Source organism: Peromyscus eremicus, chromosome 1 (genome assembly GCF_949786415.1).
Source record: "Peromyscus eremicus chromosome 1, PerEre_H2_v1, whole genome shotgun sequence".
Classification (NCBI taxonomy): domain Eukaryota; kingdom Metazoa; phylum Chordata; class Mammalia; order Rodentia; family Cricetidae; genus Peromyscus; species Peromyscus eremicus.
Genome location: NC_081416.1, coordinates 147,581,212 through 147,718,468, shown reverse-complemented (window position 1 = coordinate 147,718,468; position 137,257 = coordinate 147,581,212). Strand labels below are relative to the sequence as shown.

The following is a 137,257-nucleotide window of genomic DNA, read 5'->3' as shown; positions in this document are numbered from 1 at the left end:
AGTGTGTGTGTATACATACAGGTATATATGTATGTAAATATACATGTATAAATATTCATGTATTGTGTATAGTTTCATATATACTATACAATATATACATATATATATAATTTCATATATACACTTTTTATATATGTACATATAAATTCATGTATTATGTATAATTTTAAGGAAATATAAAAAATAATGTCATTCCTTAAGGCCTTAAAAAGCAATCTTCCTATTTTTAGTTCCATGTCCCTCTTCTTCCTTCTGTATTGACCTTCCTCCCTCTAACCCTGTCAGACCCCCTATGCATTATTCCAATTCCCACTTCATATCATCTCTATCCTGCTATTCCCTCCCAAGCCCCCCCCCAACATATGGCCTCTTTATACTTTTCTGGTTTGTGGTTATTCCATGTTGTATATGCACATCTGAGAATTTGGAGCTAGGAACTACTGATAAGAAAGTCTGTGTCGTATTTGTCTTTATGGACAGGACTCTATTTGCTAGGGATTTGAGATAAACAACGGATAAGTAAATTCATAAAACTAAAAACTTCTGCACAGCTAAAGAAGTAATCAACCAGGAAACAAAAAAAACCTTATAGAATGGGAGATAATCTTTGCCAGTTTCACACCAGATAGAGGGTTTATATGCAGAATATATAAAGATTTCAAAAATAAAGATTCCAAATACCAAATTACCATTTGAAAAGTGGGAATGGGACCTAAACAGAGAATTCTAAAGAGAATAAGTGAAAATTGTTAATAAAATCTTGAAAAGTCCTTATCATCCTAAGCAATGAGAAGAATGAAAACTAAAACAACTTGACATTTCATGGCACCCCAAACAGAACACATAAAATGAACAACAAAAAAACTGACAACAAATGCTGTCCAGGTTGTGGAGAAAGTAGACCTCTTCCTCATTCATTCTTGTAGGACTGTGAACTGCTGTAGCCACTCTGGAAAACAGGATGGAGAATCTTCAAAGACTAAAAATGTATCGACCATATGACCAGCTATACTACCCATTGGCATATGACCAAAGAACTGAACATCCTAGTCCACAGATACTTGTTCACCAGTGTTCACTGACACCTTCTTCACAGAAGCCAGGAAAAGGAAACAACACAAATGACTTCAACCAGATGAATGGATAATGAAAATGTGGTACTTGTACATGATGGAATACTATTCAGCTCTAAACAAAAAAGAAATCATGAAATTCATAGATAAAAGACTGAACCTAGAAAATATTATCTTGAGTGAGGTAACATTTTCTGTAAAATAATATTTCATTCTTAAATGCTGCTGCATTTGATAATTTAAAGTATAATTAAGAAAAAGTATTATGAACAGATTAAAGAAATGTGTAGTTCAATAAATTTGCTTGGATAAATATAATGACTTGACTCAAAATCAAATCAAGACACAAAATACTTCCTTGCCTCTGTGAGTTCCCTCTCTTCCTCCAGTCATAACTCTGCCTTGGAGGTCAGTACTGTCCATATTTGTAATTTAATGTAAAATTGAGAGTACAAGCTAAGAGTTTGTCATCATGTTGTGTGATATGTGACAAAATGGTTGTTAAAATTATATACACTAACATATAGGTGTATTTACACACACATACATATAGATGAATAGATATATAGATATATGAAGTAAATTTTCTTTCTCTCCATATAGTAAAAGCTGTTTTAGAAGAAAGTTCTGAATGTAATACATTATTACTACATAGAGATCTTGTGTTGTAAATTATTTTATTTCATCTTATACATTTGTTTCCTCATATTTTTACACGTTTTCCCATTTTCTATTACTACAAAGGTTTAGTAACCACCATCATATTATGTAGTCTGTCTGTATGTATTGACATTTTAAAATACATTTTATATGTAAATGAGGTTAGAATAGTTTTCTCCTTATGTTGATCTTACTTCCACTTGAGTTAAATGATAATTCCATTTCAATTAAAACTCCATTAATATGTGTATCTATTTTAGGAAGTAGTAGGTTTCCATATAGCTTTTCATAAAAAAAAAATAGTGTTATACTTAACCTTCCCCAAATGCTATCCTATATCCTGCCGTCCTATTGAACTTGAGCTTTGAAATAGTGTTGGAAATGTGAGTATTTTGTGAGTCTTGAAGATGGACTATCTGAGTTTTACATTATGAAATGTGCATGACACTTTGGGATAGAGTGCAGAATGTCAAAAATCTTCATAGGCTTCTGCTTTAAATGTTTGTTATTATTATCCAGCTAGTGGTTGATTATACAAACTTTAGTGCATAACTGTTGGGCAGAACTCCACCCATATTTTATCCAAGGAAAATAACTCTGCACTTTTGACAGTTGAGGAATAATGTGCTGTGTATCTGTCTCAATTTCACAATCCATTTATCTGTTATATCATGGCTATATCTGCCATGTACTTAATCCCATAACTAATGTCCCAACAAACATACAATACTTTCTTTTACTAGTGGTAGACAAGCCTTTGTCAATTATTTTATTTTAATCTCATATGTCTTTATTTCATAGTGGGACTGGTAACAATTATGAATTTAAGGTGTTTTTGTTTTCTTTCTACTGAAATTCAATTCTCCAAGTCGCTCTGTTTCGATTATCATGTGATATGAAGAAAGGATAGATTATTGTGTCTTATGGTTTGAGTGTTTGATAAATGGCTTAATGGCTTTACATGTCTATATAAAATATAATGGAGGTGAGGATGTATGGAAGAGGGGGAAATCTCACATGAAGGAAGAAAGAAAACACAATGTGACAGGAAAAGACCAGAAATTTGTATTGAAGGACACTTTTTTAGAGTCTATCACTGAGAAAATTCATGGCAGGAACTAAAATACTATGGGATGGACACTGCTTGCTGGCTTCCTCACTTGGCATCTCTGAGGCAATTGTTTAGATAACTTTCTTATAGAGCTCCAGACCACTAGCCGAGGGAATGGCAAAGCCAAAAGTAGGCTGAGTCACCCTACATCAATTAACAACTAAGATAATCCCTCAGAGGTAATTTCATAAGATAAACTAGTGAAGATATTCAATTGGGACTTCTTAGCGGATCTTATTTTGTGTCAATATGCCAGTTTGATAACTAGGACATTGCATTTGTAAACTTACAACCCAAACGCTTCACTTAAAGCCAAAATTTTCATATTTCTTGTCTCTGAGCTCTCATTTTAACATCATCACATAAAATACAATCAAAATTTCAAAGTCCCATACTCTTGAAGTTTTTAAGCAATTAAAAATTCAAAGACTCTTTACAAATCAAAAGTCCCTTAACTTGAAGCTCTTGCAAAATAAAGAACAAACCATATATATCTTACTCCAAAATGAAAAAAGAATACAAAATAAATGAAAAATCTAGCAGTGTAAATGCAAATAATGTAGCTCCATTGTAGATGTAACCAACTGTCTTATTAATTAACAAACACAGAGCCGATTCAGAGAAGAAAGCCAAGAGGTCAGAGCTAAGAGCCTTACCCTTCCTACTTCAGCGATCCTCTTTAGCCAAGAGAGCTCTCTGAAAGGGGCGTACTTCCTGCGTGTATGTCTCTATATAGTCTTTCAGTTCTGCCTTCTTATTGGTTGTAAAACCAACCACATGACTGCCTCAACACTGTCTGTTGTACAGCCCTCCAGGTATTCTATGGTATTGAGATTAAAGGCGTGTGACTCCAGTGCTGGCTGTATCCTTGACTACACAGAGGTCTACCTAGCTCTGCCTGCCAAGTGCTGGGATTAAAGGTGTGTACCACCACAACCAGCTTTTGCTGTGGCTCTAATAGCTCTGACCCCAGGGCATCTTTATTTATTAACACACAATTAAAATCACATTTCAGTACAAATAAAATACCACCATACCACCATATTTCCCCTTTTCTATTTTAATAAAAAGAAAAAAGGAAAAAGGTTATAACTAACATAAGAAAAACTACATACAAAAGTACAATAACTATATACAATATATACAAGTAATAAACACCTAAACAATGTCTAGTCCATTTGTATTTGACAAATTCAGAGAAAATAATTCCATTATCTATCCTATTTTGGTAAGTCCAAAATGTACCTAATTCACTTTCTATATCCTAACTAGTCTTCAACTATAACTAACTAAACTTCAACTATAACTAACTAATCTTCAACTATAATTAACTAATCTTCAGCTCCCTCAGAGACCCAAGAAGGAAATAATATTACCTAACAAAAATAAAACAGGAAGTGCATGCAAGCAACTTCCAAAAAATTGTGAGTTGACAGAAACAGCCAGCTCCCTGGACAGTCACCTGAGGTTTCCCTGCAGTGGTGGGGCATCATCTTCAGCCTATAGGCTTAGCATATCTGACAGAATCATTTGTGAAGTAGGATGTACACAAGGTCAACAGTTCAACTTCACATTAGGTGAGAGCATTCCATGTACCAGAAACACCTGAATTCCACTAGTGTCATGTCATGATTCAGGATTTTAAGTTCTGGAAATTGTTCATGGTTTTTTAATTCAGCTGTCCATTCTTCTTGGCTGTGTATATATGGCTTCATCTCAGCATCCCATTCTTTTCCACATCCCACTATCAAATGCCAGTCTACTATTGAGAGGCGTGAACTTAGTTACTCTTCAAGAATAACTGTTTCAGCTGCTGTTCCATTGCACATCAGAAGCCATCGGCCCACTGCCTGTTCAGCTGCCTTCGAAGAAAAGGGCACTGTACCTTTTCTGAATTGCAAAGGCCACATCCAGGATGGTGCCATATTGTCCTGGCCTCAGAAGATGCCTTTTGATAAAGCCATAACCACACTTGTTTTGGCAGGAATCAGTAGTCCTTTGTTTCATGTCCTGTCTGTCCATTTTGTCAGCAGTTGATTTGAGGATACTTTGTTGTCCAGTGGCTAACTTTTGCCAAAATGAAAGTTAACTCCATATGCAGTTTCTTCAATGCCCATATTTCCTCTGAAGTAGATTGGTACTGCCAGGAGCCGACATGTCTCAAAAAAGAAAAATTCTCTAAGTTATTAAAACGTTTTAAATGCCATATTCTGTAGATCTCTGAAGGGTTTGAAGATGACCTGTCTAAAATATATCTGCTCAATTTTTAAAACATATCTAATATGACTACAAGTTCTATTGTAATTTCTAACTACTAACTTCCATTTCTTTATATCCTAATAGTTGGTAATAATAACATTCAAGGATCAGAAAATTGCATTGTTAAATGAATGGTATAAGTACAATTAGAAATATACATATATCATTTTCTAACACTCTCAATCTGAATATATATAATTTGTATACAATATAAAACAATCCAATCCAATGTAAAGTATTTAAAACTAGTAATTGTCTTTTTCTTCTTTTCTTTTCTTTTCTTTCTTTCTCTATTTTTTTAAACAAGAACCTTAAATCTAATCTCCTTTGCTTAGCCTTTTTCCTAACCCTTGACAACAACTTGTAACCAACCCCCCTAAACAGTGAAAATTATCCCAGACACAAAACCCATTAAAAAGACCAAAAAACCACCTGCCTCACACCACCTCTTTGGGAATGTGGGCATCGTATTCTTAAAATTGCTTCCTGCTGGGTATGGGCGAAGTTATCTTTATCCTGAAAGAAAAATTTTAGGTTAATTGTCAAATTCTAGGAAAGGTAACTATATCCTTCATTATCCACTCTGTGTATAATGCCAAAGTTCAGGGTTTATCTCAAGTCCATATTCAAGTAGTCTTTGAGACTGGATCATCTCAGCTAGCCCTCTCAAAATTGCTCTGAGCACTTTGTAGTTCAAAGCTGATCTATAGATGATGTTTGTCAGCTTAGTGATATTTGTCAGCTTAGTGGAATTGTTGTTGTTGTGGGGCCCCATCTTCTTCCTGGAGACTTCAGTTGATGTTAGGCCTGGCCGCGAATTCCTGCAGAAAACTGATAAGAGACTCGAACACAAAGACATATATATGCAGCTAATTGAAGTCTTTTTCTTTCTAGAATTAGTTAGTACTCTATATGACCATTCATATCTTAACAAAGTTTAAAATGTATACATATCTATCTATCTATATATATTAATCTTGTAAATTTTGATATAAAATTCATACTTTAAGAAAAGTTTAAAGAATCAGAATAGAATCAGAGTTGAGATTAGTAATAGAATTAATTAATTAATTAATAATTAATTAATTTGGTTATTTTCCTGTCCCATAGCAGAAGATGGCTCTTTTCTTCTGGCATGATACAGGGAGTTTGCATTTTCCTTTTAACAACATGCTTGAGTTTAAAGAAGGAGAGAGCCATTCTCCAACTCCAAAGTCAGCTTTAAATTTTAATTGTACTGGGACTATTAGAAGCCCAATAGTGTTAAATCTTTAGAGAAGAGCAGAAACAAACATTTAGGAAGACATAAAATTTTTTACATAATACATACCCATACGCCATTTCACTCTGTTTCCTGGGATAGATGATTTGTCCCTTTTCTTCAGTTGTCTCATTTGTCCAGTGTTCTTCAGATTCCTTAACCTTCATTCTCCTAAAAGACAAAAACAAAAACCTTTCCCCAAGACTAATTTTGGGGATGTTCCTTTTTGGCAAGTTATTATCTGATTAAATGAAAAGACATGTGTTACTGGTATAAGTTAGTTTAAATTGGATGTTCATGCTGGTTGATGAGCTATCACCTCCTCTAATTAAGAGGTTTCTCTTGTTCAAATCGAACCTTTATCAATTTTGATGGTACGCACAGCTTATCTTCTCCTGTAGAAACAAAAGCAAAACCTTGTCCCCAATGTAACACATACCCTGGTTTCCATTCTGAGGTCAGTACATCCTTAAAGTATAGAAGCTGGTTTAATTCTGTAGTTTTTTCTGTTGTCCAATATCTCTCTGCAGCTGTTGTTCCTTTCTCATTGGCATTAAGAAAATTCAAAGTTAATAGAACATTATGCAGTCTATTTCTGGGTTTTTTGTTACCCGTTTCTGTTTATTTAGCATATCCTTTAGAGTTCTGTTTGATCTTTCTATAACTGCTTGACCTGTAGGATTATGTGGAATGCTTGTAATATGCTTTATATTGTAATAAGCAAAAAAATGTTTCATTTAACAGAGACATAAGATGGAGCATTGCCAGTTTTAATTTGTGCAGGTATACCCATGATGGCCATAACTTCTAGTAAATGAGTGATCACAGAATCAGCTTTATCAGAACTCAAAGCAGTTGCCCATTGAAATCCTGAATAAGTATCAATGGTATGGTGTACATATTTCAATTTTCAAAATTCTGCAAAGTGAAACACATCCATCTGCCAGATTTCATCCCTTTGAGTACCCTTTGGGTTACAATCTGCTGGTAATGGTGTTTGAGTGTAGAAGGAACAAGTAGGACATTTCTTTACTATTTCTTTGGCTTGTTGCCAGGTTATAGGAAAATTCTTATTTAAACCTTTACTATTGACATGATGTTTTTTTATGAAATTCTGAGGCCTCCAGCACATTTCCTATCAATAATTTATCAATTTCATCATTGCCTTGTGCTAGAGGGCCTGGAAGACCAGTATGGGATCGAATGTGAGTTATATATAAAGGATGACTCCTTTTCCTGATTGTATCTTGTAATTGAATAAATAGTGAAGTTAATTCTGAAGTATCAGGGATAAATTCTGCAGTCTCAATATTTAATACTACTCTTTCAGCATACTGAGAGTCAGTTACTATGTTGAGAGGTTCTGAAAAATCCATTAATACCAACAGAATAACATACAATTCTGATTTTTGAACTGAATTTTAAGGACTTTGAAACATTTTACTTAAATTTTCTGATTTGTAACCTGCCTTTCCTTGTTTGTTGGCATCTGTATAAAATGTACGAACTCCAGATATGGGTTTTTCCCGTACAATTTGAGGCAAGATCCAGTCAGCTCTCTTTATAAGATCAATTCTATCACTTTTGGGATATTTGCTGTTAATTTCTCCCAAATAGTTATTGCAAGCTCTTTGCCAAGGTTCACTTTCTGTCCATAATTTTTCAATGTCCTCCTTAGTTAAAGGTATGACAATTTCTGCTGTGTCTATTCCTGCTAATTGACGAAGTCTCAATTTTCCTTTCCAAATCAAGTCAGAGATTTTTTCCACATAAGTTTTTAATTTTTTATTTGGTTTATTTGGTAAAAATATCCATTCCAATATAATATATTCCCTCTGCATTAATATTCCTGTAGGAGAATGCCTAGAAGGTAAAATAACCAAAATGCAATCCAGCTTTGGATCAATACAATTCACTTGCCCTTCACGTACTTTCTTTTCTACCAAGGCCAGTTCTTTCTCAGCTTCAGGTGATAATTCTCTTGGACTATTTAAGTCCTTGTCACCTTCTAAGGTTTTGAACATATTATGCAGTTCATCATTTTTTACCCCAACAATAGTTCGTAGATGAGAAACATCTCCAATTAATCTTTGAAAGTCAATAAGTGTCTGTAGTCTATCTCTCCTAATTTGCACCTTTGGGGGTCTAATTTTTTGTAGCTCTATTTTATATCCTAATAGAGTCTCCTCTTTGTATCTGTTCAGGAGCAATTTGTAATCCCCAGCAAGGCAAAATTTTCTTTACCTCTTCAAACATTCTTTCTAAAGTATCTGCATTTGAATCAGCTAGTAAAATATCATCCATATAATGATAAATTATAGATCGAGGAAATTTTTTATGTATCACTTCCAATGGCTGTTTTACAAAATATTCACACAGAGTTGGGCTATTCAACATTTCCTGTGGGAGGACCCTCCATTGAAATCTTTTAACTGGTTGAGAATTATTATAAGTAGGCACTATGAAAGCAAATCTTTCTCTGTCTTTTTCTTGTAAGGGTATTGAAAAGAAACAGTCTTTTAAATCAATAACTATGAGAGGCCATCCTTTTGGTAACAGAGTAGGCAAAGGAATTCCAGATTGTAGAGAGCCCATTGGCTGAATTACTTTGTTAATTGCTCTAAGGTCTGTTACCATTCTCCATTTACCAGATTTCTTTTTAATAACAAATACAGGAGAATTCCAAGGGCTGGTTGATTCTTCAATATGCTGAGAATCTAACTGTTCTTCTACCAACTCTTCTAAAGCCTGGAGTTTCTCTGTTGCTAAAGGCCATTGCTGGACCCATACAGGCTTGTCTCTTAACCATTTTAAAGGCAGAGCTGTTGGTGTCTTTGGAAGATCATCAGTTGTTGTGCCCTGTTCTTGTATAATATGGATGGCTGGTGACCACTCAGAATAATGCCTTCTAATATTTCTCTCAGAAACATGTGCTAGTTTATGATTTGTTTCTGAGATTGGAGGGATGTTAATCTGAGTATTCCATTGTTGCAACAGGTCTTGACCCCACAGGTTCATAACTATGTTAACCACATATGGTTTTAATTTTCCTCTCTGTCCTTCTGGACCTATACATTCGAGCCATCTTGCACTCTGTTTAACCTGAGATAATGTCCCAATTCTTAACAGTTGAACGTTTACCTCCTGAAGAGGCCAAGTTGGATGCCAAAATTCTGGTGCAATTATGGTAACGTCCACACATGTGTCTACCAGACCAGACAACAAAACATCATTTATTTTTATCAATAATTTTGGTCTTTGTTCATTAACAGAAGTTTGCCAAAAAATTTTCTTTATGTTTTATCCTGAATTTTCTATTTTCTCTGTTTCATCATCCTGACCAGCATGATTTATTCCAATAAGCATTTGGTTATTTAATTGCTCTGAGCAGGGGTTTCCTCTACGACTGCAGGAAAGATTTGAACTGGATTTGCTCTTGGGGCCTGCATGAGGCCCCTCTGGGAGTTTCCCGAAGACTGAGGCAAAGAATTACCCTTTCTGTCCCTTGTTGATCTACATTCGTTGGTCCAATGTTTTCCCTTACCACACCTTCTGCATACTCCAGAAGGAAGGGGCATTCTGTTGCCATTGTTCCTTGAAGAAACATTGTTTCTAGGAATGACCTGTTTACAGTCCCTTTTCAAATGTCCTTGCTTTCCACATCCAAAACATCTAACATTGCTCAAATCTTTTGAAATTGCTTCTCCTACCCACGTATCATCATGGTCATGAGCCTCAACATTAACCGTGTCTCTAATCCAATCTTCCAAAGGTGCAGATCTTGCCTTTAACGGCCTGATTATTCTTTTGCATGCTACATTTGCATTCTCAAAGGCCAAAAATTCAATTATTATCTTACTAGCTTCTGAATCCGGGACCATTCTCTTTACTGCTTAAGCCAGTCTTTGTAAAAAATCTGTGAAAGATTCTTTTGGGCCTTGTATAACCTTTGTAAATGACTCATTTTTTTTCCTGGTTCCTCAACTCTGTCCCATGCATTCAAGGCTGCTGTTTGACACAAAATTAGAGTTTGGACATCATATAAACATTGTGTTTGTGCTGAAGCATATTGACCTTCTCCAATAAGCTGATCCTGGCAGACTTGTATTCCTTTATCCTTCCATTGTTTTTCTATGTTTTTAGCTTCATCCTTGAACCAAGTTAGCCACTGAAGCCTTTGGCTGGGTTCAGGAACAGCTTGTGCCACCTCCCACCAGTCCTGTGGTACAATCCTGTTATATGTTGACCAAGAGTTTAACATTTGCTTTACATATGGGGAATGCATGCCATAAGATACTATTGCCTCCTTAAAGCTTTGTAAATCTAACATTTCAATTAGAGCCAAAATATTTTGTGTAGTCATTTTTTTTTTTTTTGTTTTTCGAGACAGGGTTTCTCTGTGTAGCTTTGTGCCTTTTCCTGGAACTCACTTGGTAGTCCAGGCTGGCCTCGAACTCACAGAGATCCGCTGGCTCTGCCTCCCGAGTGCTGGGATTAAAGGCATGTGCCACCACCGCCCGGCTTGTGTAGTCATTTTATTAGGCAACTGCTGTATGGTTACTGGACAAATTAAGGGTGACTGTGTGAAAACAGGCTTTCTTTCTGTAAACTTATGATCCATTCTTGAAGCAACTTCACTGTTAATTTCTTCTGTCTGAATTTTTACAGGTTTATCAAGTTTTTCTTGCTGTCATCCTGGCACTTAAATTGACTATCTTTTTTAAATAGTAATATGAGGATAAACATAGTAATAAACTGCATAATTCGATCAACATTAATCTTCTCATATAGTTGTTTCATTGTCAGACTGCCCAAAATTGCAAACAAAGCCCAATTTTCTTCCAATGTACACAGAAAACCCATTTTTTTAATGTGGAAAAAAATTCTCTTTTAAGTAGTTTCCTTTAAAATGTCTGATATGTTAATTGACTTACCAAGTCTGCGTAGAACAGTAGAAATCTGAGGTAATTTCAAATTAGTGTCTGAGGTGTGAATCCAGAGAGAGAGTAGCCACAAGTTCTGCCTAAGAGTTGAATCCAGCCACGTGTTTCCGCCTGAGCTGAGTCAAGGCTTGGCTCTGGCTTCCTTAAGCTCCAACCACGTGTGTTGGCTTTACATACAGGGGCCCTGTTAGGCAGGGCAGGCCTGAGTTGTTTGTAGCACCGGCTTTAAGCTAACCACTTGGGACTATGGTCAGTCTGGCCTGAGACCAAGCCAACCTGGGCCCGGGCTAGGGATCTGGCCACCCAGGCAGGAAACCGGACCTGCCACCAAGCCAAGTTAAGCAGTTTTTAATGGATTCTTGTCACGTTGGGCACAAAATGTAGATGTAACCAACTGTCTTATTAATTAAGAAACACAGAGCCGATTCAGAGAAGAAAGCTAAGTGGTCAGAGCTAAGAGCCTTACCCTTCCTGCTTCAGCGATCCTCTTCAGCTAAGATAGCTCTCTAAAAGGGGCGTACTTCCTGCATGTATGTCTTTATATAGTCTTTCTGTTCTGCCTTCTCATTGGTTGTAAAATCAACCACATGACTGCCTCGACATTGTTGTACAGCCTTCCAGGTCTTCTATGGTATTGAGATTAAAGGCATGTGTCTCCAGTGCTGGCTGTATCCTTGACCACACAGAGATCTACCTAGCTCTGCCTGCCAAGTGCTGGGATTAAAGGTGTGTACCACCACAACCGGCTTTTGCTATGGCTCTAATAGCTCTGACCCCCGGGCAACTTCATTTATTAACATACAATTAAAATCACATTTCAGTACAAATAAAATACCACCATACCACCATACTCCATGTTCAACATCTAGGACTCACTCACTGTGTAGTGGTCTAGTTCCAAAATGTTTGTGCAGGTCCATTCTCCAGCTCTGCCATTTACAAGAAACATATTTTGTCTCATATTCTCTACCATTTACAGCAAACACAGTTTGTCACATAGACTCAGACTGTCTGCCCTCCACACCTGCCTTTGTCCTTGAAACCATCTGGTGGCTGGCACTGTTATTTCTAATATGCTAGGGAGCATGATAGAAGAGGAGTGTCCTTGGTAAGGTTTCTATTTGCTGTGAAGAGGTACCATGACTATGGCAACTTTTAGAAAGGAAAACATTTAATTGGAGCTACCCTACAGTTCAGAGGTTTTGTCTATTATCATCTTGTTGGGGAACATGCTGGGAAACATGGTGCTGGAGAAGGAGCTGAGAACTCTACATCTTGACCCACAGGCAACAGAAAGTGAACTATGTGTCCCATATTGAGCATAGCTTGAGCATATAAAATCTCAAAGTCCACCTCCACAGTGACACACTTTCTCTACCAAGGCCATACCTCCTAACACTGCAACTCTCTATAGGCCAAGCATTCAAATATATAAGTCTATGAGGGCCATACCTACTCAAACTACCAAAAGAGGGGTCCAAATGAACCATAATATTAGGAAGTGTGCTGTGAAATTGTCTTTTCAAGAAATGATTACATAAACAATACCAGAACAATGACACTATCAGTGAACATGCTAACACAGAAGGTAGAAATTTCCAAGTTCTAACCCTAGACAAAGAATGATAGACAATTAATAAGTTCTGGCAGGGGGAGAGTTAGTTTCTCACAGGTTTAAGACCAGAGTGGTCAGTCATTATTTTAGTTAGCATTTCTATTGCTCTGAAGAGACAAAATGACCAAAGCAAGTGTTATAAAGGAAATAATTTAATTGCAGATGCCTTATAGTTCAAAGGTATAGTCCATTGTCATCATGGCAGGAAACATGGCAACATGCATGCAGACATGGTGCTGGAGAAGGAGCTGACATTTCTACATCCAGATCAGCTGACAGCAGGAAGAAAGAATAACACTGATCCTGGATTGAGTTTCTGAAACCTCAAATTCTGACCCCAGGAACACACTTCTTCCAACAGGACCACACCTACTCCTGCAAGGCCACACCTCCTAATAGTGCCCTTCCCTATGAGCCTATAGCGACCATTTTAATTCAAACACCACATTATACCTCTTGTATAGACTTGTAGCTATATCAGATAAATTCAGTCCATCTTCAAATATACCCATAGTCTACCAATGTGAACCTTGTTTAAAAGTCCAAAGTTCAGAGTCTCTTCTGAAACTCAATCAATCTCTTAACTATAACCCCTTGCAAAATCAAAATAAAAAAAGCAGGTCATATACTTCCAACATATAATGGCACACAATAAACAATACTTTTCCAAAATGGAGGACAGGGATGATAGTGAAGAAATACTGTACCAAAACAAGACTAAAAACAAGCTGGGTGAACTCCACACTCTGCATCTCAGTGTCTGATGTTAAAGAGCTCCTCAGAACTCAACCTCCTTTCAGCCATTTTGACAGCAATGCACTTCTTTCCCTTTGTTTGGGTCCACTTCCTGTTAGTGGGCAAGCTTGAGAATAGAAAGCTTGTCATCAAAGGGAAGGTCATCAGCATCTACCAGGAGCAAGATCCCACCATCAAGTGGGATGATGCTAGTGCCAAGTTTACTGGTGTTTTCACCAATAGAGAGGCCTGGAGCCACTTGAAAATTGGGGCCCAAAGGGTGATCATCTCTGCTCTTTCTGCTGATTCTCCCATGTTTGTGATGGGTGTGGACCATGAGAAGTATGATGATTCACTCAAAGTTGTCAGCAATGCCTCTTGTACCATCAACTGCTTAGCCCCTCTAGCCAAGGTCATCCATCACAACTTTGGCATTGTGAAAGAACTCATAATGACAGACCATGCAATCACTATCACCCAGAAAACTGTGGATGGCCCTTCTAGAAGATGCGGTGTGATGGCCCAGAACATCATCCCTGTATTCACTGTTGCTGCCAAGGCTGTGGGAAGGTCATCCCAGAGCCCAATCAGAAGCTCTCTGGCATGGCCTTCTGTGTTCCTATCCACACATCTGACATGGATCTGACATGTCACCTGGTGAAGGCTGCCAAGTATGATATGATGACACCAAGAAGAATGTGAAGCAGACATCCTAGGGCCCACTAAATGACATCTCAGGCTACATTAAAAACCAGGTTGTCTCCTGCAGCTTTAAAAGTGATATCTACTCTTCTATCTTTGATGCTGGGGCTGGCAGTGCTGTCAATGCCAATTTTGTAAGGTTTATTTCTTCTTATGATAATGAATACTACAGCTACAGAAGTAGGGCAGTGGATCTCATGGCTTACATGGACTGCAAGAAGTAAGAAGCGTTGGACCACCTACCCCAGAAAGAACACAAGAGCAAGACAGGTTCTGGACTTTAAAGGAGTCCCTGTCCCAATTCAGCCCCCAACACTGAACATCTCCCTCACAGTTTTTGTTCCAGAACCCCAGAAGGAAGGGAAAGGCTCAGGGATCCCTACTCTCTTGAATGTCATTAATAAAGTTCACTATACCCACAAAAATTGTGTTTATTACTATAATGTAAATAGTTATGGAAATTTGAATATGCTTAATTATCCAGAAATAAGGTAATTAATACATAAATTTGAGGATATTCATTCAAAAAAACATATAGAGCAATTAAAACAAAGAACTATACCTATATACCTCATTAGGAATAAAAATATAAATATAGCAATGAGCATGAAAAAGTATTATAGAACAAAAGAGATAATACAATATAAACATGTCACTTCTTTTCAATATTTTTTGTTTGTTTTTGCTTTTTTAATTTTTTTCTATTTTATAATTTAATTTAATTTTACATATCAGCCATGGATTCCCAAGTCCCCCCACACCTTCCTCCCATCCCACCCCCAAATGCCATCTCCTCTAGGTCAAAGACCCCCCTAGGGATTCAGTTCAACCTGGTAGATTCAGTCCAGGCAGGTCTAGTCCCCTCCTCCCAGGCTGAGCAGAGTGTCTCTGCATAAGCCCCAGGTTCCAAACAGCCAGCTCATGTACTAAGGACAGGTCTCCGTCCCACTGCCTGGGTGCCTCCCAAACAGTTCAAGCTGATCAACTGTCTCACTTATACAGTGGGCCTGATCCAGTAGGGGGCTCCTCAGCTATTGGTTCATAGTTCATGTGTTTCAATTCATTTGGCTATTTGTCCCTGTGCTTTATCCAACCTTGGTCTCTACAATTCTCATTCATACAAACCCTCCTCTTTCTCTCCAACTGGACAGTAGGGCTTTCTCTCCACCATTGCCAATAGTCTATTGTGGAGGTATCTTTGTGGATTTCTGGGGACCTCTCTAGCATGCGGTCTTATGGAGATTACTTCCTAAATATAACACCAGTAGCACAGACACTGAGAGAAACAATCAATCAATGGGACCTCTTGAATCTGAGAAGCTTTTGTAGAGCAAAGGATACGGTCAACAAAACAAAGCGACAGCCTACAGATTGAGAAAATATCTTCACCAACCCCACATCTGACAGAGGACTGATTTCCAGAATATATAAAGAACTCGAGAAATTAGACATCAAAATGCCCAACAGTCCAATTAAGAAATGGGCTATAGAACTAAACAGAGAATTCTCAACAGAGGAAGCTCAAATGGCTGAAAGACATTTAAGGAATGGCTCAACATCCCTAATCATCAGAGAAATGCAAACCAAACAACTCTGAGATACCACCTTACGCCTGTCAGAATGGCTAAGATCAAAAACACTGAAGACACCTTATGCTGGAGAGGATGTGGAGCAAGGGGAACTCTCCTCCACTGCTGATGTGAATGCAAGCTTGTACAGCCATTTTGGAAATCTTTTTAATATTTTTTATTTGAAAAAATTTTTAATTCTCTTTCTTTGTTGTATCTTTGTGTGGTTTGGGTATCAAGATAACTGTAGCCTCATAAAAAGAAGTTGGTACTCTTCCTTTTGTTTCTATTGTGTGGAACAATTTGAAAAGTACTGGTATTAACTCTTTTTTGAAAATCTAGTAGAATTCTGCACTGAAACCATCTGATTCTGGCCTTTTTTTATTAGGAGACATTTAATGACTATTTCTATTTCCTTAGGGATTATTGGTCTATTTAAATTGTTTGTCTGGTCTTGATTTAACTTTGGTATGTGATATCTATTCAGAAAATTGTTCATTTCTTTTAGATTACCCACTTTTGTGGAGTACAGGTTTTTTGTGTACGACCTTATGATTCTCTGTATTTCCTCATTGGTTACTGTTATGTCTCCCTTTTCATTTCTGAAAGAGAATTACAGACTAATCCCCCTCATGAATATTGATGCAAAAACACTGAATAAAATATTGACAAACTGAATCCAAGAACACATCAAAAAAATCCACCATTACCAAGTAGGCTTCATCCCAGAGATGCAAAGATGGTTCAACATACAAAAATCTGTCAATGTAATACATCATATAAAAAAACTGAAAGAAAAAGAAACACATGGTCATCTCATTGGATGCTGAAAAGGCCTTTGACAAAATCTAACACTCCTTCATGATAAAGGTTCTAGAGACATCAGGAATACAAGGAACATACCTAAACATAACAAAGACAATTTATAGCAAGCTGACAGCCAACATCAAATTAAATGGAGAGAAACTCAAAGTGAGTCCACTAAAATCAGGAACAAGACAAGGCTGTGTACTATCTCCATATTTATTCAATATAGTACTGGAAGTTCTAGCTAGAGCAATAAGACAACAAAAGGAGATCAAGGGGATATAAATTGGAAAGGAAAAAGTCAAACTTTCCCTATACGCAGATGATATGATAGCATACGTAAGTGACCCCAAAAGTTCTACCAGGGAACTCCTACAACTGATAAATTTCTTCAGTAAGGTGGCAATATACAATATTAACTCAAAAAAGTAAGTAGCCCTCTTATATCAAAATGATAAATGGGCTGAGAAAGAAATCAGAGAAACATCACCCTTTGCAATAGCCACAAATAATATAAAATAGCTTGGGGTAACTCTAACTAAGCAAATGAAAGACCAGTATGATAAGAATTTTAAGTCTCTGAAGAAAGAAATTGAAGAAGATATCAGAAAATGGAAAGATCTCCCATGCTCATGGATAGGTAGAATTAAAATAGTAAATAGGCAATCTTCCCCCAAACAAACTACATATTCAATGTATTCCCCATCAAAATCCCAACACAATTCTTCACAGACTTGGAAAAAATAATACTCAACTTCATATAGAAAAACAAAAAAAACAGCATAGCTAAAAGAATCCTGTACAATAAAGCCACAACTGGAGGCATCACCATCCCTGAACTCAAATTCTACTTTAGAGCTATAGTAATAAAAACAGCTTAGTATTGGCATAAAAACTGACATGTGGACAAATGGAGTCAATTTGAAGATCCTGACATTAATGCACAAACCTATGAACACCTGATTTTTGACAAAGAAATCAAAACTGTACAATGAAAAAAAGAAAACTTTTTCAACAAATGATGCTGGGATGTCAACATGTAGAAAATTGCAAATATATCCACATCTATCACCATGCACAAAACTCAAGTCCAATTGGATCAAAGACCTCAACATAAATTCAGTTACACTTAACTTAATAGAAGAGAAAATAGGAAGTAGTCTTGAATGCATTGGCACAGGAGACCACTTCGTAAATATATTTCAGTAGCACAGACACTGAAAGCAACAATTAATAAATGGGACCTCCTGAAACTGAGAAGCTTCTGTAAGGCAAAGGACATGGGGAATAATACAAAACAACAGCCTACAGAATGTGAAAATAATATTCACCAACTCCACATCTGACAGATGGCTGATCTCCAGAATATATAAAGAATTCAAGAAACTAAACACCAAAGTATCAAACAATCCAATAAATAATGGCTATAGAACTAAACAGAGAATTCTCAACAGAAGAATCTCAAATGGCTGAAAGACATTTAAGGAATTGCTCAACATCCTTAGTCATCAGGGAAATGCAAATCAAAATGAATCTGAGATATAATCTTACACCTATCAGTATGGCTAAGATCAAAATCACAGAAGACAACTTATGTTGGAGAGGATGTACATCAAAGGAAACACTGCTCCATTGTTGGTGGAAGGGCAAACTTGTACAGGCATTTTGGAAACCAGTATGACAGTTTCTCAGAAAATTGGGAATCAATCTACCCCAAGACCCAGTTATACCAATCTTGGACATATACTGAAGGAATGCTCAATCATACCACAAGGACACATGCTCAACTATGTTCATAGCACCATTATTCCTGAAAATGACCCAAACCTGAAAACAACCTATATGGCCCTCAACTGAAGAATAAATAAAGAAAATATGATACATATATACAATGGGGTACTTATTACTCAGCAGTGAAAAAACAATGATATCATGAAATTTTCAGGCAAATGGATGGAACTAGAAAATAAAATCCTGAGTGAGGTAATCCAGAATTAGAAGGACAAATATGGTGTGTACTCACTCATAAGTGAATACTTGATGTAAAGCAAAGGATAACCAGACTACAACCTAGAGCTCCGGAGAAGCCAGCTAACAAGTATGACCCTAATAGGGATGCATGGATCACCCTGAGAAGGGGAACTAGATAAGATCTCCTAGAGTAAACTGGTAATGAGGTAGGGCAATAGAGGTTAGGGAATGGGGGATGAGAACATAATGAAATGGAATGGTTGAGCTAGAACAGAGATAGCGTGGGAGAGCAACAAAAGAGTAACCATGATATAGGGTGGTATCATGAGGATAGGAAGAAACTGGGTGGTAGGGAATTTACCAGGAATCCACAAGAATTACCCCAATTTAAACTACCACCAATAGTGGAGAACTAGCTTACCCCAGTAATCAGATTGGTGAATACCCTAATTGTCATCATAGAGCCTTTCTCCAGTAACTGATGGAAGCAGATGCAGAAATCCAGAACCAAACACCATGCCAAGTTCCAGCAGTCCAGTTGAAGAGACAGAAGAGGAATTTTATGAGCAAGGAGCATCAAGATCATGATGGGGAAACCCACAGAGACAACCAAACCAAACTAGTGGGAACTCATGAGCTTTAGACTGACAGCTGTGGAGCTTCCATGGGTCTGGACTAGGCCCTCTGCATAGGCAAGACATTTGCGTAGCATGATCTGATTAAGGGGCCCCCTGGCTGTAGGATCAGGATTCATCCCTGATGCATGAGCTGGTTTTATGTAGCCCACTACCTATAGTAGGACCCCTTGCACAGCCTTGATGCTGGGGGTTGGTGGGGGGTTGGACCTGACTCTAGTGAGTGCACCGAGCTCTGCTGACTCTCCATGGGAGGCCTTACTTTCTTGTAGGAAAGAGTGGGGGATATGTTGGGGGGGACGCTGAAGGGGCTGAAGGAGAGAATAGAAGGTGATCTGTGGTTGGTATGTAAAATTAATTAAAAAATTCTCAATTAAGGAATACAAATTTTAAACTTAAATATATTTGATCACATTGTTCCCCTTCCCCTAAGTCCTTCCAGATCCTCTTCTGCTCCTATCCACCTTTAAGTTCTTTCTCAAAAAAAAAAAAAAAACAAACTAAAACACAAAACACTCTGAAACCAAGAAAACAGAAGTTTAACTTCAGTGTGGCCATGAAGGGATTTGAGTAGACCAATGATAAATTTATTACCTAGTCATAAAGCCTTAGAGTGCAAGTTCATAATGCTTGATGCTCCTACCTATGATGGGAGTGCATTCAGAGAAAAGCACTTACTTAGAGAAATGATTACAGCTGGAAGTTATCCTGTGTCCTGCCTGGGCCCTGCAGTTGGGATGAATCTATCCTACTCATGTCCAATAGCTACTTGGTCCCAAATAAACACACAGAGGCTTATATTATTTTCAAACTATATGTCCTAATGGCTCAGGCTTCTTGCTGGCTAGCTCTTACATCTTAAATTAACCCATTACTATAAATCTATACTTTACCACATGGCTTGTGGCTTACCTATATTTTATATCTTGCTTCTCCTGGCAGCAGCTTCTCTCCTGACTCTATTTTCATTTTTTGTCTATCCTCAATTTCCTGCCTAGCTATAACCTGATTTGACATAGGCCAAATGACAACAGATCTGATCAGTCAAGACCCCATGGCCCCAAAGACACCATGGCCCAGGTGATCAAACATCCAGAATGGCTTCAAGGCAACTGGCTCAGACAATGCAACCTTACAAACTATTTCTAGTCAGGACTTGACCATAATCGTAATTTTCTCAGGATCCCCATTAGATTGCCAGCAACCTCAACCAGCAGGAAGTTGTGTGAGAAGCTATGCAAAAATTTCCAAAATATTGTTTATAAATGTTTATTTTTATTTAAAGGGGGTTGATTATAAATACAATCTCTTTCTAAAAAAGGGATAATATAGATATGATGTGATAAAAAGGTAGATTATTGAAACTACTTTTAAAAAGCAACAACTTGTTTAAAATGTTTTACATTGCTATAGATTTTAGTTTATTACAAATTTAAAGTTAATTTTGTTATACTGTATATATATATTTCTACTCTTGTTTAAGATATGTTTATGTAACTCATTGAAAATTCTACTTTGTAATTAAGAAATAGAATTATAATTAGTCATCTATGATAATCACACTTATAGTTATGTTAGTTAAGTTTTCTAGGTAGACATAGATATATTTCAATTAGGTAGGTAATCTTCAAACACTTCAAAGACCTACAGAATATGGCATTTAAAATGTTTTAAGATCTTAGACTTTCTGGACAATGAGCCATGACTGCTCCTGGCAGCACTGATTTACTTCAGAGATGAGGATGGGCATCAAGACATGCCATATGGAATTTATCTTCTTCTTGGCAAAAATAGCCAGTTGGGCAAGAAACTGTTCTTGTCTGGACTACTTGACAAAATGTTCTATCAACTGGACATGCAGGAACCATAGGAAGGTGACTACTGAACTTTGCAAGTCAAGATGGTCCTTCAGGTTCCTACTTCACAGAGGAGACTACTAGACATTCTACAGGACACAGAGAGAAGGATTTGAGAGAATCTAGGCCTATAGGCTGAAGATGGATGCCCCAACATTAGTGAGGAACTTTGAGTTACTGTCCAGGTAGCCAGCTGTCTCTGTCATTCTAGATTTTTGGAAGTTGCTTACAATGCTCTTCATGTTTACTTAAGTAATATTATATCCTTCTCAGGTCTTTGATGTAGTAGAAGTCTAGATAGTCACGGTTATAATTTTCCCTGGTTATAATAAAAGATAAATTACATATGAAACTTTAGACTCACAAATATAAGATAAATAGAATATTTTCTTTAATTTTGCCAAAAACAAATAGACTAGATATTGTAACTATAATTCTTGCTTGATAACTGTTTTGTTATATGTAATTTTACTATGTTAAAATTAAAACCTTTCCTTTTGATTGGACAGAAAAGGGGAAGTGCTATGGGATGTTGTTCTGCACGCTGTGAATGTGTTGCTCTGATTGCTTGATAAATAAAATGCTAACTGGACAGTAGCCAGGCAGGAAAAGTAGGCAGGGTAAACAGAAAAGGAGAATTCTGGGAAAAGAATGGGCTGAGTCAGGATTCACCAGAAAGACACAGAGGAAACAAGATGACAAGACAGAACTGAGAAAAGGTACCGAGCCACGTGACTAAACAAAAATAAGTATTATGTGTTAATATAAGTGTAAGGGCTAGTCAGTAACAAGCCTGAGCTAATGGTCATACAATTTCTAAATAATATAAGCCTCTGTGGGTTTATTGAGGTCTCAGGGGCTGTGGATTAGGTGGGACACAGGAAAACTTCCAACTACAGAAGATGACCTCCTTCCATTGCTGAGTAATCATCTCAGATGAATATGCTATTCTCGTGCTATGCATCTAAGTGCTTCCTGAAGCTCAACAAAGCTGTCTTTGGTCTTTATTTGAATGTCCTACCAACAAACATTAATTAATGTTAATTAAGTATACTCAGGGCTGTCCACCAAAGACATTTAGGAATATTGAGAATTTCTCTATCACTTGGTCTGTGCCTGTTCTAATGTCTTCTCTTGCATTTGCATTTTTATATCACTTAAATCATCCAACACTATAAATCTACATATATACATTCATTTCTAAAAAAAAAAGAATTCCAAGGCCTGACACAAACTAAACATAAGGTTGTAGAATTGTTCCTATTTTGAATTTCTGATACTCTATGATATGGTTTTATGTTTTTTTAAAGTACATACTCATTTATATTAAAAAGAGAAACTGAATGATTCCTTTTCTTTCTCTTGATGTTACTTTTACATTTTCAAAAATAATAATGAAGAAAAGAGGAATAAAGGGATGTGTTTGTCTTATTCTTCATGTTAAGAGTTAATGTCATTCAGTAAGCTGCTGGCTGTAATATATCACCTTTACCATCTCAGGGTATTTTGTTCCTATTGCAAATTTCTTCAGAGTTTTCATCCTGAGGAGACACTCAATTTTGCCAATGTCATTTTTTTGCATCTTTTAAAATTATCAAATGGGTTTCTTTCTTCATTTTATTTATATATTATGTTATATTTATTAACATTTTCATGTTGAAGGATCAATGCATTCTTTGAAAAAAATTATTTATTGTGTATACTTTTATCTGTTTTTAAATCCTTATCATAGCTGTTGTTACTTTATTTTCAATTTCATATGTGTAAACAATTCATTGTGAGCACATTCACCCTGTATTACTCTCTCATCCCCCTGCTTCTGCTGATCTCTTTCTTCAACCAGTCTCTTTTCTAATTTGGTGTCTTATTTTTATAATTCATTGATCATACAATCTTTATGTCTTTACATGTTTTCTGTTGATTCTTTTGTTGTTCATTTCTAATTATATTTGATATTATAAGACAGGGAGCATTTCAATTTGTTGGCCTTTATGAAGACTGTTTTATGAGCTAAAATATTTTAGAGGAACTTTTGTGTATTGCTGAGAAGGATATGTGCTCCAGAGTTGTTGGATGGAGTGCTAGGCACTTGTATATTAAGTCTCTTTTAGGTAAAGTGGTTTATCTATGAAGCTTCCTTGTCAATTTATATTATGAATAATTCATTAATAAATGTTGGAATCAGATGTAATAGCCCTTGCCTGTAATCCCAGCAGTCTAGAAGCAAAGACAGGTAGATTTCCATGAGTTCAAGGCCAGCATGGCCTACATAGTGAGTGTCAAGCTATCCAGCTCTACACAGTGATACCTTGTTTCAATAAAACAAAGAAAGAAGCAAAAACAAGTTGTAATTTAAGCCACCATTATGTAGTTGAATTTATTAGCATGTGTATACACACAGACACACATGCACACACACATACACACACAACCATATGCAGATATTACTTCTGAAAGGCCAGACAAATACCATGGCAGGTTTCTAATAACTCAGTTAAGAACTAGGCCTCAGTTCCTCCACTTATGAAGCCTGGGCCAAACCCCTCCTCCCACAGGTAATAACAAAATAAGGATGAAGTCTGGGACTTGTCCGTACTTGATGAAGAATGGAAAAGCTATAGACTTAGCTCACCCTTACTAGCCCTAACCAATTAGAAATGGACTTTTATGATTGTCACTTGCATATGCCAATCCTAAATAGAATGTTCTTACTGCCTTACGAATTCCTTCAGCTTCTCTCAGGGTCACCATTTTTCATTTTTCTAGGCTGTGCAGCCCCAGTATACTGATACCTGTAGATGTAACCAACCTTCTTATTAAATAAGAAACACAGAACCAATGCAAAGAAGAAATCCAAGAGGTCAGAGCTAAGAGCTAAAACCTTACCCCTCCTCCTGCGGTGGTCCTACCTCTCTGAACCAGAGCTACCCCTGTGTTAAAGTCTTTATATGGAGTTCCTGTTCTGCCTTCTCATTGCTTGTAAACCCAACCACATGACTGCCTCGTCATGGCCTGTCTGTATAGGCCTCCAGGTTTTCTATGATTGGTATTGAAATTAAAGGGATGTGTATCCAATATTGGCTGTATCCCTGAAAACACAGAGACTTACCTAGCTCTGCCTACCAAGTTCTGGGATTACAAGCATACGCCACCACTGCCCTGCTTTCCTATGGCTTGCTAATAGCTCTGACCCCCGGCAACTTTATTTATTAACATACAAATAACATTTTAATACAAATAAAATCACCATAGATACCTTTACTCTTCTGATAAAAAAAATGCTCTTGTTGATTGCATATGTGGATGGTGCTCTTCTGTGTGACTTCTGGGATTCTATCTACTTCTTGATCAGTGAGTCATTTAGTAGGATGTATCATTATTAATTCCATTTTTGAAGTTTATTCTGCCAAATAGGAGTACAGATACTCTCATTCTTTCATATTACATTCATTTAAAATATTTTCCTCCTGTATTTTCATTCTATATACATTTTTGTCAATAGAAATGTGTTGATTTCAGATAGTAAACAAATGGAGGATGCTTTGTCACCTAGTCAAGCAGAGTTAAAACAATTTACATTGAAGGTTACTATTGAGAAATATGTGCTAATACTGTAATTTGGAAAGTTCCTGAGCCACCCCAATTAAATACTTTCTTTATAAAAGTTGCTGTGGCCATGCTGTCTTTTCACAGCAATAGAAACCCTAACACAGACAGAAGTTGGTACCAGGGACTTGGGTACTGCTGTGATAGACTGGACCATGTTTTTGTTTGAAGAAATTTAGATTTTGGTACTCTGGGTCAGAAAAACAGTGGAATGCATTAAGCACTGCTCAATGGGCCATACTACTAGGAACATGCAACCCAGTGGTGCTAAGAGTTGTTTGAATAACTGGGGGCTCAACAAAAGGATTCAGAGGAGAAGAATTTTAATACATTGCCTAGAGATCATTCTTGTGATATTTTGGTGAAGAAAGTGGCTGCCTTTTGACATTGTCCAAAGAGTCTATCCAAGGCTAAAGTGAAGAGGTATGAATTCCAATCTCAGAACATCCTAGTATAGACTTTGTAGAGTGGTTATTAGTGATAATTCTACTGAAGATTTATAATGAAAAGAAGCAAGTTAAGCAGGATAAATTACAAATTGTAAAATTTAAGGAGTAAAGGAACACCAAAAAGTGGAGTGGAAATAAGTACTGTGTTCAAAGATATAAACACATTAGAAATGCAACAGAGTGGTGACCTTAAGACAAGATCCCATCCAGCTAAGTTTTTAACTTGTGGAATGAAACTAAAGAAAAGCTTACAGCCAGATGTGGTGGAGCACCTCTTTAATCCTAGCACTGGGAAAGAAGAGGGTGGAAAAATCTCTGAGTTTGAGGCCAGTCTGGTCAACAGAGGAGGTTTCAGAGTAGCCAAGCTTCAGTAGTGAATGACAGAAAGCAGTTGAAGATGTAATTGAATAAGGGGGCCATGTCCATGACAAGCAAGCAGCAGAACTTGGCAGCTTTGGTCATGTGGTTCTGGCTTTAGAATTAAGGATTGAAGAAACAGGTTATTGAATTTGCCTCCATGCCTAAGGAGAACCACTGAGGCCAGGCATGTGTCAAGGGTGTCTGTGAATGGAGGTCTAGTAGAGAGGCCATTTTGTGAAGCTGTAAAATTGAAGCCTAAACTGCCTTGGAAAATCCAAGATGTTAGTGATGCCAGAGTTGTTGAATACCTGGCACAGAAAACTGATAGCAAGGAGTAGAACCAACCCAAGATAAAGTAGTGTGTTGGAGTCAACAAAGCTGAACAGAGTTGGAAATCTGAACTGCATTTTGACATCAGACATGGAGGTAAAGAGTTTGGAGCTTGCCCACTGGCTTTCAGTCTTGCTTTAGTCCTGTATTTTCTTACTATGCTCCCTTCCTTGCATTTAGGAATGGTAATCATGTACCATTATGTGTTGGAAGTATGTGATCTGTTTTTGGATTTTACTTTTACAGGGAATTGCACTTAAGAGGTTGCAATTATCTCAGAAGAGTCTTTGAACTTCAAACTTTTAAACATTGTTGAGACTGTGATAGACTATGGAGACTTTTGAAGTTGGACTAAATGAATTTTGCATTATGATATTGTTACAAGCTTATGGGGGCCAAGGAGTAGAATGGGGGTATTTTGAATGTAATTGGGCCCCATTATTACTACTAGGAGATGTAGCTTTGTTGGAATGGGTATGGCCTTATTGAAGGAAATGTGTCACTGTAGGGAGGTCTTTGAGATTTACTATGCTCAGGATACCACAGAATATATCAATTGACTTCCTGTTGCTTGCAAGATATAGCACTCTCTGTTCCAGTGCTATGTCATCCTGCATGTTGTCATGCTCACCTCCATGATGACAATAGGCTGAACATCTGAAAACATAAGCAAGTCACCCCAAGTAAATGTTTTCTTTATAAGAGTTACTGTGGTCATGGTGTCTTTCACAGAAATAAAAACCAAACTAAGACACAGGCCAAAGACTGTCTTTCAAAGGGAAAATAGCTGTCTGCATATGATGGTAGAGCCTTGCTTCACAGTCCAATAGGTTCATATTCCTTTGAACAAAAGTGTGGTAAGGCTATAACAGTAAAACAACAGCACCCAGGACCAATTTCTTTCTTACTTGGGGTTTCTACTGCTGTGAAGAGACACTGTTACTACAGCAACTCCTAGAAAGAAAAACATTTAATTGAGGTTGACTTACAGTTTCAGAGATTTAGTCCATTATTACCATGGCGTAACAAGGCAGCATACAAACAGACATGGTGCTAGAGAGGGAGCTGAGAGCTCTACATCTTGATCCATGGGCAACAGAAAGTAAACTGTCTACCACATTGAGCATAGCTTGAAAAAAGAGACCTCAAGGTCCATCCCCACAGTGACACACTTCCTCCCATAATGCCATACCTACTCCAACAGAGACATACCTCCTAAAAGTGGCACTCTTTATGGGCTCCATTTTCTTTTAAGCAACCACATTACATTCCCTGCCACTCACAGGCTTGTAGAAATATCATAATGTGAAAATGCATTCAGTCCAACTTCAAAAGTCCCCATAGTTTATAACAGTGCCAAACTTATTTAAAGTCTAAAGTTCAAAAGTCTCTTCTGAGATTCATGCAACCTCTTAACTGAAATCCCCTGTAAAATAAAAATTCAAAAACAGATCACATACTTCCAACATATAATGACACAGGATATATATTACCTTTCCAAAAAGTATGGAAGAGATCATAATAAGGAAATACTGGACCAAAGCAGAACCAAAAACCAACTAGGAAAACCCCAAACTGTATTTCCATATCTGATGTCAAAACACTCTTCAAATCTTCACCTATTTTCAGCTTTGTTGACTGCAACACAATTCTCTCTCTTGGTCTGGTTCCACTCCCTGTTAACAGCTCTTCTCAGCAGATATCCCACAGCTCTGGCATCTCCAACTTCTTGTCATCTTGAAAGCATTCCAGGCTTTACCTACACAACTTTCTACAATGCTTTCTAGCCCCAGCTCAAAGAAGTCACTGATGCATGTCTGGCCTCAGCAGCTTTCCTTAGTAGCAGAGGAAGATTCTGTAAACCCTTTCTTTTATTCTTCACTACCTAAAGACAGAATATTGTGCCCAAAGCGGCCAAGTTCTGCTGATGGTGGGACTGGAATATGTACCCCTTCTTGTTCATATATTGCCAGATTTCTGTCATTCATGGTTTCCTTCAATTCCTCAATTGACTGTCCTGGAACTTGCTTTGTAGACCTGGCTGGCTTTGAACTCAGACAACTCTCAGTTACATCTTTACCAGCTTTTTCTTTTTAATGGTTTCCTTCACTGGCTGATCTTGGTTGTCCTATAGAACAGGATGACCTCAAATAAAGAGATATACCTGTATTTGCTAACATGGGGCTAGTATTAAAGGCATGTGCCACTACATCTAGCTTTGAGCTTTTCTTTAATCCATTTTCAAAAGCTGGAAGCCCAGCTTGGTGGGCTCTTGCTCTGATGTCATCATTTCTTTTATTCTATTTCTAAATCTCTGTGTCTCCTTGAACACAGGACTCAGCTCTATTTTATTTCCTGGTGCTCTTTTTATCCTCAAATTGTATATTTTGTATTTTCCTTTCTCAGCTTCCTCCTTTTCATTATAAATCTTTGTTAGAGGAGAGTGCAACTGTTCTCTGAGACAGAGCCCCCCCCCCCCGAACCCGATTGGACTAAGAGTTGAGTCTTTATCCTCATACATGAAATCCCAGTTCCTAGGCTTTGGGCCCAGGGGCACAACCCTGGGCCCCCACACTACCACCCATTACAGTCCCAATTACAGGCCAGTTGGCAAGCAGACCTCCTGTATGCAGGCCAGACTACCATTATCACCCATCAGACCCTGTAACCCACAAGCCCCAACTCTCCCAAATCCCACCTACCATCCCAGACTCTAATTGTTCCCTGAGACAGAGTCCATCAGCACCAATTAGACAAAGAGCTCCCACAGGACCAAGAGTATCAATTAGACCAAGAGAGGCTCCCTCAGACACAGACTCTACTTACACCAAGTGGAGAAAGAGATGAGTAGACACCAGTGCAAAAATAATACAGTCAACAACATAAAAACCAATATGGCTCCATCAGAACCTACATCAGCAAGACCTGAATATCCAAACACAGAAGAAACAGAAGAAATTGCCCTTAAAATGACCTTAAGAAGATAACAGAGATCTTTAAAGAAGAAATGAAAATTTCTCTTAAAGAATTTGAGGAAGAGTCAAACAAAAAAATGGGAAGAAATCAGTTAATTCCTTGAAGGCCAAGAGAAAACAATTAAACAAGTTCAAAATTTGAAAACTGAAATCGAGACAATAAAGAAAACACAAACTGAGGGAATGCTGGAATTGGAAAATCTGAGTAAACGAACAGGAACTACAGATGCAAGCATTATCAACAGAATGCAAGAGATGGAAGAGAGGATCTCTGGCATTGAAGATACGATAGAGGAAATAGAATCATCAGTCAAAGAAAACACTAAAGCCAATAAAGTCATGAACCAAAATGTCCAGAAATTTTGGGACACCATGAAAAGACCAAACCTAAGAATAATAGGTATAGAAGAAGGAGAAGAATACCAACTCAAAGGCACAGAAAATATATTCAACAAGATCATAGAAGAAAACTTTCCCAACTTAAATAAAGAAATGCCTATAAAGATACAAGAAGGTTGCAGAACATCAAACAGACTGGATCCAAAAAAAAAAAGTTCCCTTGCCACATAATAATCAAACCGCTAAACATACAGAAAAAAGAAAAAAATATCAAAAGCTGCAAAGGAAAAAGGCCAAGTAACATATAAAGGCAGACCTTTATAAGAATAACACCTGGAGAGAAGGTCCCCCAGCTCCTATCATGCCCATGGACTTCCCTTCTGGACCAGAGGTGAGTGTCCAGGCTCAGCCTAGACCCCATCCCTGGGAACCAACTACTACGGGGAAGACCTGCCCAACTTGGCCCCAGGTTCTGGCCACCAGGCAGGTTCCCTTCTAGCTCCACTTCCCCAAGATGCCGGGCAGACCCTGAAATCTCCACGCCCTGCCCCCATGCCCATCTGCCCGAGACCCCAGCCACTTCCTGAGACTTAGAGACCAGCCCCCAGCTTCCATCCTGCTCCCAACTTCCCTTCTGGACAAGAACTCCCATCCTGCCCCAGACTTCCCTTCTGGACAAGAGCACCCATCCTGCGCCGGACTTTGTGTCTGGACAAGAGCTCCCATCCTGCCCCGGACTTCTTGTCTGGACAAGAGCTCCCATCCTGCCCCAGACTTCCCATTTGTATAAGAGAGTTCCATCTGGACAAAAGAGAGAGACTCCCTGAATCTGTCAACTCTGAACCAAGTGCACTGATAAGACCAAGAACGAACCACAAGGAGATGGGCAGACGTCAAGACAGAAGTACATACAACAAAATGAAGAGCAATACAGCATCACCAGAACCTAGCCCTCCTCCAACATCTAGACCTGAACATCAAAAATCAGAAGAAGCAGAAGAAAACAGCCTTATGAATAACATCAAGAAGAAGATAGAGGCTTGTATAGAGGAAAAGGCAAAAAATGGGAAGAACACTATAAAAAAAAACTAGAGGAAAGGACAAATAATGTAGAAGAAAACAATAAAGTCCTGGAAGAAAACAATAAAGCACTGAAAGAAAATCATGAAAAAACAATAAAACAAATGAAGGAAACAGTCCAAGATCTGAAAAGAGAAGAAAAAAATGAAGAAGGCACAAACAGAGGGAATGCTGGAAATAGAAAATCTGAGTAAATGATCGGGAACTTCAGATGCAAGTATAACCAAGAGAATGCAAGAGATGGAAGAGAGGATCTCAGGGCATTGAAGATACGGTAGAAGAAATAGATTCATCAGTCAAAGAAAACACTAAAGTCAACAAAGTCATGAAACAAAATGTCCAAGAAATTTGGGACACCATGAAAAGACCAAACCTAAGAATAATAGGGATAGAAGAAGGAGAAGAATACCAACTCAAAGGTACAGAAAATATATTCAACAAGATCATAGAAGAAAACTTTTCCAACTTAAAGAAGGAAATGCCTATGAAGATACAAGAAGCCTATAGAACACCAAAGAGACTAGACCCCCAAAAAATTCCCCTCACCACATAATAATTAAACAATTAAATGTACAGAATAAAGAAAGAATATTAAGAGAAGCTAAGGAAAAAGGCCAAGTGACTTATAAAGGGAAACCCATCAGAATAACACCTGATTTCTCAATGGATACTTTGAAAGCCAGAAGGACCTGAATAGATGTAATGCAGATACTAAGAGACCATGGATGCCATCCCAGACTAATATATCCAGCAAAACGTTCAATCATCATAGCCGGAGTGAACAAGACATTCCAAGACAAAGCCAGATTTAAACAATACTTATCCACAAACCCAGCCCTACAGAAAGCACTAGAAGGAAAATTCCAACATAAGGAAGTCAGATACACCCTCGAAAACACAGGCAATATATAATGCCAAAGAAGAGAAATACACACACAGTACCACAAAAGAATACAGGAATGAACAGTCACTGGTCATTAATATCCCTTAATATCAATGGACTTAATTCACCTATAAAAAGACACAGGCTTACAGAATGGATATGAAAGCAGGACCCATCTTTCTGCTGCATACAAGAAACACATCTCAAATTCAAAGATAGACACTACCTAAGAATAAAAGGCTGGGAAAAGTTTCCAATCAAACAGTCTTAAGAAACAAGGGGGTGTAGCCATTCTGATATCCAGCAAAATAGACTTCAAACTAAAATCAATCAAAAGAGATCAAGAAGGGTATTACATACTCATCACAGGAAAGATCCACCAAGATGAAGTTTCAATTCTGAACATTTATGCCCAAACACAAGGGCACCTACATATGTAAAAGAAACATTACTAAAGCTTAAACCACATATAAAATCCCACACATTAATAGTGGGAGACCTCAACACCCCACTTTCACCACTGGACAGATCTCCCAAATCGAAACTTAACAGAGAAATAAAGGACTTAATTGATGTCATGGACTTAATGGACTTAATTGATATATACAGAACATTCCATCCTAACAAAAAAGAATATATCTTCTTCTCAGCACCCCATGGTACCTTCTCTAAAATCGACCACATACTTGGCCACAAAGCAAAACTCAACAGATATAAAACAATTGGAATAATCTCCTGCATTCTATCAGACCACCATGGTTTAAAGTTTGATTTCAACAACAACAAAAACTACAGAAAACCTATAATCACGTGAAAACTGAATAATGCTCAACTGAATCACCAATAGGTTAAGAAAGAAATAAAGAAAGAAATTAAAGACTTCCTAGAGATCAACGAAAATTAAGACACCACATACCCAAACTTATGGGACACTATGAAAGCAATGCTAAGAGGGAAATTCATAGCACTAAATGCCCACATAAAGAAGTTGGAAAATCTCACACCAGTGACTTAACAGCACACCTGAAAGCTCTAGAACAAGAAGAAGCAAAGTCTCCCAGGAAGAATAGATGCCAGGAAATTATCAAAGTGAGAGCTGAAATCAATAAAATAGAAACAAAGAGAACAATACAAAAAATTAATGAAACAAAAAGTTGGTTTTTTGAGAAAATCAAGAGGATAGACAAGCCCTTATCCAAACTAACCAAAAGGCAGTGAGAGAGAGCATCCAAATCAACAAAATCAGAAATGAAAAGGGAGACATAACAACAGACATTGAGGAAATCCAGAGATTCATCAGTTCATACTTCAAAAACCTCTACTCCACAAAACTGGAAAATCTAAAAGAAATGGATAATTTTCTGGATGGGTACCATATACTTAAGTTAATCAAGACCAGATAAATTATTTAAAGAGTCCAATAACCCCTAAAGAAATAGAAACAGTCATTAAAAGTCTCCTGACCAAAAAAAGCCCAGGACCAGATGGTTTCAGTGCAGAATTCTACCAGATCTTCAAAGAAGAGTTAATACCCATACTCTATAAATTGTTCCACACAATAGAAACAGAAGGAACACTACCAAACTCCCTTGATGAGGCTACAATTACCTTGATTCCTAAACCAAACAAGAATACAACAAAGAAAGAGAAGTACAGACCGATCTCCCTCATAAACATTGATGCAAAAATACTCAATAAAATACTGGCAAACAGACTCCAAGAATACATCAAAACAATTATCCACAATGATTAAGTAGGCTTCATCCCAGGGTGCAAGGGTGGTTCAACATATGAAAGTCTGTCAATGTAATACACCATATAAACAAACTCAAAGAAAAAAGCCACTTGATCATCTCACTAGAGGCAGAAAAGGCATTTGACAAAATCCAACACCCCTTCATGATAAAGGTCTTGAAGCAATCAGGAATACAGGGAATGTATCTAAACATAATAAAGGCAATTTACAGCAAGCCAACAGCCAACATCAAATTAAATGGAGAGAAACTCAAAGCAATTCCACTAAAATCAGTTATGAGGCAAGGCTGTCCGCTCTCTCCATACTTATTCAACATAACACTTGAAGTTCTAACCAGAGCAATAAGACAACATAAGGAGATTAAGGGGATACAAATTGGAAAAGAAGAAGTCAAGCTTTCCCTATTTGCAGATGACATGGTAGTATACTTGAGTGACCTCAAAGATTCCACCAAGGAACTGATACAGCTTATAAACACCTTCAGCACCTTAGCAGGATACAAGATCAACTCAAAAAAAATCAGTAGTCCTTTTATATAAAATTGACAAAGAGGCTGAGAAGGAAATCAGAGGTACAAGACCCTTTACAATAGCCACAAATGACATAAAAATACCTTGGGGTAACACTAACCCAGTAAGTGAAGGATGTATATGAAAAGAAATTTAAGTCCCTGAAAAAAGAAATTGAAGAAGATGTCAAAAAATGGAAATATCTTCCATGGTCATGGATAGGCAGGACTAACATAGTAAAAATGGCAATTTTACCAAAAGCAATCTACAGATTCAATGCAATCCCCATCAAAATACCAAAACAATTCTTCACAGACCTGGAAAGAATAATACTCAACTTCATATGGAAAAACAAAAAACCCAGGATAGCCAAAAGAATCATGTACAATAAAACAACCTCTGGAGGCATCATGATTCCTGACTTCAAGCTCTACTATAGAGCTACAATAATAAAAACAGCTTGGCATTGGCATAAAAACCAACATGTGGACCAATGGAATCGAACTGAAGACCCTGACATTAATCCGCACAACTATGAACATATAATTTTTGACAAAGAAGCCAAAAGTGTACCAATAAAAAAAGAAAGCATCTTCAACAAATGGTGCTGACGTAACTGGATATCAACATGTAAAAGGCTGCAAATAGATCCATATCTGTCACCTTGCACAAAACTTAAGTCCAAGTGGATCAAAGACCTCAACATAAATTCAGCTACTCTGAACCTGCTAGAAGAAAAGTAGGAAGTAGTCTTGAATGCATTGTCATAGGAGATCACTTCCTAAATATAAAACCAGTAGCACAGACACTGAGAGAAACAATCAATCATTGGGACCTCTTGAAACTGAGAAGCTTTTGTAGAGCAAAGGATATGGTCAACAAAACAAAGTGACAGCCTACAAAATGGGAAAAGGTTTGCACCAACCCCACATCTGACAGAGGACTGATATCCAGAATATATAAGGAACTCAAGAAATTAGACATCAAAATGCCCAACAGCCCAAATAAGAAATGGGCTATAGAACTAAACAGAGAATTCTCAATAGAGGAAACTCAAATGGCTGAAAGACATTTAAGGAATTGCTCAACATCCCTAATCATCAGGGAAATGCAAATCAAAATGACTCTGAGATACCACCTTACACCTGTCAGAATGGCTAAGATCAAAAACACTGAAGACACCTTATGCTGGAGAAGATGTGGAGCTAGGGGAACTCTCCTCCAGTGCTGGTGGGAATGCAAGCTTGTACAACCACTTTGGAAATCAATATGGCACTTTCTTAGAAAATTGGGAATCAATCTCCCCCAAGACGCAGCTATACCACTCTTGGGCATATACCCAAGGAATGCTCAAACATACAACAAGAGCACTTGCTCAGCTATGTTCATATCAGCATTATTTGTAATAGCCAAAACCTGGAAACAACCTAGATTCCCTTCAACTGAAGAATGGATAAATAAAATGTGGTACATATACACAATGGAATACTACTCAGCAGAGAAAACCAATGAAATCATGAGGTTTGCAGGCAAATGGATAGATCTAGAAAAAATCATCCTGAGTGAGGTAACCCAGACTCAGAAAGACAAACATGGTATGTACTCACTCATAAGAGGATACTAGATGTGGAACAAGGATGACTGGACTGCTACTCACATCACCAGGGAGACTACCTGGAAAACAGTACCCCAAGAAAGACACAGGGATAACCCAATGATGGAGAAATGGATGAGATCTACATGAACAGCCTGGACTTGAGTTGGGGTGATGAAGGGCGAGGTTCGAGGGAAAGAGAGCTTGGGGGAGTGGAAGATCCCAGCTGGATCAACAACAGAGAGGGAGAACAAGGAATAGGAGACCATGGTAAATGAAGACCACATGAGAATAGGAAGAAGCAAAGTGCTAGAGAGACCCACAGAAATCCACAAAGATACCCCCACAATAGACTGCTGACAATGCTAGAGAGACAGCCCAAACTGACCTACTCTGGTGATGGGATGGCCAAACACCCTAATTGTCATGCTAGAAACCCCATCCAATGACTGAGGGAACTGCATGCAGAGATCTATGGCTAGGCCCCAGGTGGAGCTCTGGGAGTCTAATTAGTGAGAAAGAGGAGGGTTTATATGAGTGAAAATTGTTGAAACCAAGGTTGGATAAAGCACAGGGACAAATAGCCAAATGAATGGAACCACATGAACTATGTACCAATGGCTGAAAGGCCCCCAACTGGATCAGGCCCTCTGAATGGGTGAGACAGTTGATTGTCTTGATCTGTTTGGGAGGCACCCAGGCAGTGGGATTGGGTCCTGTGCTCATTGCATGAGTTGGCTGTTTGAAACCTGGGGCTTATGCAGGGTCGCTTGGCTCGGCCTGGGAGGAAGGGACTGGACGTGCCTGGACTGAGTCTACCAGGTTGATCTCAGTCTGTGGGGGAGGCTTTGCCCTGGAGGAGATGGGAACGGAGGATGGGCTGAGGGGGAAGGAGAGAGGGACCGGAGTGGGGAAAACAAGAGAATCTGTGGCTGATATGTAGAACTGAATTGTATTTTAAAATAAAATAAAATTAAATTAAATTAAAAAAAAAGAATAACACCTGTTTTCTCAATGGAGACTCTAAATGCCAGAAGGGCCTAGACAGATGTAATGCAGACACTAAGAGACCATGGATGCCAGCCCAGACTATTATACCCAGCAAAACTCTCAATCAACATAGACAGAGTAAACAAAATATTCCTTGATAAAACCAGATTTAAAAAATACCTTTCCACAAATCCAGCATGACAGAAAGCACTAGAAGGAAAAATCCAACCTAGGGAAGTTAGATACATCCACAAAAACATAGGAATAGATAGTTCCATACCAACAAATATCAAAGAAGGGAAACATACAACACTACCACCAAAAAATAATAGGAATTAAAAATCACTAGTCATTAATATCCTAAAATATAAATGGCCTCAATTCACCTATACAAAGACATAGGCCAACAGAATTGATACGAAAACAAGATCTATCTTTCTGCTACATAGAAGAAACACACCTCAACTTCAAAGACAGACACTACCTCAGAATAAAAGGTGGGGGAAAAGACTTTCCAATCAAATGGATTTAAGAAGCAAGCTGGTGTAGTTATCCTAATAACTAATAAAATAGACTTCAAACTAATACCAATCAAAAGAGATTGGGATGGACATTACATATTTATAACAGGGAAAATCTGACAAGATGAAGTCTCAATTCTGAATATTTATGCCCCAAATACAAGGGCACCAACATTCATAAAAGAAACATTACTAAAGCTTAAATCACACATCAAACCCCATATGCTAGTACTGGGAGACTGTATCACCCCACTCTCAACAATGGACAGGTATGTCAGACAGGAACTTAACAGAGAAATAAGAGAACTAACAGACATTATGACTCAAATGGACTTCATAGATTTGTACAAAATATTCCACCCTAACAAAAAAGAATATACCTTCTTTTCAGCACCCCATGGAACCTTCTCCAAAATCCACCACATACTTGGTCACAAAGCAAATCTCAGCAGATACAAAAAATTGACATAACCTCCTGTATCTTATTGGACCACCATGCTTAAAGTTCTATTTTAACAACAATGAAAATTACAGAAAGTCTATAATCTCAAGAAACTGAATAATGCACAATTGAACCACCAATGGGTCAAGGAAGAAATAAAGAAAGAAATTAAAGATTTCCTAGAATTCAATGAAAATGAATATACAACATACCCAAATGTATGAAAGCAGTGCTAAGAGGAAAATGCCCACATAGAGAAGTTGGAGAAATCTCACACTAGTGACTTAGGAGCACAACTGAAAGCTATAGAACAAGAAGAAGCAAACTCATGCAAGAGAAACAGACCCAAGGAAATAATTAAATTGAGAGCTGAAATCAATAAAATAGAAACAAAGAGAACAATACAAAGAATCAATGAAACAAAGAGTTGGTTCTGTGAGAAAATCAACAAGATAGACAAGTCCTTATCCAAATTAACCAAAAAGCAGAGCAAGAGCATCCAAATTAACAAAATCAGAAATGAAAAGGGAGACATAACAACTAACATTGAGGAAATCCAGAGAATCATCAGGTCATATTTTAAAAACCTGTACTCAACAAAATTAGAATATTTGAAAGAAATGGATGATTTCTAATAGGTACCCCATACCAAAGTTTAATCAAGACCAGATAAACTATTTAAATCAACCAATAACGCCTAAGGAAATAGAAATGGTCATTAAACTCTACCAACTGAAAAAGCCCAGGCCCAAATGGTTTCAGCACATAATTCTACCTGATTTTCAAAGAAGAGCTAATGCCAATACTCTTCAAATTGTTCCACACCATAGAAACAGGAAGAACATTACCAAACTCTTTTTCGAGGCTACAGTTACCCTCATACCCAAATCATGCAAAGATGCAACAAAGAAAGAGAACTACAGACCAATCTCCTTCATGAACATTGATGCAAAAAATACTCAATTAAATACTGGCTAACAGAATCCAGGAACACATCAAAAAAAAAAATAAGTCCACCATGACCAAGTAGGCTTCATCCCAGGGATGCAAAGATGTTTCAACATACAAAAATCTGTCAATGTAATACATCATATAAAAAAACTGAAAGAAAAAAATAACACATGATCATCTCATTGGATGCTGAAAAGGCCTTTGACAAAATCTAACACCACTTCATGATGAAGGTCTTGGAGAGATCAGGAATATAAGGAACATACCTAAACATACCAAAGACAATTTATAGCAAGCTGACAGCCAACATCAAATTAAATGGAGAGAAACTCAAAGTGAGTCCACTAAAATCAGGAAAAAGACAAGGCTGTCTACTATCCCCATATTTATTCAATATAGTACTAGAAGTTCTAGCTAGAGCATTAAGACAACAAAAGGAGATCAAGGGGATATAAATTGGGAAGGAAGAAGTCAAACTTTCCCTATATGCAGATGATATGATAGTATACATAAGTGACCCCAAAAGTTCTACCAGGGAACTCCTACAATTGATAAACTCCTTCAGTAAGGTGGCAACATGCAAGATTAACTCAAAAAAGTAAATAGTCCTGTTATACCATAATGATAACTGGGCTGAGAAAGAAATCAGAGAAACATCACCCTTTGCAATAGCCACAAATAATATAAAATAGCTTGGGGTAACTCTAACTAAGCAAGTGAAAGACCGGTATGATAAGAATTTTAAGTCTCTGAAGAAAGAAATTGAAGAAGATGTCAGAAAATGGAAAGATCTCCCATGCTCATGGATAGGTAGAATTAAAAATAGTAAAATAGGCAATCTTACCAAAAGCAATCTACACATTCAATGTAATCCCAAAATTTTGACTTCTTCCTTTCCAATTAGTATCCTCTTAATCTCCTTCAGTTGTCTTATTGCTCTAACTAGAACTTCAAATACTATATTGGATAGATATAAAAAGAATGGACAGCCTTCCCTTCTTCTTGATTTTAGTGGAATACTTTGAGGTTCTCTCCATTTAGTTTGATGTTGGCTAAAGGCTTGTTGTGAATTGCCCTTATTATGTTGCAGTATATTCTTTGTGTCCCTACTCTCTCCAAGACTATTATTTTGAAAGGATGTTGAATTTTGTTAAAGACTTTTCCTGCTCTTATGAGATGATCATTTTTGTTTCTTTGTTTTGTTTTTAATTTGTTTATTATGTAGCTTAAATTGCTTTTCATATGTAAAACCATTCCTCATTTCTGGGATGAAGGCTATTTTGTCATGGTAGATGAACTTTTTGATGTTTTCTAGGATTCAGTGTGCAAGTATTTTATTGAGTATTCTTTCATCTACGTTCATAACAGAAACTGGTCTATAATTTTATTTCTTTGTTGAATCTTTGTGTGGTTTAGGTTTTAGGGTGACTGTGGCCTCATAAAATGAATTTGGCAATGCTTCCTCTCTTTCTAATTTGTGAAATAATTTGAGAAGTATTAGCATTAGATATTCTTTTAAAGTCTGGTAAAATTCTGTGCTAAACCATCAATGCACTCCCCATCAAAATTCCAAAACAATTCTATACAGATCTCAACATGTCAATAATCTCTATCATATGGGGAAACTCCGGGATAGCTAAAACAATCCTAAACAATAAAGGAACTTACATGGATGTCACCATCCCTTAATTCAAGTTGTACTACAGAGCTCTACTGAAAAAAAAAAACAAAAACCTTGTGGTATAAACATTAAAACAGACACATCCATCAGTGAAAGTGAATCAAAGACACAGACATAAAATCACATACCTATGGACAGCTTAATTTTTATTTTTAAAAAAAGCCAAAAGCACATAATGGGAAAAAGAAAGCATCTTCAACAAATGGTGCTATCATAACTGGATGTCAGTGTATAGAAGAATACAAATAGATCCATTATTTATCACCCTGTACAAAACTAAGTCCAAATGGCTCAAAAACCTCAACATAAAACCAGATACATTGACTCTGATAGAAGTGTAAGTGGGAAATAGCTTTGAACACATTGGCACTGGAGAAAACTTCCTGAACATTACACCCAGCACAGGCACTAAGATGAACCATTAATAAATGGGATCTCATGAAACAGAACGCTTCTGCAGGACAAAGAACACTGTCAAAGGGACAAAATGGAAGCCTACAGCATGGGAAAAGATTTTCACCAACTCCAAATCTGATAGAGAGCTAATATGCAAAATATATAAAGAACTCAAGAAACTAGACCTCAACAAACCAAATAATCCAGTTTAAACATGGGGTGCACATCTAAACAGAGAGTTCTCAATACAGGAAATGCAAACGCTGAGAAAAAGATAAATAAGTGTTCAACATCCTTAGCCATTAGGTAAATGAAAATTAAAAGGACACTGAGATTTTATCTTACACCTGTCAGAATGACTAAGATCAAAACACGAGTGGCAGCTTATATTGGAGTGGAGGTGGAGCAAGAGGAACATTCCTCCACTGCTGGTGGGAGTGAAAACTAGTACAATCACCATGGAAATCAATATGAAATTTCCTCAGAAAACTGGAAATTAATCCACCTTAAGACCCTGCTATTGCTGGGCAGTGGTGGCACATGCTTTTAATCCCAGCACTTGGGAGACAGAGGCAGGTGAACCTCTGTGAGTTCGAGGCCAGCCTGGTCTACAGAGCAAGATCCAGGAAAGGCACAAAGGTACACAGAGAAACCGTGTCTCAAACAAAACAAAACAAAACAAAACAAAAGACCCTGCTATAACACTCTTGTGTATATGCCCAAAAATTCTCCATCCTACAATAAAGACACTTGCTCAATTATGTTCATAGAGGCTTTATTTATACTAGCCAGGAACTGGAAACAACTTATATGTCCCTCAACTAAAGAACGGATAAAGGAAATGTGGTACCTTTACACAACGGAGTATTGCTTAGCAGCTAAAAATATGACATCATGAAATTTGCATGCAAATGGTTGGAACTAGACAAAAATCATCCTCAATGCCATAACCCAGAAAAGAAAGATAAACAAGGTATTGTACTCACTTAAAACTGGATATTAACTGTTAAGTAAATGATAATCATGACACAACCCATAGATCCAGAAAGGCTAAGTAACAAGAAAAGCTCTACGGAAGACATATGGATCTCCCTGGGAAGGGGAACTAGAATAGATTTTGTGGGTGGAGTGGCGCTGTTGAGAATGGGAAGAGGAGGGAGTCTGTTGGAGGGGGGAGAGATGAAGGGAGACAGTACGAGAAGAGGTGACTGGAATTGGAGTGCATTTGGGGGTCAATGTGAAAACTTAGTGCAACACAAACTGCCAGATTCTACAAGGGTGACCCTAGAGAGGCCTCCTAGTAATGGAGGTTATAGAGTCTGAACTAGCCATCTCCTGTAACCAGGACAATTCCGTTGATGGGACTGGGACACCAACCAGCCACAAAACCTTCAACCTACAATCTATCCTCCCTGCAAGATGTGTAAGGGGAATGGACACACAAAACTTGTGGAAATGGGCAATCAATGACTGGTCTAGCTTGACTCCTACACCAGGAAAAGTAGCCCATGACTGGCACTGTCAGAATGACTGGGAAACAGAGGCTAGACAGCACAGAAACCCAGGATAGAAAAAAATCAATAAAATGAGTCCTAATGGTATTCTGCTATACTCATAGATTGGTGTCTATTCTAATCTGCATCAGAGAAGCTTTCTCCATTAGCTGATGGAAGTAGATGCAGAAACACACAGCCCAACATTAGGTACAGAGAGAGCCCAGAGTGGAGCTCTTCATCAGGTCCCTTTCCTTGGGAAAACCCATGGAAGAGGGTAAGGAAGAACTGTTGGAGTCAGAGTGGTTGAGGACCAGGAGAACATGGCTCACAGATTCAACTAAGCAGGACTCATGAGGGCCCACAGAGACTGAAGCAGCAATTGCAAAGCCTGCATAGGACTGAGCTAGGTCCTCTGCAATTATGTTACTGCTGTGAGCTTGGTGTTTTTATTTGAACCCTAAAATTTGGAGTGGTGGTATCTCTGACTCTTCTGTCAGCCTTTGGAATCCTTTTCCTCCTAGTGGGTTGCCTTTACCAACCCTGATATGAGAGTTTGTGCATAGTCTTACCATATCTTGTTATGGCATGTTTGGTTGATATTTCTTGGAAGCCTGCAACTGGAGTTTTCTCTGGTCCCACCCCTGCCCGCAGCTGCTTAGACTCAAGTAAAACACAGAGGCTTGTATTAATTATAACTGCATGGCCATAGCTCAAGCCTTTTGCTAGCTAGCTCTTATTCTTAAATTAGCCCATAACTATTAATTTATGTATTGCTGCATGTTCCATGGCTTTACTGGCTAGGCATGGGGAAGGGTTTTTGTTTTTGTCTTTTAGGAGAATGAAGGCTAAGGAATCTGAAAAACACTGGACAAATGAGACATCTGATGAAACAGGAAAAATCATCCAGAAAAAAATGTCCCAAGAAAAGGAGTAAATTGGCCTATTGGTGTATCACATATAAAATTTCATAAGCCTTCCTAATGTTTATTTCTGCTCTTCTCTACAGACACAACACAAAAGATCTTTTTGTACTCCCAGTTCAACGAAAAATTAAAGCTGGCTTTGGAGTTGGATAATGGCTCTCTCCTTCTCTAAACCCAAGCATATTGTTAAAGGAAAATGCAAAATCCATGTATCATGTCAGAAAAAAGAACCATCTTCTGATATGCGATAGAAGAAAATGAAAAATTAAGGGACTATTCTATTGCCACTAATCTCAATTCTTGAGTCCTATTTTGATTCTTCAAACTTTTCTTAAGGTATAAATTTTACATCAAAATTTATAAGATTAATATACATTTTTAAAAACTTGTTATGATATTAATGATCATATAGAGTACTAACTAATTCTAGAAAAACAGATTCATTTAGCTGCCTATACATGTTTGTGTGTTGGAGTCTCTATCAGTTTTCTGCAGGGAATCATGACCAAGCCTAACAGTGAATTTGAATTCTCCAGAAAGATGATAGGGCCCCATAACAACGATTCCATGTGGACAATAATAATACCACTAAGCTAACAAACATCACCCAAAGATCAGCTTTGGGCTACAAACTGCTCAGAACAATTTCAAGATGGCTAGCTGAGATGATCCCGCTTCATAGACTACTCAAACAAAGACTTGATATAAGCCCTGAACTTTGGCATTATGCAGAAACTGGACAACAAATGATATAGCTACCTCTCATGAAATTTGACAATTAACCCAAAATTTTTTTTTTCAGGATCCCCTAAAGATGCCTTTGACCACAAATAGCAGGAAGCAATTTTAAGAACACAATGCCCACATTTCAAAGAGGTGGAGTGGTGGTGGGTGGTTTTTGGTCTTTCTGTGGTTTTCAGGTTTGAGATAGTTGTCCTTGTTAGGGAGGGTTGGTTACAGTTGTTGTTGTTGTTGTTGTTGTTAATGGTCAGGAAAAGAACTGAACAAAGGAGATTAGATTTAAGCTTCTTGTTTGGGAAAAAAAGAGAATATAGATAAGAGATAGATTATTGAATCTACTCTGAAAAGAAAAAAGAGAGGATATAGATATGATATAGATAAAAAGGTAGATTATTGAATCTACTTTTGAAAGACAACTACTATTTTCAAATACTTTATATTGGATTGGATTTTGATATATTGTATACAAATTATATATATCGAGATTGGTATTGTTAGAAAATGCTGTATGTACTTAGACAGTTCATTTAACAATGTAATGCAATTTGCTAATCTTTGAATGTTATTATTACTAACTATTAGAATAGAAAGAAATGAAAGTTAGTAATTAGACATTACACTCAAACTTGTAGTCCTATTAGGTGTGTTTTCAAGGTCAAGCAGAGATATATTTTAGATAGAGAGGTCATCTTCAAACCCTTCAGAGATCTACAGAAATCACATTTAAATGTTTTAATAACTTAGAATTTTTTTCTTTTTTTATGACTATGAGACATGTTGGCTCCTGGCAGCACCAATCAACTTCAGAGAAGATATGGGCATTGAAGAAAACTGCATATGGAGTTAACTTTTATTGTGGCAAATGTTAGCCACTGGGCAACAAAGTGCCCCCACATGGACTGCTGACAGTATGCTATGCAAAATGGACAAACAGAACACAAAACAAAGGACTACCTATCCTTACCAAAACAAGTGTGGTTGCAGCTTTAGCAACAGGCATCCTCTGAGGCAAGGACAATATGGCACCATTGCTGAAGTGGCTTTGCAATCTGGAAAAGGTATGGTGTCCCTTTCTTCTAAGGCAACTGAACAGACATGTGGCTTCTGGTGTGCAGTGGAACAGTAGCTGAAACAGTTATTCTTGAAAGAGTAACTAGGCTTATGGAGTCTAACCCCTCAATGGTAGACTGGCATTTAATAAAAGAGATGAATCCACCCAGAAGCCTAGAAGAATGGGATGCAGAGAAGAATGGAATGCCAAGATGAAACCACCCACAAGCTGAGAAGAATGGGATATGGAGAAGAATAAGAAACTGAGATGAAGCCAGCCACAAGCCAAGAAGAATACGCAGCCGAATTCCAAAAACACGAGCAATTTCCAGAATTTAAAATCCTGAATCATGACAGGACACTGGTGGAATTCAAGTTTATCTGGTACATGGAATACTTGAACCAAATATGAGGTAGAGCTGTAGGCCTTGTGTACATCCTACTTCACAAACGAGTCTGTCAGATATGCTAACCCAGTAGGCTAAAGATGATGTCCCAATGTTCAGAGACACCTCAGGTGATTGTCCAGGCAGCTGGCTGTTTCTGTCAACTCAAAGTTTTTTGGAAGTCTTTTGTTTGCACTTCCTGTTTTACTAGGTAATATTATTTCTTTCTTGGGTCTCTGAGAGAGTTGAAGATTAGATAGTTGTAGTTACAGTTTTCCTTGTTAAGAAATTCAAAAAGAAACTCACTAACGAGGTATAAAATGTATAAGTTTGAAAGATATCGTAAGATAGTTTTCTGTTGGTATACAAGTTAGGATAGAAAATGAATTAGGTACATTTTGGATTCACAAAATAGGATAGATAATGTAATATTTTCTCTGAAATTGTCAAATGCAATGGACTAGACATTGTTGATGTATTTATTGCTTGTATATATTGTATATAGTTATTGTACTTATTGTATGTAGTTTTTCTTATATTAGTTATAACTTTTTTATTTTAGTAGAGAAAAATGGGGAAATGTGGTGATATTTTATTTGTGCTGAAATGTAGTGATATTTTATCTATATGTTAATAAATGAAGTTTGCCTGGAGATCAGAGGAAATAGCAAGCCATTAACACAAAAGTCAGGCAGTGGTAGCACAAGCCCTTAATCTGATCATGTGTAAGGCAGGGTCTCTGTGTGTTCAAGGACACACTAGGGAACAGCCAAGCTTGTTGACACATGCCTTTAATCCCAGTACTAACCATAGAGACCTGGAGGTCTGTACAAACAGGCAATGACAAGGAAGTAAGGTAGTGGGCTAAGAGCCAATGAAAGAGCAGAACAGCAAGACAATAAAGGCTTGGGTAGACAGGAAGTAGCTCACTTTTGGAGGCTACAGAGCTGGTGAGGTAAGATAGTTGGTGGCTCTCACTATTTTTCTGATCTCTAAGGTTTTCACCCCTATATTTGACTCTGTGTTCTGCCACACCTGCGACGGTGTCGCCCGTGTGACAAATGCCGATCTGGTGGTCTCACAAGGAAGGGGGGCACGTGTCTCTCGAGGCCCCCGGCGGTCCCCTGGCAATCAGCCTGAGCAATGGTTCCTGGATACATTGTTCCCTAAAGACCAGCCTTCCGGGGATGGTTGGCAAGACTCCTGCTTCTTTCTTCTTTCCTGACAATAACAACCTCCCTGTGCCTGGACTCCCGTAGACGCTCACTTGACGTACCTGATAACTCCTCAACTGTTACACTGGCACCGCCCACAGTGATTCAAGCCCTTGAGCAGAGAGCACAAAAAAACCCTACTTCAGTGGGGGCACTCATGGATGGATTAGAACAGAAAGAGCTAATGATTCAGGTTCCCACAGATTCTAAGGAAGAAAATGTAAAAGTAAAAAGATTGTTAGGTAACCCTCACTCAGCTCATGCAAACTCACAAGAAAGAGAACTTAGGAAACTGGCAACTCCCACAAGAATGGTTGGAAAGTACATTCAATACTGTATTAATGGGAAATGGTGGACACCCCCTATTTGGAATCCCAGAAGTAGAAATTACTTAGATCCACCCCCTTTTACAGGGGCTTATGACTATGAAGGGAATCGGCTGGGTAAATCATGGGGGAAAAGAATGTTGTGGAATCAGTTGCCTTTTATGGAAAGGCTGGTTAGAAGCAGAAAGGTATAGTGTACATATGATAGACAAGCTCAACTATATTGAGGGGTATAGCACCTGTGCTCAAGAGGTGGGCTAAGGCTCTTGGCGAGGACTTTGTAACTGTCTTTAATGAATTACTAGAAATGTATTACTAGTTATTGAGTGCATGATTTGGCTCTTAGGGTTCAGGCCACAGCATGTCTCTGTCTGAAAGGATTAATCATTCTGAAAACCACATTGTATGACCACAAAAGATTGCGTCTATTGTTTTCCTTTTGCCCTTGGGCTTAGTTCCTTTTTAAGATTGCACAAAATCTCAGCCTGATGTTCAGTAAAATTGCAGTAGTTTCACAGCATACTCTGGTGTCTGTGTCTGTCTGTCATCGCCGAATCCCAATTATCCTGAGCACCTTCATCCCGTTCTCCTTCAGTCTGGTGGCCCTACTGAGACCCAGTCCATGGCAACTTGTCTCAGTCATGGTGTTTTGTCATAACAATTTAAGAGTAACTAAGACAAATATGCTCTCTTCTCAACAGCCCATGGAACTTTCTGCTAATTTGACCATATATTAACACAAAGCAAGTGTCAACATATAAAAGAAAACTAAAATAATACACTAAATTCTAATTTGAAATCCATGAATTAAAGCTGGATATCAACAACAATAGAAGCAGCAAACTTATGGAAACTGAAATACTCACTACTTACTTAAAACTGGGTCAAGACAGAAATCAAAAAGAAAATTAAAAACTTTTACTAACTGAATGAAAATACAGCATACCTTAACCTATGGGACAAAATGTAGGCAGTTCTAATCAGGAGAGTGGGCCATACATCATGCCTGGAAGAAACAGTAGAGCTGGTCCTGTTGATGTGAGTGTGGGTAAGCCAGCCCAAGGGCATGAGAACAGGAGAAATGGCCCTTTTTTATGTTGCCTGATGCTTTGGGTGAGCTAGCTGGGGCAGTGCTGGATGTTGATGAGGGAAAGCTGATGAGCTGACCAACCCAGCTACCACCCAGGCCCAGAACCAGTGCTATGAGTTAGCTTACTCCAACATCCACCCAATCTATAAATTGCTGGAGCGTGTGAAGGGGCCAGACCTGCTGATCCAAAGCTGTAGGGTCTCTGTGACACAAGACAACAATAGGATATCCAGAAGGAGCCCCAGTGAATCCCCAGTATCAACAGCGTAGCAGAAGTGAGAGGCCTGGAGCCAGATCAATGATCCATTGCAATGAACACTTGCAAGCAAAGATGTATGGTCTAAAGGTAGACTGCGTGACTCACTGGGTCACACTACAGCTTTCACACTGAGAATTTTTTTCTTTTGTGGTTGTTTGGTTGCTTGGGATATTTTGGTTTTGGTTTGTTTCTTGGCAATACTTTAAATTGGAGGGGGGTGCTGTGGGAGTAAGATCGCAAAGACAGAGGCAAGGGGACAGGGAGATGAGTGGGATCAGGATACAAGGTATAAAATCCACAAAGAATCATTAAGAAGTTTTTTTAAAGACAACTTCATAGCACTAAATGCCAACATAAAAAAAACCTTAAACAATCTCATACTTAGCTATAAACCTGAAAGCTCCAGAAAAAGAAGAATGGGTAATATGCCTAAAGAGTAGGTGGGAAGAAACAATCAAAACCATGTCTGAAATAAATAAAATAGAACCAAACAACAACAAAAGATAAAAACAATACTAATAATCATTGAAAAAGAGTTGGTTGGGTGAGAAAATTTGTGTGATTGACAAACACTTACATAAATTAAACACAAGACAGAAAAAGAATATCCAGATTAATAAAATTAGAAATGAAAACAGAGATGTTATAACAGACACTGAGGAAATCCAGAAGATGATAACAACATTCTTTAAAAATCTATATTCTGCTAAGCCTGGTGGCACATGCCTTCAATTCCATAACTCAGGAGTCAGAGGCAGATGAATCTCTTTGAGTTCAAGGCCTGTATTTTGTTTTTATTTCAAAATGTTCTTATTTCTGTATTTGAGATTTTCAGACAAGCAGTTAGTTTGTTGGATGAGATTTTTAATTTTTCCTTTTTGTTCTATTTGCCTTCCTTCTTTCAGTAGAGATGTCTATAGCTTTAAGATAGGAGCTAATTCATAGCAGGGTTAAAATGTGGATGTCCTCTGTCTGTTGATATTTAATGCTATAACCTCTGCCCCAGATATTCTGTTTGTCAGCTACAGTATGGTGACTGCAGTATCTTGGTCAAGAAGTTTGGAACAAACTTCCTGTGGAGTGTGGGCTTGTCCTGGTTCTCAAGACTTGATAGCACAAATGAAAAGCCCCATCCTAGTACTGGCATGACTAGGGTAAGTCCCACAAGGACCGAGGGGTCTGGACCTCCTGCCACTTGTGGTGGCCGGACAGTGGTTAGAGACAGTTCTCTGGCGGGAACTGGTTAGTATCACTGGAGTCTCACGGTGATGGAGGGAGGCAGTGGACAGGTGGCAGTCCCTGGCAAGCAGCCATGGAGTCTGCTTGTCTGGAACACAGTTCAGTGGATTTTGACAAAAGCAGAACAACATTAACTTGTCTTTATAATCTCTTGCAGAGGAGTGTTGGTGCTCTAAACAGCTTGTATTCTCTCATTTCCTGCCATTGCTCCTGGTAATCACTACCTTATGTCATTGTTGAGTCATGTCTTCCAATAAGTTGTTTTATTGCTTTGATCCAGCATGTGGCTCTATTAGACTAACTTCATTCGGTTTCATTTAGGCTTCTTCCATGTCTTCTCATAGGGGGGCATTTATTATTAATGATGATTAATGATTCACTTTATATGGATGGGCCACTCTTTCCTCATTCACTTACCTACAAAGAATATTTTGTACACTTCTAGATCTGGCAAAGAGAATCAATATTGCAAACTTTTGTTTATATTGCTTCTTAGGTGCTACTGATTGATCCTGGAGCCTTCCACATGCTTGGTAAGTGCTCTGTCACGAGCTTCAGCTCGGATGTTTCTTAAAGTTGTATGTTGGGTGGATTTTTTTTATTAATTTGATGAATTCTCAGTTGTTTGGCTCTGGTATTTTATGATAAGCCTCTTTTTGTGTTTTTAGGAATTTTTACCTGGCTTTATATGTTTCTGAGTACTTTTTTATTTCATCCACCGCATATGAGCATTCCTGATGCTCCATGTCAGCAGATGTTAGTGCCATCGCCGTTTATTATATTCTAGTGGATCAGTGTTTTTACAGTCTATATAATATTCCATATATATCCTATATTCAGGCATCTCTTTGTTTTTAATTTTCACTTTTAATGGATATCATGAATACTTTCCTATACATATTTTACATCTGTATAACTTCTTTTTAAAAAGATTAACTAAAATTTTGGGGGGTTGTGTAAGTGAGTGAAGGCACCTTCAGAGGAGAGAAGAGGGCATTAGATTACCCTCAAGGTGGAGTTACAGGTTGTTGTTAATTGCTTTACACACTTGGAAATGATCCAAGGTCCGGTGCAAGAACAGTACACACTTTCAACACTGAGTCATCTCTCCAACTGGACATCTGAGACTATATCCCCAATATACTTAGGACCATCCTCTAAGCTTTACCTGTTACAAGTCCATCAAAATTTTCCAAAGCCACGACCCTGAGGAGAACACATCAGTCACATGAACCCTGCGGGAGGAGAGAGTTCATCTACATCCAAATCATGGCATTCTACCTACAAACCCCTAAAGATGATACCCTTGTCAATTTTTAAAAGAAATCACAGTTTAAAAAATTATAAGTTGCATAAAATAATTGTAGCTTTAAGAACAAAGAGGAAAATCATAGAAAATGAGACTGAATATGTGATGTCAGAATTTATAATATAAGAACATAAAGAGAAGAGTTCATGAAAGAAAGTGAGGAACAAGAATGTGTTTCATGTATGGCATTCTGCCTTTCCTCCCAAAAGTCTTAAGACCCATTTCATATGGACAAGTTAAAAAATAATAAGGTCATATTTAGAGATATTAATGATAAAAGTTATTAGATGGTGAGGTTAGGATATGGTGGTATCTGGAGATGTAATTCAGAGAGTATATTTCTTTTATTGTTATTGTTTAAATAAAAAGTATATATTGCAGATACTATTTCATTCTCACCAGCTTAAGAAAAATTAAATGAAAAATATTTGTCAACACAGACATAAGAAAATAATGCCACCTCAAAATATACAGGTGATACTGTAAGTAGCTAGTGTTACTGTGATAGTTGTAGTAATTACTTTTCTAGCTAGTCAGTTCTGTGAAACTTAGGAGAGTTGAAAATATTTGTATATAGCTTTGTAAACTCTCATATACACACAGTCAAGGCTGAGAATGGGAAGATTGTCATCAATGGGAAGGCTGTCACATTGTTTTAGGAGCAAGATTCTGCCAATATCAAAAGGGATGATGCTGATGCCCAGTATGTTGTGAAGGCTGCTGGTTTCTTCAACAGTAGAGAGGGCTGGAACCCACTTGAAAGATGTTGCAGATAGGATCATCATCTCTGCCCTTTCTGCTGATGCCCTCATGGTTGTGATGGGTGTGGACCATGAGAAGTATGAAAATTCAATCAAGATTGTTAGCAACTCTTTCTGTACCACCAAGTGCCTTGCCGCTCTGGCCAAGGTCATCCATGACAACTTTGGTATTGTGGAAGAACTCATGACAACAGTCAATGCCATGACTGCCATCCAGAAGATGATGAAGCAGGCAACCAAGAACCCACTAAAGGACATCCCAGGCTATAATGAGGACCAGGTTTTTGCCTGCAACTTTAACAGTGATACTGACTCTTCCATCTTTGATACTGGGGCTGGTAGTGCTCTCAATGTCAACTATGTAAAGATCATTTCTTGGTATGATAATGAATACAGCTACAGCAGCAGGGCAGTGGACCTCATGGCCTCCAAGGATCACCTGCCACAGCAAGAACTAACGAACCAGAGAAGTCCTGGATTAGGAATAAGTCCCTGTACCAACTCAGCCCTCAACACTGCACTTGTCCCTCATAGTTTCCATCTCAAAATTCCAGAAAAAAGAAAGGGGCTTAGAGATCCCTTCTTTCTTTAATATCATCAGTAAAGTTCACTACACTCACACACACAAAGAAAATAGTGTTTGTTACTATAATGTAAATAATTATGGAAAGTTGAATATGCCTAATTATACAGGAATAAAAAAAAGATACATAAGTTTGAGGATATTCATTCAATAAAAAACACAAAGCCATTAAAACAATGGGTTATACCTACATACATCATTAACAATAAAAATATAAATATACTGTAGAGCATGAAAGAATATTACAGAACATCACAAATAATACAAAATAACTTGTCACTTCCTTCTTAATATTTTTTATTTAAAACAATTATTAAATTTAAATACAGTTGATTATATTCTTTCCCTCCACCTAAGTCCTTGCAGATCCTCTCCTGTTCCCTATCCACCCTTAAGTTCTTTCTCAAAAAACAAAAACACAAAACAACAAAGACCTCTGAAATCAAGAAAACAAACGTTTAACTTCAGTGTGGCCATGAAGGTGATGAGTAGACCAATGATAAATTTGTTGTTTAGTCAGAAAGCCTTAGAATGCAAATTCATAAGGCTTGGTGTTCCTACCTATGATGGGAGTGCAATCAGAGAAAAGCACTCACTTAGAAGGATGATGACCTCCTTCCTCTGCTGAGCAATCATCTCAGATGAACATCCCATTGTCATGCTGTGCACCTAAGTGCTTCCTGCTGCTCAACAAAGTTGTGTTTGGTCTTTATTTCAATGTCCTGCCAACAAATATCAATTATTGTTAATTGAATATACTCCAAGCTGTCCACGAAAGACATTTAAGAATATTGAGCATTTCTCCATCACTTGGTCTGTGCCTGTTCTTATGTCTTCTGTTTCATTTGCATTTTTATTTTGTATATCACCCAAATCATCTAACACTATAAATCTTCATACATACATTCATTCCTAAAAAAGAAAATACCAAGACCTAACACAAACTAAACATAAGGTTGTAAAATTGTGCCTATTTGAATTTCTGATACTCTTTGAGATGTTTCTATATTTTTTTAAATATGTAATTTTATTATATTAAAAAAGAGAAACCGTGAATGGTTCTTTTTCTTTTGATTTATTATTTTTACTAACATTTCATGCACAATGATAAATAAAAGAGTTATGAGGAAATGTGTTTGTCTTATTTCAAATATTAAGAGTTGATATCATTCAGAAAGCTGCTGGGTGTATATATCGCCTTTACCATCATAGGGTATTATGTTCCTATTCCAAGTTTCTTCAGAGTTTTTATTCTGAGGAGACATTCAATTTGCCAATGTCATTTTTGCATCTTTTGAAATTATCAAATGGGTTTCTTTCTTCATTTTATTTACATGTTGTGTTATATTTATTTATGATTTATGTTTTTGTATATTGAAGGATCATTGAATTCTTAAAAAACAATTTATTATATATAATTTTATCAGTTTTTAAATCCTTATCATTGCTGCTATTACTTTATTTTCAGTTTCATGTGTAAACAATTCATGTGATCACATTCACCCTCTATTACTCTCTGTCATCCACCTGCTTCTGCTGATCTCTTTCTTCAAACAGTTTCTCTTCTTATTTGGTGTCTTATTTTTATAATTCATTGGTCATACAATCTTTATGTCTTTGCATGTTTTCTGTTGTTTCTTTTGTTGTTCATTTCTAATTGTATTTGATGTTAATATACAGGAAGCATTTCAATTTGTTGGTCTTTATAAAGACTGTCCTTTCTGCTGACATATTTTAGAGAAAACTTTGTGTATTGTTGAGTAGGATATGTCCTCCAGAGTTGTTGGTGAAGTACTAGGCACTTGTATTTTAAGTTTCTTTTAGCTAAAGTGATTTATCTCTGATGCTTGTTTGTCAATTTATGTTTTGAATGATGCATTAATTAGACTTGGAATCAGGTGTAATAGCACTTGAAAATAATCCCAACAGACTAGAAGCAAAGATAGATAGATCTCCATGAATTCAAGGCTGCCAGCATGGCCTACATAGTGAGTGTCAAGCCATCAGAGCTACACAGTGATACCTTGTTTCAGTAAAATAAAACAAAACAAAGAAATGTAGATGAAATTCTAAATGGTCTTATTAAATAAGAAACAGAACCAAAATAAGAGTTAAGCCATTGTATAGTTGAGTTTACTGGCATGTACACACACACACACACACACACATACATCCAGATATTAGTTCTTGATGAATTATCCATTTAGTAGTATGCATCATTATTACTTGTATTTTTAAGTTTATTGTGCCAAATAGAAGTACAGACAGCCCCGTTCTTTCATATTCCATTCATTGAGAATAATATTTTCCTCCTTTTGTTTTCATTCTATACATGTTTTTGTCAGTAGAAATGTGTTGCTTTCAGACAGTGAACAACTGGAGGATGCTTTGCCATCCAATCAAGTAGAGTTAAAACAATTTACATTTAAGATTACTTAAGAGATATGTACTAATCCCATAATTTGGAGGGTGTCCTAGTAGATTTGAATACCAACTCTGAGCCACCCCAATTAAATGCTTTCTTTATAAGAATTTGCCAAGATCGTGGTGTGTTTTCACAGCAATAGAAACACTAAGTAAGACAGAGATTGGTACCAGGGACTTGGGTACTGCTGTGATAGATCTGACCATGTGTTTGTTTGAAGGATTTGGACTTTGGGTTAGAAAAAGAGTGAATGCATTCAGCACTGCTTAATGGGCCATACTAGTAGGAGCATGCAACACAGTGGTGCTAAGAGTTATTTGAACTATTGGGAACTCAATCAAGATGTTTCAGAGGAGAAAAATTTTAGTATGTTGTCTAGAGATCATTGTGATATTCTGTAAAGAAAGTGAGTGTCTTTTGGTCTTGTCCAAAGAGCCTGCCTGAGGCTAAAGTAGAGAGGTTTGCATTAATTCTATTGTCAGAGGAAATCTCAAAACAGCCTAATATAAACTCTGTAGTGTGATTATTAGTGCTAACTCTAGCAAAAATTTATAGTGAAAAAGAGAATGCCTAGCAGGATAAATTACAAAGTGTAAAATGTAAGGAGAAAAGGAACACCAAAAAGTGGAATGGAACTGAGTCCTGTGTTCAAGGATATAAACAGATGAAGAAATGGAACAAAAGGAGGGGTGACCTTAAGGCAAGATACAACCCAGCTAAGTTTCCAACTTGTGAATTAAAGAAAAGTTTAGAGCCAGGTGTAGTGGCACATGCCTTTAATGACATCACTGGAAAGCAGAGTCTGGCAGATCTCTGAATTTGAGGCCATCATGGTCTGCAGAGCAAGTTTCAGGACAGCCCAGCTCAGGCAGAGAAGGACAAAAAGCTGGTAAAGATGCAATTGAACAAGGGGGGCATGTTCCAGCCCCAGCTTGCAGTAGAACATGTCAGCTTTGGCAACATGGTTCTGTCTTTAGAGTTAAGGACAGAAGAAACAGGTTATGGAATTTGCCTCCATTCTTAAGAAAAGCCACTGAGGCTAGGCATGTGCCAGGGGTGTCCCTGAATGGAGGCCTAATAGGGAAGCCATCTTGTGAAGCTGTGAAGTTGAATCCTGAATAGCCATGAAAATCCCAAGATTTTAGAGATGCCAGAGTTGTGGAATACCTGCTAAGGAGAACTGAAAACAGAGAGTGGAATCAGCCCAAGAGTAGAAGTGTGTTGTAGTCAATAAAGATGAATGGAGCTGGAGATCTGAAGAGCGTTTTGGTATCAGACATAGAGGTGCAGAATTTGGAGTTTGCCTTGCTGGTGTTCAGTCTTGCTTTCGTCCAGTATTTCCTCACTATGATGTCTTCCAGGAATTTTGAAATGATAATGTACATCCTGTCCCACTGTATGTAGGAATTATGTGGTCTGCATTTTAATTTTGATTTTAAAGGTGATTATAATTAAGATATTACATGAATCTCAGAAGAGACTTTGAACTTTGGACTTTAAAACATTGTTGATGGTGTGATAAACTATGGGGACTTTTGAAGTTGGACTAAATGAATTTTGCATTATGATATTGTTACAAGCTTATGGGGCCCAGGGAGTGGAAAGTGGTAGGTTTGACAGTAACTGGCCCCCATAATCTCATAGGAAATGGCACTATTAGGAAGTTTGGCTTTGTTTGCATGGGTGTTGCCCTGTTGGAGGAAGTGTGTCACTGTGGGGCAGACTTTAAGTTTTCCTGTGCTCAAGATACTATCCAATTTCTCAATCATTTCCTGTTGCCTGCAAGATGTATGACTCACAGCTCTAGCACCATGTCTGCCTACATGCTGCCATTCTCATCTCCATGATGTTAATGGACTGAACCTCCAAAACTGTAACTGAGTCACACCAATTAAGTGTGGTCTTTATAGGAGTTGTTGTGGTCATGGTGTCTTTTCACAGCAATAGAAACCTTAACAAAGACACTGACTTTGAACCCAAAGGGTCATGCACATTCATAATGTAAAATTCATGTAGCCCATCTTTAAGAGTTCCTCAAGTCTTAATGGTTCCAACATTGTTCAAAAGTCCAAGTTCAAAGTCTCCTCTGAGATCAATGTCTGTGAACCTCCATGAATAATAAAATACAACAGACTTTCTACTGAGCTACGGTGGAAGAGAAAGAACTACCATTCTTTAAGGGGAGAACAAGAAAATATCACACCAAAGCAAAACTAAACCACAGGAAAAAAAACATTAAATTCTGTAGATCTCTGTCTGGCACCCATGTCACATGATATCATGACATTAACTCCAATAAGCTCAGAAATTGCTACCTCTAGTGCTTGGCTCTTGTAGCCACATGGCTTTTCTCTATGGCTCATTTCATTAATGCCCTGCATCTTTCCTCTTCAGACATCCAACACACCTGTCCTCTTCAACATCTTGGGTCTCCACTTCAGCTTTAAATATTACCTGTTGGGAGATTCCTGCAGGAATTCAACCATGTTTCTCATTGCCAAGAATCCCAGGTCTCCTTTAAAAAATCTATGACTCCACCTCTTGTCAACTTAACATCCAAACAAATCACTTCTAATACAAACCTTTCCACCTCTTAAATCCATAGGCTCATGATGATCTGGCAACACAAGAAGCTTTCAGTGCTTCATTCTCAAACCAGGAATTAGCAGGTACAACACAAATCACAGTCTAACATTTACTAATTATGAGCTCTGAAACTGATAAGATCAAAGAACAAACAAAACCCATCAGGATAAACATTGTGTCTTTCAGTTCAAAATGCAGCTTCTGAAGTTCATAATCATCAGGCCCCAAAAGGCTTGGGGAGCCTCATTCCTCCAAACCTGCTGCTGGGAACACACATAGCTTCCTCAACCAGCTCCATTGTGTGCCCAAAACCCTTCTTGACTGATATCCAATGGTCCTGGCAACTCCACTATCCTGGAATTTTCATGACAACTTAAACGTTACCTTCACAATGTCACACAGTGACCTCCCTGGTAGTCCTGTCAGGGGCCAACTCTACCACCCAATGTCTGACCTCAGCTGCCATTTATGTCCCCCTGTATATTTTGTCTTTCATAATTTCAAAACCAGTGCAGGCAAGTTCTGATGCCAGTTTGAGATGAAGCCTCAACTTCTAGGCCCACAGCTGTTAACAGCATCTGTATGCAGATACCAAAGAAACACTGTCATGTTTTCCCAGTGATGAACCCCAGATTTCTGCTTAGTGATCCTAATCTCTCTGACATGTACAGCTTCTACATTAGCTACATTGTGTGCCCAAAACCCTTCTTGACTGTTCCTTTCCAATGATTTAACTTGTTTAACACATTTTTCTTCATCACAGAAATTAGTCCATTAGCTTTAAATTCAACTTCATTAAAGCTCAAAGGACAAGGACAGAATGATGCCAAAATGTTGAAGAAAATACTGCAGGAAGGTTCTCTAGCCCAGTACTAGAGAGTCTTTGCTCCCCTCAGAAACCCCATCACCTGGGGTCCACTGTTTGCAGCTTCCTCAGAATTCTTTCATTCCTAGATGTTCAAGATTCTTTTCTGTTCATGTGACAAAGGCATTCTGACCAAAGGCAACTTCGGGAAAGAAAAGATTTACTTAGTTTATGCTTCTAGGTGAGATTCCATCTTCAAAAGGAGTGAGGACAGAAATTTAAGCAAGATTTAGAAGACAAATATCATGTTCTAAAGCAACAAACAAAAAAGAAGACTGAGGTCTCTAGGAGAAAACTCAAATCTTAAAATTGAGTCATATAACCTCCTGGGGGGAACTGAAGCTTGGAAGGGGACTGATGTCAAATGTACCTCCATACTCCAGGCTGGATTGCGAGGGGAAACTTTTCTGAGAGATGCTCATTCATCAAGCTGTTGTGATGGAGTGTGGCAGTTTCAATGTGAAGTGTCCCACAGGTTCTGCATTTGAACACTTGGTCCCAGGAAGAATGGCAGATGGGAAGGGTGTAGCACCTTCAGAAGGTGGAACCTTGCTGGCAGAATTGGATCACTGCAAAAGGTGCCTCTCCTCTTGTTCACACTCTGCTTCTAAACTACCAATTCAATGTGACCAGCTAGCCTCAAACTCCTGCTGCCATGCCTCCTCACCATGGTGGGATAGATCTTCACACTTTAAGCCAGAATAAACCACCTTGATTTCTCCATGCTCTGTGACTCAAGTATGTGGTGACTTCATCAACAGGGTCTTAGCATCAAGTTCTAGAGAGTGATCAAGGGCATTGGCAATAACCTGCAGTGTTTGAGGTTTGGGAGCCTATAGAACCCCACTGACCAACAACCTAAAAGAGAGTAACCTATAACTAGCACTGGGCATCATTTTACACAGCTTATATTGTCTCCTCCATTGTAGAGTAACTCTATTTACAAATATGTATATATACATATATGGATGTGACTGTGATAGTGGGTTTCCACGTGCCTTTTCCAAAGGTGTTTGATGTTAGGTACCCTTCTCAGTTCCCCATCTCTTCCCTGCCCTCTCATCCCCTATTTCATTCAACCTTTCTGTCCCATTATTCCCCTTCCCCTTCATAAAACCTGCTCTTGAATTCTCCTGCCCTACTACCTGCACAGCCCCTCACCAGTTTCCTGACTTATATGGATATTCCAATTTAAACACAAATATCTGAAGAATCAAATATGTTATCTACATACACAATGGAAAATGTGACAATTGACATTCTGTGTTGGGGTTATCTCCTTTAGAAGTATCATTTGCAACTCCATCCATTAACTAAATTTTTCATATTTCTTTATAGATGAATAATATACTATATGTATATGAACAACATTTTCATCATTCATTCATCACTTGATTGATATCTAGGCCTGTTCTATTTACTGCTATTGCGAATAAACCAATAGTATACATCAATCAATGAGCAACTCTCTCTGAAGTAGGATACAGAGTCTTGGGGTATGCCTAGGACTGGTATATCTTGATTTCTGTGTTTGTGTTTATGTATATAGCAAAATTTAAAACATGGATGAGCTTCCATATTCACATGAGTTAAAAACCTTATTCTTCAGATAAAAATGAACTACAAAATTTTTAGATGTGTGATGTAGAGGATAGATTAAGCTATTATAAGACAGCTCAGATTTTAATTCCGTGTGTCACTTGCACCTGGTTATTATTTAGCATTAATACATCATTGTGCTAGTTTATAGTGCATGTTTTCACATTATAGCAGAGTTTCTTACCAGTGGAGAATTCAGCTGTACATAATCTCAATGTTCATAAGGAATTTTTCTTTTAGTATCTTGTTGCATGTGTAAGAGAATAATTCCTACCAAGTTTAGAAATTCTGAAGTGGGCCATGGAAGTAGAAATGCAAGTGAGACCCAATAACTCTTTCTAAATTTTATCTTTTTCAAAGAACTAGTAGAAGAAAATATGACAAATTTCTAAATTTTGCTTAATTGTAGTAGAGTATTTGAATGTTTATATTTTCTTTTTGGTAATAGGTCTAGTAAACCACCTCCTCTACCACTCAAGTAACTTTACTCATAATGATGGTGACATACATGTAGGTATTCAATCACACACACTACCTTTTCAGTTGTTCTGTAACATTTTAATCTAAATTAATTATAGAGTAAAACAAAATTGGAAAGTAATAGATAATGTATTGGTATACCCTCTACCTACCCTGTAGTCATGTGAACCCCCACGCTAATATAATACATTAACAGAAAGGGTACTTGATGTTGGTGAAATAAAATAACCTATACTGCACACCCCACTGAGACTGCATCATTTTGAACATCACATGTGTTACTGGGTTCTGGACAGGGCCAAGGTTAGATGATAGAGCATATGCAGAGGAAAGATCCTGTCTCCAATCAGGAAGCAATGAGACCCAAGTAAGGCCAGGCATGCTCCTTTTATGAAAACTCTCAAATACCACTATAGGTCACATGTGAACCCAGGACCCAGTCCCCTAAGGACCAGCCCTTAGGATTCACCCCTTAAAGGCCCCACAGACCCTTTTAAAGCTATCATCCTTGCTGAACAAGTGTCCACTACATGGTGGACACAGTTAAGCCACATCCAAAGAACAACATTCTTCCCATGGCCTCCAATGTACTTGTCCCTCTTGTGTTCCAAATAAAATAACATTTCAAAAAAACTTGGAATGAACCAAAGGTGCCTGTGATTAGAATAATATAAAGTTAATTCATAGAAAAAATACATAAAAATTCAGAGCATTTACACTCTAAGAACATAAAGATTAACAAATTTATGAAGTAGGTTATATGAACTGGTACACATGCTGAAATCTGCATTTCATGAGACAGGTGGGGCAACACATTTCTTTTTACTGATGAAATAAAAGAAAAATAACTTTTCTGTTCAGAGGTGCTAGTGTTAATCTCAAAGATGGGAGAAGAAAGACCACTGACCCAAATCATTATGGCCAAAATAATTAAAGAAAGCAATTCATTAAAGCAAGAATTTGATTCATGTACATGAGCTGCTGCCCCCTAAGATGGGGCTTAAGAATTCAGTATTGGATGTGAGGAAGTCAGGCTTTTATACACCGCATGGGTAGGGGGTTTCCAAATAGGGGGAATAGGCAGGATTACAGGATCAGAACATAGCATGTGGTCAAAACAAGGTAATCACAATAGGTAGTCATAACAAGGCAATCATAGGTAGTCATGTGACTTTTTGAAACAAAGTTGCAAGATGGTTATTAACCACTTTTTGAAACAAAGACATGATTGTCACTCCTGGAACAGGCAGTACAGAACTATTTCTACTTATGGTTTCAGATGAGGCATAATACAGTCTTTGAAAAGCAGAGGTTTAATCATAAACACGACTGAACCTAGTTTGTCTTTACTATCTGTTGACCTTGAAGATTAAGACAGAGGCAGGCTGGTTCACTAGTAATGAAAGTGTGAAGATGGAAGAGAATTGGAACTTAGGATACCTGCAGAGGATTCAGAAGGACTGTCAGCTTGAATGTGCCTGAAAAAAACCACACTGAATGCATCACTGCTGTGGAAAAAGTACCAAGAGTAACACAGCATCACCATGCAGAACCCTGCAAGTCCACATGGTCTGCTTATGCTTCAGTTATAGTCGCAAACCTCGTCATATACTTTTGATGTTGCTAGTTGTGGTGGGGATTGGCCCTTAATGGAAAGAACAAAAATATTTACAGGTAGGTAGATCAGTTAGGATAGGATGGTAGAGGCTGATATTTGAGGCATGATATGATTATTATTCAGTTATGCACTCACACAACTCAAGGTGATACTACTTGATGTTTTAACCTATTATGGGAGTTGGTCCATAAAAGAGGGAAGAGTAATTAATTATTTGGACACAGGTGGACCTAAAAGGATTGGATGGGAGAGGATGATAAGAGAGAGGAAATGGGTGAGATGCCAAGAAACATCTTAGTGGGAATCTGGACTCAAAGTTTCCAGTGTGTAACTTGTTCCCCATATACATACTGGAAGTCACAAGGTCTGCTCAACATTTTTATAAGCCTCACCCAGGGCTAAAACATTTACTCAGCTCCTAAAGGCAAATCCCAATTTCAGAACAAGGAAGCAGAATCTAGAACCAGTCTGTGAAAGGGCCTTCTTCAACCTTGGTCAGCTCTCCACCTCTAGACCTGAAAATGGAAGAAAGGTAAGGATATATTCCAAGAATGTTCAGAGAGTTACTGTCTTGGGGTTTTCTCTATATCCGTATCATTGTGTGGCTACCACAAAATGCAACAGGTAGAGTTTAGGGCTTCCTCTTGGGAAGGAATGAGAGAGATGCTTCCTTTTGAGGCAGAGAGAGGAACTGCCTTAAACAGACTTTTATTACTTTCTCCAAAATAATTCATATTCATGTCTGTTATTTCTTTAAGGAAAAAGGTAATATAAATATCTTGTTTCCCAGGACAAAACCCTGTACAACAGGCTCATTGTTTGTTTCTTCTCAAAGTTGATCTGTAAAGTTTGTATGTTGCATTCAAGAAGAAACAGATGATTAGAATTTGAATAACTGAAGAATACAAGAAATGTGGTATTTTTTATTTAAAAAGGACCACAGGTCTTAGGGACAGAGGAGATAAATGAGAAAGCAAGAGGGTGAAGAAAGATGTCCACTCCTTAGCTCCAATAATCAGCAGAAGGAATTGGTACTGTAGTATGAGAGAGGATGAGGATGGTGGGAAGAGAGGTCATAGTTATAGGTCTGTAGTAAGAGAGGATAACTAAATGCACAGAAAAGCACTGTAGTGATCAATACACAGCTGACCAGGAGAAGGATAGAATACAATTCTCAAACATCTTGTGTTTTGCTCTCTTGTACACTTGAAATGTCACCAACTGCTTCAAATAAAAAGAAACTTAGAGAAAAGGACAGATCTTAGGGGTGAGATAAGGCACTTCTGTGAGATGTCAGAGAGCAGAGAGAAAGATGGAAGGAAAAACTTCCTCCCTTGAAAATCTTCCACCATGAGGTTTCTAGATTTAACTGTCATCAGATCATTTCTCTCATAGGCTTCAAAGAGGTGGGGGGACTCACCCATTTTGAATGAAAATAACAAGATTAGGCTGAAATTTATGCAGGGAAATATATTTCTTATTTGCTATAGCATGAGAGTGGCTACTCCAGTACAGAATTGTAGAAAATACCTTTCCAAGAAAGTTGTTATGCATGGGTTTTCGATGCAACTAGCAAGACACAAGAAGCACAGCATTGCTATTTTTCATACCTAAAGGGGCAGCAGCAAGCTGTGGTCAAGGACTCTCAGCCACATCAACATGTCAGTGGAGGGAAGACACACAGAGAAGCAGGGAGTTAGCTCCTATAAAATCATGACACAGCCGCGTTGGATTTCTCCACTCATCTCTGAATCTCCAGTTTCTAGTAATGTTTTTGTCATCTGAGCAGATAGAATACAAATGGGAATCCCTTTTAATTAAAAACTCAGATAATTCATTAAGAGAGAAATAAATGGATTTGGCCTCTCTGGCAGTCTATAAGGGTCTTGAAGGTCTCTCAAGCATGGGATCATAGAGAGATTTTTGGTATCTTCTCAAAAATAGGGGAAAGTGGGGCAGAGAACAGAGAGAAAGCATCACAAGAGATGCAGAGAGAGAAAAACACAATGATATGATATTAATTTGATTTCAGGAAATTCCTTTTGTACATTTAAACATGTTTCTCCCAAGGGACAACATCACAATTAATGTTGATTAAGGAATGCATGTCCAGGGGTTACAAGTGAACACTACCATTTTCACATTTATGCTGACTGTAGCTGAAGGCCACCACCTCCATTCTCAGTCCCTTTTGACTTCTCTCCTGCTGTTTCACACATTTTCTTAGCTAAGGATTTTATTCATCCACAATTGTGACTGCTATTCTGCTTATAGTGTGAGTAATACTCCTGTGCTTTTCCATTATTCATTTCTAATAGGCACAGAGTATTCTGGGGTACACAAGTTTGTCAAGGGCGTAATCCTTTCCTGGGTAGACAGATTAGTTTATAAAGTAACTGTTGTACAAGCATGATAACATGAATTCACACCTCCAAAGTAATCCAGATCTGGCAGGGCATGCATATAAATCCTGTACTGGGGATGCAGAGACCAAGTATCCATGGAGTTTACTGGTCTGCCATTGAGACTGTGAGCTCCATGTTCAGTGAGAAAGCCTGTCTCAAAAAGTGAGGTAGTGAAAACAAGCAAAAACCTCTTAGTTCCTCCATCTTCCCAGCTTCCAACTCCTCTTCATTCATCTTAGTAGCAATGGGTGCTGAAATATGTCACACAGTAAAGTTTGGTTCAAGCAACTTTACTTGCAAATGTTCATTGCCTAGAGTCATGGTCTGATTCAAGGCCTCTGGTTTATGTTATACCATCATCAATGGATCCTCACTGAAAAACATCTTGGATATCCTGAGGGCACTGGGAGTCACTGAGATCTTGTGGGTATCATTTCACAGGACCAGTCATGTCCCCAGATCCAGCAGGTCCTAGGTGGGGTAGATATTAGGGTGGAACAACCCCAGACCTGGCAGTTGGCCTGGGAAGGTAGTTGACCTGGTCATTCCAGACCACTTGGGCCACCCCTCAGTTGAGGGGCAGAGCCAGTTCCCCTACACCAATGCCATCAGGGTCAGTTCTCCCTCACCCATGATGAGGGGTAGGGAAATCTCTCCAAAGTGAAGGGGCAAGCTCTGACGTTATAATTGGTGCCAGCTCTCTTAGTTCAGTGTCCAGTAAGGGGCAGAACCAACTACACCATGGTCAGTGAATGGTGGGGATGGCTCAATAAGCTCTCTGTTTTCATCAGGAACGTATCCTGTGGCCCCCTGAGATAGAACATATCATACCCAGGCCATAGACATCAACACAGACCCCAGATGCAGCAGGACCATGGACTTAGACATGGCCTTCTACAGCAGCTTGGGCCTGGGTGACATCCTGGCTGTTGGTGGAAGCACAGGCCACTCAGATCAGAATGGCTCTGGTAGTGGCATGGCTCCTGGACATGAACATGGCCACAGGTTGCAGCCCCTATTCCAGGCTTCTGTGCAACCTTTGGTGGCAACACAGACCCTGGTTGTGCTAGGACCATAGACTCAAGCATGGTATTCAGCAGCAGCCAGGTTGGATGTCACCATGGCCCCAGATGGTGGTACAGGTCACCCAGATCATCATGACACCAGTGAAAGCATGACCCTCAGATACCAACATAGCCCCAGGTGTTGGCTCAGATGCCAGGAATCTCCATGCCCTCGTGTTGAAAGGATCCATGGACATCTACAGAGACTCAGAAAGCAGTAGTGCCACAGAACCAGACATGGCTCCCAGTAGCAGCCCTGGCCCAGACATCACCATGGCACCAGATAACAGAATGTGCCTCTTTGGTCTGTATGGCTCCAGATGTAGCATATCTAAGAGCACCAACATGGTCCCAGGTGGCTGATCAGACCTCAACAAACATACAGTACAGTCCTCAGTTGCAAGAGGAGCCACAGACATTTACTGCTGTAGGGCCAGGGACCCAGGCATGGCTCCTACCTGCATCCCTGGCCCAGACATCACCATGGCAACAGATAACAGAATATGCCCCTTTGGTCTGTATGACCCCAGATGTGACATGGACCTTGGGAAACAACATAGTCACAGGTTGGTTGGTCAGAACCCAGAAACTACACAGTCCTTGGTTGCAATAGGAGCCACAGACATTGGCCCAGATCCTGATTGTTATAGGGCCTTAGACCCAGATATGGCCCTATGCAGCATCTTAGACCTGGATGACACTATGGCCCTGAATGGCAGCACAAGCCACACAGATCAGTGTGGCTCTGGTGGTGGCACATCTCCTGGACACTCACATGGCCACTGGTGGCAGCCCAGACATTGGGTGACTCCATGGATCCTTTTAGCAATGGGTCCATGGATGACTACACAGCCCCTGGCTGTGGTAGAACCGTGGAGTCAGACATGGCCCCTGGCAATATTCTGGCCCAGATGCCACCATGCCTCTGATTGGCAAGAAGGACTCCCACATCAGCCTACTCCTCACCACATTAACCTGTTCCATGCCACCTCATTCCATAGCATATAGACCTTTCCTCTCCCATTCCTCAACCATACTCTTGCTTGTCATAATGGGACCCACCAGGCTGGCCTATGGGTGGGTTGCATACACCTGAGCTAGACAGCTTCAGATGGGCCATGGAAATCTTCCTGCCAATCCAGGTCTTGAGGACCAAGTCTGGCATGTGGGTGGCTTACAGAAACCTGAGCCAAACATCATCACTTAGGCTGTGGATTGTTGACCACTTCTAATTCTATTCTATTGTGAACTGATATTGTACAAAACAATGCAATTCCCTTTATTCTCATTAAGACTGCTTTATGACCTAAAATATGATGTATTATAGAAAAATTCTGTAGGTTGTTGACAAGGGTATGTATTCCATAGTTCTTGGGTGAACTGTTATGGACTATGTTTTAGTTAAGGTTTTATTGCTGTGAAGAGACCCCATGACCATGGCAATTCTTATAAAGGAAAACATTGAATTGGGCTGGCTTACAGGTTCAAAGGTTTTGTCCCTTATCCTAATGATAGGAAGCATGGTGACATGCAGGCAGACATGGTGCTAGAGAGGAAACTGGGAGTTCTACATTTGGATCTTCAGGAAGCAGAAAAGACTGAGGCACACTGTCTCCAACAACACCACACCTACTTCAGGAAGACCACGTCTCCTAATAGTGCCACACCCTATGAATCTATGGGGTCATTTTCATTCAAATCACCACATTCGGCTTACTGGGACCCATAGACTTATATCTTTAACATAATGCAAAAAAAAGTGCTTTTAGTCCAACTTCAAAAGTCCCTGTAGTCTATAACAATCTCAAACTTGTTTTAAAGTCCAAAATCTCTTCCAAGACTCATGTCAATTTCTTAACTAAATCTCCTCCACAATCAAAATGAAAAACGAGATCACATGCTTCCAACATATCATGGCACATGATATACATTACCATTCCAAAATGGAGGAAAGGGAGCATGGTGAGGAAAAACTGGACCAAAGCAAGTCACAAAACAAGCTGGGCAAACTCTAAACACTTCATCTCCATGTCCAATGCCAAAACACTCTTCAGATCACCAACTCTGTTCAGCTTTGTGATTGCAACACACATCTTTCTCTTGGGCTAATTCAACTCCCTGTTAGCAGCTTTCCTCAACAGGTATCCTACAGCTCTGGCATCTCCAACATCTTGGGATCTCCATGGTAATCCAGGCTTCACAGTCACAGCCTTGCATAATTGCCTCACTAGGCCTCCATATTCAGGGACACTCCTGAGACATGCCTGGCCTCAGATGCTTTCTCTTGTTGCAGAGGGAGATTCCATAACCTTCTATCCTTGACTCTAAAGCTGGAACCACACGGCCAAAGCTGCCAAGTTCCACTGCTTGCTGGGGCGGTAACCTGGCTCCCTCATTCTATTATACCTTACCACCTTTCTGTTTTTGATAGTTTCCCTTACTGCCTAAGCTTGTCTGTCCTGAATCTCAGTATGTAGACAAGGCTGGCCTTGAACTCAGAGATCCTCTTGCCTCTGTCTCATGAGTGCTGAGATGAAAGGAATGTACCATTATGCCAGGATCTAAGCTATTCTTTCATTCCTTTTCACAAGTTGAAAGCTTAGCTGAGCAGAGTTATTTCCTGAGGTTTACATACCCCTTATTCCTTTTAATATCAGGCTGTTCGTTAATCTGCTTATGTCCTTAAACACAGGACTTAGCTCCATTCCACTTCTTGGTGCCACTTTTCTCAAATTCTATGTTTTATAACTTTTATTGATCAGCTTATTTCTTTTCATGTTAGATCTGCATAAGAGTGAACTCTAATAACCACAAGACAGAGTTGATACTAGGCTGTTTTGAGATTTTCCCTGCCAATGCAATTAATGCAAAACTCTTTAGTTTAGGCCCAGGCACATTTTTTGGACAAGGGCAGAAAGCAGCCATATTCTTCACCAAAATACCCCAAGAATAGTGTCTACGCAACATACTAACATTCTTCTCCTCTGAACCCTCTCGAGCCAGGCCTCCACAGTTGAAGTCACCCTCAGCATCACTGTCTTCCACTGACTAGAAAAACACTGAGTAGCAAAACCAGTCACAATGGGAGATGAAGATGAGTGGATCCTAGTTTGGATTCCTGTTTCTGAAGCTGAAATGCACACTGGTGAACAATTGAACCAACCACTGCCATGCTACCATCAGCAGCAAGCTCAATATGTTTAAGTCAACTGCTTACCTCCTACCAGTCTGACTATTTTAAGCTGTTGATGCCCCAGTTGTTTCCTGGATTAAAATCTTGTGCTACTATGGGGAGATCAATGCTCCAAGAATGAATTATATGATCTTGGTGAACACAACTGAGTTTGTTGGGTCATTTTCTTCAAAGCCCTTGTGTGAGGTTGGTTTGTAAGGTCTTCTGGATGCTTTCCCTGAGCTTGGAGCTCTGCTTGATATTATCAGATGATTTCTCCTTTATGAAGGACTCTGTCTAGAATAAGAAGTTATCCAGAAGGATCCTGTGATGCAAAGCTTTCTATATGGGTATTGTTCATGCTAAACTACTGGTAGCACAAGAACAGTCCCGTATTCTGCACCCTTGGTCAGTGTAGGAAAGAAAAGCTTTCTTTTCTTCAAATGTCTATGTGGCTTCAGGGGTGAGAGATAGAAGCCAACTGAGAATGTCTGTATGGGGAAGAGGAGTGAAAAGAAAGCTCTAAATGATGCTACCTGTCCAGCTTCACTGCTCTCTTTTCCAGACTGTTTGCATCCATGTATAGATCTCAAAGCTCTTCTCAGGGGTTGGGACACTATTCCCAAATGGAAGTGCTCTCTAGCTTCCTCTACAGCACAGGCCACACTTTTCATGTCAGAGACCTGTTCCTTTGCATGTAGGTACATGTCACATTTACTCCAAATTTTCAACTACTCTTGAACTAATGGTTTATTTTCTCATTTGTTAGAGTTCTTAACTCTCCCCTGTATCCCTATAGAGAACAGGACACCTGTGACATAATTACAAATATAGACGTGATTGATGTCATTCAAGGCTTTGTCCTTCTAGTTTTTAAATTTTAAAATAAAGACTCAGCCCTTCTAGCATAAGAAGTGTGACTGTTTCCACACAGGTCTTCATAAGAAATCCCATTCCCTTCATGACTCTCATTCATGATTCCATTTTCCCTATTTGGTAGACCCCTTACAGTGCCTGAAGGCAGCTATGGCTTGTGCCAGGATCTCCCATATTGCTACACCAGAGAAGGAACCTCAGCCCTGGAACAGAAAGAAAGTTTGTTTCAGAATTCTTTCTCATCTTGACACAGCATAAAATGCTTCGCAACTGTACTAGGACCATGGACTACCCCAACATCACTATCTGCATTGGTCTGCAGATAGACTAAATAGCACAAACTGGATTTAAAGAAGTTTCTAGCACTGTATGGGTTTGATAAATTACTTAATCTCTGCAAGTCTGTCTGCCCCTCATTATAAACCTGTGCCAGACATTCCCACATAGCCAGGTAGTCTTGACAGAAAGTTTCATGTGTTCATATCTCAATTTACTTTGCAGGAACACCAGTGGAAATTCCTCAAGCATGGGTACATCCATCCCAGCCTGGATCACTGACAACAACTCAACAATTAATAGAAGTTACTACACTGAAAGCTTACACTGTGTCATCATTTACAAAGTCTTCAATATTCTTTCTGTCATCATTTGCATGGTTGGAGTGGCAGGAAATGCCATAGTGCTGTGGCTTCTGGGCTTCCATGTGCACAGGAATGCCTTCTCTGTCTATGTCCTCAACCTTGCTGGGGCTGACTTCTTCTACCTTTGCTTACAGACTGTGATTTTCCTGGAACCAGTTCTTCGTATGTTCAATGTCAAAAACTTTTATCTTCCATACTATCTCCCTAATATAACAGCCATTCCTTACCTTGCAGGTTTATGTATGATTGCAGCCATTAGTGTTGAGTGATGCCTGTCTGTTTTCTGGCCCATCTGGTATCATTGCCAACGACCAAGGCACATGTCATCTGTCCTGTGTGCACTGCTCTGGGCCTTCTCTCCTCTGTTAAGCTTCCTATTATGGATTGGTTGCAGTTCACTGCTGAGACATTATGGATATTCTTTATGTGAGAATGCTGCTTTTACCATTGTTGTACTTATAATAGTACTATGCGTGGTTCCTTGTGGATTCAACCTGGCCCTGTTGGTCAGGATCTTCTGTGGCTCACAGAGGATTCCTGTGACCAGATTGTATGTGACCATTGCACTCACAGTGCTGGTCTTCTTACTCTTTGGTCTGCCCTTTGGTATCTATTGGATACTTCTCTTTTTGAATGAGACATTTCCTACAGTTTTCTCTTGCAATAGCTACAAAATTACAGCTTTCCTATCCTGTGTTAACAGCTGTGCCAACCCCATCATTTACTTCCTTGTTGGCTCCATTAGGCATTGCAGGTTCCAGAGGCAGTCTCTGAAGATGCTTCTGCAGAAAGCCATACAGGACACTCCTGAGGAAGAAGATGGAGAAACCGGTTCTTCAGGAAATGCTAGACAGCATGAAACAGCCCTGTGTAGTAGTTGAGTGAGTCCTTGATGAGACACAGTTGCTTTGAGAATCAACTTAGCCTTTATCTGTGTGGGTCATTTTCACAACCTTGTTCAATTAGTTGAGAAAATAGTCATTTTGTAGAAATTGAGTGAAATAAGGCTTGCTAAACAGAAACTGACTCCAGCACCCTAAAGCTGCCTTATGTAGACCTCACCACATCCCCTTGTGATGTAATCCTTTTCATCAAATCACTTGAGGCCAGGACAGCTACCACTAGAAACCAACCCCTCCCAACAAAGAAGGCCCAAGACAATGCATGGAAGTCAGGATTTTTTTGTTATTGAACATGATAAAGATTAAATGAATACTGTGTTTAATAGATATGTTCTTATTTTTTACAAGTTGTTTCCTAATTGTTAAGAGAAATAATTGAAATTTCCCTAATTACAGTTACATTCAATATCCTCACACTTTTTGAATGTATGTATACTTTTAAACTGTTTTTATATAAATTGCTTAGTAAACAAATATGTATCTTTAAGACTGCCTATTTAGAATTCACCCATTTGAGTCTAGAACTTCAAATATCTGCCATCTTCAGAATTTAAAGAATAAGATCAGGTTATATGCATCAACAACCAAGCACACTTCAAGGTAGAGAGAGACTGTCTCCAGTTTGCCCCTTTCCCAGTGCCTTGGTTAACATTCCATGGTCGTGTCTTCCCTCTTCTTCCCTGTCTTTGCCCTGACTCTCTCTCTGTGACTGTCTAACCCCTCGTGAAAACATTCCAAGTGAGTGTCATTGAACTTAATTCCTTTTGAATTGAACCTCTGTCATGTTTACATTATTCCCAAAAGTGCATAGCATCCATAACTTGAATTACGAATCTTTACATTTTCTTTTTAAAATGAATCAGGAGTATTGATGCTTGGTGTGATTGTTTAATTGTTTTCTTACCTTGACAGTTTGTATAGTATTTTCTGGAACCAAGGAAGCCATACCACAGGAGAGAGATCAGTTCAAACTCAAATCATCTGAGTCCTTTGTCCTAAATGTGAGGTGTCTTCAACAGTAGTGGCCTACCCTAAACCACTAAGAAATGACCCATGGTTACATCGATAATCCGTATTGTTTTGGGAGTCACAGGGACAATCCTGACCAACCATTTAAAAGGAGGCATCTCATGCCTGGAACTGGTTCTTTGGGTTTATTGTCAACCTAAATGGCTTAACTACCTTTAAGATGTATGTGTAGGAATATATACATGTATATATTATGTTTGTATACATGCACATGTGTTTATACATGTATACATGTACATTAATTTATGTATAAACACATATACATATATATTCATGTATGTGTATAATTTCAAGGAAATATAAAATAATATAATTCCTTAAGGCCCTAACAAACAACCTTCCTATTATTTGTTCCTTATCCCTACTCTTCCTTCTTTATTGACCTGCCACCCTCCACACCAATCAGACCCCCTCCTCATTATTCCACTTCCCACTTCACATCATATTTATCCTGCCATTGCCTCCCAAGCCTGCCAATATATGGTCTCTTTATACTTTTCTGGCTTGTGGTAATTCCATGTTGTATATGCACATCTGAGAATTCAGAGCTAGGAATTACAGATAAAAAAGCATGTGTGGCATTTGTCTTTGTGGACAGGTCTACATTTGCAAAACAATTAAGGCAAACAATTGATAAGTGAATCTTCACAAAACTAAAAAACTTCTGCACAACTAAGGAAGTAATCAGCCAGGTAAAGAAGAAACTCAGAGGATGGCAGAGAATCTTTGCCAGTTATACACCAGATGGAGGATTAATATTCAGAACATAAAGAATTTCAAAAATGAAGAGTGCAAAAACCAAATTACCATTTGAAAAATAACTGAACAGTGAGTTTTCAAGAGAATAAATATAAATTGCTGATAAAATCTTGAATGTCTTTATCATCCTAATCAATGAAAAGAATGCAAACTAAAACAACTTTGACATTTCATGTTGCCCCAGGCCACACATTTCAAATCAACATCAACAAGAACAACAAAAAACAACACACACACACAAAAAAAAACCAACAACAACAACCAAAAAAAAACCAAACAAAAAATGTTATCAAGGTTTTGGAAAAAGCAGACTTCTCCCTCATTCATTCTTGCAGAAATGTGAACTGGTGTAGCCACTCTGGAAAATAGGATGGAGAATATGCTCCACCTATAGTACTCATAGGCATACGACCAAAGAACTGAACAACCTAGTTCACCAGTGTTCATTGACACTTTCTCCAAAAAAGCTGGGAAATGGAAACAACCCAAATGATTTCCACTGGACAAATGGATAATGAAAATGTGCTACATATACACAATGGAATACTAAGCAGTGTTTTATGTAAATAAAGTCTAAACCTAGAAAATATTACATGGAATGAGGTAACATTTTTCTATGAAATAATATTTCATTCTTAAATGCCACTGCATTTGGTAATTTAAAGTATAATTAAGAAAAAGTGATATGCACAGATTAAACAAATGTGTAATTCAATAAATTTGCTTGGATAAATATAACTACTTGACTCAAAACCAAATCAAGACACAAAATACTTCCTTGCCTCTGTGAGTTCCCTCTGTTCCTATAGTCATAACTCTGACTTGGAGAAAAGTACTTTCCATATTTGCAATTTAATGTAAAATAGAGAGTGTGAACTAAGAGTATATCATCATGTTCTGTGATACGTGATGAAAATGGTTGTTAAGTTTCCTTTTCCTCCATATAGCAAAAACTGCTTTAGGAAAAACTCCTGAATGTAATGCATTATTACCACATAGTGATCTTGGGTTGAAAATTATTTCTATTTCATCTTATGATTTTGTTACTTCATATTTTTTACACATTTATTCATTTGCTATTACCACAAAGGTTTAGTAGCCACCATTATATCATGCAGTCTGCCTGTACATATTGACACTTTAATATACGTTCCATATGTAAATGAGGTTATTCAATAGTTTTCTCCTTATGTTGATCTTACTTCCAGTTAAGTTAAATGGTGATTCCATTTAAATTAAAAGTCCACTAATATATGTATCTATTTGAGGAAGTAGTGGGTTTCCACATAGCTTTTCATAAGTCTTATATTGTTATACTTAACCTTCTCCAATTGCATCCTCTATACTGCCCTCCTATTGAACTTGGGCTTCTGACATACTGTTAGAAATGTAAGCATTTGTGACTCTTGAAAATGAGCTACATAAGTTTTACATTATGAAATGTTAATGACACTTTGGAATAGAGGGCAGAATGCTAAAGTCTGAGTATCAAAAATCTTCATATGCTTATGCTTTAAATGTTTATTTTCTAGCTAGTAGTTCTATTTTGAAATTATACAAAGATTAGTTCCTAACTATTGGGCATAACTCCACCCATATTGTAGCCAAGGATAAGAACTCCTCACTTTTGACAGTTGAGGTGAGGAATGACATGCTGTATGTGACTGTCACAATTTCATAATCCATTTACCTGTTGTTGGATGCCTAACTCTCCCATGTACTGAATCCTGTAACTAATGTTCCAATAAACGTACAACACTTTCTTTTTTATTAGTGGTAGAGAGGCCTTTGTCAATTATTTTATTTTAATCTGATACATGTATATTTCATAGTCAGCATCTGGAAACAATCTGAATTTAGGGTGTTTTGTTCTCTTTTTCTGAAATTCAGTACTAAAGTCACTCTGTTTCAGTTAGTATGTGACATGAAGAGAAGACAGATTATGGTGGCTCATGGTTGGAGTGTGTGATACATGATTTAATGGCTCTGTGAATCTATGTAAAATGTAATGGAGGTGGAAATATGTAAAAGGGAAGAAAGCTTACATGATAGAAGACAGAAAACAAATGTGACAGGAAAAGGCCAAAAATATATATTAAAGGAAACTTTTCAGAGTTTATCACTGAGAGAATTCATGCAGGTACTAAAAAAACTAGGGAGGGATAACACTTGCTGGATTACCCACTTGGCATCTCAGAGGTGGATGCTTAGATAACTTTTTTTTTGGAATTTTTGAGACAGGGTTTCTCTGTGTAGTTTTGGTGCCTGTCTTTGATCTCACTCTGTAGACCAGTCTGGCTTCAAACTCAGAGATCTGTCTGGCTCTGCCACCCAAGTGCTAGATAACTTTCTTATAGTGCTCCAGACTACTAGCTTAGGGAATGGCAATGCCCTAAGTAGGCTGAATTCTCCTACCTTAATTAACAATTAAGATAATCCCTCAGAGATATCTCTATAAGATAAACTGATAAACTATTCAATTGGGATTTCTCTCAGGATCCTATTCTGTGTCAATATGTGAATTTGATAACTAGGACATTCCATTTGTCAACTTGCCACACATTCATTTCACTTAAAGCCACAATTTTTCTATTCCTTGTCCCTGAGCTCTCATTTTAACATTACCAGATAAAATACAGTCAAAATTTCAAAGTCCCATACTTTTGAAATTTTTAAGCAATTAAATATGCAATAACTCTTTAATAGTCAAAAGTCTCTTAACTCTTAAGTCTTGAAAATAAAAAACAGACAATATATGTCTTGTTCAAAAATGAAAGAAGTGAAGAATAGAAAATAAATGAAAAATCTAGCAGTGTAAATGAAAATCATGCAGCTCATGTTCAGCATCTAGGACTCACTCATTCTGTAGTTGTCTGGATCCAAAAAGTTTATGCCAGCCATTTGACAGCTCTGCTATATACAGCAAACACACTTTGTTTTGTAGGCTCTGCCATTTAGCAAACACAATTTGTCACATAGGCTCAAGCTGTTGTCTCTGTCTTTGAAAACCACCCCAAGGTACTGTCATTTCTGATAATCAAGGAAGCATAATAGAAGAGGGTTGTCTTAGGTAGGATTTCTATTTTTGTAAATGTATGCCACAACTATGGCAACTCTTATAAAGAAAACATTTAATTGGGGCTGGCTTACAGTTTAGAGGTTTAGTCTATTATTATCATGTAAGGTGACATGCAGGGAGACATGGTGCTGGGGAGGGAGCTGAGACCTCTACATATTGATCTGCAGGCAACAGGAAGTGAAATGCGTGTCCAAATCTGGGCATAGCTTGAACATGTAAGACCTCAAAGCCCACCTCCACAATTACCCACATCATGCACCAAGGTAATACCTACTCCAACAAGGCCACACCTCCTAATATTGCCACTCTCTATAGACCAAGCATTCAAACACAGGAGTCTATGAGGGCCATCCTTTCAAAACACTAAAAATGGGGCAGAAAGAACATAATATTAGAAAGTCTGCTGTGAAACTATCTTTCCTAGAAATGGTTGCAAAAACAAGACCGAAACAATGGCAACATGAGTGCACATGCTAATGCAGAGGGAGAAATATCAGAGTTTCATCCCCAGACAAAGAACTATAGGCAGCTAATGACTTCTGGGAGGAGGGGAGTTACCTTCTCCCAGTGTTAAGCAAAGAGTGGTCAGTGCTTGTTTAGTTGTGGATTCTGTTGCTCTGAAGAGCCAGCATGACCACAGCAACTTTTACAAAGAAAAACTTTTAACTGGGAATGACTTACAGTTCGAAGGTATAGTCCATTGTCATCATGGGAGGAAGCCTGGCCACATGCAGGCAGACATGGTGCTAGAGAAAGAGTTGAGAGGTCTACATCTGGATTGTCAGGCATCAGGAAGAGAGAAAACACTGGGCCGGGCTTGAGCTTATGAAACCTCAAATTCTTACCCCAGTAACACACTTTTTTCAACAAAACCACATTTATTCCAACAAGGCCACACCTCCTAATAGTGCCACTCCCTGTGAGTCTATAGGGACCATTTTCTTTCAAACCACCACATTATACTCCCTGGCCCCTGTAGACTTGTAGCCATTTCATAATGCAGAAATGCGTTCATTCAGTCTAACTTCAAAGGTCTCATAGTCTATCAGTCTGAAACAGGTTTAAAAGTCTAAAGTTAATCTCTTCTGAAACTCATTCAATCTATTAAATGCCAGGAGCAGACATTCTCATTACCATAAAAAAGAACCTTATGTAGTCAAAACATCTTAAATACTATAATTTTTAGATCTCTAAAGTATTTGAAGACTACCTGTCTATCTAAACTGTATCTCTGACCTTAAAAGCATACCTAACATGACTACAAGTTTGATTGTGATAGGTGACTCACTAGTAACCTGCGTTTCTTTATGATCCTAAATACTTTTTAATAATAACTTTCAAGGACTAGGAATTTACATTACATTGTTAAAGGAGCTGTATAGGTATAATACCTAGAACAAGAGTAGAAACATTTGTACAGTATGTGATAACTATAATAACTTTAAATTCATATCAATATACAAAAATATCTTAAACAAGAGTAGAAACATATATACAGTTTTTAAAAAGTAATCTTAAATTTGTATCAATATACAAAAATCCTTACCAATGTAAAGAATTTAAGATTAGTAGCTGATGACTCCCCATGGGAGACCTCCATTTGGGGGATGTGGGGTTTTGGGTGACTTGGGAAAGAGGGCTGGGGGGTGAGAGGTGGGGGGGTTGTGGATAGTATGTGGAGTGAGTAGAAAATTTCTTAATAAAGAAAAATGAAAAAAGACTAGTAGCTACTTTTTAGTTTAAAAGTATAAATCTATCTATTTATCCTATGTCTAAATCTCCCCTTTTTCTTTTTAGAGTGAGATCCCTGAATCTAATCTCCTTTGTTCAGCTTCTTTACTGATCAGTACCAATAACAATATGTAACCAACCCCCCCTAAACAATGACAAATATCCATAACCCACTGAATGACCAAAAACTGTCCACCCCACCTCTTGGGAATGTGGGTATGATGTTCTCTAAATTACTTCATACTGTCTGGGGATGATACCATCTTTAGGGGATCCTGAAAAAGTGAGATAGTTACAAGTCCTGGGAGAGGAAGCTGTATCACTTGCTGTCCAGTCTCTGTAATGGGAAAGTGAAGAGATTATCTCAGTTCCTGGATAGAGTAGTCTGTGAGGCTTGATCATCTCCGCTAGTCACCTTGAAATTGTCCTGAGCAATTTGTAGTCTAAAGCATATCTTTGGGTGATGTTTGTCAGCTTACTGGTGTTACCACAATCCAGGTGGAAACATCGTTCTGGGGCCCCATCCTCTTCTTGGACACTTCAAAGGTCACTGTTAGGCATGGTTGTGGGTCATTGTAGAAAACTTAAACATTTCAAAAGTTATATGCAGCATATCTCAAAGAGGGTAAAGGACCGTAATTTGTTATGTACATCTAGAGTACAAAAACTTAGTTCCTAGATACCTGATAGAGACTCAAACCTGAAATCTTGTACAGGAAGCTATATGAAGACATTTTCTAGAATTAGTACATTATATGCCTATTAACATCATAACAAAAAGTTTAAAATATATACATATTAATTTTATAAATATTAATATACTATTTATACCTTAAGAAAAGCTTTAAAGAGAGTTTTAAAATAAAAGCAGAGGATCATGAGATTAGTAGCAATAGGACAGTCCTTAATTTTGGTTTTCCTTCTGTCACATATCAGGTAGCTCTTCTGACATAAGACACAGATTTGGATTTTTCTTTTAACAAGCATGCTTGGGTTTAGAGAAGGAGAGAGCCATGCTCCAACTCCAAAGCCAGTTTTAATTTTTAACTTAACTGCGACTATAAAAGACCATTTGATTCATGTGTTTGTAGAGAACAGCAGAAACAAATATTTGGGATGATTTATGAAATTTTTTTTGTTATGTTTTGTTTTTTGAGACAGGGTTTCTCTGTGTAGCTTTGCGCCTTTCCTGGGACTCACTTGGTAGCCCAGGCTGGCCTCGAACTCACAGAGATCCGCCTGGCTCTGCCTCCTGAGTGCTGGGATTAAAGGCATGCGCCACCACTGCCCGGCTCGATTTATGAAATTTTATCCTATTGTAAATGGAATATACCAATAGGCCAATTTACTCTTTTTCTTGGGACATTTTCTCTGGATGATTCAACATTTTGCTTCAGATGTCTGATTTGTCCAGTAGTCTTCATATTGCTTAGATGGATGCCTTTATTATCCTGGAAACACAAAAACAAAACTCTGCTCTGTAGACAAATTTCTAAATAGGCTTATTAAATAAGAAACACACAACCAAATATGGGGGTAATAGCCAAAGAGATCAGAGAAATAGCAAAGAGCCACAACTAGCCTTAGCTTACCACCATGCAGTAACTTCAACAGAGAAAGACCTTTCATGTCTAACCTGTGCTTTTATTGCCTTCCTGATCTGCCTTCTCATTGGCTCTAAGCTCAGCCACATCACTTTCTCATCACTGCCTATCTATACAGACCTCCAGGTCTCTATGGTTGGTACTGGAAATAAAGGCATGTGTCACCATGATTGGCTGTGTCCTTGACCACCCAGAGACTCTGCCTGCCATTTGATCAGATTAAGGACACGTGCTATCACCACCTGATTTCTATTTATGGCTGATTATTTGACCTCTGATCTCCAGGCAAACTTTATTAACAAACAAATAAAATCACATTTCACCACATTTCCTCTTTTTATTCTAATAAAAAGAAAATAGTCATAACTAATATAAGAAAAATTATATACAAAAAGTACAATAACTATGTATAATATATACTACTAATAAATAACTCAACAATATCTAGTACATTTGCATTTGACAAACTCAGAGAAAATATTCCTTGATCTATCCTATTTTGGTAAGTTATGTACCTGAATCATTTTCTATCCTAACTTATATTACTAACAGGTTACTATCTTATAATGTCTTTCAAATTTATACACTTACACCTCTTTAGTGAGTTTCTTTTTTGAAATTCTTAACAAGGAAAACTATAACTATAACCATCTAATTTTCAACTCCCTCAGAGACCCAGGAAGAAAATAATATTACCTAATAAAACAGGAAGTGCAAACAAGCAACTTCCAAAAAAGTGTGAGTTGCAAAAACAGTCAGCTGCCTGGACAGTTACCTGAGGTTTCTCCACAACGTTGGGGCATCATCTTTAGCCTATAAGCTTAGCTTATCTGACAGACTCATTTGTGAAGTAGGATGTACACAAGGCCTACAGTTCGATCTCACATTAGAGGCCAGTAGTCCATGTACCAGGTAAACCTGAATTCCACCAATGTCCTGTCATGATTCAGGATTTTAAATTCTGGAAATTGTTGGTGTTTTTCAAATTTAGCTGTCCATTCTTCTTGGCTTGTGGGTGGCTTCATCTTGGCATCCCATTCTCAGCTTGTGGGTGGCTTCACCTCTTTTATTAAATGCCAGTCTACCATTGAGAAGTTAGACTCCATCATCCTAGTGACTCTTTCAAGAATAACTGTTTCAGCTGCTGTTCCACTGCACATCAGAAGCCATCAGCCCACTGCCTGCTCAGTTGCCTTCAAAGAAAGGGGCATTGTACCGTTTCCAGATTGCAAAGATCACTTCAGAGATGGTGCCATGTTATCCTGGCCTCAGAGGACTCCTGTTGCTAAATCCACAACCACATTTCTCTTAGCAAGAATGAGCAGTCTGACTCCCCATGGGAGACCTCGATTTGGGGGATGTGAGGATGTGGGGTGGCTTGAGAAAGAGGGCTAGGGTGGAAGGAGGGAGAAGGGGGGTCTGTGGATAGCATGTGGATTGAGTGTAAAATTTCCTAATAAAGAAAAATGAAAAAAAAAACAAGACAAAAGAAAAAAGAAAAAAAAGAATCAGCAGTCCTCTGTTTCATGTCCTGTCTGTCCATTTTGTCTTGTTTGCCAACAGTCAATGCAAGGGCATTTTGTAGATGAGTGGCTACCTTTTGCCATAATGAAAGTTAACACCATATGCAGTTTCTTCAATGCCCATATCTTCTCTAAAGTAGACTGGTGCTGCCAGGAGCTGACATGTGTCATAGTCATAAAAAAGAAAAATTTCCAAGTTATTAAAACATTTTAAATACCATATTCTGTAGATCTCTGAAGGGTTTGAAGATGACCTGTCTATCTAATATTTCTCTCCTGGACCTTGAAAACATCCCTAATATGATTAAAAGTTTGATTGTAATGTCTAACTACTAACTTTCACTTCTTTATATACTAATAGTTGGTAATAACATTCAAGGACTAGCAAATTGCACTACATTGTTAAATGAACTGTGTAAGTACACTATCTTGAATAAGATTAGAAATATACAAACAGCATTTTCTAACAATCTCAATGTGAATATATATAATTTGTATACAATATATAAAAATCCAATCCAATAGAAAGTATTTAAAACTAGTAATAGTCTTTTACAAGTAGATTCAATAATCTGTCTTTGTATCTATATCATATCTATATCTTCTCTTTACTTTCAGAATAGATTCAATAATCTACCCTCTATTCTGTAATTTCTATATATCTTTTTTTTTTTAATTTTTATTTTGCAATACAATTAAGTTCTACATACAGGCACAGATTCCCTTGTTCTCCCCCATCCCGCCCCCCTCACCTTCCCCCCAGCCCGCCCCCCATTCCAATCTCCTCCAGGGCAAAGCCTTCCCCACAGACTGAGATCAACCTGGTGGACTCAGTCCAGGTAGGTCCAGTCCCCTCCTCCCAGGCCGAGCCAAGTGACCCTGCATAGGCCCCAGGTTTCAAACAGCCAACTCATGCAATGAGCACAGGACCCAGTGCCAGTGCCTGGATGCCTCCCAAACAGATCAGGCCAATCAACTGTCTCACCCACTCAGAGGGCCTGATCCAGTTGGTGACCCCTCAGCCATTGGTTCATATTCCATGTGTTTCCGTTTGTTTGGCTATTTGTCTCTGTGTTTTATCCGACCTTGGTCTCAACAATTCTCTCTCATATAAACCCTCCTTATTCTCGCTTATTGGACTCCCAGAGATCCACCTGGGGCCTAGTCATGGATCTCTGCATCCAGATCCCTCAGTAGTTGGATGAGGTTTCTAGCACGACAATTAGGGTGTTTGGCCATCCCATCACCAGAGTAGGTCAATTCGGACTGTCTCTCGACCATTGCCAGCAGTCTGTTGTGGGGGTATCTTTGTGGATTTCTGTGGGCCTCTCTAGCACTTTGTTTCTTCCTATTCTCATGTGGTCTTCATTTACCATGGTCTCCTATTCCTTGTTCTCCCTCTCTGTTGTTGATCCAGCTGGGATCTCCCACTCACCCAAGCTCTCTTTCCCTCGCCCTTCGCCCTTCACTATCCCCACTCATGTCCAGGCTGTTCATGTAGATCTCATTCCATTTCTCTGTCATTGGGCGATCCCTGTGTTTTTCTTGGGGTGCTGTTTTCCAGGTAGCCTGCCTGGTGATGTGAGTAGCAGTCCAGTCATCCTTGTTCCACATCTAGTATCCTGTTATGAGTGAGTACATACCATGTTTGTCTTTCTGAGTCTGGGATACCTCACTCAGGATGATTTTTTCTAGGTCCATCCATTTGTCTGCAAACTTCATGATGTCACTGTTTTTCTCTGCTGAGTAGTATTCCATTGTGTATATGTACCACATTTTGTTTATCCATTCTTCAGTTGAAGGGCATCTAGGCTGTTTCCATGTGCTGGCTATTACAAACAATGATGATATGAACATAGCTGAACAAGTGCTCTTGTGGTGTGGTTGAGCATTCCTTGGGTATATGCCCAAGAGTGGTATAGCTGGATCTTGGGGGAGATGGATTCCCAATTTTCAAAGAAAGCGCCATATTGATTTCCAAAGTGGTTGTACAAGCTTGCATTCCCACCAGCAGTGGAGGAGAGTTCCCCTAGCTCCACATCCTCTCCAGCATAAGGTGTCTTCAGTGTTTTTGATCTTAGCCATTCTGACAGGCATAAGGTGGTATCTCAGAGTTGTTTTGATTTGCATTTCCCTGATGATTAGAGATGTTGAGCAATTCCTTAAATGTCTTTCAGCCATTTGAGTTTCCTCTGTTGAGAATTCTCTGTTTAGTTCTATAGCCCATTTCTTAATTGGACTGTTGGGCATTTTGATATCTAATTTCTTGAGTTCCTTATATATTCTGGATATCAGTCCTCTGTCAGATGTGGGATTGGTGAATATCTTTTCCCATTCTGTAGGCTGTTGCTTTGCTTTGTTGACCGTATCCTTTGCCCTACAAAAGCTTCTCAGTTTCAAGAGGTCCCATTGATTGATTGTTTCTCTCAGTGTCTGTGCTACTGGTGTTCTATTTAGAAAGTGGTCTCCTATGCCAATGCGTTCAAGACTACTTCCTACTTTCTCTTCTAGCAGGTTCAGAGTAGCTGGGTTTATGTTGAGGTCCTTGATCCACTTGGACTTAAGTTTTGTGCACGGTGATAGATATGGATCTATTTGCAGCCTTCTCCATGTTGATATCCAGTTTTGCCAGCACCATTTGTTGAAGATGCTTTCTTTTTTCCATTGTGCACTTTTGGCTTCTTTGTCAAAAATTATTTGTTCATAGGTGTGCGGATTAATGTCAGGGTCTTCAATTCGATTCCATTGGTCCACATGTCGGTTTTTATGCCAGTACCAAGCTGTTTTTATTACTGTAGCTCTATAGTACAGCTTGAAGTCAGGGATCGTGATGCCTCCAGAGGTTGTGTTATTGTACAGGATTCTTTTGGCTATCCTGGGTTTTTTGTTTTTCCATATGAACTTGAGTATTATTCTTTCCAGGTCTGTGAAGAATTGTGTTGGTATTTTGATGGGGATTGCATTGAATCTGTAGATTGCTTTTGGTAAGATTGCCATTTTTACTATGTTAGTTCTGCCTATCCATGAGCATGGGAGATCTTTCCATTTTCTGACATCTTCTTCAATTTCTTTTTTCAGGGACTTAAAGTTCTTGTCATATAGGTCCTTCACTTGCTTGGTTAGTGTTACCCCAAGGTATTTTATGTCATTTGTGGCTATAGTAAAGGGTGATGTATCTCTGATTTCCTTCTCCGCTTTTTTGTCCATTGTATATAGGAGGGCTACTGATTTTTTTGAGTTGATCTTGTATCCTGCTATGTTGCTGAAGGTGTTTATAAGTTGTATCAGTTTCTTGGTGGAATCTTTGGGGTTGCTCAAGTATACTATCATGTCATCTGCAAATAGGGAAAGCTTGACTTCTTCCTTTCCAATTTGTATCCCCTTAATCTCCTTATGTTGTCTTATTGCTCTGGCTAGAACTTCAAATACTATATTGAATAAGTATGGGGAGAGCGGACAGCCTTGCCTCATTCCTGATTTTAGTGGAATTGCTTTGAGTTTCTCTCCATTTAATTTGATGTTGGCTGTTGGCTTGCTTTAAATTGCCTTTATTATGTTTAGGTATGTTCCCTGTATTCCTGATTGCTCCAAGACCTTTATCATGAAGGGGTGTTGGATTTTGTCAAATGCCTTTTCAGCATCTAGTGAGATGATCATGTGGTTTTTTTCTTTGAGTTTGTTTATATGGTGTATCACATTGACAGACTTTCATATGTTGAACCATCCTTGCATCCCTGGAATGAATCCTACTTGATCATGGTGGATAATTGTTTTGATGTGTTCTTGGAGTCTGTTTGCCAGTATTTTGTTGAGTATTTTTGCATCAATGTTCATGAGGGAGATCGGTCTGTAGTTCTCTTTCTTTGTTGTATCCTTGTTTGGTTTGGCAATCAGGGTAATTGTAGCCTCATAGAAGGAGTTTGGTATTGTTCCTTCTGTTTCTATTGTATGGAACAATTTAGAGAATATTGGTATTAACTCTTCTTTGAAGATCTGGTAGAATTCTGCACTGAAACCATCTGGTCCTGGGCTTTTTTTGGTTGGGAGACTTTTAATGACTGTTTCTATTTCGTTAGGGGTTATTGGACTATTTAAATAGTTTATCTGGTCTTGATTTAATTTAGGTATGTGGTAACTATCCAGAAAATTATCCATTTCTTTTAGGTTTTCCAGTTTTGTGGAATAGAGGTTTTTGAAGTATGACCTGATGATTCTCTGGAATTCGTCAATGTCTGTTGTTATGTCCCCCTTTTCATTTCTGATTTTGTTGATTTGGATGCTCTCTCTCTGTCTTTTGGTTAGTTTGGATAAGGGCTTGTCTATCTTGTTGATTTTCTCAAAGAACCAACTCTTTGTTTCATTAATTTTTTGTATTGTTCTCTTTGTTTCTATTTTATTGATTTCAGCTCTCACTTTGATAATTTCCTGGCATCTATTTTTCCTGGGAGACTTTGCTTCTTCCTGTTCTAGAACTTTCAGGTGTGCTGTTAAGTCACTAGTGTGAGATTTCTCCAGCTTATTTATGTGGGCGTTTAGTGCTATGAATTTCCCTCTTAGTACTGCTTTCATAGTGTCCCATAGGTTTGGATATGTGGTGTCTTCATTTTCGTTGATCTCTAGGAAGTCTTTAATTTCTTTCTTTATTTCTTCCTTAACCCGTTGGTGATTCAGGTGGGTATTGTTCAGTTTCCATGAGATTGTAGGTTTTCTGTAGTTTTTGTTGTTGTTGAAATCCAACTTTAGACCATGGTGGTCTGATAGAACACAGGAGGTTATTCCAATTGTTTTGTATCTGTTTAGATTTGTTTTGTGACCAAGTATGTGGTCGATTTTAGAGAAGGTTCCATGGGGTGCTGAGAAGAAGGTATATTTTTTTTTTGTTAGGATGGAATGTTCTGTAGATGTCAATTAAGTCCATTTGAGTCATGACATCAGTTAAGTCCTTTATTTCTCTGTTAAGTTTCGATTTGGGGGATCTGTCCAGTGGTGAAAGTGGGGTGTTGAGGTCTCCCACTATTAATGTGTGGGGTTTTATATGTGATTTAAGCTTTAATAATGTTTCTTTTACATATGTGGGTACCCTTGTGTTTGGGGCATAAATGTTCAGAATTGAGACTTCATCTTGGTGGATCTTTCCTGTGATGAGTATGTAATGCCCTTCTTGATCTCTTTTGATTGATTTTAGTTTGAAGTCTATTTTGCTGGATATCAGGATGGCTACACCCGCTTGTTTCTTAAGACCGTTTGATTGGAAAGTCTTTTCCCAGCCTTTTATTTTTAGGTAGTGTCTATCTTTGAATTTGAGATGTGTTTCTTGTATGCAGCAGAAAGATGGGTCCTGCTTTCGTATCCATTCTGTAAGCCTATGTCTTTTTATAGGTGAGTTAAGTCCATTGATATTGAGGGATATTAATGTCCAGTGATTGTTCATTCCTGTTATTTTTTGGTGGTGATGTGTGTGTACTTTTCTTCGTTGGGGTTTACTGCTGTGGCTTTATCTATTGCCTGCATTTTCGAGGGTGTATCTGACTTCCTTAGGTTGGAATTTTCCTTCTAGTGCTTTCTGTAGGGCTGGGTTTGTGGATAAATATTGTTTAAATCTGGCTTTTTCATGGAATGTCTTGTTCACTCCATCTATGATGATTGAAAGTTTTGCTGGGTATATTAGTCTAGGCTGACATCCGTGGTCTCTTAGTGTCTGCATTACATATGTCCAGGACCTTCTGGCTTTCAAAGTCTCCATTGAGAAATCGGGTGTTATTCTGATAGGTTTGCCTTTATATGTCACTTGGCCTTTTTCCTTTGCTGCTCTTAATATTCTTTCTTTATTCTGTATGTTTAATTGTTTAATTATTATGTGGCGAGGGGACTTTTTTGGGGGGTCTAGTCTGTTTGGTGTTCTATAGGCTTCCTGTATCTTCATAAGCATTTCCTTCTTTAAGTTGGGAAAGTTTTCTTCTATGATCTTGTTGAATATATTTTCTGTGCCCTTGAGTTGGTATTCTTCTCCTTCTTCTACCCCTATTATTCGTAGGTTTGGTCTTTTCATGGTGTCCCAAATTTCTTGGACATTTTGGTTCATGACTTTGTTGACTAGTGTTTTCTTTGACTGATGAATCTATTTCTTCTATTGTATCTTCAGCGCTAGAGATTCTCTCTTCCATCTCTTGCATTCTGTTGATTATACTTGCATCTGAAGTTCCCAATCGTTTTCTCAGATTTTCTATTTCCAGCATTCCCTCTGTTTGTGTCTTCTTCATTTTTTCTATTTCCCTTTTCAGGTCTTGGACTGTTTCCTTCATTTGTTTCATTGATTTTTCTTGATTTTCTTTCAGTATTTTATTGTTCTCTTCCAGGACTTTTTTGATTTCTTTTAATTTGTTTGCCCTTTCCTCTAGTTGTTTACAGCGTTCTTCACATTTTTTTGTCTTTTCCTCTACACGAGCCTCTAGCTTCTTCATGATGACATTCATAAGGCTATTTTCTTCTGCTTCTTCCAATTTCTGATGTTCAGGTCTAGGTGTTGGAGGAGGGCTAGGGCCTGGTGATGGTGTATTGCTATTCATTTTGTTGTATGTGTTTCTGCCTTGACGTCTGCCCATCTCCTTGTGGTTCGTTCTTGGCCTTATCCGCACACGTGGTTCAGACAGAGTTGACAGATTCAGGAAGTCTCTCTCTCTTGTCCAGATGGGAGCTCTCTGTGCTTCAGAAGGGAAGTCCGGGGCAAGATGGGAGCTGGGAGCTGGGGGCCGGCATCTAAGTCTCAGGAAGAGGCTTGTGGCTCAGGGATGGGGATGGGGGCAGGGCGTGGAGACTGCAGGGTCTGCCAGGGGTCTTGGAGAAGGGGATCCTTCCCGGTGGGGCTAGAAGGGAACCTGCCCTGTGACCAGAACCTGGGGCCAAGTTGGGCAGGTCTTCCCCGGAGTGGCTGTTGCCCAGGGATGGGGTTGGGGGCAAGTTAGGGGACTCACCTGTGCTTCAGAAGGGAAGTCCGGGGCAAGACGGGAGCTGGGAGCTGGGGGCCAGCCTCTAAGTCTCAGGAAGAGGCTTGGGGCTCAGGCGGATGGGGGTGGGGGCAGGGCGTGGAGACTGCAGGGTCTGCCAGGGGTCTTGGAGAAGGGGATCCTTCCTGGTGGGGCTAGAAGGGAACCTGCCCAGTGACCAGAACCTGGGGCCAAGTTGGGCAGGTCTTCCCCAGAGTGGCTGGTGCCCACGGATGGGGTCGAGGGCAAGCTAGGACACTCACCTGTGCTTCAGAAGGGAAGTCTGGGGCCAGATGGGAGCTGGGGCCGGCCTCTAAGTCTCAGGAAGAGGCTTGGGGCTCAGGCAGATGGGCATGGGGGCAGGGCGTGGAGACTGCAGGGTCTGCCAGGGGTCTTAGAGAAGGGGATCCTTCCCGGTGGGGCTGTGCTGTGCTTCAGAAGTGAAGTCTGGGGCCAGATGGGAGCTGGGGGCCGGCCTCTAAGTCTCAGGAAGAGGCTTGGGGCTCAGGGGGATGGGCGTGGGGGCAGGGCGTGGAGACTGCAGGGTCTGCCAGGGGTCTTAGAGAAGGGGATCCTTCCCGGTGGGACTGTGCTTTAGAAGGGAAGTCTGGGGCAAGATGGGAGCTGGGAGCTGGGGCCGGCCTCTAAGTCTCAGGAAGAGGCTTGGGGCTCAGGCAGATGGGGGTGGGGGCAGGGCGTGGAGACTGCAGGGTCTGCCAGGGGTCTTGGAGAAGGGGCTCCTTCCTGGTGGGGCTGTGCTTCAGAAGGGAAGTCCGGGGCAAGATCTATATATCTTTTTTAAACAAGAACCTTAAATCTAATTTTCTTTGCTTAGCCCTTTTCCTAACGATTAATAACAACAAATTGTAACCAACCCTACTAAACAATAAAAATTACCCCAGACCCGAAATCCACTGAAATACCAAAAACTACTCACCCAAAGCCATCTTTTTGGGAATGTGGGCATCGAGTTCTTAAAATTGCTTCCTGCTGGTTGTGGGTGAAGACATCTTTATTCTGAAAAGAAAAAATTTGGGTTAATTGTTGAGTTCTAGGAAAGGTAGCTATATCACTTGTTGTCCAGTATCTGTATAATCCCAAAGTTCAGGGCTTATCTCAAGTCCTTGTTCAAGTAGTCTCTGAAACTGTATAATCTCTGCTAGCCATCTCGAAATTGTTCTGAGCAGTTTGTAGTCCAAAGATGATCTGTAGGTGATATTTTTCAGATTACTGGTATTACTATTGTCCACGTGGAATCATTGTTGTGGAGCCCCATCACCTTTCTGGAGACTTCAAATTCACTGTTAGACCTGGTTGTGATTCCCTGCAGAAAACTGATAGAGACTCAAACACAAAAACATGTATAGGCAGCTAATTGAAGCCTTTTTTCTAGAATTAGTTATTACTCTATATGACCATTAATATCATAACAAAAGTTTAAAATATATATATATATGTATATATATAAATGTTAAGAAAAATTAAAGAATCAAATAGAATTAAAGAATTGAGATTATTAGCAATAGAATAATATTTTTGTTTTCTCCTGTCTCATACCAGAAGATGGCTCTTTCTTCTGAAATAATCACGGATTTTGCATTTTCATTTTAACTACATGCTTGGGTTTAAAGAAGGAGAGAACCATTCTCCAACTGCAAAGCCAGCTTTAATTTTTAATTGAACTGAGTCTACAAAAAGACCATTTGTGTTAAGTTTCTTTAGAGAAGAGCAGAAACAAATATTTAGGAAGACTTATGAAATTTTATAGGTAGGACTATTTACTCCTTTTCTCGGGAAATTTTTTCTAGAAGATTTGTCCTTTTTCTTCAGATGTCTCATTCACCAGTGTTCTTCAGATTTTTTAGCCTTCATTCTCCTGGAAGACAAAAATAAAAACCCTTCCCCAATCCTAACTTTGGGCAGGTTCCTTTTTGGCAAGTTATATCTGATTAAATAAAAAACATTTGTTAGTGGTATAAATTGGATGGTCATGCTGGTTGATGAACTATCACCTCTTCTAATTAAGAGGTCTCTCTTGGTCAAATCAAAACTTTATCAGTTTTGATGGTATCCACAGCTTATCTTCTCCTGTAGAAACAAAAGCAAAACCTCATTCCCAAGGTAACACATATCCTGTTTTCCATTCTGAGGTCAGCACATCTTTAAAGGATATAGACTGGTTTAATTCTGTAGTTTTTTTTCTGTTATCCAATGTCTCTCTGCAGCTGTTGTTCCTTTCTCATTAGCATTGAGAAAATTCAGAGTTAATAGAGCATTATATAATCTATTTCTGGAGGATTTTGTTACCCCTTTCTGTTTATTAAGCATATCCTTTAGAGTTCTGTTTGATCTTTCTGTAACTGCTTGGCCTGTAGGATTGTGTAGTATACCTTTAATATGATTTATATTGTAATAAGCAAAAAACAGTTTCATTTTACCAGAGACATATGCTGGAGCATTGTCAGTTTTAATTAGTGCAGTTATGCTCATAATGGCCATAACTTCTAGCAAATGTGTGATTACAGAATCAACTTTTTCAGAACTCAAAGCAGGTGCCCATTGACATCCTGAGTAAGTATCAACGGTATGGTGTACATATTTAAATTTTCCAAATTCATCAAAATTGAAACACATCCATCTGCCAGATTTCATTCCTCTGAGTATCCTTTGGGTTACATCCTGCTGGTAGTGGTTTCTGATTGCAAAAGGAACAAGTAGGACATTTCCTTACAATTTCCTTGGCTTGTTCCCAGGTTATGAAAAAAAACCTGTTTTAAACCTTTACTTTTAACATGATTTTTTTTATTAATTTCTGAGGCCTCCAGCACATTTCCTATCAATAATTTATCAATCTCATCATTACCTTGTGCTAGAGGGCCTGGCAGATCTATATGGGATTGGATGTCAGTTGTATATAAGGGTTATATATTCATGTTATATATTCATGTAACTGAATAAATAGTGAAGTAAATTCTGACCCATCAGGGATAAATTCTGCAGTTGCAATATGTAGTACCACTATTTCAACAAACTGAGAGTCAGTAACTATGTTGAGAGGTTCTGAAAAATCCATTAATACCAACAGAATAGCATACAATTCTGATTTTTGAACTGAATTATAAGGGCTTTGAACAAATTTACTTAAATTTTCTGATTTGTAACCTGCTTTTCCTTGTTTATTAGCATCTATATAAAATGTACAAGCTCCAAGTATTGTTGTTTCCCATACAATGTGAGTCAGAGTCCATTCAGCTCTCTTTATAAGTAGAATTCTATAGCTTTTGGGATATTTGTCATTATTCTCTCCCAAAAAAATTACTGCATGCTCCTTGCCAAGGTTCACTTTCTCCCCATAATTTGTCAATGTCATCCTTAGTTAAAGGTTCTACCTTTTCTGCTGGGTCTATTTCTGCTCATTGACAAAGTCTCAATTTTTCTTTTAAAATAAAATCAGAGATCTTTTCCACATAAGTTTTTAATTTTTTACTCTATTTATTTGGTAGAAATATCCATTCCAATATAATATCTTCTCTCTGCATTAAAATTCTTGTAGGCAAATGCCTAGAGGGTCAAATAACCAAAATGCAATTGAGCTTTGGATCCACACTATCCACATGTCCTTCCTGTACTTTCTTTTCTACTAAGGCCAATTTTTTCTCAGCTTCAGGTGATAATTCTCTTGGACTATTTAAGTCCTTGTCACCTTCTAAGGTTTTGAACAAATTACTAAGTTCATCATTTTTACCCCAGCAATAGTTCATAGATGAAAAATGTCTCTGAATAATCTTTGAAAGTCATTAAGAGTCCATAATCAATCTCTCCTAATTTGCACCTTTTGGGGTCTAATTTTTTGAAGACCTGTTTTATATCCTAAATAATTATTAGAATGTCCTCTTTGTATCTTTTCAGTGGCAATTTATAATCCCCAACAAGGCAAAATTTTCTTTACTTCTTCAAGCATTCTTTCTAAAGTACATGCATTTGAGTCAGCTAGTAAAATATTATCCATATACTGATAAATTATAGATTTAGGAAATTTTTTACATATCACTTCCAATGGCTGTTGTACAAAATATTGGCACAGGGTTGGGCTATTCAACATTCCCTGTGGGAGAATCCTCCATTGATATCTCTTAACTGGTTGAGAATTATTATAAGTAGGCATTATGAAGGAAAATCTTTCTCTGTCTTTTTCTTGTAAGGGATTAAAATGAAACAGTCTTTCAAATTGATAACAATAAGAGGCCATCCTTTAGGTAACAGAGTAGGCAAAGGAATTCCAGATTGTAGAGAGTCCATTGGCTGAATTAATTTGTTAATTGCTCTTAGGTCTGTTACCATTCTCCATATACCAGATTTCCTTTAATAACAAATACAGGTGAATTCCAAGGGCTGGTTGATTCTTCAATATGCTGAGCATTTAACTGCTCTTATACCAACTCTTCTAAAGCCTGCAGTTTCTCTGTTGTTAAAGGCCATTGCTGAACCCATACATGCTTGTCTGTTAACCATTTTAAAGGTAGAGCTATTGGTGTCTTTGAAAGATCATCTGTTGTTGTGCCCTGTTCTTGTACAATCTAGATGGCTGGTGACCACTTGTTAGAATAATACCTTCTAATATTTCTCTCAGAAGCATGTGTTAGTTTATTATATGTTTCTGAGGTCAGAGGAATGTTAATCTGAGTATTCCATTGTTGTAATAGATCATGGTCCCATACGTTCATAGCTATGTTAGTCACATATGGCTTTAATTTTCCTCTCTGTCCTTCTGGACCTATACATTAGAGCCATCTTGCACTCTGTTTCACTTGAGATAATGTTCCAATCCCTAACAGCTGAACATTTACCTCCTGAAGAGGCCAATTTGGATGCCTAAATTCTGGTGCAATCATTGTAACATACGCACCTGTGTCTAATAAACCTTCCAAGAGAAAGTCATTTATTCATATTTTTAATTTTGGTCTTTGTCCATTTATAGAAGTTTGCTAAAAAAAATTTTCTTTATGGCTTCTCCTGAATTTTCTGTTCTCTCTACCTCAGGTGTTCACCCCAAGCAGCCTGGTTTATTCCAATAGGAATTTGGTTATTTAATTGCTCTGAGTAGGGGTTTCTTCTATGATGGCAGGAAAGGTCTGAGCTTGATTTGTTGTGAGAGCCTGCATGAGGCCTCTCTGGGATTTTCCCAAGGACAGAGGCAATGGATTACCTTGCCTGTTCCTTGTTGATCTACATTTATTGGTCCAATGTTTACATTTACTCCACATTTTCCATACTCCCAAAGGGAGGGGCATTTTGTTGCTGTTCTTCCTGGAATAAACATTCTTTCTAGGAATGCCCTGTTTACATTCCCTTTTCAAATGACCTTGCTTTCCACACCCAAAACATCTGACATTCCTCAAACCTATTGAAATTGCTTCTCCTATCTAAATCATCATGGCCATGAGACTTGACATTAATTGTGTCCGTTAATCAGTCATCTGAGGGTACAGATCTTGCCTTTAATGGCCTGATTATTTTTTTGTATGCTGCATTCATGTTCTCAAAGGCCAAGATTCAATTATTATCTGTCTAGCTTCTGAATCTGGGACCATTCTATTTACTGCTGAAGACAGCCTGTGAAAGAAATCCATCAAGATTTCTTTCAGGTCCCATATAACTTTTGTGAATGATTCAATTTTCTTCCCTGCTTCTTCAATTCTGTCCCATGCATTCATCGCCACCACTCGACATAGTATTAGGGTTTGGTTATCATATAAACATTGTCTTTGTATTCCAGTGTATTGGCCTTCTCCAAGAAGCTGATCCTGGGAAATTTCCACACCTCTAGCTCTACATTAATTTTCTATTGTCTTAGCCTTGTCTCTATACCACAGGCACCACTGCAATTGTGCTCCAGGTTACAGGATAGTCATTACTAATTCTTTCCAGTCTTGAGGAATAATCCTGTTAAAGTTGACCACAAGTTTAACATTTATTTACAAATGGAGAACGTGTGCCATAGGATACTATAGCTTCCTTAATTCGCCTCAAATCTAACATTTCAACTGGAGTCCAGTTAGTTTGTACATGCCCTTGATCAGGTAGTTGCTGTATGCTTACCAGATAAATTAAGTTTGATTGCTTGAAAACAAACTGTCTCTCTGTAACCTCAAAATCCAATCCTGAAATAATTTCACCCTTAAATTCTTCTGTCTGAATCTGAATTTGTCTATAATTTATTTTCACACATTTTTCTAAAGCTTTTATCTTAGCACTTGATTTGACCATCTTTTTTAATAGTAAAATAAGTACAATTAAACAAATAATATACATAATTGATGTTATATACATACCATCAACACTAATCCTCTCATGTAATTTTTCCACTTTCAGACTGCCTAATGTTTTATCAAACAAAGACTAATTATCTTGCATTGTAAAGATATTTCCCATTTGTTAATGTGGAATATTTTTCTCTTTTAAGTAGTTTCTCCCTTTAAGATATCTTAATTGACTTACAAAGTCTGTGTAGAACAGTAGAAGTCCAGGGAATTTCAAAACAGGTACCTAGCATAGTTGCAGTCTGAGATGGGAATCCAGAAAGAAAGGGAGGGAGAGAAAGAGAAAGAGAGAGAGAGAGAGATGTTTCTACTACCTACCAGGAAAACAGAAAAAAAGCTAAAAGCTAAAGTCCATCCACATGCTCCATCTTGAGCTTTTTAGGGCCCTTTGTGCTCCAGCCCCTTTAAGCTTGTGCCACATAACTTGGAGATCTGGCCACAAGTAGCTCCCACTGTGTGCAGCATTGCATATCTCTCTGTATGCTGTGATTTGTTGCTTTGATTGGTTAATAAATAAGGTGCTGATTTGGCCAGTAGCCAGGCAAGAAGTATAGGCAGGACAAAGAGAGAGGAGAATACTGGGAGCGGGAAGGCAGAGGCAGAGCAGCCAGCAAGACATAGAGGAAGCAAGATGTGAAAGCAGAACTGAGAAAAGATACTAAGCCATGTGGCTAAACATAAATAAGAATTATGGTTAACTTAAGTGTAAGATCTAGCTAACAAGAAGCCTGAGCCATTAGGCCAAATAGTTTTAATTAATATAAGCATCTGTGTGTTTATTTGGGTTTGAGTGGCTGTGGGCCCATGCAGGACTGGAGAAAACTCCACTACAGTTGAGTGCAGATCTGGCTAAATGGAGCCCGATTGCTTGTAACTTCAGCTGGGGCACTGGGGCCTGTAAACTCTGGCCGAGCTGGGGCCTGTAACCCCTGGCCTGAAAGGCCACCAACATGTTTTTGTTGTTTTTTTGTTTTTTTAATGAATTCTTGCAAAATAGGGACCAAATGTAGATGAATTTCTAAATAGTCTTACTAAATAAGAAACACAGAGCCAAATACAGGGGTAATAGCCAAAGAAATCACAGAAATAACAAATAGTCATTTCTAGCCTTAGCTTACCACTTACCACTTACAGTAGCTTCCACAGAGAGAGACTCTTCCTGTCTAACCTGTGCTTTTATTGCCTTCCTGTTCTGCCTTCTTATTGGCTCTAAGCCCAGCCACATCACTTTCTCATCACTGCCTGTCTATACAGACCTCCAGGTCTCTATGGTTGGTACTAGAAATAAAGGCATGTTTCATCACGATTGGCTGTGTCTTTGAACACCCACAGACTCTGCCTGCCACATCATTGGATTAAGGGCATGTGCTACCACTGCCTGACTTCTGTTTATGGCTGACTATTTGACCTCTGATCTCTAGGCAAACTTTATTTATTAACATACAAATAATATTACATTTCAGCACAAACAAAATATCACTGCACTGCCCCAACTCTAACAATGGGGAGTTTCCCTTTTGGCAAGTTATATCTGATAAAATGAAAATCATTTGTTAGTCTTAAAAGTTATTTTAGATTGAATGGTCACACTATTTGAGGAACTATCACCTCTTCTAATCAAGGGGTCTCTCATGTTCAAATATAGTCTTTATATATTTTGATGGTATCTCTAGCTTTGTTTCTCCTGTACAAAGTCATATTTTTAACTTTGGTCATTGATCATTTATAGACGTTTGTGAAAATACTTGCATTATGGTTTCTCTTGAATTTTTTGTTTCATCTTCTAAAGTTGTTCTATCATCCAGAGCAGTATGATTTTCTACAATAGGCATTAGGCCCATTAATTGCTGTGGGGAAGAGTTTTCCCCATGGTAACAGGGAATAATGAACCAAATTTGACATGGGAGCCTGCAAGAGACTCTCCCAAGGTATTTCCTGATGGTAAAGGGTTACCTTGTCTGTCCCTTGTTGATCTTCATTGCAATGTCAGCCTTTGAAGCACCTTCTGCATAGTTCAGAAGACAAGGGCCTTCTTTTTGGATTAAAAGAAATATTTTTCTAGGAAATCCCTGTCTACACTCTCTTTATATATGACCTTGTTTGGCACAATTAAAATATCAGTCATCTTTGTTTTTCTTCAAGCCTTTGGAAACCAGCTGTCCTGTTCAAGCATCATCATGATTATAAGATTCAGTATTGACTGTAATTTGGATTTAATCCTCCATAGGTGCTGATCTTGCCTTTCAAAGCCTAATTAACCTTGTGCATTGTGAAATAGCATTGTCAAAAGCCAAAGATACAATTATGTTTTGTCTAGCTTCTGAATTTTGTATCATTCTATTTACAACTGACATCATTCTTTGTAAAAATCAGTGAAGCTTTCTTTCGGGCCCTGTGTAACTTTAGTAAATGAGTCAGTTTTCTTTCTGACTTCTTCAGTTCTGTCCCAAGCATTCAAAGCTGCTGCAGGACAAAGAGTCAGGGTGTGGTAATCATGTAGAGAATGTCTTTGTACATTAATCTTCCTCTGCAAGAACATGACTTTGGGAGATTTCCATACCTCTAACTTCATTGCTGAATGGTCCTAGCCTCATCTTTCCACCAGGTCCTTCACTGTAATAGAGGACCACATTCCAATACTGCTGTAATCAAGTCTCTCCAGTGTTGAGGGACAATTCCATTACTAGTTGACCATGAATTTAACAGCTGCTTTACAAAAGGTGAATGTATAGCATATGAGATTATCACTTCCTTAAATCTCTTCAAATCTAACATTTCCACAGGAATCCAGTCAACTCTTATATAGCCTTGGAAGTACCTGTCATTTGGGAGTTGTTCCTGTAAGATGATGGGATAAATGAAGGTTCGTTGTTTCATAACATTAGACTGTTCCTCTCTAATTTTATAATGTGATGGTGAGGTTGCTCCTCCTTTAAATTTCTCTGTCTTTGTCTGATATCTCTATTATCTCTGTTAGTAACTTTTTCTAAGACTTGTAACTTATCAGTCAAAATGCCAATATTTTCTCCAGTAACTTTTGCTAAAGGCTATATCTTGGCACTCATGTCAACCAACTTTTTTAGGGATAATACAAGAATTATCAAAATAATAGTTGACATTATATGAATCCCAGGTAAGGTGATAATCCCTTCATTTAATTGTTGAGTTTTTAAACCACCTATTATGTAATCATACACATACAGAAGAACAACATTCACTTGTCTTTAAAATCTCCTGCAGGATAGATTTGATGCTCTAAAATCATTTTGTATACTCTCATTTCCTGCAATTGCTTGGTCATTACTATTTTCTCTCACTGTAGTTTTATGACTTCCAATACTTTGATTTATTGCTTTGAACCAGTATGTGGCTCTATTAGACTAACTTTATTCAGATTTCATTTAGGCTTCTTCCATGTCTTCTTATGGTGGGCCATTTATAGTCAATGATGATTAATGATGCACTTTGTATGGATATTCTACTCTTTCCTTATTCACTTACTTACTAAGAACATTTTGTACACTTCTAAATATGGCAAAGAGAGTCAGTATAGGAAGCTTTTGTTTATATTGCTTGTGAGGTGCTAATGATTGATTCTGGGGCCTTAATGTGCTATGTAAGTGCTCTGTCATGAGCTTCAGCTCAGATGCTTTTTTAAAGATATATATATATATATATATATATATATATATATATATATATATATATATATATATATGGTGTGGATATTTTATTAATTTTATGAATTCTAAATAACTTGGCTATTGTGATTTATGATGTCTATTTTTTGTACTTTTAGGAAATTTTACCTAGCTTTATAAGTTCCTGAGTAGTTTATTTTTTATATAATCGACTATATGTGAGCATTCCTGTTACTCCTTCTTTGCAGAAGTTGGTGCCATCAGTGTTTTTATATTTTAGTGGATGGGTGTTTTTATATTTTATATTTTATATTATAGCCTAGTATATATTCTATATTCTAGCATCTCATTGTGTTCCTTTTTAATTTTAACATTTAGTGGATATCATAAATACTTTCCCATACATATTTTACATCTGTATATCTTCTTTTTAAAATGTTAATTAAAATTGTGGGGGGTTGTGTAAGTGAGTGAATGCACCTGCAAAGCAGAGAAGAGGGCATTGCATTACCCTCAAGATGGAGTTACAGGTTGTTGTGCATTGCTTTACACACTTGGAAATGAATCAAGGTCCTTTGCAAGAGAGTACACACTTTCAACACTGAGCCATCTCTCCAACCCGACATTTGATACCGTAACCCCAATATAGTAGGACCACCCTCTAAGCTTTACCTCTTAAAACTCAAACAAAATTTTCCAAAGCCTAACACCCTGAAGAGAAAACATCAATCACATGAGCCCTAAAGAAGGAGAGATTTCACTGATATCCAAATCATGGTATTCTAACTACAACCACTAAAGATGATGCCCTTGTTCTTTTTTAACTGAAATTCACATTTTAAAAAAATTATAAGAAGCAGAAAATAAATGTTGCTTTAAAAACAAAGAGGGAAATCATAGAAAATGATACTGAATATGTGCTGTGATAATTTATAATATAAGAACATAGGAGACAGAGCCTGCCAGCACCGGCTGGAGTAAGAGTTGAGTCTTTATCCTCATACCTGAACACCCCAGGCCCTAGGTTTGGGCCCAGGGTCACAACCCTGCAAGCTTACACCCACATCCATTGTAGGTCCAGTTTTAGGTCAGTTGGCAGGCAGACCTCCTGCACACAGGTCAGACTATTCCCATCCCCCATCAGACCCTGTAACCCAAGCCCCACCTCCCCCAAATCCCACCCACCCTCTGAGACTGCAAGTGTTCCCTGAGACAGAGCCTGCCAGCACCCTACTGGAGTAAGAGGTGAGTCTTTATCCTTACACCCAAACACCCCAACCCCTAGGCTTTGGGCCCAGGGGCACAACCCTACACCCCTACACCCTCACCCATTGCAGTTGCAATTTCAGGTCAGTTTGCAGGCAGACTTCCTGCACACAGGTCAGATCACTCCCATCCCCCATCAGACCCTGTAACCCAAACCCCACCACCCCCAAATCTCACCCACCCTCTGAGACTGCAACTGTTCCCTGAGACAGAGTCTGCCAGCACTCAACTGGACAAAGAGGCCAGTTGACAGGCAGACATCCTGCAGACAGGTCAGACTACCACTATCTACCACAGGTAAGACTGCAACTACTCCCTGAGACAGAGACCACTAGCACCAGTTGGATTAATAGCTGATCTCTGAGACAAAAAGTCCATCAGCATCGACTAGACCAAGAGCTCCCACTGAATCAAGAGTATCAATTAGACCAAGAGAGGCTCATTCAGACACAGACACCACTTACTCCAAGAGGAGAAAGAGATGGGAGGATGCCAGTGCAAAAATACAGTCAACAATATAAAAACCAATATGGCTCCATCAGAACCTACATCAGCAAGACCTGAACATCCCAACACAGAAGAAATGGAAGATATCTACCATAAAATGACTTTAAGAAGATATTAGAGATCTTAAAAGAGGAAATGAAAAATTCCCTTAAAGAAATCAAGGAAAAGTCAAACAAAAAATGGGAAGAAATCAGTAAATCCCTTGAAAGCCAAGAGAAAGCAATTAAACAAATTAGGGAAAAAGTTCAAGATTTCAAAATTGAAATGAAGACAATAAAGAAGACACAAACTGAAGTAATGCTGGAAGTGGAAAATCTGAGTAAATGAACAGGAACTACAGATGCAAGTATAACCAACAGAATGCAACAGATGGAAGAGCAGATCTCCCTTGGTTGAAGATACAGTAGAAGAAATAGATTCATCAGTCAAAGAAAACACTAAAACCAACAAAGTCATGAACCAAAATGTCCAGGAAATATGGGACACCGTGAAAAGACCAAACCTAAGAATAATAGGGATAAAAGAAGGAGAAGAATACCAACTCAAAGGCACAGAAAATATATTCAACAAAATCATAGAAGAAAACTTTCCCAACTTAAAGAAGGAAATGCCTATAAAAATACAAGAAGGTTACAGAACACCAAATAGACTGGATCAAAAAAAAAGTCCCCTTGCCACATAATTATCAAACCACTAAACATACAGAATAAAGAAAAAAAATATTAAGAGCTGCAAAGGAAAAAGGCTAAGTAACAAATAAAGGCAGACCCATAAGAATAACACCTGACTTCTCAATGGAGACTCTAAAAGTAAGAAGGTCCTAGACAGATTTTATGCAGATACTAAAAGACCATGGATGCCAACCCAGACTATTGTACCCAGCAAAACTCTCAATCAACATAGACGGAGTAAACAAAATATTCCATGATAAAACCAGATTTAAACAATATCTCTCCACAAATCCAGCCCTACAGAAAGCACTTGAAGGAAAATTCAACCTAAGGAAGTTAGATACACCCATGAAAACACAGGCAATAGATAGTCCCATACCAACAAATACCAAAGAAGGGAAACATACAACACTACCACCAAAAAATAACAGGAATTAACAATAACTGGTCATTAATAACCATCAATATCAATGGTCTCAATTCACCTATAAAAAGACACAGGCTAACAGAATGGATACAAAAACAAGAGCCAATCATTTGCTGCATACAAGAAACATACCTCAAATTCAAAGACAGACACCACCTCAGAATAAAAGGCTGGGAAAAGACATTCCAATCAAATGGATTTAAGAAGCAAGCTGGTGTAGCTATCCTAATATCTAATAAAATAGACTTCAAACTAAAATCAATTGAAAGAGATCGTGAAGGACACTACATATTTATCACAGGGAAAATCTGACAGGATGAAGTCTCAATTCTGAATATTTATGCCCCAAATACAAGGGCACTGACATTCGTAAAGGAAACATTATCAAAGCTCAAATTGCACATCAAACCCCATACACTAGTAGTGGGAAACTTCAACACCCCATTCTTACCAACGGACAGGTCTGCCAGACAGAAACTCAACAGAGAAATAAGGGAACTAACAGATATTATGACTCAAATAGACTTAATAGATATTTACAGAATATTCCACCCTAACACAAAAGAATATACCTTCTTTTCAGCACCCCATGGAACCTTCTCCAAAATCGACCACATGCTTTGTCACAAAGAAAATCTCAACAGATACAAAAAAATTGATATAACCTCTTGTGTCTTATCAGACCACCATGGCTTAAAGTTAGACTTCAACAACAACAAAAATTACAGAAAGCCTACAGACTCATAGAAACTGAATAATGCCCAATCGAATCACCAATGGGTCAAGGAAGAAATAAAGAAAGAAATTGAAGATTTCTTAGAATTCAATGAAAACTAATGTACAACATACCCAAACTTATGGGACACCATGAAAGCAGTGCTAAGAGGAAAATTCATAGCTCTAAATGCCCACATAAAGAAGTTGGAGAAATCTCACACTAGTGACTTAACAGTACAACTGAAAGCTCTAGAAAAAGAAGAAGCAAACTCACCTAGGAGAAACAGATACCAGGAAATAATCAAATTGAGGGCTGAAATCAATAAAATAAAAACAAAGAGAACAATACAAAGAATCAATGAAACAAAGATTGGTTTTTTGAGAAACTCAACAAGATAGATAAGCCCTTATCTAAATTAACCAAAAAGCAGTGAGAGAGCATCCAAGTTAATAAAATCAGAAATGAAAAGGGGGACATAACAACAGACAATGAGGAAATCCAGAGGATCATCAGGTCATACTTCAAAAATCTGTACTCCACAAAATTGAAAAATCTGAAAGAAATGGATGATTTTCTGGATAGGTACCCCATACCAAAGTTAAATCAAGACCTAATAAACTATTTAAATAGACCAATAAACCCTCAGGAAATAGAAATGGTCATTAAAATTCTCCCAACCAAAAAAAGCCCAGGACCAGATGGTTTCAGCACAGATTTCTACCAGATTTTCAAAAAAGAGCTAATACCAATACTCTTTAAATTGTTCCACACAATAGAAACAGAAGGAACATTACCGAATTCTTTTTATTAGGCTACAGTTAACCTGATACCCAAACCATACAAAGATGGAACAAAGAAAGAGAACTACAGACCAATTTCCCTCATGAACATTGATGCAAAAATAGTAAATAAAATATTGGCTAACGGAATCCAGGAACACATCAAAACAATTATCCACCATGACCAAGTAGGCTTCATCCCAGGGATGCAAGGATGGTTCAACATATGAAAATCTGTCAATGTAATACACCATATAAACAAACTGAAAGGAAAAAAACACATGATCATCTCATTAGATGCTGAAAAAGCCTTTGACAAAATCCAACACAACTTTGTGATAAAGGTGTTGGAGAGATCAGGAATACAAGGAACATACCTAAACATAATAAAGGCAATTTACAGCAAGCTGACAGCCAATATCAAATTAAATGGAGAGAAACTCAAAGCGATTCCACTAAAATCAGGAACAAGGCAAGGCTGTCCACTCTCTCCATACTTATTCAATATAGTACTTGAAGTTCTAGCTAGAGCAATAAGACAACAAGAGGAGATCAAGGGGATACAAATTGGAAAGGAAGAAGTCAAACTTTTATTATTTCCAGATGATGTGATAGTATACATAAGTGACATAATTATACCAGGGAACTCCTACAGCTGATAAACTCCTTTAGTAAAGTGGCAGGATACAAGATTAACTAAAAAAATCAGTAGCCCTCCTATATACAAATGAAAAAGGGGCTGAGAAAGAAATCAGAGAAACATCACCCTTTACATAGCCACAAATAATATAAAATATCTTGAGGTAACTCTAACTAAGCAAGTGAAAGTCCTGTATGATAAGAACTTTAAGTCTCTGAAGAAAGAAATTGAAGAAGATATCAGAAATTGGAAAGATCTCCCATGCTCATGGATAGGTAGAATCAACAGAGTAAAAATGGCAATCTTACCAAAAGCAATCTACAGATTCAATGCAATCCTTATCAAAATCCCAACACAATTCTTCACAGACTTGGAAAGAACAATACTTAACTTTAATGGAAAAACAAAAAACCTAGAGGAGCTAAAAGAATCTTGTATAATAAAGGAACCTCTGGAGGCATCATGATCCCCGACCTCAAGCTCTACTATACAGCTATAGTAATAAAAAGTGATGGTACTGGCATAGAAACCAACATGTGGACCAATGGAATCGAATTGAAGACCCTGATATTAATCCAGACACCTATGAACAAATGATTTTTGACAAAGAACACAAAACTGTACCATGGAAAAAGGAAAGCATCTTTAACAAATGGTGCTGGCATAACTGGATATCAACATACAGAAGATTACAAATAGATCCATATCTGTCACCATGCACAAAACTCAAGTCCAAATGTATCAAAGACCTCAACATAAGTCCAGTTACACTGAACTTGATAGAAGAGAAAATAGGAAGTAGTCTGGAATGAATTGGCCCAAGAGACTACTTCCTAAATATAACACTAGTAGCATAGACACTGAGAGCGACAATTAATAAATGGGACCTCCTGAAACTGAGAAGCTTTTGTAGAGCAAAGAACACGGTCAATAAGACCAAATGACAGCCTACAGAATGGGAAAACATCTTCACCAACCCCACATCTTACAGAGGACTGATATCCAAAATATGTAAAGAACTCAAAAAGCTAGACATCAAAATACTGAACAATCCAATTAAAAAATTGGGTACAGAGCTTAACAGAGAATTCTCAAGAGAAGAATCTCAAATGGCTGAAAGGCATTAAGGAATTGCTCAACATCCTTAGTCATCAGGAAAATGCAAATCAAAACAACTCTGAGATACCATCTTACGTCTGTCAGAATGACTAAGATCAAAAACACTGAAGACAGCTTATGTTGGAGAGGATGTGGAACAAGGGGAACACTCCTACACTGTTGGTGGGAATGCAAACTTGTACAGCCACTCTGGAAATCAGTATGGAGGTTTCTCAGAAAGTTGGAAATAATTCTTCCTCAAGACCCAGTTATACCACTCTTGGGCATATACCCAAGGAATGCTCAATCTTACCACAAGGACACATGCTCAACTATGTTCATATCAGCATTATTTGTAATAGCAAGAACCTGGAAAAAACCTAGATGCCCCTCAACTGAAGAATGGATAAAGAAAATGTGGTACATATACACAATGGAGTACTACTCAGCAGTAAAAAACAATGATATCATGAAATTTCCAAGCAAATGGGTGGATCTAGAAAATATTATCTTGAGTGAGGTAACCCAGACTCAGAAGGACAAACATAGTATGTACTCACTCATAAGTGGATACTAAATTGGAGGGAAGGGATGACCAGACTGCAAACCACAACTCCAGATAGGATAGCTAACAGGAAAAGACCCAAGGAGGGACACATGGATGACCCTGTGAAGGAGATGTGGATGAGATCTATATGAGTGTAATGGGTATGTTTGGGGTGGTAGAGGGCGAGGAGTGGGGGATTAGAACATAGGGAAATGGGAGGGTCAAGCCAGAACAGGGACAGAGTGGGAGGGCAGGGAGGAAGATACCATGATAGATGAGGACATCATGGGAATAGGAAGAGGCAGGGTGCTGGGGAGGCTCTCAGGAATCAACAAGGTTGACCCCACCTTGGTCTGCTGGCAGTAGTCCAGGGGGTGCCTGGAGTGGTCTACTCTGGTGACCAGCCTAGCAAATAACCTAGCTGTCATCATAGAGCCTTTGTCCAGTGACAGATGGAGGCTGATACAGAGATCCACGGCCAGGCACCAGGTTGAGATCCGGGAATCCAATTGATGAGAAAGAGGAGAGATACAGCAGGCAAGGGACGTCGAGATCATGATGGGAGGATGTGCAGAGATGACGGACCACACTAGTGGAAACCCATGAACTGTGGACTGGTGGCTGTGGAGTCCCGATGGGACTGGACTATGCCCTCTGGACACAGAAGATGGTTGTTTGGCTCAAACTGTTTGGGGGCACACAGGCAAGGGGATCGGGATCTGTCCCTGGTGCATGGGCAGGCTTCTGTGAATCCAGTGCTTGTGGTGTGACACTTTTCACAACATTGGTGCAGTGGGATGGGGCTTGGACCTGCCTAGGCTCAGTAAACTGGGCTCTGCTGACTCCCCATGGGAGACCTCGATTTGGGGGATGTGGGGATGTGGGGTGGCTTGGGAAAGAGGGCTGGGGGTGGGAGGAGGGAGCAGTGGGGGTCTGTAGATACCATGAGGAGTGAGTAGAATAAAATAAAAAAATAAAATAATAAAATAAAATAAAAAATAAAATTGCATTGAAACTGAAAAAAAAATAAAGAACATAAAGAGCAGATTCATGAAAGAGAGTGAGGAACAAGAATGTGTTCCATGTGGGGAATTCTGTTTTTCCTTGGGAAAAATCTTAAGATTCATTTCATATGGATAGGTTAACAAAAAAATAAGTTTATATTCAGAGATATTAATGATAAACATAATTAGATGGTGAGTTTAGGATGTGGTGGTATCTGAAGAATGCGATTAAGAGAGTCTATTTCTGTTATTATTAATGTTTAAATGAGGAGTATGTATTTCTGATACTATTTCATGTTCTTAAGCTTAACAAAAATTAAATGAAAGATATATATCAACACAGATGTAAGAAATTAGTGCAATCTCAATGTATACATGTAACACAAATTGTAAAAGGTCTTATAATAAAAAAAAACCTGGAGCCAGATATTGGGATGAAAGCTGAAAGATCCACAAAATAGAATAAGCCACAGCCACAAGTTCTTACCACTTGGAAATCTTCAGCCCAAGAGAGAGCTGCTTCCTGTATACTCATACCTATATACCTTTCTTTGCCCTGCCATCTTACTTCCTATCTACACCCAGCTACATCACTTGCTCTTTCTGACCAGCTCTGTCACTTCCTGTCTGTCCGTACAGATCTCTATGGTTAATTAGTGCTGGAATTAAAGGTGTGTGCCACCACGCATGGCTCTGTTCCCAGTATGGCCTTGAACTCATAGAGATTCTGATGAATCTCTGCCTCCAAAATGCCAGGATTAAAGGTATGTGCATCCACTGCCTAACTTCTATGTTAAATATAGTGGCTGACTTTTTCCTCTGATCCCTACGGCAAGCTTTATTTGTTAGAGCACAAATAAAATATCACCACATAAGCAGGTGGTAATATAAGTAGCTAGTGTTACTGTGATAGTTGTAGTAATTATTTTTGTAGCCATTCAGTCTGATGACACTTAGGAGAGTTGAAAATATTCATATATAGATTTAGAAACTACCATATATACACAGGCAAATCTGAGAACTGGAAGACTGCCACCATCTTCTAGGAGCAAGAGCTTGCCCATATTGGATGGGACAATGCTGTGAAGTTTACGGATGGCTTCACCAATAAAGAAGCCTGGAGCCCACTTAAAAGGTGGGGCCCAAAGGGTCATCACCTCTGCCCCTTCTGCTGATGCCTTCATGTTTGTGATGGATGTGGACTATGAGAAGTATGACAATTCACTCAAGATTGTCAGCAATGATTCCTGCAGCACCAACTGCTTAGTCCCTCTGACCAACATCATCCATGACAATTTTGGCATTGAAGAAGGACTCATTATGGCAATCCAAGACATCATTGCCACCCAGAAAACTGTGGATGGTCCTTCTGGGAAGCTGTGGTGTAATACCCCAGAACATCATTTCTGCATTCACTGGTGCTATAAGGGTGTGGGCAAGGTGATCCCAGCGCTCAATCAGATGCTCACTTGCATGCCATTTTGTGTTCCTATCCACAATCTGTCTGACATAGCTCTGACATGTCACCTGAAGAAAGCTTCCAAGTATATGATGACATCGAGAAGATGGTGATGCAGGCATCCAAGGGCTCGTTAAGGACATTCCAGGCTAATCTGAGAATGAAGATGTCTCCTACCACTTTAACAGTGATAACTACTCTGCCATCTATGATGCTGGGGCTGGTAGTGCTCTCAATATCAACTTTGTAAAGGTTATTTCTTGGTATGATAATGAATACAGCTAATGTAACAGGACAGTGGATCTCATGGCCTACATGGTCTCCAAGGAGTAAGAAGGCCTGGACCACCTACCCCAGCAAGAACACAAGAGCAAGAGATGTCCTGGACTATGAAGTAGTCCCTGTACCAACTCAGCCTCCAACACTGAGCATCTTCCTCACAGTTTCTGTCCCAGAATCCCAGAAGAAAGGAGGGGCTTAGGGATCCCTACTCTCTTGAATACCATCCATAAAGTTCACTAAACCCACAAAAAGTTTAGTGTTTGTTATTAATAAATAACAAATACTAAATAATTATGGAGAGTTGAATAAGCCTAAGTATCCAGTAATAAGAAATTGTAAATAATTATGGAGAGTTGAATAAGCCTAAGTATCCAGTAATAAGAAAATGGATACATAAATTTGGTATTCATTCAATAAAACAAATAGAGAAATTAAACAATGAACTATACCTACATATCACTAGGAATATAAATATATATCTAAATATATAAATAAAATGTAAATATAAATATAGCATCAAACAATATTACAGAAAATTACAGATAAGGAAATATAAACTTGTCACTTCCTTCTTAATAATTTTATTTAAAATAATTTTTAATTGAAATATACTTGATTACTAATTATCATTAATTTACACATATTTCATATCTCCCCCAAGTCCTTCCAGATCCTCTCTTGCTCCCTATCCACCCTTATGTTCTTTCTACAAAAACAAACAAAAACAAAAACAAGAACAAAACCCTCTGAAACCAAGAAAACAGAAGTTTAAATTCAGTGTATTGATTAAATTCAGTGAAGGGTATTGATTAGATCAATGATTAATTTGTTGCTTAATAATAAATCCTCAGAATGCAAATTCATAATGCTTGGTGTTCCTACTTATGATGTGAATGCAATCATGGAAAAGCATTTACTTAGAAGAATGATGCCTGTAAATTAATTTCTAAATGGTCTTATTAAATAAAAATCACAGAGCCAGATATAGGGGTGAAAGCCTTAGAGAGATAAGGAAAGCCACCAGCCAATCTCCCTTCACCAACGCTACAGCTTCCAAATGCAAGTTACTTCTTGTCTACACTTGCCTATATACCCTGATGTTCTGACATCTGATTTGCTCTCTCTGTCCAGCTACATCACTTCCTCTTCATTGCCAGCTCTGTCACTTCCTGTCTGTCTGTACAGAACTCCAGACATCCATGGTTAACAAGTGTTGGAATTTAGGCGTGTGCCACCACACCTCCACTTGTTTCCAGTGTGACTTTGAACTCACAGAGATCCAGACAGATTCCTGCCTGCCAAGTGATAGGTTAAAGGCATGTACTACCATTGCCTGACTCCATTGTTTACTTACAATGTCTGTTCCTATTCCTCTGATCTCCAGGCAAATTTATTTTTTAAAGCACAAATAAAACATCACCACATTTCCCCTTTTTCTAATAAAAATTTTTTTAAAAAGTTATAACTAATATAATAAAAACTATATACAATAACTGTATACAATATATACAAGATAAATACATCAATAATGTCTACTCTATTTGCATTTGACAAGTTCAGAGAAATTATTCCATATACATAGATTGATTGATAGTTATGTTTTGAGTTAAGTTATAAGAGACAGCTAGCAAAAAGCTTGATTCATAGTCCAAATAATTTGCAATTAATATTAAGCTTCTCAGTGATTATTTTCTAAGTGGTTCCAGGAGCTCAGGGCCCAGTAGGACACAAGAAAACTTTCAGCTACATTTTGGCACCAAACATGATAGCAAGAATTTCCACCTGAAAACCTGAGAAAACATATAAAAGGGATTCTAAAATGGAGCCAAGCACAGCTTCCTAATTCATGTCACTCAGGGTGGCTGCAGTACAGAGATATGTCCCATGACCATAGCTGGCTTCAGCAGCAACATTGAAGATTCTTGGTATCTCTGATGGGCTGAGCCATGATACAAAGTGGCTTCTCCCAGCCACTGCCTGGATGGTCTGTATGTCAAGTGTGTTGCTGATTGGTCAATAAATAAATCACTGATTGGCCAGTGGCCAGGCAGGAAGTATAGGCAGGACAAGAAGGAGAATAAAGCTGGGAAGTGGAAGGCTGAGTCAGAGACACTGCCAGCTGCCACCATGAAAAACAGCATGTGAAGATGTCGGTAAGCCACGAGCCACATGGCAAGGTATAGATTTATAGAAATGGATTAATTTAAGCTGTAAGAACAGTTAGCAAGAAGCCTGCCACGGCCATACAGTTTGTAACCAATATAAGTCTCTGTGCTTACTTGGTCAGGTCTGAGTGGCTGTGGGACTTGCAGGTGAGAGAGATTTGTCCTGACTGTGGGCCAGGCAGGAAAACTCTAGCTACAGGTATACTTAATATATACTTAATACTGCTTCCCAGAACTGGGGAGATAAGCATGTGCCATGTTAAAAAAACCTATGGGGTGGGGATGACAGCCTGTGGTGCTACAGCTTTAGTCCTAGCCAAACTGCAGTTTAAATCAATTTTCAAAAAATGGATACAGATTCACAATAAGACAGATCCAGATGGAATAAATCTCTGAACAGTTTACATTGTGTATAATAAGGTGCATAGGCTTAAGAGGGAGAAGAGAAAGGATATAGTCACAAAAATAAGTCTTAAAAATAATACATAAAAACTATAATAAGCCATGTAATAATGGAAATTACACAGAGAGTCTGGGTTATGTTGTCTTTGTAATTTTTAACTGGAGAGAGATATTACATTGTATTTAACTCAGGCTGCTGAATTCAACATATACGTGTATGTATATAAATGTATGTATGTATATATATGTATGTATGTGTATATATATATATATATATATATATATATATATATATATATATTTTAAAGGTATCTTACTTCAAAATTTATGTCTAAGGATATGTTGCTTTGGAAAAGAGGATTTCCTTCTCTTTCCACAGAAGAAGAAAAGCTGTAGATTCCTTCGAGGTTAATATGGTTCCATCAAGAAAGACCCCCTGAGAGGTCTCCAGATGATCCAACATCCAGAACAGCCTCAAGGCAAATGGCTCAGAGAATACAGCCTCACAGACTACTCCAGTCAGGACTTGACCATAATAATAAAATTTCCTTTGTATCCCCATAAATCTACCAGCACCCCCAGTCAGCAAGAAGTAGCCTAGAAAACTACACCCGCAATAAAAAAATGGATTATGGATATTTATCTTTGTTTGGGAGTTTGGTTACAAATTGTTATTGTTCATAGTCAATCTCTTTATGAAACAAGAAAGGGGGTTATGATATAAAAATGATGGGGTAAAGGGGTAGATTATTAAATCTACTTTAATCCAAATAAACAACTGTTAATCTTACATATTTTACATCAGTATGGATTTTAGTTTATTGATACAAATTTAAAGGTAATTTTGTTGTACTGCATGTATATTTCCTCTCTTGTTTAGGGTATTATGTTTATGCAGCTCACTTAATAATGAAATATGTTATTAAGAAATATCAATTAGCAGTCATCTATAATGGAAAAATTATGGTCATGTTAGATATGTTTTCAAGGACATACAGAGATATATTTCAGATAGGCAATCTTTAAACACTTCAGTGACCTTCAGAATGTGGCATTTAAATGGTTTTAGAACTTAGACTTTTCTCGACAATGAGACAAGTCTGCTCTTAGCATCACCAATTACTTCAAAGAGGATGATCGGCATCAAAAAAATTCCATATGGAGTTTGTTTACTTTATGGCAAAAGCTAGCCATGAAGACAAAGAAAGTGCCCTTGCCTCAACTGCTGACAGTGCTGTACAGAGTGGACAAGTGGGACAAAAAAGAAAGTGACTGCAGAATTTTGCCATGACAAGTTAGGACAGTCCTTCAAAATCCTGCTTCACAGGTAAGTCTGGCAGATATACTAGGCCTTTAGGCTGAAGATGGATACCCCAACATTGTAGAGGAACTCTGGGTCACTGTTCAGGCTTCCTGATATCCCTGTTATTAGTAACATTACATCCTTCTGGAGTCTTTGATGGAGTTGAAGACTAGATAGTTGGTTTTAATGAAAGATAAATTAGATATAAAACTTTAGACTTACAAAAATAGGATAGATGGTAGAATATTTTCTAATTTTGCCAAATATAAATAGACTAAACACTGTAACTGTAATTCTTGCTTGATAACTATTTTGTTATATGTAACTTTACTATGTCAAAGTTAAAACCTTCCTTTTTGATTATACAGTAAAGAGATGTCTTTCTGTACTTTGTTTTGCTCTGATTGGTTGATAAATAAAGCTGCATTGCCTATGGCAGGCCAAGATGGAGCCAGGCAGGAAAATCCAAGAGAGATAGTGTAAAGGGAAAGGAGAGTAAAGGGAGACGCTAAACTGCCACTCAAAGAGCAATGGGACACATGTAAAGGCACGGAACACATAACAATATACAGAATAATAGAAATGGGTTAATTTAAGATGAAAGAGCTAGCTAGCAAGAAGCCTGCCATAGGCCATATATAATATAAGTCTCAGCGTGATTATTTTATAACCAGCTGTGAGCCCTCATGGCCGGGCAGGACACAGAAAAATTTGCAGCTATGATAGTCTGTGACTCAAGTGTGTGATGTCTTCATCAATAGCGTCTTAGCATCAAGTTCTAGAGAGTAATCAAGGGCATTGGCAATAACCTGTAGTGTTTTGGGATTGGGAGACTATAGAACTCCACTGATCAACAACTTAAAAAATTGTAACCTATAAGAAGTACTGGGCATCATATTTGACAACCTATATTGTCTAGGGAGGTAATGTTTCCTCCATTGCAGAGCAACTCCATTTATAAATGTGTATGTGTGTGTGCATTTATTTATTTATTATAAATATCTATCTTTTTTTAAATTTTTTTAATTTTTATTTTGCAATACAATTCAGTTCTACATATCAGCCATGGATTCCCTTGTTCTCCTCCCTCCTGCCCCCCTCACCTTCCCTCCAGCCCACCCCCTATTTCAATCTCCTCCAGGGCAAAGCCTTCCCCGCAGACTGAGATCAACCTGGAAGACTCAGTCCAGGTAGGTCCAGTCCCCTCCTCCCAGGCCGAGCCAAACCATCCTGCATAGGCCCCAGGTTTCAAACAGCCGACTCATGGAATGAGCACAGGACCCGGTCCCACTGCCTGGATGCCTCCCAAACAGATCAAGCAAATCAACTGTCTCACCCATTCAGAGGGCCTGATCCAGTTGGTGACCCCTCAGCCATTGGTTCATAGTTCATGTGTTTCCATTCGTTTGGCTATTTGTCCCTGTGCTTTATCCAACCTTGGTCTCAACAATTCTCGCTCATATAAACCCTCCTCATTCTCACTAATTGGACTCCTAGAGATCCACCCGGGGCCTATCCATGGATCTCTGCATCCAGATCCCTCAGTAGTTATATATATATGGATGTGACTATGGTAGTGGAATTCTATGTGCCTTTTGGAAAGGTATTTAATATTAGGTACCCTTCTCAGTTCCCCTGTCTCTACCCTGCCCTCCCAACTTCTATCCAATTCAAACTTTCTGTCCCATTATTCTCTTTCAACTTAATAACACCTGCTCTTGAATTCTCCTGCCCCACTCACTGCACAGCCCCTTACCAGTTTCCTGCATTACATAGATACTCCAATTTAAAGAAATGTATCTGAAGGATCAAATGTGTTATCTACATACACAGCAGGAAATGTGACATTGACATTTTTTGATGGAGTTTTCTCCTTCAGAAGAGTCATTTCCAACTCCACTCATTTACTGAATTTTTCATATCTTTATGGATGAATAATATACCATGTGTATATGAACAACTTTTTCATCCTTCTTTCATCAAGTTATTGATATCTAGGCTTCTATTATTTCCTGGCAATTGGGAAGAGACCAAAAATAGACATCAATGAGCAACTCTCTCTGAAGTAGGATACAGAGTTTCGAGTAGGCCTAAGACTGGTATATCTCTATTTCTGTGTCTGTATTTATGTATACAGCAAAATTTAAAACATGGATGAGATTCCAATTCACATGAGTTACAAAACTTGTTCTTCAGATAAAAATTAACTACAAATTTTTATATATGTGACATGTAGATATTCAGTCCCACACACTGACTTTTCAGTTGCTCTGCAACATTTTAATATAAATTAATTGTAGCATGAATCTTAAAACATCTTATTAATTAAAACAAAACCCAGAGCCAGGTATTGAGGTGAACACTGAATGATCAGAGAAACAGAACATGCCACAGCTTCCTCACCTCGCCAATTCCTCAGCTGATCCTGTGTCCTCAGACTAGAAGCCTCTGAGTCCTCATCCAGAATGAATCTCAGCTGAACTGCTGCTAAAAGCCTAGAATCTTAACAGCTCTAGTTCCTGGTCTTCACTCCTTATATAACTTTCTGCTTTCTACCATTACTTCCTGGAATTAAAGGCATGAGTCACCATGCCTGGCTGTTTCCAGTGTGGCTTTGAATTACAGAGATCCACAAGGATCTCTGCCTCCACAAGGCTAGGATTAAAGGTGTGAGTGCTGCCATTTTCTGGCCTCTATGTCTGTCTAGTGGCTGTTCTGTTCTCTGACCCCAGATAAATTTATTAGGGTGCATGATATATTGGGAAACAATATCACCACAATTAATTATAGAGTAAAACAAAGTTGTAAAGTAATAGATAATGTATTGGTATACCCTCTAACTACTCTGTAGTCATGTGAACCCCCACACTGATATAATACATCAACAGAAAGGGTACTTGATGTTGGTGAAATAAAATAACCTATACTGCAGACGCCACTGAGACTGCACCATTTTGAACATCGCATGTGTTACTGGGTTCTGGACAGGGCCAAGGCTAGATGTTAGAGCATATGCAGAGGAAAGATCCTGTCTCTATACAGGAAGCAATGAGACCCAAGTAAGGCCAGCCATGCTCCTTTTATGAAAAGTTTCAAATAACACTATAGGTCACATGTGAACCCAGGACCAAGTCCACTAAGGATCAGCCTTTAGGATTCACCCCTTAAAAGCCCCACAGACCCTTCTAAAGCTATCATCCTTGCTGAGCAAGTGTCCACTACATGGTGGACATAGATAAGCCACATCCAAAGAACAACATTCTTCTCATGACCTCCAATGTACTTGTCCTTCTTGTCTTCCAAATGTAATAACATTTTAAAAAAAACTGGAAATGAACCAAAGGAGCCTGTGATTAGAATAATATAAAGTTAATTCATAGAAAAAATACTTAAAAATTCAGAGCATTTACACCCTAAGAACATAAAGATTAACAAATTTATGAAGTAGGTTATATGAACTGGTACACATGCTGAAATCTACATTTCATGAGACAGGTGGGCCAACACATTTCATTTTACTAATGAAATAAAATAAAAATAACATTTCTGTTCATAGGTGCTAGTGTTAATCCCAAAGATGGGAGAAAAAAGACAACTGACCCAAATCATTATGGCCAAAATAATTAAAGAAAACAATTCATTAAAGCAAGAATTTGATTCATGTACATGAGCTGCTGCCCCCTAAAATGGGGCTTAAGAATTCAGTATTGGATATGAGGAAGTCAGGCTTTTATACACCTCATGGGTAGGGGGTTTACAAATAGGGGAATAGGCAGGATTACAGGATCAGAACATAGCATGTGGTCAAAACAAGGTAATCACAATAGGTAGTCATAACAAGGTAATCATAGGTTGTCATGTGACTTTTTGAAACAAAGTTGCAAGATGGTTATTAACAACTTTTTGAAACAAAGACATGATTGTCATTCCTGGAACAGGCAGTACAGAACTATTTCTACTTATGGTTTCAGATGAGACATAATGCAGTCTTTGAAAAGCAGAGGTTTAATCATAAACACGACTGAACCTAGTTTGTCTTTACTATCAGTTGACCTTGAAGATTGAGACAGAGGCAGGCTGGTTCATTAGTAATAAAAGTGTGAAGATGGATGAGAATTGGAACTTAGGATACCTGCAGAGGATTCTGAAGGACTGTCAGCTTAAACATGCCTGAAAAAAAACCACACTGAATGCATCACTGCTGTGGAAAAAGTACCAAGAGTAACACAGCATCACCATGCAGAACCCTGCAAGTCCACATGGTCTGCTTATGCTTCAGTTATAGTCGCAAACCTCGTCATATACTTTTGGTGTTGCTAGCTGTGGTGGGGATTGTCCCTTAATGGAGAGAACAAAAATATTTACAGGTAGGTAGATCAGTTAGGATAAGATGGTAGAGGCTGATATTTAAGGCATGATATGATTATGACTCAGTTATGCACTCGCACAACTCAAGGTGATATTACTTGATGTTGAAACCTATTATGGGAGTTGGTCCATAAAAGAGGGAAGAGTAATTAATTATTTGGACACAGGTGGACCTAAAAGGATTGGATGGGAGAGGATGATAAGAGAGAGGAAATGGGGCAGATGCCAAGATACATCTTAGTGGGCATCCGGACTCAAAGTTTTCCAGTGTGTAACTGGTTACCCATATACATACTGGAAGTCACAAGGTCTGCTCAACATTTTTATAAGCCTCACTCAGGTCTAAAACATTTACTCAGCTCCTAAAGGCAAATCCCAATTTCAGAACAAGGAATCAGAATCTAGAACCAGTCTGTGAAAGAGCCTTCTTCAGCCTTAGTCAGCTCTCCACCTCTAGACCTGAAAATGGAAGAAAAGTAAGGATATATTCCAAGAATGTTCAGAGAGTTACTGTCTTGGGGTTTTCTCTATATCCATATCATTGTGTGGCTACCATAAAATGCAACAGGTAGAGTCCAGGGCTTCCTCCTGGGAAGGAATGAGAGAGATGCTTCCTTTTGAGGCAGAGAGAGGAACTGCCTTAAACAGACTTTTATTACTTTCTCAAAATAATTCATATTCATGTCTATTATTTCTTTAAGGAGAAAGGTAATGTAAATATCTTGTTTCCCAGTGGAAAACCCTGTACAACAGTCTCATTGTTTGTTTCTTCTCAAAGTTGATCTGTAAAGTTTGTATGTTGCATTCAAGAAGAAACAGATGGTTAGAATTTGAATAACTGAAGAATACCACAGGAAATGTGGTATTCTTTATTTAAAAAGACCACAGAGGAGATAAATGGAGAATAATGAGAAAGCAAGAGGGTGAAGGAAGATGTCCACTCCTTAGCTCCAATAATCAGCAAAAGGAATTGGTACTGTAGTATGAGAGAGATGAGGGAGGGGGGGAAGAGAGGTCATAGTTATAGGTCTGTAGTAAGAGGGGATAACTAAATGCACAGAGAAGCACTGTGGTGATCAATACACAGCTGACCAGGAGAAGGATAGAAAACTCTCAAGAATCTTGCATTTTGCTCTCGTATGCCCTTGAAATGTCACCAACTGCTTCAAATAAAAAGAAACTTAGAGAAAAGGACAGATCTTAGGGGTGAGATAAGGCACTTCTGTGAGATGTCAGAGAACAGAGAGAAAGATGGAAGGAAAAACTTCCTCCCTTGCAAATCTTCCACCGTGAGGTTTCTAGATTTAACTGTCATCAGATCATTTCTCTCATAGGCTTCAAAGAGGTGGGGAACTCACCCATTTTGAATGAAAATAACAAGATTAGGCTGAAATTTATGCAGGGAAATATATTTCTTATTTGCTATAGCATGAGAGTGGCTACTCCAGTACAGAATTGTAGAAAATACCTTTCCAAGAAAGTTGTTATGCATGGGTTTTCGATGCAACTAGCAAGACACAATAAGCACAGCATTGCTATTCTTCAGACGTAAAGGGGCAGCGGCATGCTATGGTCAAGGACTCTCAGCCACATCAACATGTCAGTGCAGGGAAGACACACAGAGGAGCAGGAGTGTTGTACCTATAAAATCATGACACAGCCTTGTTGCTTGTTTTTCCACGCATCTCTGAATCTCCAGTTTCTAGTAATGTTTTTGTCATCTGAGCAGATAGAATACAAATGGGAATCCCTTTTAATTAAAAACTCAGATAATTCATTAAGAGAGAAATAAATGGATTTGGCCTCTCTGGCAGTCTATAAGGGTCTTGAAGGTCTCTCAAGCATGGGATCACAGAGAGATTTTTGGTATCTTCTCAAAAATAGGGGAAAGTGGGGCAGAGAACAGAGAGAAAGATCACAAGAGATGCAGAGAGAGAAAAACACAAAGATATGATATTAATTTGATTTCAGGAAATTCCTTTTGTACATTTAAACATGCTTCCCCCTAAGGACAACATCACAACAAATGTTGATTAAGGAATGCATGTCCAGGGGTTACAAGTGAACACTACCATTTTCACATTTATGCTGACTGTAGCTGAAGGCCACCACCTCCATTCTCAGTCCCTTTTGACTTCTCTCCTGCTGTTTCACACATTTTTTTAGCTAAGGATTTTATTCATCCACAATTGTGACTGCTATTCTGCTTATAGTGTGAGTAATACTCCTGTGCTTTTCCATTATTCATTTCTAATAGGCACAGAGTATTCTGGGGTACACAAGTTTGTCAAGGGCGTAATCCTTTCCTGGGTAGACAGATTAGTTTATAAAGTAACTGTTGTACAAGCATGATAACATGAATTCACACCTCCAAAGTAATCCAGATCTGGCAGGGCATGCATATAAATCCTGTACTGGGGATGCAGAGACCAAGGATCCACAGAGTTTACTGGTCTGCTGTTGAGACTGAAAACTCCATGTTCAGTGAGAAACCCTGTCTCAAAAAGTGAGGTAGTAACAACAAGCAAAAAAATCTTAGTTTCTCCATCTTTTCAGCTTCTCCAACTCCTCTTCATTCATCTTAGTAGCAATGGGTACTTCAATGTGTCACACAGTAAACTCTTTTGTTCAAGCAGCTTTACTTGCAAATGTTCATTGCCAAGAGTCATTGGTCTGATTCAAGGCCTCTGGTTTATGCTATATCATCATCAATGGATTCTCACTGAAAAACATCTTGGATATCCTGAGACCACTGAGAGTCACTGAGATCTTGTTGGTATCATTTCACAGGACCAGTCACTTCCCCAGATCCAGCAAGTCCTAGGTTGGGTAGATGTTAGGGTGGAACGACCCCAGGCCTGGCTGTTGGCCTGGGTAGGTAGTTGAGCTGGTTAGTCCAGACCACTTGGGCCATCCCTCAGTTGAAGGGCAGAGCCAGCTTCCCTATACTTATGCCATCAGGGTCAGTTCTCCGTCACCCATGATGAGTGATCGGGCAATCCCTCCAAAGTGGGGAGGGGCAAGCTCTGACGTTATAATTGGGGCCAGCTCTCTTACTGCAGTGTACATCAAGGTGCAGAGCCAGCTACACCATGGTCAGTGAACGGTGGGGATGGCTCCATAAGCTCTCTGTTTTCATCAGGAACATATTCTGTGGCCCCCTGAGATGACACAGGCCATAGACATCAACACAGACCCCAGTTGCAGCAGGACCATGGACTTAGACATGGCCTTCTACAGCAGCTTGGGCCTGGGTGACATCCTGGCTCTTGGTGGAAACACAGGCCACTCAGATCAGAATGGCTCTGGTAGTGGCTCGGCTCCTGGACACGAACATGGCCACAGGTTGCAGCCCCTATTCCAGGCTTCTGTGAAACCTTTGGTGGCAACACAGACCCTGGTTGTGCTGGGACCATAGACTCAAGCATGGTATTCAGCAGCAGCCAGGTTGGATGTCACCATGGCCCCAGATGGTGGTACAGGTCACCCAGATCATCATGACCCCAGTGGCAGCATGATCCCCAGATACCAACATGGCCCCAGGTGTTGGCTCAGACGCCAGGAATCTGCATGCCCTCATGGTGAAAGGATCCATGGACATCTACAGAGACTCAGAACGCAGTAGTGCCACAGAACCAGACATGGCTCCCAGTTGCAGCCCTGGCCCAGACATCACCATGGCACCAGATAACAAACAGAATGTGCCTCTTTGGTCTGTATGGCCCCAGATGTAGCATGTCCCTTGAGCACCAACATGGTCCCAGGTGACTGATTACACCTCAACAACCAGACAGTACAGTCCTCAGTTGCAACAGGAGCCATAGACATTTACTGCTGTAGGACCAGGGACTCAGGCATGGCTCCTACCTGCATCTCTGGCCTAGACATCATCGTGGCAACAGATAACAGAATATGCCACTTTGGTCTGTATGGCTCAAGGTGTGTCATGGAACTTGAGAAACAACATAGTCACAGGTTGGTTGGTCAGAACCCAGAAATCACACCATCATTGCCTGCAATAGGAGCCACAGACATTGGCCAAGATCCTGATTGTTATAGGGCCTTGGACCCAGACATGGCCCTCTGCAGCATCTCAGGCCTGGATGACACTATGGCTCTGGATGGCAGCACAGGCCACACAGATCAGTGTGGCTCTGGTGGTGGCACATCTCCTGGACACTCACATGGCCACTGGTGGCAGCCCAGACATTGGACCACTCCATGGATCCTTGTAGCAATGGGGCCATGGATGACTACACAGCGCCTGGCTTTGGTAGAACTGTGGACCCAGACATGGCCCCTGGCAGCAATCTGGCCCAGATGTCGCTATCCCCCTGATTGGCAAGAAGGCCTCCCATATCAGCCTACTCCTCACCACATTAACCTGTTCCATGCCACCTCACTCCATAGCATATAAACCATTCCTCTCCCCTTCTCTCCCATTTCTCGACCACACTCTTGCTTGTCATAATGGGACCCACCAGGCTGGCCTATTGATGGCTTGCATACACCTGAGCTAGACAATATTATATTGGCCATGGAAGTCTTCCTGCCAATCCAGGCCTTGAGGACCAAGTCTGCCATGGGGGTGGCTTACATACACCTGAGTCAAACATCATCAGTTGGGCTGTGGATTGTTGACCACTTCTAACGCTATTCTATTGTGAACTAATATTGTACAAAACATTGCAGTTCCCTTTATGCTCATTAAGACTGCATTATGACCTAAAATATGATGTATTATAGAAAAATTCTGTAGGTTGTTGACAAGGGTATATATTCCATAGTTCTTGGGAGAACAGTTATGGACTATGTTTTAGTTAAGATGTTATTGCCATGAATAGACCCAATGGTCATGGCAATTCTTATAAAGGAAAGCATTTGATTGGCTGGCTTACAGGTTCAAAGGGTAGTCCCTTATCCTCATGATGGGAAGCAAGGTGCCATGCAAGCAGACATGGTGCTAGAGAGGAAACTGGGAGTTCTACATTTGGATCCCCAGGAAGCAGAAAAGACTGAGGCACACTGTCTCCAACAACACCACACCTACTTCAGGAAGGCCACATCTCCTAACAGTGCCACTCCCTATGAACCTATGGGGTCATTTCACTCAAATCATCACATTTCACTTCCTGGGACCCATAGACTTATATCTTTATCATAGCGCAAAAAAATGCATTTAGTCCAACTTCAAAAGTCCCTGTAGTCTATAACAGTCTCAAATTTGTTTTAAAGTCCAAAATCTCTTTCAAGACTCATGCCAATCTCTTAATTGAAACTTCTCTACAGTCAAAATGAAAAACGAGATCACATACTGCCAACATATAATGGCACATGATATACATTACCATTCCAAAATGGAGGAAAGAGAGCATGGTGAGGAAAAACTGGACCAAAGCAAGTCGCAAAACAAGTTGGGCAAACTCTAAACACTTCATATCCGTGTCCATTGTCAAAACACTCTTCAGATCTCCAACTCTGTTCAACTTTTTAAGGACAATACACTTCTTTCTCTTGGGCTGATTCAACTCCATGTTAGCAGCTTTACTTGGCAGGTATCCCACAGCTATGGCATCTCCAACATTTTGGGATCTCCATGGCAATCCATGTTTCACATTCACAGCCTTGCATAATTGCCTCACTATGCCTCCATATTCAGGGACACTCATGAGAAATGCCTGGCCTCAGATGCTTTCTGTTGTGGGAGAGAGAGATTCCATAACCTTCTATCCTTGACTCTAAAGCTGGAACCACATGGCCAAAGCTGCCAAGTTCCACTGCTTGCTGGCACAGTAACCTGGCCCCTCATTTAATTATACACACACACACACACACACACACACACACACACACACACACACACACATATATATATGTTAACCTTTCTGTTTTTGATAGTTTCCCTTACTGCCTAAGCTTGTCTGTCCTGAATCTCAGTATATAGACAAGGCTGGCCTTGTACTCAGAGATCCTCTTGCCTCTGTCTCATGAGTGCTGAGATAAAGGGAATGTACCATTATGCCACAAGTTGAGCTGAGCAGAGTTATTTCCTGAGTTTAACATACCCCTTATTCCTTTTAATATCAGACTTTTTGTTAATCTGCTCATATCCTTGAACAGAGGACTTAGCTCCTTTCTACTTCGTCGTCGTGCCACTTTTCTCAAATTCTATGTTTTATAACTTTTTTTGATAAGCTTATTTCTTTTCATGTTAGATCTGCATAAGAGTGAATTCTAATAACCACAAGACAGAGTTGATGCTAGGCTGTTTTGAGATTTCCTCTGCCAATGAAATTAATGCAAAACTCTTTAGTTTGGGCCCAGGCACATTTTTTGGACAAGGGCTGAAAGCAGCCATATTTTTCACCAAAGTACCCCAAGAATAGTGTCTATGCAACATACTAACATTCTTCTCCTCTGAACCCTCTTGTGCCTGGTCTCCATAGTTCATGTCATCCTTAGCATCACTGTCTTCCACTGACTAGAAAAACACTGAGTAGCAAAACCAGTCAAAATGGGAGATGAAGATGAGTGGATCCTATTTTGGATTCCTGTTTCTGAAGCTGAAATGCACACTGTTGAACAATGGTACCAACCACTGCCATGCTACCATCAGCAGCAAGCTCAATATGTTTAAGTCAACTGCTTACCTCCTACCAGTCTGACTATTTTAAGCTGTTGATGCCCCAGATATTTTCCTGGATTAAAATCTTGTGCTACTATAGGGAGATCAAGGCTCCAAGAATGAATGATATGATCTTGGTGAGCACAGCTGAGTTCGTTGGGTCATTTTTTTCAAAGCCCTTGTGTGAGGTTAGTTTGCAAGGTCTTCTGGATGGTTTCCCTGGGTCTGGAGCTCTGTCTTGGCATTCTCATATGATTTCTCCTACGTGAAAGCCTCTGTCTACAATAAGAAGTTATCCAGAAGGATCCTGTGATATAAAGTTTTCTATATGGGTACTGTTCAGGCTTATCTAGCACAAGAACAGTCCCGTATTCTGCACCCTTGGTCAGTGTAGGAAAGAAAAGCTTTCTTTTCTTCAAATGTCTATGTGGCTTCAGGGGTGAGAGATAGAAGCCAACTGAGAATGTCTGTATGGGGAAGAGGAGTGGAAAGAAAGCTCTAAATGATGCTACCTGTCCAGCTTCGCTGCTCTCTTTTCCAGACTGTTTGCATCCATGTATAGATCTCAAAGCTCTTCCCAGGGGTTGGGACACTATTTCCAAATGGAGGTGCTTTATAGTTTCCTCTGCAGCACAGGCCACACTTTTCATGCCAGAAACCTGTGCCTTTGAATGTAGGTACAAGTTACAACCTAGAACATTTACTCCAAATTTTGAACTACCCTTGAACTAATGGTTTCTTGGCTCATTTGTTATAGTTCTTAACTCTCCCGTGTAACCCTGTAGAGAACAGGACACTGGTGACATAATCACAAACATAGATGTGATTGATGTCATTCAAGGCTTTGTCCTTCTAGTTTTCAAATTTTAAAATAAAGACTCAGTCCTTCTAGCATAAGAAGTATGACTGTTCGAACACAGGTCTTCATAAGAAGTCCCATTCCCTTCATGACTCTCATTCATGATTCCATTTTCCCCATTTGGTAGACCCCTTACACTGACTGAGGGCAGCTATGGCTTGTGCCAGGATTTCCCATACTGCTACACCTGAGAAGGAACCTCAGCTATGTACATTTTTCTTTTTAAAATGAGTCATGATTATTGAAGCTTGGTAGGATTGTTTAATTGTTTCCTTCCCTTGGCAGTTTGTATAGTATTTTATGGAACCCCGGAAGCCATAATGCAGGAAAGAGGTCAGCTCAAGCTCAAATCATCTGAGTCCTTTGTCCTAAATGTGAAATGTCTTCATCAATAGTGGCTTACCCTAAAACACTAAGAAATGACCAATGGTTGATTTATAATTTGTAATGTTTTGGAAGTCACAGAGTCTATCCTGACCAACCATTGAAAAAGAGGTGTCTCATGCCTGGAACTGTTTCTGTGAGTTTATTGTCAACCCAAGTAACCTCCTTTAAGATGTTTTATATATATATATATATAATGTTTGCATACATGCATGTGTTTATACATGTATATGTGTACATGAATATATATATATATATATATACAAACATATAAATATATATTCGTGTATGTACAATTTCAAGGAAATATAAAACAATACAATTCCTTAAGGCCTCAACAAACAACCTTCTTATTTTCTGTCTCTGTCCCTCTTCTTTCTTCTTTTATTGACCTTCCACCCTCCACACCAATCAGATCCCCTCGCCATTATTCCAATTCCCACTTCACATCATATCTATCCTGCTATTGCCTCCCAATCCCCCCAACATATGTTCTCTTTGTACTTTTCTGAATTGTGGTTTTTCCATATTGTATATGCACATCTGAGAGTGTGGAGCTAGGACCTACAGATTAGAGAGACTGTGTGGCATTTGTCTTTGTGAACAGGACTCCATTTGCAAAACAATTAAGGCAAACAATTGGTAAGTGAATCTTCATAAAACTAAAAAACTCCTGCACAACTAAGGAAGCAATCAGCCAGGTGAAGAAGAAACTCACAGGATGGCAGAGAATCTTTGCCAGTTATACACCAGATGGAGGATTAATATTCAGAATATAAAGAATTTCAAAAATAAAGAGTCCAAAAACCAAATTACCATTTGAAAAATGGACTGAGACCTAAACACAAAATTCTCAAGAGAATAAATAAAAATTGCTAATAAAATCTTGAAATGTCTTTATCAACCTAAAAATGAGAAGAATGCAAACTAAAACAACTTTGATATTTCATATTGCCCCAGGCAGCACATTTCAAATCAACATCAACAACAACAAAACAAAACAAACAAAAAATATTATCTAGGTTGTGGAGAAAGCAGAGCTCTCCCTCATTCATTCTTGTAGAAATGTGAACTTGTGTAGTCACTCTGGAAAACAGGATGGAGAATCTTCAAAGACTAAAAATGTATCTACCCATTTGCCATATGCCCAGCTATACTACCCATTGGTATATGACTGAAGAACTGAACATCTTAGTCCACAGATACTTGTTCACCAGTGTTCATTGATGCCTTCTTCACAGAAGCCAGGAAATGGAAACAACACAAATGACTTCAACTGGATGAATGGATAATGAAAATGTGGTACACATACACGATGGAGTACTATTCAGCCTTTTATGTAGATAAAAGGCTAAACCTAGAAAATATTACATAGAGTGAGGTAACATTTTTCTATGAAATAATATTTCATTCTTAAATGCTACTGCATTTGATAATTTAAAGTGTAATTAAGAGAAGCTGATATGCACAGATTAAACAAATGCATAATTCAGTAAATTTGCTTGGATAAATATAACTACTTGACTCAAAGCCCAATCGAGACACAAAATACTTCCTTGCCTCTGTGAGTTCCTTCTGTTCCTACAGTCATAACTCTGCCGTGGAGGTCAGTACTTTCCATATTTGCAATTTAATGTAAAATTGAGAGTGCAAACTAAAAGTATATCATCACGTTATGTGATATGTGATAAAATGGTTGTCAATTTGAATGCACTAACATATAGATATATTTGCACACACAAACACACACATATATATGTATATACATTTAAAATTTAAGTTTCCTTTTTTTCCATATAACGAAAACTGTCATAGGAAAATCTCTTGAGTGCAATGCAAATTTACCACATAGTGATCTTGTGTTGTAAATTATTTTTATTTCATCTTATATATCTGTTACTTTATATTTTTTACACATTTATTCATTTGCTATGACCACAAAGGTTTAGTAACTACCATTATATCATGCAGTCTGCCTGTATATATTTACACTTTAAAATATATTCCATATGTAATTGAGGTTATTCAATAGTTTTCTCCTTCTGTTGATCTTACTTCCAGTTGAGTTAAATGGTGACTCCATTTAAATTAAAACTCCATTAATATATGTATCTATTTGAGGAAGTAATGGGTTTCCATATAGCCTTTCATAAGGTCTTTATAGTGTTATACTTAACCTTCTCCTAATTCCGTCTTCTATCCTGCCCTCCTATTGAACTTGAGCCTTGGAACAGTGTCGGAAATGTATTTTGTGAAACTTAAAGATGAAGTACATAAGTTTTACATTATGAAATGTGCATGACACTTTGGGATAGAGGGCAGAATGTTAAGTTCTGAGTATCAAAATCTTCATAGGCTTGTGCTTTAAATATTTGTTGTCCTGCTAATTGTTCTATTTTGAGAGATTGTACAAAGATTAGTTCCTAACTATTGGGCATAACTCCACCCATATTGTAGCCAAGGATAAGAACTCCTCACTTTTGACAGTTGAGGAATGACATGCTGTGTGTGACTGTCACAATTTCATAATCCATTTATCTGTTGTTGGATGCCTAACTCTCCCACATACTGAACCTATAACTAATGTTCCAATAAACATACAACACTTTCTTTTTATTAGTGGTAGAGAGGCCTTTGTTAATTATTTTATTTTAATCTGATACATCTATATTTCATAGTCAGCATCTGGAAACAATCTGACTTTAGGGTGTTTTGTTCTCTTTTTCTGAAATTCAGTACTAAAGTCACTCTGTTTCAATTAGTATGTGACATGAAGAGAAGACAGATTATTGCGGCTCATGATTTGAGCATGTGATACATGATTTAATGTCTCTGTGAATCTATGTAGAATGTGGTGGAGGTGGGGCTATGTGAAAAGAAGGAAAGCTCACATGATAGAACACAGAAAACAAATGTGATAGGAAAAGGCCAAAAATATATATTAAAGGAAACTTTTCAGAATCTATCACTGAGAGAATTCATGCAGGAACTAAAAGACTATGGAGGTATACTGCTTGCCATGTTCCCCACTTGGCATCTCAGAGGTGACTGTTTAGATAACTTTCTTCATTTCTTTTTTTTTGTTTTTTTTTAGAGACAGGGTTTCTCTGTGCAGTTTTGGTGCCTCTGTTGGATCTCACTCTGTAGACGAGGCTGGCCTCGAACTCACAGAGATTCACCAGCTTTGCTTCCCAAGTGCTAGATAACTTTCTTATAGAGCTCCAGACCACTAGCCAAGGAAATCGCAATGCCTTAAGTAGGCTGAGTCATCCTAAGTTAATTAACAGTTAAGACAATCCCTCAGATTTATCTCCATAAGATAAACATTAAAGTACTCAATTGGTGCTTCTCAGAGGATCCTATTCTGTGTCAATATGCCAATATGATAACTAGGACATTCCACCATTTGTCAACTTCCCACACAAACATTTCACTTAAAGCCATAATTTTTCTATTCCTTGTCCCTGAGCTCTCATTTTAATATCAGCAGATAAAATACAGTCAAAATTTCAAAGTCCCATACTTTTGAAATTTTTAAGCAATTAAATATGCAATGACTCTTTAATAGTCAAAAGTCTCTTAACTCTAAGTCTTGAAAAATAACAAAAAAAGTCTTATTCCAAAATGAAAGAATTGAAGCATAGCAAAAGAAATGAAAAATCTAGCAGTGTAAATGCAAATCACAGAGCTCATGTTCAGCATCTGGGACTCTCTAGTTGTCTAGCTCCAAAAAGTTTATGCAGGCTCACTTGACAGCTCTGCTATATACAGCAAACACGCTTTGTCTCATAGGCTCTGCTATTTACAGCAAACACAGTTTGTCACAGAGGCTCAGGCTGTCTCCACTCCACACCTGCCTTTGTCCTTGAAAACCACCCCATGGCACTGTCATTTCTGATAATCAAGGAAGCATAATGGGAGAGGGGTGTCTCAGGTAGGGTTTCTATTGTTATAAATATATGCCATGACTATGGCAACTCTTATAAAGTAAATATGTAATTGGGGCTGGCTTACAGTCTAGAGGTTTAGTCTATTACCATCATGTAAAGTGGCATGCAGGGAAACATGGTACTGGGGAAAGAGCTAAGAGCTCTACATCTTGACCTGCAGGCTACAGGAAGTGAACTATGTATCCAATTCTGGGCATAGCTTAAACATGTAAGACCTAAAAGCCCACCTCCACAATGACACACGTCCCCCACCAAGGTCACACCAACTCCTACAAGGCCACACCTCCTAATATTGCCACTCTGTATAGGCCAAGCATTCAAACACATGAGTCTATGAGGGCCATACCTATTCAAACCACTAAAAAGGGGGCAGAAAGGACCATAATATTGGAAGTCTGCTGTGAAACTGTCTTTCCTAGAAATGGTTGCAAAAACAAGACCAAAACAATGGCAACATCAGTGGACATGTTAATGCAGAAAAAGAAATATCAGAATTCCACCCCCCAGACAAAGAACTACAGGTATTTAATGACTTCTGGGGGTGGGGAGAATTAGCTTCTCCCAGTGTTAAGCAAAGAGTGGTCAGCCCTTGTTTAGTTATGGTTTCTGTTGCTCTGAAGAGACAGCATGACCACAGTAACTCTTATAAAGAAAAACATTTAACTGGGGATGACTTATACTATGAAGGTATAGTTTATTGTCATCATGGCAGGAAGCCTGGCCACATGCAGGCAGACATGGTGCTAGAGAAGGAGCTGAGAGTTCTACATCTGGATTGTCAGGCATCAGGAAGAGAGAATAACACTGGGCCTGTCTTGAGCTTATGAAACCTCAAATTCTGACTGCAGTAACACACTTCTTTCAACAAGACTGCATCTATTCCAACAAGGCCACACCTCTTAATAGTGCCACTCATTATGAGTGTATAGGGACCATTTCCATTCAAACCACCACGTTATACTCCCTGGCCCCTTGTAGCTATATCATAATGCAGAATTTGAAGGCTAACTTCAAAAGTCCCATAGCTTATCAGTCTGAAACATGTTTAAAAGTCCAAAGTTCAAATCCCTTGTGGAACTCATTCAATAACTTAAATGTAATCTCTTGTAAAAATCAAGATCAAAAATAAGATCACATGGTATCTCAGAGTTGTTTTGATTTGCATTTCCCTGATGATGTTTAGCAATTCCTTAAATACCTTTCAGCCATTTGAGATTCTTCTGTTGAGAATTCTCTGTTAAGCTCTATACCCCACTTTTCAATTGGGTTGTTCAGTATTTTGAGGTCTAGTTTTTTTTTAGTTCTTTATATATTTTGGAGATTAGCCCTCTGTCAGATGTGGGGTTGGTGAAGATCTTTTCCCATTCTGTAGGCTGTCATTTTGTCTCATTGACCATGTCCTTTGCTCTACAAAAGTTTCTCAGTTTCAGGAGGTCCCATTTATTAATTGTTGCTCTCAGTGTCTGTGCTACTGATGTTATATTTAGGAAGTGGTCTCCTGTGTCAATGCATTCCAGACTACTTCCTACTTTCTCTTCTATCAAGTTCAGTGTAACTGGATTTATGCTGATGTATTGATCTACTTGGACTTGAGTTTTGTGCATAGTGACAGATATGGAAGTATTTGCTATCTTGTGCATGTTGGCATCCAGTTATGACAGCACTATTTGTTAAAGTCAGAATGGCTAAGATCAAAAACACTGAAGACAGCTTATGTTGGAGAGGATGTGGAGCAAGGGGAACACTCCTTCACTGTTTGTGGGAATGCAGACTTGTACAGCCACTCTGGAAATCAGTATGGCAGTTTCTCAGAAAATTGAGAATAAGTCTTCCTCAAGACCCAGTTATACCACTCTTGGGCATATTCCCAAGGAATGCTCAATCTTACCACAAGGACACCTGGTCAGCTATGTTCATATCACTATTATTTGTAATAGCAAGAAACTGGAAACAACCTAAATGCTCCTCAACTGAAGAATGGATAAGGAAAATGTGGCACATATACACATATACACAGTGGAGTAGTAAAAAACAATGATATCATGAAATTTTCAGGCAAAGGGATGGAACTAGAAAGTGTCATCTTGAGTGAGGTAACCCAGACTCAAAAGGACAAACAGTACGTATTTACTCATAAGTGGATACTAGATGTGAGGAAAGGGATGGCCAGACTGCAACCCCAACTCCAGAGAGGCTAACTAACAAAGAAAGACCCTAGGAGGGACACATGGATGACCCTGTGAAGGAGAAGTGGATGAGATCTACATAAGCAGACTTGGTGTGGGGGAGTGGCAGAGGGAGAGGAGTGGGGGATGAGAACCTAGGGAAATGGGAGGGTCAAGCTGGAATAGAGACAGAGTGGGAAGGCAGGGAGGAAGATACCATGATAGATGAGGACATCATGGGAATAAGAAGAGGCAGGGTGCTGGGGAGGCTCTCAGGAATCCACAAGGATGACCCCAACTTGGTCAGCTGGCAGTGGTCCAGAGGGTTCCTGGACTAGTCTACACTGGTGTCCAGTCTAACAAATAACCTAGCTGTCATCATAGAGCCTTTGTCCAGTGACTGATGGAGGCAGATGCAGATATCCACATCCAGGCACCAGGCTGAGCTCCAGGAATCCAATTGATGAGAGAGGAGGGAATCTGCAGGTGACGGACTTTGAGATAAGATGGGAGAACATGCAGAGATGACTGGCCACACTAGTGGAAGCCCTTGTACTGTGGTCTGGTGGCTGTGGAGCTCCAATGGGACTGGACTAGGCCCTCTGGATATGGAAGATGGTTGTTTGGTTTGAACTGTTTGGGGGGCACCCAGGCACGGGGATCGTGATCTGTCCATAGTCTATGGGCAGGCTTTTGGGAATCTGGTTCCTGTGGTGTGATGCCTTGCACAGCCTTGGTACAGTGGGAAGGAGCTTGGACCTGCCTAGGCTCAGTTTGCTGGGCTCTGCTGACCCCCAATGGGAGACCTTGATTTGGTGGATGTGGGGATGTGGGGTGTATTGGGAAAGAGGTCTGGTGGTGGAAGGAGGGAGGAGGGGGTTCTGTGGAAAGAGATAATAGTAAGAATATACTTTACCAAAACAAGACCAAAACCCAGCTAGACAAACTACAAACACTGCATTTCCTAGTCTGATGTCAAAGAGCTCTTCAGATCTCCACCTCCTTTCACCTTTTTTTTTTTTTTTACTACAACACACTTTTTTTCCTTGGGCTGGTCCATTCCCTGTTAGTAGTTTTCCTTGGCAGGTATCTCACAGCTCTGGCCTCTCTAACATCATGGTGTCTCCAAGACAATCCAGTCTTCATCTTCATAAATTCACACAGTGGCCTCCCTAAACCTCCGTTCAGGGATATCCCTGACACTTGCTTTTTCTCTCAGCCATGGAAGGAGATTCCATAACCCCTTGGTTGTACCCTTGACTCTAAAGCCAAAAGCAACTGGTCAAAGATGCAAAGTTCTGCTGCTGGCTGGGGCTGGAATATGGTCCCCTTGTTCAAATTATGTCTTCACCAGCTTTCTATTTTCAATGGGTTCCTTTGTGGCCTAAACTTACCTGCCCTGAAATTCACTCTACTCACCAGGCTGATCTTGAACTCAGAGATCCACCAGTCTCTGCCTTCTAAGTTCTAGGATAAAACTGTACATCACCACACCTCTCCCTAAACATTTCTTTAATTCCTTTTCAATCTACTTTAATTCCTTTTCACAAGTTGGAAGTTCAGCAAGGTAGGGTCTTGCTCTGAGGTCACTACTCCCTTTAATCCACCTAGTATCAGGCTTTCCTTTAATCAGTTTACACTTGCTGGTGCTCCTTTCCTCCTCTAACTGTACATTTTTTTATTTTTCCTTGTTCAGCTTACAGCTTTTCATTATAGATCTATATAAGACTGGCAACTAATAGCCACACAACATAGTCAATGCTAGCTAGTTTTGAAATGTCCTCTGCTATAGCTGTTAATCCGCAATTCTTCAATTTAGCCTCAGGCAGAATTTTTGGACACGGGCAGAAAGCAGACATGTTCACCAAAAAAGCACAAGAACAGTCTCTAGGCTACACATTAATATTCTTCTCTGAAACCACTTGAACCAGGCCCTCACAGTTCAAATCACTCTCAGCACCACTGTCTTACATCCTTCTACTAGTATTGTCTATTAAATTCTTCTTAAAGCATTCAGCTTCTTTTCTAATACAAAGTCCCAAACTCCACACTCCTCTGAAGAAAAATATGATCAAGGCTACTACTTCAATATCCCTGCCCCTGCCACCAACTTCTGTCTTATGGTTTCTATTGTTACAAACAGAAACATTGACCACAGTTTCTCTTATAAAGAAAAGCATTTAATTGGGGTTTGGTTACAGTTCAGAGGTTTAGTCCATTGTCATAATGGCAGGAAGCATGATGGCATGTAGGCAGATGTGGTACTAGAGAATTAGCTGAGAGTTCTACATCTGGATCTGCAGGCAGCAGGAAAAGAGTAACACCAGGTTTATCTTGGTCTTCTGAAATCTCAAAGCCCAACTGATGCCTAAATCTAATTAATCTTACCAACAAAAACCAGGAGTCATATATTGGGGTAAAAACTTGAAAACTCAGAGAAGCCAGGATGCAACCACCAGTGACTTCCTACCTCTTTCATTCCTCCAAACAAAAGGGCCAAGATCCTGCCTCCATACCACCTTATCACTTCCTGTCTCCTCTCTGTACAGACCTCCAGACCTTTATGATTAACTAGTGGCTTTCTCTGCTGTGTGACTCTAAGCAAGCTTTATTTTTGAGAACACAAACAAAATATCACATAATATTTCCCCCTTTTTTGTCTAAATTGAAAGTTAAGATTTAGCTAACATGGAAAAACTATATGTAATAAATACAATAACTATTCAATGTATATGGGCAATAATTATATTAACAATATCTATTCCATAGCATTTGACAAAGGCAGAGAAAATATTCTATCATCTATTCTATCTTGGTGAGTCCAAAATGTTGTACCTAATTCACCTTCTATGCTAACTTGCATTATTAACCCAAACTATCTTTTCATGTTTCTCAACTTTATACCCTTTACACCTCTTTTTTCTGTGAATTTCTTTTCTGAATTTGTTAACAAGGAAAACTATAACTATCTAGTCTTGAACTACACCAGAAACCTGAGAAGGATATAATATTACTTGAGTAACAGAAAGTGCAGAGCAAACATCTTCCAAAGCTAACAAACGACAGAAATATATGGCTGCCTGGACAGTCACCCAAGGTTCCTCTATAATGTTGAGGCATCCCTCTTCAGCCTGAAGGCCTAGAATATCTGACAGACTTTTTTGTAAAGCAGGATTTTTGGAGACCTGTCCCATCTTGTCTTGGCAAGGTTTGGCAGTCACTTTCTTTTGTGTCCTGCTTGTCAAATTTGGACAGCATACTGTCAGCAGTTAAGGCAACAGCACTTTCTTGCCCTGTGGTTAACTTTTGCCACAAAATAGTTAACTCTGTATAGTTTCTTTGATGCCCATCATCATCTCTGAAATAGATTGGTTCTGCCAGGAGTAGACATTCTCATTATCATAAAAAAAGAATTTTATGTAATCAAAACATCTTAAATACTATAATTTTTAGATTTCTGAAGTATTTGAGACCACCTGTCTATCTTAACTGTATCTATATTTGACCTTAAAAACATACCTAACATGATTGTGATAGGTAACTAACAACTAACCTGCATTTCCTTATTATCCAAAATACTTTTTAATAATAACTTTCAAGGACTAGAAATTTACATTACATTGCTAAATGAGCTGTGTAGGTATAATACCTATAACAAGAGTAGAAACATATGTACACTATGTGATAACTACAATAACTTTAAATTTGTATCAATATACAAAAATATCTTAAAGAAAAGTAGAAACATATATTCAGTATAACAAAAATAATCTTAAATTTGTAACAACATACAAAAATCATTTCAAATGTAAAGTATTTAAGACTAATAATTGCTTTTTAGTTTAAAAGTATAATCTATCCATTTAGCCTATGTCTAAATGCCCCTTTTTCTTTTTAGAATGAGATCCCTGAATCTAATATCTTTGTTCAGCTTTTTTCCAGACCACTGCCAATAACAATTTGTAAGCAACCCCCTAAACAATGACAAATATTCATAACCCACTGAATGACCAAAAACTGTCCACCTCACCTCTTGGGAATGTGGGCATCATGTTATCAAACTACTTCATGCTATCTGGGGATGATAGCATATTTAGATGATCCTGAAAAAAATGAGGTAATTGTCAAGTCCTGGGAGAGGAAGCTGTATCATTTGTTGTCTAGTCTCTGTAATGGGAAAGTGCAGAGATTATCTCAGTTCCTAGCTAGAGTAGTCTATGAGGCTGGACCATCTCAGCTAGACACCTTGAAATTGTCGTGAGAAATTTGTAGTCCAAAGCATATCTTTGGGTGGTGTTCGTCAGCTTAGTGGTGTTACCACAATCCAGGTGGAATCATAATTCTGGGGCCCCATCATCCTCTTGGACACTTCAAAGGTCACTGTTAGGCATGGGTTTGGGTTGTAGAAAACTTTATAAATATGTACATCTAGATTACAAAAACTTAGTTCCTAGTTACCTGATAGAGACTCAAACCTGAAATCTTGTACAGGAAGCTATATGAAGACTTCTAGAATTCTAGTACACAATATGATTATTAATATCATAACAAAAAGTTTAAAATATATACATATTAATTTTATAAATATTGAGACAATATTTATACCTTAAGAAAAGTTTTAAAGAGTCAAAAGCAGAGGATCATGAGATTAGTAGCAATAGAATAGTCCATTAATTAAGTTTTCCTTCTGTCACGTATGAGGTAGCTCTTCTGACATGAGACAGAGATTTTGGATTTTCCTTTTAACAAGCAAAAGAAGGAGAGAGTCATGGGCCAACTCCAAAGCCCGTTTTAATTTTTAATTGAACTGGAATTACAAAAGACATTTGTAATTCCACAATTTGCTTCATGTGTCTGTAGAGAAGAGCAGAAACAAATATTTGGGAAGATTTATCAAGTTTTATCCTATTGGAAATGAGATATACCAATAGGCCAATTTACTGTTTTTCTTGGGACATTTTCTTCAGATGATTCAACATTTTGCTTCAGATGTCTCATTTGTTCAGTGGTCCTCAGATTTGTAGATGGATGCCTTTATTATCCTTGAAACACAAATCTTTAAACTATATAGGCAGATTTAATTCTGTAGGGGTTTTTTATTATTATCTAATGTCTCTCTGCAGCTGTTGTTCCTTTCTTATTAGCATTGAGAAAATTTAAAGTTAATAGAGCATTATGTAATCTATTTCTTTGAGTTTTTGTTACCCCTTTCTATTTATTAAGTATATCCTCTAGAGTTCTGTTTGATCTTTCTATAACGGCTTGGCCTGTAGGATTACGTGGTATACAGGTAATATGCTTTATATTGTAATAAGCAAAAAGCTGTTTCATTTTCCCAGAGACATATTCTCGACCATTGTCAGTTTTAATTTGTGCAACTCTACACATGATGGCCATAACCTATAGCAAATGTGTGATTACTGAATCAACTTTTTCAGAACTCAAAGCAGTTGCCCATTAAAATCCTGAATAAGTATCAATGGTATGGTGTACATATTTCAATTTTCCAAATTCTCCAAAGTGAAACACATTCATCTGCCAGATTTCATTTTTCTGAGCACCCTTTTGGTTACATCCTGCTGGTAACGGCATCTGATTGTAAAAGGAACAAGTAGGACATTTCCTTACAATTTCCTTGGCTTGTTGCCAGGTTATGGAAAAATCCTTTTTTAAACCTTTACTATTGACATGACGTTTTTATGAAATTCTGAGGCCTCCAGCACATTTCCTATCAATAATTTATCAATCTCATCATTACCTTGTGCTAGAGGGCCTGGCAGACCCATATGGGATCAGATGTGTGTTATATATAAGGGATGCTTCCTATTTTGGTTATATCTTGTAAGTGAATAAATAGTGAAATTTATTCTGACTCATCAGGAATAAGTTCTTTAGTCTCAATATGTACTACCACTCTTTCAGCATACTGAGAGTCAGTAACTATGTTGAGAGTTTCTGAAAAATCTATTAATACCAACAGAACAGCATACAATTTTGATTTTTTAACTGAAGTATAAGGACTTTGAACCACTTTACTTAAATTTTCTGATTTGTAACCTGCCTTCCCTTGTTTGTTTGCATCTATATAAAATGTATGGGCTCCATATATCTGTGTTTCCCATACAATGTGAGGTAGAGTCCAATAAACTCTCTTTATAATTTGAATTCTATTGCTTTTGGGATATTTGTTGTTAATCTCGCCAAAAAATTTACTGCAAGCTCTTTGGCAAGGTTTATTTTCTGCCCAGAATTTGTCAATGTTATCCTTAGTTAAAAATTCTACATTTTCTGCTGGGTCTATTACTGCTAATTGAAAAAGTCTCAATTTTCCTTTTAAAATCAAATCAGAGATTTTTCCCACACAAGTTTTTAATTTTTTGTTTTAATTTTTTGTTTTGTTTATTTGGTAGAAATATGCATTCCAATATAATATGTTCCCTCTGCATTAAAACTCCTGTAGGAGAATGCCTAGAGGGTCAAATAAACAAAATGCAATCAAGTTTTGGATCCACACAATCCACATGTCCTTCCTGTACTTTTTTTCTACTAAGGCCAATTCTTTCTCAGCTTCAGGTGATAATTATCTTGGACTATTTAAATCCTTGTCACCTTCTAAGCCTTTGAATAAATTACTCAGTTCATCATTTTTACTCCAGGAACAGTTCATAGTTGGGAAATGTCTCCAAATAATCTTCAAAAGCTATTAAGAGTCTATAATCAATCTCTTCTAATTTGCACATTTGAGGGTCTAATTTTTGTAGACCTATTTTATATCCTAAATAATTATTAAAATCTCCTTTTTGTAAATTTTCAGGAGCAATTTGTAATCCTCAACAAGGCAAAATTTTTTTTACTTCTTCAAACATTCTAAAGTATCTGCATTTGAGTCAGCTAGTAAAATATCATCAGTAAAATGATGAATTACAGATTTAGGAATTTTTTTCTGGATCACTTCCAATGGCTGTTGTACAAAATATTGGGACAGGGTTGGGCTATTCAACATCACCTGTCGGAGGACCCTCCATTGATATCTCTTAACCAGTTGAGAATCATTATAAGTAGGCAATGTGAGGCAAATCTTTATCTTTTTCTTGTAAGGCTATTGAAAAGAAAAAGTCTTTTAAATCAATAACTATAAGAGGCCATCCTTTAGGTAACAGAGTAGGCAAAGGAATTCCAGATTGTAGAGAGCCCATTGGCTGAATTACTTTGTTAATTTCTCTTAGGTCTGTTACCATTCTCTATTTACCAGATTTCTTTTTAATAACAAATACAGGAGATTTCTGAGGGCTGATTGATTCTTCAATATGCTGAGCATTTAACTGTTCTTGTACCAGCTCTTATAAAGCCTGCAGTTTCTCTGTTGTTAAAGGCCATTGCTGAACCCATACATGCTTGTCTGTTAACCATTTTAAAGGTAGAGCTGTTGGGGTCTTTGAAAGATCATCCATTGTTGTGCCCTGTTCTTGTCCAATCTGAATGGCTGGTGACGACTCATTAGAATAATACCTTCTAATATTTCTCTCAGAAACATGTGTCATTTGTTTCTGATGTTGGAGGAATGTTAATCTGAGTATTCCATTGTTGTAATAGGTCATGTCCCCATAAGTTCATAGCTATGTTAGCCACATATGGCTTTAATTTTCCTCTCTGTCCTTCTAGACTGATACATTAGAGCCATCTTGCACTCTGTTTCACTTGAGATAATGTTCCAGTACCTAACAGCTGAACATTTACCTCCTGAAGAGGCCAATTTGGATGCCAAAGTTCTGGAGCAATTATTGTGAAGTCTGCATGTGTCTACTAAACCATCCCAAAAATATCATTTATTCATATTTTTAATTTTGGTCTTTGTTCATTTATAAAAGTTTGTGGTGATATTGTGTTCCCCAAAATATTGTGTAACTGCTGTGGATATCATTCTGTATAAATAAAACAATGATTGGCCAGTGGCCAGGCAGGAAGTATAGGTGGGACAAGGAGAGAGGAGAATTCTGGGAAGCAGAAGGCTGAGGAAGTCACTGCCAGCCGCCACCATGAAAAGCAGCATGTGAAGATGCAGGTAAGCCACGAGCCACATGGCAAGGTATAGATTTATGGAAATGGATTAATTTAAGCTATAAGAACAGTTAGCAAGAAGCCTGCCATGGCCATACAGTTTGTAAGCAATATGTCTCTGTGTTTACTTGATTGGGTCTGAGCAGCTATGGGACTGGTGGGTGACAGAGATTTGTCCTGACTGTGGGCAAGGCAGGAAAACTCTAGCTACATGGACCCTAATAAACTTATCTGTGATTAAAGACAGAAAAGCCACAATATTAAACATAGAAGTAGGCACTGGTAGCACATGCCTTTAATCCTAGCATTCCAGAAGCAGAAATCCATCTGTTCAAGGATACAGCCAAGCATGGTGACTCACGCCTTTAATCCCAGAAAGCAAGACTTTAATCCCAGGGAGTGATGGTAGAAAGCAGAAAGGTATATAAGGCATGAGGACCAGAAACTAGAAGCATTTGGCTGGTTAAGCTTTCAGGCTTCTAGCAGCACAGTTCAGCTGAGAACCATTTGGATATGAGGACACAGAGTCTTCCAGTCTGAGGAAACAAGATCAGCTGAGAAGTTGACCAGGTGAGGTTAGCTGTGGCTTTTTCTGTCTCTCTGATCTTCCAGTGTTCACCCCAATACTTGGCTCAGGTTTGATTTTATTAATAAGAACCTCTAAGATTCATGCAACATCTGGCACCCAACATTCATGGCCAGAATTCATGAAAAAGCTGCTTGCCTGTTGCCTTGTGGGCCCCAGCTTAGGCCCAAGTGCCCTCAGCCAATTGTGGTGGTTCATGCCAGTAGAATTTACTGAAGAAGGCAGAGGCAGGAGGATCCCGAGTTTGAGGCCAACCT

The 137,257-nt window shown here is 38.6% G+C and overlaps 2 pseudogenes; both read left to right on the top strand.

The window, feature by feature from the left end:
* Positions 1-13,736: 13,736 nt before the first annotated feature.
* On the top strand, positions 13,737-14,583 carry LOC131920795 (glyceraldehyde-3-phosphate dehydrogenase-like; annotated as a pseudogene).
* Positions 14,584-46,025: 31,442 nt separating this feature from the next.
* LOC131920717 (glyceraldehyde-3-phosphate dehydrogenase-like) lies at positions 46,026-106,186 on the top strand (annotated as a pseudogene).
* The last annotated feature ends 31,071 nt before the right edge of the window (positions 106,187-137,257 follow it).